The sequence below is a fragment of the Vicugna pacos genome, chromosome 20, assembly GCF_048564905.1.
Source record: "Vicugna pacos chromosome 20, VicPac4, whole genome shotgun sequence".
Taxonomy (NCBI): Eukaryota; Metazoa; Chordata; class Mammalia; order Artiodactyla; family Camelidae; genus Vicugna; species Vicugna pacos.
Window position 1 is genome coordinate 3,488,189 of NC_133006.1, and position 144,179 is coordinate 3,632,367.

Sequence of the window (144,179 nt, forward strand, 5' to 3'; positions counted from 1 at the left end):
ACTATTCTTTTTCTTACCTAGAACATCAGTGATGTTTTCAAGATGATAAAAAAAATTTGCCCAGGGCATTTAAACAGTTGCTTGTTCTCGTAATTCATGGCTCACGGTCTCATATTTGTCACAATTGGAGAACTATATTTTCTTTGTGCAAATTCTCATTGCTTTGGTGACGCAGGGACACGTGTCCTTACTTGATGGAGTATGATTGTTGTTGTTTGCATTCTCTCCCTAAATCTGGAATCCTGTGTTATGTTTCCTGTTAACTTAAAAAATAGGAATGTTGTTATTTGCCTAAATATCTAACCTCACACCAGTGATGCATATCAAATTGGTCCAACTAGGAATTCCAATATTAAATGAGACAGTAATTTCACAACCCACTTTTCCAAAAATTTGGATTGATGGTTCAATTATACCAGGGACATTAGCTGTTTTAATTGAATCAATCATTGCTTTCTTCAATAAAATTTTCCATTCCTTCTGCTCTTTTGGTTTATTGTTCTTCAGTGTTTCATTTGCTTTCTTTCCCAAAAATATATGATTTTGGCTTTTGTCATTGAAAATCCTTGCTGGTTTTGCTACCTCATGCTGGAGAGAAGGCTTGTGACTGTTTTATAGTCACTGGTTTCATGGTTGTATGAGTGCTTAATGCCATCTTGCACGGGTGTGGAGACCTAATGTATTGTGTACATAAAAGGCTTAGTCTACACTGAGTGCAGGGTTAGTGTTCGCAGCCCATGTCATCAGTATCATAATTAATCCATTACAATCATCCTCTATTAATCAGTGTTATCCTTCTAACGTCTCCAGGAGAGGAAATGTTTTAGTCTAAATGCAAATCTTTGCCTAACTTTCAGTCAATTCAAAACCTTTAAAGCTTTGCTGTCAATAGGACTGTGTGCCTGCTATCCCTACTTCTGCTCCTCCTGACCCTGGACGTGGTCTCCAGGGCTGATGATCCACGAGACACTGGATTCTTGATCCCATGGCTCTGTGTGTTCTGAGACATCTGGAGACTTCAGCACTGTTTTAGGGGCATTGGGTCCCACCTCTTCATAGCATTGCTGAGATGAGGTCTGTGGGCTCACCCTCATTCTTGAGTGTACGATGCATTTTTTCTAGAACCAAAACAACCCCACCGTGGCAGCACTGCTTTGACCACGTGCTGGGACAGCATGTGCTTATCAGTTCTTGGGTTTAAATTTTCTGTTCTAACTTCTAAAATGGGGTATATTGACAGATACACTCCATGTAAACAGAAGCTCTGTGGGGTTTTCAGCAACTTCTAAGAGCATAAATATTCCTGAAGCAGCTAACCTTCCTCCCAACCATTGAGGAGCAGGCCGGCAAGTCCTGGGTGCCTTTGGCGGCCAAGCTGTGCAGCCCAGGCTGCTCACTGAGGCACAAGGAGAAAATCTTAAAAACCTACTTCCATGCTGTCTTTCACAGAATCTCAGAAATGAATGTTTTAATATCTAAAGAGGGGTGTTTTTTTAAATAAATTATTTATTTTTTTCCTTTTTCAGTTTTATTAGGTAGAATTAATACAGTTCAACTTCACATACACATATTGCAAGTAAATACATGTATAGAGTATACTGCATTTTTTAGTTTACATATATGTACAAATTATTGTTTCTAAGAACAGATTAGAGCTTTAGATTTTTTAAATTACAGTTACCAGAGGAATAAGGACATCTAGAAAAGAATAATAAACAGAATATGGTAATCCAATCACAAAGGAAAGTCAGATGTGCTTACATATATTCAAGAAATCAAAATAATATTTAGTTCATTTGTGGTCTTATTATTATTGCTATTAATTTTAGATTCCCCATAAATGAAGTCATGTGGCATTTTTCTTTCTCTTTCCACCCCACTTCACTTAGAATGACAGACTTCAGGTCCATCCATGTTGCTGCAAATGGCATCTTTTATGGCTGAGTAGTAGTCCATTGTATATATGTATCACCTCATCTTTATCCAGTCATGTGCTGATGGACATTTGTGTTGTTTCTAACTTCCTTGTTCTATGTCCCTTCTGGCAACAATTATGGATTTTAAATATTTTCCACCTTAAAATCCTTCCTGAAGGAGATGTGGTAACTGGAATCAAAAACAATTACAGCACAGGGTCGTGTGTGATGGGCCCTGGGGGCTTGGTAGAAAGGTTGGCAGAAAGGATTTCAGATTCTGATCAAATGATTCCTCCTCTTGTAGCCCTGCTGACCGCCTCTCTCACGGTCTGCCCTAGAAGTCTGACCAGTCCCTTCTGTGAATCCTACTGTATTGTGCACAAATTTTGTTCAATTGCTGTCATCCAGCAGGGACCTTAAGTGAGGGACCCAAGCTCCTGTGTTGGTTTCTTCCATCAGCCCTTAACTTCCTTGGGAGCCAGGACTGTCTCATTGCCCCAAGGATCCCTAATGCCTAGTGAGATGCCTGATACAGCTGGTACTTAACGAGCACATCGGTCAAATGGAAAAACCTGAACAAAGAAAAGGCCCTCATTTTTCAGACATGCCTACTTGAGTACATAGGGTAAAACGACATGTCTTCTTGGATTTGCTGTCAAATAGTTTAACAAAGGACAAATAAAAGAACAAAGGTCTGAATAAAGGAAATATGGAAAAGTTTGTGAATTCCTTAATCTGGGTGATGGGCTTATTGTACTATACTTACTGACGGATACTTAAGTTAGTTTATAATGTTACTGTCATTAGCTGAATAGCAAGTATTAATACGTATTAATTGAAATCCTTAGAACTGACCAAACTTACCCCACACAAAATCATTAATATCCTAGTAGTTTGTCTTACAGAAATCTTTTCCCGCAAAGACAGGAAAAAAGGGAAAGGTAGATCCGTGCAGTATTTCCAAGTTGTCAAAAGACCAAAGTCCGACACAAAAGAAGAGATTGTAGAAAAGATAAAAAGGCTGAAATCAATGTCCGGAAAACCTAGCTACGAATCCTAAATGGCCCAACTTAACTAACCTCAGCACTGCTGCATCAAGAATGGGGCAAATAACACCTAGTGGATTTTTTTAATAAATAAATAATGATCCAGTTCCTACCACAGGCAATTATAATAAGACTGAGTACAAGTTCTAACAACAAATATTGTACAAATCATAATTTCTACTTGATTCAAACTGATTCTTCTTATAAAATTTGAATCTTTTTATTCTTATGACAGATTTGTGGCATATGACCTAGTGATAAAATTTTCAACTGGCTTGTATTAAAAAAGTTCACCATAGTGAGAGTTTATTACATCAACTATTCCTTATTGGGAAACCCATGTGCCTTGTCACTCTCTTTCATAAGATTTCCTGTGGAAAATTCAATCCTTCATTCAGGAAAAGGCTGAGCAATATTTCTCATGGAAAATCTTCATAAACTGCAACACAAGAAAATGAAAATGACTGTGAGCAGCCCGTGAAGCCGGCAGACACACACAGCTCACGGCTGTGTTCCCGCCTCATCTTTGCGTAACCAGCAGGGAAAATGTGCATTTCAAGAAATAGACATAAACTCTTTTTAGGACCTGAGCACACAATTTCCCTTTCAGGGTTTAGTGGGCTTCCATTTAATTCTATGAGAAATGTTTAAAACAACAGAACAACTGCTGAGATAGGGTTTAAAGTAAATTTTATGTCTTAGTGAAAATAAAGCCAACTGATAGTTATCACTTTTACTTTATTTGATCTCACTCTCTTACTTTACCTCCCCAACCTCCTCCACAATATGGTGGTGAACATCCCCTCCTGGTTCAGAAGGCGAAGTAGAAATTACCAATCACATGGAGGTGAGCTTTGTTGTTTTATTTTTCAAAACAAACAAGTTTCATTCATGTGATTTAATAATTAAGATCAGAAACAAAGTCTACTCAATAAATGGTAGCCAACACATGTTGTCATAGCTGCTCATCAGCTTTGGCCCCACGTTACACACTTTTACATGGACATGTGCCATGTGCTGTCATGGGAAACGGTGAGTGGGGACAGGGCCTCTACTCTCACAGGGCACACAGCCTGGTGGGGGAGGCGGTGTTCAATCATTGCCCTTTTGTTTTAATGTACTTACAAATTATAGGAAATGCTATTTAAAAAGAACAAAATGAGTCAATGAAAGTGAAAAATACAAGGACAGTATTTAGGCTGAGGGAAGACAGGGAACCTCTTTGAAGGGCTGGCACTACACTGAGACCCAGAGGACAACTCTGATGCTGCAGGTGAAGGGCAGGGACACACTGATAAAGGACTGATATCCAGAATGTACCAAAATTTCTTTAAACTCAACAAGAAGGATGAATAACCTGATTAAAAATGAGCAAAACGCCTGAACACACACCTCATCAAAGAAGAAATCTAGATGCCAAAGAAGTCTATGGAAAGATGCTCCACAGCATCTGTCATCAAGGGGATGTAGACTGAAACAGCGAGGTATCACTGCACACCTGTCAGAACTGCCAAAACGCAGAACACTGACAGCACCGAATGCTGGTGACGATGTGGAGCATCAGGAATTCTCATGCATTGATGGTGGGAATGTAAAATGGCCCAGATACTTTTGAAGACGGTCTGACAATTTTTTACAAAGCTAAACGTACTCCTAACACATGATCTGGTAACTGTGCTCCTTGGTGTTTACTCGACGAAATGGAAACATGTCCACACACAAATCTGCATACAGATGTTAATAGCAGCTTTATTCATAATCTCCAGAACTCAGAAGCAACTAAGCTGTTCTTCAGTAGGTGAATGGATAAACTGTGGTCCAGCCAGAAAATGGACTATTAGTTGGTGCTAAAATGAAATGAGTTATCAAGGCATGGAAAGACATGGAGGAACCTTAAATGCATATTACTAAGTGAAAGAAGCCAATCTGGGAAGGTTCTGCAACTGTCTCATTCCAACTGTATGGTGTTCTGGGGAAGACAAAACCACAGAGACTAAAAGATCAGTGGCTGTCAGAGGCTAGAGGGGAAGGAGCAATGAATGAGGTGCAGCATGGAGCATTTTAAGGTCACTAAGACAGATTACTCTGTATAATGATGTGATGGTGGATACATGTCATTGCACATCTGTCCAAACCCACAGAGTGCACACCACCAAGTGTAAATCCTAGTGTCAAGTATGGGCTCTGGGTGATGATGACGTGTCAGTTTAAGTTCACCCATTGTCACAAATGCACGCTCTGGTGCAGGTGTCAATAGTGAGGAGGCTGTGGGGACAAACTGCAGTTCATACACCCAATCCAGCCCCAGCCACCGCTGTTAATAAAGCTCTGTGTGTGTGTGGACTGTCCGGGTGCTCTGGCATCTGAACAGCAGAGCTGAGCAGCTGCACCAGACATCAGGAGGTTTGCAGACCCTGAAATATTTACTCCCAAGCCCTTGATAGAAAAAGTTTGCTGAGCCCTTTTCTGCACGAATCAGAATTCACCCTGATGAGACAGGACAGCAGGGCCCAAAACAGGCATGGTTAATGGGACTGAAGCAATGTTTTAGTTCCAAAACCTTTGCTGAAGTCCTGCAGGTCCAGTGACAGACTGTAGCCAGGAAGCGTCTGCAGCAGGAGTCGGTAGCAGGCCTTCCCGCCAGGCTCCGGGATGCCGGGCGCCGAGCTTCACGGGGACAACCCGCTTGAAGAAGGCGGACTTGCAGTGGAAGCCGATCAACTCATAGAGCTCGGAGAGGAGGCTGCACTGCTGAATTCTCTCCTCGGAACGCTGAAGCACAGGGAGAAAAGCAACAAGCATCTGAACGAAACATGTAAGTGAACAAAGGCCCGGAAAAAAGGTTTTTCCATAAAACAGAGACCCGATGACACAGGAAGGAAGATGAAGGCTGACTTCGTGCACTGACGGGACCGGATGCAGAAACACAGAGAAGCAGCGCTGTGCAGACGCTCCAGACCCCCTCCGGGCCACACCTCTCCGCGTTCCGCCTGTCCTTTTACTAGAAAGGCCCCTATTCCCTGAAATAGAGGAACCTTCTACCTAAACATGGGACACAGAGAAGGGAAAGAGGAAAAGGAAGGGAAAGTAAAGAAACAACAGTTCCTCTAGACCCTAGGGTTTGGGCGGGACTTTCACCAAACACACAACCTCTCAAAGCACAGAGCGCACAGTGAGAGGCTGACAGTGTGACTGCGACTTCTGCTCCTTAAACACCAGCTCCCTGCCAGCACATGCTGTACCCATTACTGAATCATTACAATCATCTCAGAAACTATTACTACCCCGGCTCACAGGCAAGGAAATCTGAAACTCGGGGAGGAATTATTATCATCCTGGACAATGTCCCACAGCCCAGAAGTGTCAGAGCCGCAGGCAGACCCTGGACTAAAATGCTCCTCATCACCACGGGCCCTGAGCCTCAGGCTGAGGCCACGTCAGGTCTGAACGGGCCCAGAGCACGAGTTTGTGGGACAGGGAATGCTCCCACTCGAAGTGCCAGGCCAAGAGCCTCAGGAAGCTATGTAATGAAACCAAAACCCCAAAGTCATTTTCAACCCACTGCCCTGTCCGGGAGGACTGCTCGGCACATCTGCGCTGTGCACAGGCTGAGCAAGGGGCCCAGACAGTGACGTGACGTCCCAGTGGAAGTGGCTCGGAGACCACTTCATCACAGGACAGACTCTCCCGGCTTCCAACGTTAGCTCTCCTTTCCATTTCCAACTGGAAAGTAAGTTTAGAATTGTTTTCCTCTCCTAGAAACAAAGAGAGTGGTAACATCAGCAGGAAACTCAAGACTGAGGAAGGGTCTCCTGGCCATTTGGAAGGATAGGCCGGGGAGGGAAAAGAGACAGGGATCAGAAAGACCCGTGTTCCAGTCCAAAGTTTGCACGTCACTTGCTTTGACAGTTTCCTTTTTAATACAGGTGATAAAATGTAATTTTGATTGTTGGGAAAACTAAATGAAATAACGTAAGCCACTAGCATAAGTGTAAAATCCTCCATGAGTGTTCCAGAAATGGACGTGACCGTGGTTAGTTACGGTCTCCCAAGTCTTGGGTGCTAAGCCCACATCAGCCAGCCAGAGATATGCCAAAGAATGCCTCAACAGCCAGCAGCCTTCTCCAAATTGGAAACTCACAGTGTCCGAAGAACAGGCAGTGGTGGATGCTTTGGGACACTGGAGGTAGCACTCCAGTGACGACTTTAAAAAGCTGGGGAGAATTTTGGGGACCACACATTTCAAATAAAGAAAACTCATTCCATGTCTACAAACATTCATCTCTAGCAATGATGATCCAGAGAGGAAACACATATTCTAACGTACACCATTTTCCCACATAAGTGCATCAAAACAATTTGGAAAGAATGTAACTTTCTTCTCTAGATCACACAGCGGGGACTACAAGGTTTGTACTGACAGCCCTACTTGTAAATCATCTGCAAACGTAACTGGGTCCACTATCAGTCATCATCATTTGAAGAGAAGGATGGAAAATAACAAAGCCAAGCTAATTCGCTCCAGTCTTTTGTTTGGTTATGATGTCACAGAGGAGACGGACAGCTCAGTAAGGAACCACTCTGCCGTGATCACGGAGTCGGGGAGCGGGCTGGGCGGCAAGATGTATGACGCAGCTGTAGCTGTGCCTGCGCTTCTAGGCAGGTACCCAAAGTCACCTCGACAAGGTGTCAAACGCTTATGCCCACGTCCCCATCACCTGACATGTATCAAGGAGCAATGAAAACCTATAAACGGCCAATACCCTTGGTGGGTGCACCGTCCAAAGAGCAAAGTCACAGTTTGACAACTGGCCATCCCGGTTCCCTGGGATTCATTCTTGGAGAACCTTAAAAGCCACTCCTCTGTCCTCAAGAAATGCTGCCTATTATCCTATCTTTGGCTCAGGGATACAGCACGTTCACGTGGACTTCAATGTCTGCACAGATTTGACTGTCTTTCTCCAAGTTCACTTGTCCATTCTGAAGAGGCCTGAGTTAAGTCCATCTTTCATAAGATCAATTCCCTCCAGTGACAACTCAACGGGACTGCAATTAAAAGCCAACTGAACAGGACAGTCCTCAGCTAAAAATGTCACCCACCCTTCACTGCTTTCTTAATCTCCTCTCCTGGCTAATTGCAACAGACTAACACCACCCTCCACCAAGTTCCCCAACTATGTCAAATAGAAAATAAGGTCCATAAAAGAGGAGACAACTCCATAGTCACCTCTGAATTCCTAGCATATAGTAATGTCAATAAATAGAACTATGATTATGGCTTCTTTCCTTTAAAACCTTTCGGGTTATTTAAATGAGACCATGGAAGGGAGGTGTTAGGGTCCAGTATATTGATCCAGAAGACTCAGGAGGCCTTTTTCGGAATGGCTGTCCACGGATTCATTCAAAACACTTCTCTTTCCGGGAGGAGCTGTGATTTTCTGCCAGGAGTTTGTGGTCACTCTCATGCCACAACAGCCTTAAACTAAATCCTTACTTGGGATATGTTATTTTTTCCCCCGTTTCCAAAAAATTGACTTTCCTTACTTCCTTGCCTTGAGGAACACTTCTTTTCCTTTCTTTCTAATTCACTCTTTTGTAAAGCAGGATTCTCAGGATGTGCTTGGCCTTACATAAGAACAGCCATCCAACTCCCAGTGTGAGAGACCTCGGGCTCACCTCCTGCCCTCCTGCCAGGGCAACTGAAACACAGTTCAGGAGCCAACCGGCACCCCAGGGCTTGTAAGGCTCATGTATCACCCAGAATCCCTGCTTTCTGGTTTGTCTTGGCTTCTGAGGATTTCCCCTCACTTTCTTGACAATTAGCTGTGCAGCTTGAAAGATGAGGAAGGAAGGTATTATTTCTTAATCAGCATTTTAAGGAACTTGTGTAATGAAGGTTTCCACGAGTTTCTAGAACCCTCCATTGCCGAGACAGAAAACACACTGGAAATTTTCTAAATTTAGCTATCATGTGCATTTTTCTTTGCTTTTGTTTTCTTAACTGCTAACAGACATTTTTTAATTAAAAAAAAATAAGGCCCCAAATAGGATAGAAACTTGAAGGGGCAAACAAAATTTAAGGGCAAATACAGAAAAACGATAAGTACTCTACAAAGTTAATAGAATGCATACACTATGGATCAGATCAGCAATTCTCAGTAACAACTAATTGAAACCTGACCATGAGGTAAAACATCTCTCCTGTCAAGAGATGGCCAACAGAAAATAGAATTAAATCAACAAACTAAAATTCTAAGTCTGGCGAAGTACAGAATGCTACCAGCTTAATGTGTCTTCTTCTGGAAAAGAGGGAGTCTCACCAGCTCTTTTCTGTGGAGCCTGGGCCCACGGAAGGACGGTGAAGTGAGCTCTGTAAGTACCCAATTAGCAAAGTCAGTGATGAATAAAGAGACGTGAGCTTTGATGACAGACATGATATTACTATTCACTTGTCCTGAAAAGTAAGTCTTCACGTTCAGTGATCAATACCTCGGCGTCCCCAGGGATTGAGATTATAGGAAAATGCCCAGCCCGGGCCCAGACCTCCTCTGTCAGCTTGCGACACTGCACTTAGTTGTCTCAAGGGCACCTCCAACTTCATCTGCACAGAGCTGACTTCACGGTACTCCTCCAATAGCCGTCCTGCCCAGGGCCCCTGGTCAGGGGGCAAGGTCTCTCTGCCTCTCCCAGCTCAGGCCCATCAGTCACAGATGTGAATGGACCCCTCCTCCAGGGCCCAATTTCCTCAGTCAATGAGTCCCACCACCCTCACCTGTCCTACCAGGTACTCACTGGCACTCTCTCAGCACCGACTGTGTGCTGGTGACCACAATGCACACTGTGCACACATTATCTCACTGGATCACCACAGCAGTCCTGGGAAGTCAGTATATCACTGCTTCACTTGATTAGATAAATTGTTTCATTTCTATTTGTGCGTCATCCAAACTGACACAATTACTGAGCCACAAACTTGGGACTGAAAACCACTTGAAAACTGAACACTGCAACACCTCGCAGCCACCCTACTCTGACTCATCACATCACCTCCTGCCGAGCCTTCTAAATGTTTCCAAGCATTCTACAAGACAAAAGTGATCTATGAGAGCACCCACTCCTCTACTTAAAATCTGTCAATGACGATCCACTGCCCTTAGGAGAAAGCCGCACCAAGCCTGAGCACAGCCCAACAGCCCGGCATCTGCGTTCCCTGTGCTGCCGCGCCGCCTCACCCACCACGCAGCTCTACACGTGCCGTGTCCAGGACAGGGATGCTGACTCCACACAACCCAGGGCTTGTCTCACTCGAACAATGATCACATTCTTCAGTGGTCACCCACTTCATTGCTGACTCAGAAAAATGTTTTCTCAGGATGAATCAATATCTTTTTCCTTACAAATTCCCTTCATTGATAATGAGCTCCCCCCATAATAGAGAGGACCTAATTCTCAGTCTCCTTATCTGTAAAGTGAGAATAACAAGGAAATATGTGAGATTTTAAGTGAAATAATATTCATGTGAGGCTGAGGGACAATTCCCAACATACAGTAAGCACGCAATATGTACTTACTTAGAATTAGTAAGAATATGTTGCATTCCAGCAACCTTAAATCAATGTTTTATGGCTTTGTCCAAAAGACTACTGACAAACTGTTGGACGAACCCCTTTGAGCAGATCAGCACAAGCGTACTGGGAGAGGTAATGGCTGACTCCAGTTACAGCTGCAGCCACCCAGCACTACGGGGCAGGGGCAGTTTGCTCAAACTCTTACATGTTGCTTGAGCATTTAGTTGTCGTTATTGAATAAAGACAGGTGTTCTTTAGTCAAAGCTCCTGAAACATAAATCTTCAAAGATTGATGCAAATTAGGTTTCAAGTACAACACTCTCACTAGAAATTATTTGAAAATGATAGTCTTAGCTCCTCTGCACATCAAAAGGGCATGTTCTTAATGTATCTTACTAAATACACCGAAATGGTTGTTTAAAAGAAAGTAAGATGAAGCCATCCTGAATAAGCTCTCAGTGTCATCTGCACAAAGCCCCACCCAAGGGTCTCATTTCTCACTTCCACACAGGTGTTCAGTTAGCTAAACTTGGGTCTTGGTTTCTTATAACATGGGGGTGGGAAGAGCTGTGGCTAGATTTATGTAGCAAATATAAACCTAAGGTATTTGCTGTGTAGGAATCCTAGAAGTAAACAAATTGATATATAGTCCCACCCTTAAGAAGCTCAGCCTTTCCATTTACAACAGCATTAAAAATAAAATAAGAGATACATTTAACAAAAATTTACAAGATTTGTACATTTAACATTTTGAAGTATCACCAAAATAACATTTAAAAGATCTACATATAAGGAAGACATCCCATGTTCATGGAATGGTAGACAATATTGTTAAAAACGTTAAGACTCCCCAAAGTGACTTACAAATTCAGTGGAATCCCTATCAAAATTCCAGCTGACTTCTTTGGAAAAATTGAAAAACTGATCCCAAAATTCATATGGACGTGCAAGGGACCCAGGTCAACCAAAACAATATTGAAAAAGTAGTACAAAGTTCGAGGACTCACTTTAAAGGGTACTAAAAAGATATAGTACTCAAGTAAGTATGCTACTGGCATAAGTATAGATAAATAAATCTATGAGACACAATAAAAACCCAGAGGGAAAAAACTAACATTTACAGTCAGTTTTCCACAAGGGTGCCAACAACACTCCATTGAAAGAATAGTCTATTCAACAAATGGTGCAAGGACAGCTGGGTATCTGCAGACAAAAGAATGAATCTGTAATCTGGACCCCCATATTTTATATAACAAATAAACATTAATTCAAAATGGATCACAGACAGAAAAGTAAAAACTAAACCTATAAACTTTCTAAAAGAAGACACAGTATAAATCTCTGTGGTCCTAGGATAGGCTTTGGTTTCCTAGATACAGTACAAAGAGCACAATGATAGATGATAAAAGCAGATAAACTGGACTTCATCAAAATTAAAAACTTTTTCTTACAAAGGACATCATCAAGTAAGTGAAATTACAGGGGAAATAGGTATCTCGATAGAGTGCGTGCTTAGCAAGAACAATAAAATAGATCAATATATCTAATTACCTCCCCTGTAAAGAAATTGTTTTAATGTTTAAAAAAATGAAAATGAAATGACAATCTGTACAATAGGAGAAAAATTTTGCAAAGCATATATCTAATAAAAGACTAGCATCCAGGATATATAACAAGTGCTTACAACTGAAGAATACAGAGAAAATCGACCCAAGTTTTAAATTTCCCAAGGATTTAAATAGATACACAAATGGCCAATAAGCATATGAAAAGACGCTCAGCATCACTAGCCAAATCAAAATCAAAATGAGATCTCATTTTACACCCACTAGGATGGTTATAATCAAAACATGGGCAATAACCAGTGTCTTTCAGGAGGCAGAGATACCTCATATGCAGCCAGTGGAAAGGGACAATGGTGCAGCTTCTTTCAAGAAGTCTGGTGTTTCCTCAAAAGGATAGTTATATGGCTCAGCAATTCAACTCCTACATATAGAGTCATCCCTCAGTATCCTTGGGGGGTTGGTTTCAGGAACACCCCCACCCTGGATTCCATAATCCAAGGATGTTTGAGTCCCTTTACTATCAGCCATCTGGATCCATGAAGTTGAAACTACAGATATGGTGGGCCAACTGTACAGCCAACAGAATGGAAACATATTCTCACAAAAACTTTCACATCAATATTCATAGCAGTATCATTCAGAGTAGCCAAAAGTTACAAACAATATCCATCCATCTATGAATGGATAAAGAAAATTATCAAGAATAGTCCCTCAAAATTTTGGTCATTTAATAATTGACAAAGGAGGTGAGAACATACAATGGAGTAAAGACAGCCTCTTCAGAAAAAGATGTAGGGAAAATTGGACAGCTGCATGTAAATCAATGAAGTTAGACTACTCCCTCACAGCATACACAAAAATATATTCAAAATGGCCTAAAGACGTAAACATGTAGACAAACACTATAAACCTCATAGAAGAAAACATAGGCAAAATATTTGACATACATCTCAGCAATGTTCTCCTAGACCAGTCTACTCAAGCAATAGAAATAAAAGCAATAGTATACAAGTGGGATCTAATTAAACTTACAAGATTCACACAGCAAAGGAAACAATAAGCAAAACAAAAAGACATCCTATGGAATGGGAGAAAATATTTGCAATAAATGAGACTGACAAGGGCTTTATTTCCATAATATACAAACAGCTTTTACACTTAATAAGAAAGAAAAACAAACAATTCAATCCAAAAATGGGCAGAAGACCTAAAGAAACATTTCTCCAATGAAGACATACAAATGGCCAATAGGCACATGAAAAAATGCTCAATATCATTATCAGAGAAATGCAAATCAAAACTGCAATCAAGTATCACCTCTCACCAGTCAGAATAGCCATCATTCAGAAGTTCACAAACAATAATGCTGGAGAGGCTGTGGAGAATATGGAACCCTCCTACACTGTGGTGGGAATGCAGTTTGGTGGAGCCATTGTGGAAAACTGTATACAGGTTCCTCAAAAGACAAAAAATTGACCTCCCATATGACCCAGCAATCCCTCTCCTGGGCATACATCCAGAAGGAACCGTAATTCAAAAAGACACCTACACCCCAATGTTCACTGCAGCACTATTTACAATAGCAAGACATGGAAACAACCTAAATGTCCACTGACAGATGACTGGATAAAGAGGTTGTAGTATATTTGTCCAATAGACTACTATTCAGCCATAAAAAAATAATAAAACAATGCCATTTGCAGCAACATGAATGGACCTGGACAATGTCATTCTAAGTGAAGTAAGCCAGAAAGAGAAATAAAAATACCGTATGAGATCGCTCACATGTGGAATCGAAAAAAAAAAAAACACAAAAACAAAAAGACAAACTTATCTACAGAACAGAAACAGACACAGAGACATAGAAACCAAACTATGTTTACCAGAGGAGAGAGAGTGAGGGAAAGAATAAATTGGGAGTTCTTTGAAGGAAAATCCCAGCTGGGCTAACAAGATAACTCATAAATCTGAAGTTTAGTGTCAGTCTATTGGGCTAACGAGCTCAGTCACAAATCTAAGTGTGATAAGTGTCGGTTTACTGATATAAGTTCTGCCGGGATAACTTGTAAATCTAAAGTTTAGTGTCAGTTTACTGGGCTAACAAGCTAACTCGTAAATCCAAGCTCAACAAGTGTCAGTAACATAATCTGTTCCGAATTGATAAGCTTCAGTGTACTGATTCCTTGCTTTTTGTTGTTTGAGCCTTATTGGCTAATAGCCCCATACTTGTAATTAACCCTATAAAACCTCATGTGCACATCTTGGAGGTGCTCAGAGCTTCGGAGCAGAAGCCCCTCTGAGCCCGCTGGCGTAATAAATCTCAGCACTCCAACCCTTCGAGTGGTGCTTGTTTCTTGTCTGGCCTGTCATTTCCGTAACAGTTCAAGATTTGCAGATACTGACTATATATAGCATAAAAAGAAAGTTTATACTGTATAGCACAGGAAAATATATTTAATATCTTATATTAACTTATGTTTAAAAAGAATATGAAAATGAATACAGCTATGTTCCTATATAACTGAAGTGTTGTGCTGTACACAAGAAATTGATGCAACATTATAAACTGACTAAACTTCAATGAAAATATTTTTAAAAAGACCAAAAATGAAAAAAAAGAAAAAGGATATTATCAAACCAAAAGAATAAAGTACTGATTCAGGCTACAACATGGATGAACTTTGAATCTTTATGCTGAAATAAGCCAGACACAAAAGGAAAATACTGCCCTTTAAGGTGAAATTTATCTAAGCGTTTATTGTACTATTCCTGTAAATATTCCGGAGTTTTGAAATCTATCAAAATCAAAATAAAATGTAATATTCATTAAAACCATAAAACGATTCCTCACACGAGGGCTTTAATTATTAAATGCAGAAATGCATGTAAAGCTCCTGGAACAAAAATTTGCACGTCCACAGTCACTGCTGTCACTGCCACTCAGAGGGTGGTGCCATCGCTGATGAGAGCTGCCTCCACTCGCTCCTCTGCAGACAGCAGTGAGGGCCTGGGCTCTGACAGGCAGAGTGACGGTGAACCTGGATCAGACACAGCCATGCCCCAGACTCTGCATTACCCAACTTTCTTATACAAACTGCTCCATGTAATATGAACACGCTACAGGGATGTATCTTACAAAACAGGGAATACAGCCAAGGTTTTACAGTAACTATAAATGAAGCATCTGTTGTACACCTGAAACTTATATCATATTGTAAATCAGCTATACCTTTATAAAAAATTAAAAAATAATTTTAAAATGTTATAACTTTAATATTCAATCCGGTTTTTAAGTAACCACTAAACAGCTTAGAATATATAAAAGCATTTAAATGTGATAAGTTTGTTTACATATTTATTTACTTTTAGCCTCCTGCTAAAAGAGAAATTAAACAATTTTTTAAACACAGCTTAACAACCATAACAACAAAAAGACAAAAGTGAGAGTGAAGAGAAAATGGAGATTCAATACTTAAATGAAACAAGGGGGAGATAAAGTCATAAAAATGGATGCCATGAAGTCAGGGCAAGTGTTAAAGGCCGACTAGAAATTCAGCTGTAAGATTCTTGGCAGCTAAAGCAAAAAGAAAAAGATGATGGGGCGGGTGGTAGAGGTCAGTGATAGAGCGTGTGCTTAGCATGCACGGGGTCCTCAGTTTAAGCTCCAGGCCTCCACTAAAAGATAAATACACCTAATTACCTATCACCCCAAAAGAGCCCCAAAGAAAAGAAAAAGAGAAATTTCTTTCCTACAAATTCTGATATTAAATTTAGATTAAATACTTAAAACAAAAAAGAAAAATAGAAAAGGATGAGTGACACAAGCGATAATCCCCGTGTGATAAATCTGCAGTGGCTGCTGGCAGGTCCCCATGTCCCACGTGGGAAAATCTAAAACATCCTTCTCACCACTCAGAGTCATCCTCAGCCCACCCCACCCCTCCCGCTGTTAAATGCAGGAGCACAGGCAGGGCCCGGCCTTTGCTCTCTCTGTGTCATCACAGTGAGACAGGATGGAAGGGGGCAGAGCACAGTCATTCAAGGTAGGCCACAGCAATTAACATCAAAATGGTGAAGGATTCAACCCCCAATAGGCCTTAGGCTCAGGATGAAGAGATTTAACTTCTAGCAGAGCTTGAGCTTCATTAAACACCCATTGTAATAGTAACATGGTGAATAACCTGGCCCCAGGCACCAAGGCAATTCCAAGGCTAGCCACAAAAGGTCACAGTGTGGGAAATGGCCAACTCCCTGGGAATCGCAGCCCCTTGCCCTAAGGCTGGTCCTTCTACTTATTAGCATATGAAGCCACCAAGCCCATGAAAAAGAGCAAGCACAGCGCTGCCTTTTGGTCACCACCCTCTCTCCCTCTTCGTAGAAGGACTACACTCTGTGGAATGTGTACCTACTTTTAATGTGAGCACCAAACCCCCACACCTCGTGGCCTTTCTCTTGCCTTTAAATGTGTCTCTGTGAATAAATCTACCATTACTCAACAGTGACTTGCTCTTGAATTGTTTCCTGCACTAAGCCAAGGGCATTCGTCTGGCAGGGCACATCCCAGGGGCTCAACCAAAGCCTGGGACACAGCTCTTCTCATGCCCCACATCTATTTTCTTGTATCAACAGGACTGGGTTGTGAAGGGAGCTCTGAGGCCCCAGTGAAGGGAGCTATGAGGTCCCAGTGAAGGGAGCTCTGAGGCCCCAGCTAAGGGACAGAAGCAGCCTCCAGGGCTCAAAATGACGGGCAGCCCCTCCCCCAGCAGTGGCCCTGGGGTTGGACGGTTCTCTGTGGTTCTCTGTTGTGCTGACTCCCCAGGCAGAGAGAGTTCTCCCTAGGCCCCTGTCCCCACAAAACCCTTCTCTCCAAAATACAAGCACATCATGTTGTGAAGGAAAAGCCCAGCTGGGATAACAAGCTAAGTCACAAATCTAAGTGCAACAAGTGTCGGATTACTGATCTGAGTTCTGCTGGGCTAACTCATAAATCTGAAGTTTAGTGTCAGTCTATTGGGCTAACGAGCTCAGTTACAAATCTAAGTGTGATAAGTGTCGGTTTACTGATATAAGTTCTGCCGGGATAACTTGTAAATCTAAAGTTTAGTGTCAGTTTACTGGGCTAACAAGCTAACTCGTAAATCCAAGCTCAACAAGTGTCAGTAACGTGATCTGTTCCAAATTGATAAGCTCCAGTGTACTGATTCCTTGCTTTTTGTTGTTTGAGCCTTATTGGCTAATAGCCCCATACTTGTAATTAACCCTATAAAACCTCATGTGCACGTCTTGGAGGTGCTCAGAGCTTCGGAGCAGAAGCCCCTCTGAGCCCGCCGGCGTAATAAATCTGAGAACTCCAACCTTCCAAGAGGTGCTTGTTTCCTGGCTGGCCTGTCATTTCCATAACAATGTCACAGTCCTCTTGTTCAACCACGAAATTTTCAGCCCACTTTTTCCTTCCAGAGTAAAGAACCTAACTGTCCTCCCTCCCATCCCACCACTTCTTTCTTTGTGAGAAAGCTGCACTCTCCACACACAATCCTGAACGCAGGTGCCTTGCTGGCTCGGACCGAGATGTTTCAGTCTCACACAGCCTGCGTCCTTTCACTTTCCCCTTTCTACCTTAAAAAGCCTTTCCTGAGTCTCCCACCAATCTAATTCTGAACTTCACAAAGTGCTGAGGTTACAGTCACTGCGTGCATACATCCCAGGTTTTGACTAGGTTTCCTTCACAAGATCTTCATTAAGGAGCTGCATCAAGAAGTTTTAAGAGGCTTTTCTTACATCTGAGTGGAGGAGCCTGTATAAAATTTAAATGGCTTTGAAGAGAGAGTTAACCAGGGACAGAGAGGTCACAGGTCTTAGTTAAAAGTGTCACGAGGCAAAATGTTCTTCAAAGGCTCAGAGTGGCTTCTGAACACGGAGTCAGCAGGGAGGAGGTGCCAGGCTGTGAGTGGGGTGAGTGACACAGGGTACGCTCCCCCAGCTGGGGAAGTATTGGAGTTTGTTCTAGTTTTCCAAACAATTTCTTTCTACCTTTTTCTCTTATTGTCACATACCATTTCCTACGAATTAAGAAAATCAATGTCAGTCATTTGGGCTGCTTGGGAGAAGCTACACGATGCCATTCACAGGGCTAGGATATGACAGCCACACGAGTCCAGGTTGAAAGACCAGTGGGGGTATTTCCAAGGTAATCACTGGCACACAGAAAACTCCCCAGCTTCAATGACCTCATCTTAAATGTGAGGCGAATAAAACTACCAAGTAAAATGCGTGATGATTATGGCCGATATCTGTTTACTAGGTAAGTGCCTGTGACAGCTGCAGCTGAATGGGGAAGAGCATGATCAACGAGGCCCAGTCAACCTGGTCACAGACGCCTTGCCTTCCTGCCTTGGTGCAGGAGCGGAGTTTGTTTAGCTGAGATGAACGCCCCCAGAGCAGCCCCGAAGGGAAAGCTCCCAGATCTGCACGGCTAGACGTGTTCCTTTCCTTCTCAGAGCTGATCACAGTTTGCAGTCGTCTGTTTTTATATTTATCCCTTTAGTACCTGCCTCCCCTCTGGAGTTTTTGCTTAAGCAGCACAGGGCCAGGTTTGTGTTGCTGCCTATTGCATATTCTGGGCTGGGAGACAGGGGACCCAAAGTCTGGCTCTGGGGCTGAACGGAGAGGGCAGAAAGCCCAGGGGCCCATGCTGAACCGAGGCCCCTGCAACCAAAATTCTGGTCCGACTTTAGGCAAATTACACAGTCTTCTTTACCGAGATTCCTCATCTGTCCATGAAAATAACTGCCCATGGCACATAGAGTTACAAGGATTAAAGGAAATCACCAAATTCACAACCTATTCAAGGGACTACCAGTGCATCCTCAACAGACACATGCTGCCTTTACTGCTCTGACACACGCTAAACGGGGCGGAAGGACACAGTGAATACTGCTAAGTGCCTGTTTGTTATGTGCTTCATATGTGTTATAATACTGTTTACAACTTACAAGAATACCAGGAAGAAACGAATATTATCATGCCAATTTCACAGACTCACCAACAGGTTAAGGGAGGTTACACTCTAGTCCAAGGCCCTATGGTGAGGAAATGGCGATTTAAACATGAATCTGAGCCCAGGCCTGGGCTATGTCTCTCTCCAATGCACCTGACCACTTGTCTATGAAATCCACCTGTCCAATACACAAGTTTGCAGAGGCCAGCTCTTAAATGCAATGTGTGCCACAGTTTGTCAGTGTTGATTAATTACCATAAACTGCTCCAGAAACCACTACAGAAAAGACAGGTGGACCCACATCCCTGCCCACAAAGAAGAGGAACTCTGCCTTGCCTTCTCCTGTAATGTGCAGAACCCCTTCCCTACACCACCAAATTCAAATGTACGCTTCATCCGTGTTTATATTTGCACATGGCATATTAAAGTAGAAGGTACCTGCAGTAATTCTCTCGGTTGTTTTCCAAGTTTCCAGATTATCCATAATCAGTCTGTGAACGAAAATACTACAATGTGAATGAAAATTATGCAACCATATCAGTAAACAAAGAATGCTGAAACCAAGTCATCAGCGGCTGCCGCCACCCCCCAGGGAGGACAGGCCTGCAGCCGAGCCTCTGCAGCCACTCACAATGGTGCCCTCTGAGCAGACTCAGAATAAGAAAAGACAGGATACTTGCCCTAGATAGCTAAGTGCTTGTCTAAAGAATGAATTCAGTGAGTCCAAATGTTTGCTTCCTCCCATACATAGAAAAGCACAAAATTCTAGAACTTGACATACCTGGCTTTCTTAAGATAACAAGCAATGTTTTATTGTTCCAACTACCTGGTCTTTGTTGTAAAGCTCCTATATATCCTAGTTCCTCCCCAACATCTTGGGAGCAGTCCCTCAGAGCGTTCTGAGAGGCTGTCAGCCCAGCTCGAGTCCTCCCGCCAAATAAAACATAACACTTAACTTTTAGGCTGCACATATATTTCAGTCAACAGTTTTGGACACCATGAAGGGACCCAGAGCAGACTTCTCTCCACCTGAACTCTCCAAGTAACCGGAACCTTGGTACCAGCAGTGGCCCTTTGTGCCCGTCCGCCTCCTCGGGGAGTCCAGATGAATTTGGGTGAGTCTCTCCTGGTTCTCAGATCTCCCATATTGGTTGATGATCCTGCATTTTATTTGGCGGTGTATCCCGGTACCTGGCCCTCCAGTTGAAAGAGACTGGGGTGAATTACCCACCCAGTGGAGACATGTTGGGTGGGGCCTGGTTGAAGGATAATGGGAAATACCCACCTTGAGGAGACGTCCGAGGTGGGGCTGGTGGAAATATACCAGGAAGATACCCAGTGGAGACGTCCCGAGTGGTTCCAAGTTGAAAGACATTGGGGTCAGGACTGAGTGGTTAGGTAAGAGGCTGGTCTAATGCTTTCCTCAATTTGGTTACCTCCATTGAATTTTTCGGAATAAAAGTAAAACTCTTAGGAGGAACCTTTCAACTCCAACAATGGGACACCCCCCCAGCTGGTAACAGCTTTTTCGGGTGACTGAGAAACTTGCTGGAGTTGTACAGGCAAAGACTTCATGCTATAGAGTTGTCCCTGCAGGAAAACTTACTAGCAATTTTATTCTGACAACCCTATCTTAGAGTGGGGAATAGAACTTTCAAAAAAAAAAAAAAAAAAGGAAAGAAAAGAAAAGAAAAAGAAATGACAGATTGCCAGCCTCCAACTAATAACCCAGCCAGATTTATATACATACAAAACTTACAACTTTAATTGGGTATTAAAAAAAAAAACTCACTCTGAAAGTAACTAACCAGGCCTGATAAAAATATTTTTTGGAATTCTGAACTTATAAAAACAAAAACCCCTTTAGGGGGAACTTGGATTTCTCTTCCTGTGTCCTTGAAATGTAAATGTTTTATCTTTCTCTGGGTATTTTATGTTTGTGTATGTATGTATATATGTGTTTCCTGTTTTTTAAAGGAAAACTTGGACTCTGCCACGCAAAAGGTACAAGTGTTGTGTACATATGTTGGCCACACAAATAAAATGGGATTCTCAACAATCCTTTTATAGAACCAATTTTCAGATATTTTGCCATCTTAACCTTTGTTGCATCAGCCTGGACAACAAATGCCTTTACCTTTTGGAAAGTAAACTTTTGAATTTTATTTAGGCAACACCCCCACTCTCATGTGGAAATGTCTCTTCATCTTATTCGTTTAAAATCACTACATATATATTAATATATAAATTGATGGCCATATGATGGATCCTTTAATTTGGAAAAACTTAAATTGGTGAAAGTTGAAAGAGCTCTCATTATAAACAGCTGTTTTACTGGTATCTATTAAAATCAAGTTTAAAGGTAGAAAAATATATCTAATGGTTAACCTAAGAACTTAGTTTAAAAAAAAGTTGTTTGAAAAGCTACATTTGTGTTTTTCCTTTCCCATCAATGGTTTTAGAGGTGCTAATAAAAACTTAGAAAAATTAATGTTAATTAGGTTGAGTAACTGGAAAAAGAAATGTAAAAATGTCGAAAGATTTTTTCTTAATGAAAAAAAAAAAAGATAATGGGCTTATCCCAAATGGGTAAATATTTTTAAATGGTTATTTTGAATGAGATAAATAAAATGGACATTTTTGGATTTAGATACAAGCTTTTGATACTACACTACGTAAAGTGAAAAAAAAAAAAAGACCAAAGAGATCAACTACTGCCCCCCAACACTAAAGTTGAAACAAGTCCGTTTTATTTAAACTTGGCGATCCCAGAGACTTTTGTATAAAATTAGATACAGTGCACAAAAAAAAAAGTAAAGAAAAGAAAATGGCTTCTAGCACTCCTACTAGAAATAAGTATTATTGATTAAACCTAATAAATATTAAAATTAAAGGTATAAGAATTAATAAAATTGAGATAATAGTTTGTAAAATTGGTATATTTAAATGGGCTTTATATAAACATTTTGCTTAATTATATTGTGGGATAGATATGTTTCAATGGAAAAACGCTTCCCTTCTTGGTATTATAAGGCTGGGCACATTTCTGCCCCTCAGAAAATAGTAACTGAATAAACTAATGGAAACCAATACAGTGACATTAGCCGTCCAATATAACCTAAAACTAAAAACTAATATTCAGTGGCTAATAAAAAAATATAATAAGAGGTTTACCCTGGGTTTAACTTATAACTCAAGGAAAAGAGACCTTACTAAATGCCTTAAGCAAACTTTGGAAGACATGATAAAGTAAACCTTAAAGTTTTAAAACATGGAATTCTTTGTTTACAGTTCTTTTCACTGATACAAAAAAGCAAATTAAGGAGATACAATTGGGCTTAGGTGACAGAGCAGTTCTCTGGGGAACTGGAAGCCTGTGTCTTTGTCTTGCAGATCAGAAATGTAACTACAGCAAACAGTGACCTATGACTGAGCCTAATTAGCTCAACGAGATAAAACTTAAGGCCAAAGAAATTTTTGGCATTTTAGAAGCCAGAACTCGGACGGGTCTTTCAGACTTTGTCAAGAAATCTTAAATGCCTTTTTCAAAAATAGTAAGCCTTAGTGATTTGAGCAAGCAAATTCAGCTTACTCCAACTATTATTATACCTATCTCATAGGTAAGTTTTAAAGTGAAGCTATGAAATCTTTAGCCTTTGTCTATTTATAAGCCTGTGTACACATTATAGATATGAGGTAATTCTACGGCTAAAAAATAAAAGTCAAAGTCAAAAAGCTCTGCTTAATTGATGTAAAAAGTACGAGCTTACAAATTAATATTTTTAATATAAAAACTGAACAAATTGACCTTCAGGTTCACATAAACTTGAAAATATACAATATTAAGGTAATATTTGGTATTAAGTTTAGTTTAAGCATGTTCTAATTAATATAGACACCTTTTAAGTCATCAGTATTAAGTATAATACCCTTACTGTACCTAGGTTTAGTGAAAGTCAAATAATATCCTGTTATATCTGCTGCAGTTCTGTCAAAAAAAATAGCAATATTATGTGATAAAATTTTAAGTAAATTAAATGCAAATGAGAAGAGAGCTTTGGGTAATTCTTTAAAATATATTTTTAAAATTTATGCTTAAGATAATCTCTAAATGTTTGGTAACTTTAAATTCTAGAGTTGTGCTAAATTAAGTTAAATGAGAGGAGTTGATTAAATAGCTATGCCATTTTGAGATAAAATAAGATTGAAATATGAATTACTTAACATGTAGCTTCCTCTTACAGAGAAACTAAAGGTGTTTGAAATATTAATAAATAGTTGGTGTCACCCTGAAATAGTCTCTATTATTAAGGGAAAGTATCCTAGGAAAGTAAGATAAATGTGTAAAGGAAGATATTAGCAATGGAATTATATTTTGTTATTGAAAAATAGTGACTTTGTCCTGAAGCCGGTTACTTCTGAATGGAAGAGAAATTAAGGGACACACTAACATGAGAATAGAAAGCTGTGGAAGGCTTGTGGAAGAGAAACCCTGAGGAAAGACTTTTGTACATGGTCGGAACTGGCTAAGTTTAGAATCAATTTTGGCAAAGTAACTGAATCTTCGAAGTAAGCTGATACAAGACTAGATTTGGTTTTCTATTAAGAGGACAAAATTTTCTTAAAATGTTAATCCACCTTCAGTAACAGATTGTAAAGCTTCTAATACCACTTAACTGATCTGTTCCGCCTTTACCTTTGAAATATTTTCTTGTTAATGAATAAGTACTTCTTTACAGTGATCTATACGTTTATCTGATGAAGTGTTTTGAAATCTTTTAACAAGCTCCCCAAATATCAATTTCTAATTAAAGTTCTTTTAATCTCCAGTTAATTTTGGGAGGGCCCCAGAAACATCCCAAAGAGAGATTTTAAACTAGTAAGTTTCATTTTGCATGTTAAAAAACATGGGAAGTATTGTCAAATGAACAGTAAATCTTCCTAGTTTATATTGTATGAGAAAGTATTATTAATATAGATATTCTAGAAATTATATGGACTCCCTAAAATTCTGGTATATCTGAAATGATACCAGTCATAATTCTGGTTACTGTGACCAGGTTTCATTATCGATTATAGTGTAACGGTGTCTAACCATGCTGTTAAATCTTTTGTCATTAATAGACAGGTAATTGTTTTCTGATGATTTTGCAAAATGCTTTCTCTTCAAGGAGATTTACTGGTTTCTAATAAATTTCAAACTATAGCAGTGGACTAAACTGGGCAAGAAATTTTAAAGGTCTAATGAAAACTCTGATTAAAAGAATCAGTTACATGGGACTGAGTAAACTGGTGAATATGATTATAATTTTTGATTTTCTTTGAAATACTACTGGCTTTTAATCTGTTTCCCAGACATAAGAAACTCTTCTCCTTAAGCTAGTTATGATGCACGGGAATTTGTTAAATTATACCTATGTAAGCAGACTTGGAACATTTATCTTTTCTCTCTATCTGATCCCTCAAGAGACTAAAAACTCTTAGGTCCCCAGTGGCTCTATCAGACAAATGAGGAAGATCATCTCCTAACAGATAAATGAATCTCAAGATATTTTAAGGATTTTTAAGAGAAAAGAATTTACCTAAATCTGTGAGGCAGAAATCCATGACAAACCCTTGATGTGGCTTTCATGGCCTTAGAAAACCTTATTAACATTCTACCCTGAGACTCCTTATTAAAAGTTCCAACACAGTCAATTTAAAAAAGCCTATAGGATCAAATAATCAGACTTAACTTGTAAACAAATTAATCTTGATGTGGCTGTATTTGAGAAAAATGAGGGTAACTTTAGAGAGAAAAAAGATTATATTTTAGTGGATATTAAATTCTAGTTTTGTTAATTGAGGTCTATATTTACTAAGAAACTTCCCAGATCATTCCTTGCTGTTATGTCACATTGCTGTAGAGTTTAATGGAATTATTAAAAGGATACACTAGGTTTGTCTCTGAAGCTCAGTAATCTATCCTTGGGTAAAGTTCCAATGCTCCATGACCTGCAGCCAGGGGATTATACATACTGGAACAGGCATGACTTAAAGAACTGTCTCCAACCTGAATGGAAGGACCCTTTATCAGGTGTTCTTAACTAGACCATACACAGCAAAGCTGAAGGAAACGGACTTTCAGACTCATTACCAATCAGAAACTGCCCCTGCAGTGCACTGGCCTATAGAGCACTGCTCACCTTAAAACAATGCCCAAATGGAGAAAAAGCTACAGGCCAGGATGAGAAGAAGACGACATCTTAGGTAGACAGCGGACCCAAGACACCGGACCAGGCCTGTATGCCAATTACTGTGATAATTTCTCCTACCTTTGATTACGAACTACTCCAATTGTTAAGTTTATGGTAAATTACCAATGTCTAGTACTTCTGTGTTACCTTGGTGGGTTTCCCTACTCCAAGGCTCTAACTAGATAGCCCTCAGAAACGTTATTGTAAAAAGGAAATCATAGTTCTGTTTAGGCCACTGTTGATCTTACAAGGTGGGAGACCTCACCTGGCCAATTAATACCTGCTCTGACCCTGACCATAAATATGAAGTTTCTCATAAGGTCACTCAAACTCAATCAGAAACACAAGGAAAATTTTAACCCAGAAATATAACTTCTTGACTGCTAAATTCTTACTCGTGACTATATTAACGTTACTAGCTGTATTATTTATATCCTATTTTATATAATTGTTCTCTTACATTTCCCAATGTGTAACTAGGCCCACAACAAGATGGATGATGGCTAAACATCTTGAAGAAATACATAAAATTTATAACCCTGCATGAAAATTTTGTAATACTGTGATTCTAGATATGGGAATGAGCAATGAACGGTGAACATTTCCTGGATCATAATAGACTAGTAAGACAGGCGATCCAGAGAACTTTTAGTATCAACAGGGCCTGATAAATCACCTAACACCTTGAATGGCAGCTCAGAAGATTCTTCACCTGAATTAGGAATGTGCCATCCTAGCACCTTGGGACAAAATTGGTCATGAAATGTCTCTCAAAATATTGGTCGAATTTAGGACCAAGGCGGAGCACTGTGAATGAAAGTACTACAATGTGAATGAAAATACTGCAGCCATGTCAGTAAACAAAGAATGCTGAAACCAACCTCTCAGCGGCTGCTGCCACCCCCCAGGGAGGACAGGCCTGCAGCCCAGCCTCTGCAGTCACTCACAATGGTGCCCTCTGAGTGGACTCAGTATAAGAAAGGACAGGATACTGGCCCTAGATAGCTAGGTGCTTGTCAAAGGAATGAATTCAGTGAGCCCAAATGTTTGCTTCCTCCCAAAAATACAAAAGCAATAAATTCTTAAACTTGAGATATCTCGTTTTTTTTAGATAACAAGCAATCTTTTATTGTTCCAACTACCTGGTCTTTGTTGTAAAGCTCCTATATATCTTAGCTCCTCCCCTAACTCTTTGGAGCAGTCCCTCAAAGCAATGTGAGAGGCTGTCATCCTGGCTCGAGTCCTCCCGCCAAATAAAACTTAACTGATAACTTTTGGGCTGCACATTTATTTCAGTCGACACAACTTACAACAAACCCAGGAAGAAGTGAATATTGTCATGCCCATTTAACTGATTCACCAACAGGCTATGTGAGGTTACATTCTAGTCCAAGTTCCTATGGTGCAGAAATGGCAATTTAAACCTGAAGCTGGGGTGCCCATGCCTGTGCTCCTTCTCTCTCCCATCTACCTGATCACTTGTCTGTGAAATCCGCCTGTCCAATATATAAGTTTGCAGCCGGCCAGCTCTTAAATGCAATGTGTGCCACCATTTGTCAATGCTGGTTAATTACCATAAACTGCTGTCAGAAACCGTTACAGAAAAAACAGGTGGACCCAATTCCCTGCCCACAAAGAAGAGGAATTCTGCCTTGCCTTCCCCTGCAATGTGCAGAAACCCTTCCCTTCACCACTAAATTCAAATGTATGCTTCATCTGTGTTTATGTTTTCACAGGACTTATTAAAGCACAAGGTGCCTGAAATAATTCCATCTCGGTTCCTTTCCAAATATAAAGATTAGCCCAAATCAGATTCAGAACAGACACAACACATCAAATCTGCAATGAAACACACTGGATTAAGAACAAAATGCGTGTCCTAGTCCAGAAAACTACGGGTCCCTCTTTCTTCCTGTCATTATACAATCCCACCAGAACTCAGTAAATTGCTGTTTGCTCATCTGGCAACCAAACTCAGAGAAGAGTCAACTCAGCAGAGCGCCCTACTGGGGAGAACCCCCCGCAGCAGCCCTGCGGGCTGCCTGCCCTCCCGCACGCTCTGCTGACCCCTAGTGTCCTCCATGGAGACAGGGTCAACAGAACTGTTCCAACAGCTACAAAGTCCCACACATTATATAAAAGCATTTTATTTTATACGATATGTTATGTATATACCCATCTCTGAAAACAGCTTTGCCAGAAGCCCAAATCTTCAACATTAATCTGCAAAGGCAATTCCGGTCCCCAAGGGAAAGCAAGTCTTAAGATGATGCTAAGGCCTCCAAAGTCCTCTCCATGACGACCATCAACCAAACTGCCTGCAGGTCTGCAGCTGCAGGCGGCTACATGTCTGTTTTTAAAGCACCCCCCTCCTGCCCTCATGTGCTACAATGTCCCTCTACGCCCTCCCAACTCAGGGTAAGAGCAGCCACTGCAGAACCTTGCAGGGCAACACTGACAGGACTGGACACAGAGGATCAGAGCTAAACTAAGCCTTCTGCTGACACGAGCTTGTTACTCTGTCACTTTACAGATGAAGATACATATAGAGAGGTGGCGTGATCTTGCTCAAAGTCACACAGCTAATAAGTGGCATAGTCTATAACTCTGCTCCTCCCTCCTGCGTGATGTCTCAGGTGGGACTCCCACAGGGTTTTCTCTTGCCTGCCTGACCAGTCCTTGACTGTCACTCATGACCCACCACAAAGTCTGTCCACAGCCTGCCTTTTCAGCATCTTTTCCCTCCAGTTTCTCAGGAACAAGGCTGCTCCGGCCATTGTATGACTTCTGGCTCCCCGAAACCTCCATGCTCAGGACAATCATGTCTGTGCATGCGCCCCCTGCTCAAAGGTTCTTCCATCCCTGCAGGTGGATTTTCCCACTCTCCGCAGGGAAACCCCCTCAGGGAAGCGCTCCTCTCGCCCTCAGCATGGCAGGTGTCCCAGGCCACATCCCGAGCTGCCTCATTAAGACTCCTTGTGCCCAGTTCTGCTAGTCAGATAAGCAGCTTCAGAACCCGGGGTTATGCCTGGGTCACCAATCATCTCCGAGCCCCTACCCAGCAGCACCGCTGATGACTGGTTTCCAACCTTTGGTCAGTTTCACACAAAACAGCAGCTTTCACTTGGAAGCTGGGGGTTTTCCCTTCTGCGGTCCATCCTTACCAGAAACATCAAGGGAAACCAAAAGGCCTTTTCTCAACTCTTTTCTGATGACACATTTCCACCCACAATACTCTCATGCTCAAGAAGTTTGGGTCCACGTGGTTTTGTTTCCCTTATGGTAAGTGGCTCAAAAGACTGAGATTCTTTCTCTTTTGAGGGTATTTGTTTGTACTCAGTTTATGGGCTATAATCTGTTTTTGCTCCCTCTTCAGTGTCCCTGGCATTTGCCACTTCTCACTCCCTACAGCAGCCTCCCTCCCAACTTGTATTCTAGGAAATCAGCTGTGATGAGGGGCCCGGGGGCAGTCACAGAAGATGGAACTAAGGCACAGAGAGGCTACAAAATTTGCCCAAGGAGATCAGCTTCAACCCCCAACAGTGTGTGTCACGTCCCTCTGTTTAACTCTTATGCTAAACTAGTTAACTTTTAATAGATTATAGTAATAAACAGATGAGGTATCAAAATACATACAAGGACACACATCAACTCTAAGATGTTCATTAACTCCACTATTTTGCTTCTATTTATTTTATTTCTATTAAAAGAATTAAAAACCTCTGCAGTCAAGATAGCAAAATGTTAATGGGTTTTAAATCCAGAATATAGAGGCGTAAGTGTATTACTCACACTTCTTTGTATATTCACAAGACAAAATGATTTGAAGGTCTCTCTCCCCTCCCCCCTACTCACTACTGGCTCTCACCTGAGCTCCCAGACCACACATCTAACAGCCTTTCACTTTACCCACTGCTGAACTCATCAGTTTTCCCCCAGAACTCCCTCTGCAGCTTTCCCTCCTCAGAGCACAGCAGGACCATCATTTACCTTATTAATCCACCCAGAAACCCTGGCCTTACTCCATCCTACCCTCCCAGACATCATTCATCTTTCATTTTATCATCTAACATGTCTTCAATCTGTTCGCTTTTTCCCACTGCCCGTCCCACTGCTCAGGTGGAAGCCACCAATACTGCCCATATGGACTCATGGGTCTCCCAGTGGCCCCCCAGCTGCTCTTCCCTACTTGAGACAAATGGGATACTGTCACTCCCGTGCTTTTAAGACTCTTTTCAAACCCACTGTTCTTAGAAGAAACTCCAAGTTCTTCACCTGGTGAAGGTCTTTACCATGAAACTGTCAGCTCAGGGAGGGCAGGGCATGCCCTCTCCCCTTGGCCCCGCCCTCTCCCCGGCCCCGCCCTTTCCCCTCATCCCCACTCTCTGGCACAGCGCCAGCTGGGGAGGACCTACTGAGCTACACCAGCATGTATTCTAACCCTGGTCTTGAGTTCTTAGCAAACTGCTTCACTTATCCATACAAATCCAAGGTAGATTAGAAAGATTTTATATAGTTAGCTAGACTTTTGATTTGGGACGGGACTTTGCACTAGCAACCTGCAAGTGCATGTTCTAATAGTTCTGTTTTCTTAAAACCACACCCAGATTTAAGTAGTATCTGTGGAATGCCTTCGGAATAAAAGGAAATGTACTTTCACAGACTTTATGTTTTATAATATGAACAACCTGGACAGGGTCACAAATGGAACCACCTAAAAAGTGACAGAAGACGGGTTATAGGCATAAAGCAACAGGTTGCAAGGAAGGTAAGAGAAAAGTTGTTTCTCCAAACCCCCCTAAAATCCTGAAAGAACCGAAAATTCTGAATTTTGAAAGCAAAAGACTATCATATAAATAAATAAAATAACCCTCTTCATCAGGGTTTCAAGATCTGACTCCAGAATTTTTGGCATGCCGTACTGAATAGTAGCATAGAAACATAAGATGGACTAGTGGTGAGTAAGTTCCAGGAAAACGGCAGTAATTCCTCCACTTGTAAGAGGACACACACTCACTTGTCGAAGGTGATTGTAAACCACATTCTGGAGAAATTCAGAAGACTCAGGCTCCGCTTCTAGATGGTGAGGACATGGAAGGACGGCTTGCATACATGCTTCTAACAGAGTCACCGGCATTCTAACACTGCAGGGGGAAACGGAGGCCCTCAGTCAAGAGCAGAGATGTTCCTGACATGTCTCCCAGGCCGTGCCTCGGGGACTCAGTGTCCTGTAGCAGTCTAGCCCCAGGCGAGGACCCGCAGCATGGTCCCCCAAAGCAGGAAGGGTACTGTGCTTGAGAAAATCAACCCCTGATGGGGGCAAGAGGGGATAGTGGGTTTGAGTGAACATATAAATGCCCACAGAAATACACCTGCATTCATTCAAGTGATACAACCAACAGTAGCAGGCTATTTAACAAAATTTCAATTGTCAGTGGAAATTTTACCATTCCTTCCACTTGTCCCCTGTACTCTGAGACAGGCTTAGGCTCTCTCACACCTGCAGCTCTGTGCAATAGTTGTGAAGTCATTTTACTTTGCTGCAACAGTCCTCGCTCCCCGTGTCACTGTCTGTCCTCTCTTAACACAGTCGGATGTCTTCCTGGATGTCTCCCTGAATGCCTTGCTGCTGCTCCTTAGATCCTGAGATAAAGGGCAAGTAAAGATACATGACCAGAAAAGGCACTGTGGACTTGACCAAAGTCCTCAGTGACCCCTAGGTGTGTGCTGCCCACCCGTCAACTTCAGTTCTTAAGGTTCTGCCAAGTGTGACATCCAGCCAGGAGAGTGGCCCAGGCCAATTAAAAGTTGTGTGGCTTGGGTGTGGCGACAGGTGCAGGAGCTATTTCCGGAGCCGGGCTCCTCCCCACCTCTGCTCCCCTCTCCCCCTAGGCCCCGCTGCCAACCCCCAAGGCTCCCTGATCTAATGCATTTCTCTTCTACTCTACTCCAAACCCTTTTCCTCTTCCTTTTTTCCCTAATTATCCCCAGATGGAGTGATTTTTCAATCACAGTATCTGAAAAACTTTTCTGCAGCTGAAAAAGAGGTCTCCCGAGGTAAATGCCCATATCCTGGTTCCTGAATAGAGCCCCATGCTGGGGGAAACCTCACCAACACTCCTGAGGGCATTAGACATGTTGCGGGGTCAACCACCTCAACAGCAGTTTGCTGAGCCCCCAAGGCCCGCACAGCATCCCTGCTCACAAAAATATAGTCAGCCCACTTATCGGTTATTAAGAAGCAAAAATACAAAATTGCTCATGTTTCTTACTAAAATTATTTATGAGATGGAAAAGGAAATTGTAATAGGAAAGAAGAAATCTGACTCTGTGTTGGATTGTTCCTTTAGCTTTAACTCTGTGCCCTGTTTTCTAGGCCCAGACTTGCTAGCTCTGCACCTTTTGTGAAAGAAAGTTGCTTTTAGCCTGAAGTATACAGGAGAGCCTATTCTCTGGGCTCTGATCTTTAAGGATGTTAGCTCTTCTGCACTTATGTAGAGAGTTCAAGTTGCAAAATAGAGAATAACCTTTGTTTTGTTGGAGGTTTTACAGGGGCATCATGATTTGACCCACATGGACAGCTGCAAGAACAAGGGATACCAACGACAAACAATTCGTACAGCAAGAACTTTGCAACAACCAACCACACCCCCTCCCATTTTCAGTATAAAAGAAGCCTGAATTCTGACTTGGGGAAGAGGGTTCTCCCGGACATCAGTCAGACATCTTCTGGGTCTGACAGCTTGTCAAATAAAGTCACTATTCCTTGACCCAACACCTCATCTCCCAATTTATTGGCCTGTCATGCGGCAAGCAGAATGAGTTTGGACTCGGTAACAAACTATATTGGAGTTAGTATGTCACCAGTTTCCTCATTTCCAATATGTAGCATGCACATCGTTTATGATTTAGTGCAAATAATTCATCAAAGACAACAATAACAAGAAACTCACCTAGCTATCAACACTGAAGTCACAACGTATTAATTTTACATGCCGTTTACCAACAAAACCAAAAAACTTAATATAGAGACTTGATTCCATGGAAATAAAATTATTTCTAGTCCTTCAAAACTTTATTTCTTTTCTATTTTCTTTTGTTTTGCTTATTGAAACAAAAATAAAAATCATTTTATTTCACGTATTTTTGTTATAGCTACATATTTTAAATACTACAAAGAGATTTAAATTGCAAAAAAAGTTCATATATTAGTATAAATACATATACAATCAATGGGGATTATGAAAAGAATGGACATTTACAAAAAAATCCACTGCACATCCAGTCTTTTACAAGCATATCCTGGAATATAAGCTCTATAATCCAAGGGTGCCCCACCCCATTCTCATTGCGAACTCCCTTAGTAATCAACTACCAAGGCATCAGCATAGAACCATGCGATTAGTATTTTAGGTATAAATGAGGGAATTAGCTCATTCAATTCTAAAATAAAAACCCTAAAATAAATACCTAACTGATTTACAGATAAAGAAAATTGGACACAAAAAAGTACACTTTCTTCCTCAAGGTCACAAAGCTAGTAACTGGTAAAGGCAAGATTTGAACTCGTCTGCCTGATTCTAAAAACTAAGGTGGAAATCCCATTTGACTGTGGAGGGTCTAACAGCACAGCCTATCACCCTATCTTTGTTCAGATCTAGCTTTAGACAGCCTGAGACAGCACCTCATTCCTATGGAACTCGAGGGCAAATGATAAAAATAAGGATTTTATATCCAGTAGTTCTCTTAGCTCTCATTTACATAAAGTGTCAGCAGGTCAGCAGAAAAACTGGGAAATATGAGTGGGTCCAGAGCTTTTTGCTAGTAAAAAACTCAATCTATCAAGACAGAGTGACCTTCCCATGAGAGGCCGCATGGACATAAACTAAAGGCAGCTGAGCAATGAAAACTGGCAAGACCCCGGGGCTCAAGCAAGAAGGGTCCCTGCCATCCTCCCACCCAGTTACATCTTCACCCGTGTGGACACGATGGCAGAAGACCCATGTTCTTGTCCTAGTTACACCATCATGGATTCTCACCCATAAAAAGTTACGACTCTGTGCTGTCTTAAGTCCTTTCCAACTCAAATATGATGACACCGATGTCTCAGCAGAATCTCTATGTCTCCACTTCCTCTCTTCTAATAGGAGAATAATTCTACGACCACAGAGAAATCCAATAAAAACCATGCATGAAGCCAGGATAAAGTCTGCTTAAGAGACTTTGCTCTCATGCTCAGTGAATGAAAACTCAGAAAAAGTGGTCCTTCTCCCTCAGCAAGTGAGAGATAGCCTGATGTGTGTGTGTGTGTGTGTGTGTGTGTGTGTGTGTGTGTGTGTATGTGTCTGTGTGTAAATTAAATACAGTCAAGTCTGGGATGTGAACAGATTTTTTTATTTCACTGTCATTTCAAGGGGATGAGCCAACCTTTAAAGTATTTTGAATCTAGCGTTCTGAGAGAGCCTCAGGATCTTTTGGTGGAGAAAGGGAAAGGAAATGAGGAAAGAGGTAAATGAAGCAAAGGAGTAAGAATAATGCAAGGGAAAGGCAAAATATTAATTTTGTTCCTACTTGCATCACATACAAATTAAGAACTGGCTTTCCCCTGATGTCTTGTCGAGCACTGAGTTGCAGAAGAAGCGACAGCCTATTTCTCACTGAGCTTGTGACTGTACATGGCATCTTATAGACACAAATAATTTACCCTGAACAAACACTCTAGCAACAGGCTGTAATTCTCCTGTTTTGAGAGACAAGAAAACGAGTACAAAGAGGGTATATAACTGGACAAAATTCAGAGGACCAATAAAAAAGAGAGGATGAATTCAAACTCAGATCTGAATGCAGAGTCTGCTCTTCTCACTCCCAGGACTGGAAAATCCTTAACACACAGGCTCCCCAGCTCCCCTTCATTGTTCCTGGCACCAAGCATTTCCCATGGCACTGGTCTCCAGTTCTCACAGACACAGAGTTCTGTGCAGCCAATGACCTTAATGGGACCTTGATCATCTACCTGCCACGCCCACCAGGCTTCATCATAAAGGCAGGAAAGCTGGCTATCAAGTGCATACAAAGCCACCCCTGGTCTAACCTGGTTTCCTCTGGGGCTTCTCCAGACTAAAGGCAGCCATGAAACTGCTCACAGTTTGTACATGAGCCACACTACCTCTCTCCTTCTGTCTCCCCACCTATACTACTTAGCTATGACCATTTTGATAATCTTGGAAACAAATTTTTAAAAACAGAATAGATAGGATTCTGGAACAAGTACTTAATACTTCCAATTTTAAATGACAAGTTACAAAGTGAGTATTTACAAACCGAACCTGCCTTTCTAGGTGTCAGTTTTAAGAAGTAGAAAATAAAATAGCAAACAATTCTCACTTACAAAATTAACAAAAACATAAACAATAATCTGGAATAAACTAAAAAATTATGCCCATGTTCTAAATGAAGAAAACAACAGGACTGTACTGAAGGGTAAAATAAGAGGTGTAAATGTAGAGACATCAACATATTGCATGAAGGAAAGCAGTTTTGTAAAGATACAAGTGCTGCTAAATATAATTCAAAACTTACTAAAAAATCCCATGAAAACTCTTAGCTGATTTTTTTATAATTTGAGCAAAATATTTGTGAAGTCTTCAGGAATAATAAAGTGATAATACTGGCCAAGAAAATTTGGGATGCAAGAAAAGAATCAAAAACAAATCACATTGTCAAATATTAAATAAATTTTTACAATATATAAGATATGGTGCTGGAATAAGAAAGGAAGATTGATAGAAAGGAACCATGAGCTCAAAAAGAGACTCTAGTGTACATAAGTATTTTGTACACGTGGGATTTCAAATCAAAGAGAAAAATATGAATTCAATAATTGCCCTGGGAAAAATCAGAGAAACACCTGGAAAGAATAAATTCTATTCCTGTCATAATGACCACAAGAAAAATTACAGATAGTGATGTAAATATTAAAAAATAATAATAACAGTAAATTCAACACTTTACTCATATTAACTCTACTTTCCCTCACTATAACAAGTACTATTATCATCTCCATCTTAGAGATTAAAAAACCTACAGAAGAGATTTATTCCATTATAAGAAAGTATTTCTAAGAATAATGCCAAAGATAAAACACATAAGGAAGACATTTACTATCATAAGAATATTTTGGGCCACAACAAAAATAAAAAACCTACTGAACAAAATGAAAGGCAAGAAATGAAAAGAAAAAGCTCTCTGACACGTGTTGATGAAGACAAGAAGTTAATGTTCATAACATACAAAGAGCTGTCACAAAGCAACAATAAGCTCCCTCACTTAACTGTGTGCAAAGAACAAAAGGGATCATTCATTTTTAAAAAGTTAAATGGCTAAATGAGTGAAAAATGCTCAGTACCTCACTGGTCATCAAATGCAAGCTAAAATATTGGAAAAGCACTTTTGCTCATCATATTGGCAAATATTTGTAAAAGGTATTCTAGCTAGTGTCCCTCTGTGGGAGAACAAACTGTGAGAGAACTTTTTGGAGGACGACAAGTCAATGAATATGTAAACTCTAAAAAACGTGCGTACACACTGACTCAACTCCACTTCTAAGAATCGTTTCATTTAGAAAAAAAGAAATCAGCTCAAAAAGATGTACTCATCAGGGCATTTACACAGCACTGTTTACAATGGTGGGAAGAAAAGCTGAAGTGAAATCATATCCAGCGATAGAGAATTGGTTACATAAGTTATTCTACATCTTTTCATTCCCCACTGGAGACGTAATTTCTAGAGTCACTTGAAAGGAACCTGTGATGAATGTAAATGTCACATCCAGGGACTAAATTTCCAGAAGCCTTAACTAAAGGAATACTCATAGAAGATCACAGGAATGTCTGTACAAGAAGGATGCCAGTCAAACATCCTTTCTGATAGTGTAAAATGGAGAAAACTTAAGTGTCCACCATCAAGACAATGATGCGGTAAATCATGGCGAGATGCGGGCCCTGAGGGGACCAGCGACTCGGCATGGTCCAAGGCCTTGTCCACAGCACTCTCCCACCAAAGGTGTCCTTGCACAAGAGACCACACCTGCACATCAGGAGACCCCTCCATTCTATCTGAAAGGACCGGTTGGGTCTGGAGTGGAAGGACGTCTATGATACACCCCTGAGTGAATAAAGCGAGCTGCAGAAAAACATACAGTATGGTCTCATTTTTCAATAAAGCATATATACACACACATATACATAGATTTCTCATATACGTATGTGTGTTTCTGTTTGTGTGTGTGTGTGTGTGTGTGTATATATATATATATATATATATATATATATATATATATATATACATACATGTCATAGGCAAAATGGTCATGAAATATATACACCACATTGAAAACAGCTTTTACTTTCAGGAAGTAAGGGGAAGGGAGGTAGGGGCCTTCCTGTACAACCGCTGTTCTCTTTTCAGTATTTCATTTAAGTATACTTGGAATTTAAAAGTTTATTTAAGTCCGAAGTAAAATGGACGATGCCTCCACAAGACAGAATGCTATACTGGTCATTAAAAATCATGCCAGGGGAGATAGAATATTGTAGAAACACGTGTAATAAGCTGAATGGAAAATGGAGGTCTCCACACAGTTAACAGGCACAGAGTGCTCGCTGGTTTTTATGACAGAGGTAATACACACTGATGAAAACAACAGAAAATAGATGTTAAAGTGTTAATTATTATCTCTGAGTAGTGGGACAAGGATAGCCTCTTTTGCCCCCTTTTTCAGACTTATTATATTAAATACACATTATTTTTCATCTGAAAAAAGCATTTTTAGATGTGTAGTACAGCACATTGGAGAATAATACCAGTGTACTTACAGAAACAAGTAACTAGGAGACACCACAGCAGCGTCACACAATGTAGAATGGGCGATTCTGATTAACACCATGCAGTTTCATAAGGACCCACAAAGTGAGAGCACCTGCTGTAACAGGGCGTGGCCCCCTTCTAGTTGTCAGTTGTGTCTTCAGGGCTGAGGCAGTTCTGAGCACGGCCAGTGTCAGTGCATGTATCTGGATGGATGCCACTGGAGGTGAGGGCGCCTGCAAACAGACAGGAAGAACAGAAAGCATCTTCTGTTTCCTTTTTACTTTAAAAGAGAGGCACAAATAAGATAAACTGTGTATCTTCCCTACTGAAATTTCAGTAATGAAACCGTTTTTAAATACTTCATAGCTTATAATGTGCCTATAATTGTCTTTTCAACAAAGCATCATATTTATTAAATGTTAATTAACTCAGTTAATTAACTTCCTGTTTAAACCTTCTATTAAAGAACATGAAATGCACAAAGTGAAAGCACGCCTGCAGTGACTAGCTCAGCTGTATTGACGGCAGTGCAGTCACCCCCACCATCCCGTGGCCCTGAGCTCCTGATGCTGGTAAGAGAGCACGCTGCCGCCTCAGATGGAGAGAAACTGTGACAGAATTTCCTGAAATCTAGAGCACTGACAAAACATGACTGAAGAGTCCCAGTCTCCTTTGAGGCCATCATTTTCTGTTTCTGGCCAACACCCATCAATGAGCAGAACCACCCCATTCCTGAGCCATGGGACTCACGTGGGAAGCAGTTTTGGAGAAATTTCCAGGTATTGAATGTAACCAACTACACGTAGAACTGTGACAAAAGAAACGATGCAATACTCTGATTTTGGAAGACACTCAAAATATTCTCCTAAGCCTTAGTAGATGGAAAGGCTGGGCTTCTCCTAAGCCACTAATTTATTTCACAGCCAGTGGGCATCTCCCACAAACCCTGTTTCCCTGTGTCTGCTGGGAGCCTCAGGCACACTCTTGCTGTCGATCTTATAAGTCACAGGGCAGACGCGTGAGTCTCACCCTGCAACCCTCACACAGGCTCGCCTCCTAGCCTCACTGTCTGAACTTGGCTCCATTTTCTCACCTGATTATTTGGTATCTGTTATTCTGTAAGCTGCCTGAAATGATAGTTGGAACAACTCAGAAGAATGAGTGGGTAGATAAATGGACAGATGGACCGGTGAGAGATGGGCAGACAGACAGAGAGACTCCAAGAAAAGGGGAACAAAGAAATTTTCCTATGCAAAACCCTCTTCCAGTCAGGGAGGAAAACCACCACAGAGAAGTATGAAGAGGCAGGTGGCTTAGGACTTTTTCCTACATTCCATGAAAAATCACACAAGAGATGAGAGGGTAGAACTATAAATATTAAAAGAAAAACTCATGCATGCTTAAAAGCAATCTACAATATGTACTTTCTAAAGAATAGATTCAAATCAGCAGGGCCCAATAACACAATCCTTGAGTATTTACAGAAGTGAGAATCCCATCTCCAACCCACAAGGCATCCCTTTAGAACACTGAGAGTCTTCACGGGGCGGTCATAAAGCCGTCACCACAAAATCTATGCTATCCTGCACTTACGAGGAACGAGCAGCTGTGCTGGAGCAGCCCACGTGCGTCATTTACACACCTCAGCACCTCTATGGGGGGGGACATCTAGCGAGCCCCATCTCTGCAGGACAGAAAACAAGCCCGGGAGAGGCTAAGCTGACCTACCAGTTCTCCATATCACAGGAATGGTCACTCCAGAGCGGGACTCGAACTCGGACCCACAATTGTAACCACGGTACTACCGTGCTTTAGAAGATTTTTGTGTGTATAATACATTCGTTTCTGGCATGAAAGGGTATTTAATAAATAATCGGTTGTCTTGTCTATCTCATTAGCTCACAATCACTCTTTATACTGTTGAATTGTACTCTTTTCCCCTGGAGAAAGTAACGGAAAGAGTGGGGGTCAGAATGAGGTGGGGCTCCATTCTTTATCTGGTACCTCATCTCATCCAAGTCCCCAACCAGGGAGAAGGAGCAAATGTTCTCTTCATCTCTTAAAGAGAGGGCCCCACTGATGGTGACTTACTCAACTCTAAAACCAAGGCTGGGGGAAGGGCACACTCAGCAACCAGAGCAGTATCACCTGTAGGAAGGCGAAAAGAGCTCACAGGAGAGCTCACGGGGTCAGCCTGATTTAATTTCAATCGATAAAAGATTACCACACTCTAAAAATACTAGCATGCAATGCATTTGCTCTTTCTTGACATTTAGCAAGATTCCACAACCCACATGTAACATTATCATGAACCAGTGAATAGAAGAGTCTACAGACAAGAAAAAACAATGCCACAGGCAGGCTGAAACAAAGGCTGGAGTTTAAGAAGGGAAAGGGCATAGTTAAGAAGTGGGGAAAGGCTAGGAAAAATAAATCATAAAGACTCTCAAGCATCATCCAACAATCATATAATCATTCATTCAAGAGAGAGTTACTGAGGTCCTATTTTGTGCAAGATTGTACAGAGGGTGAATCAAGAGTCCAGAGGCCATAGTGGCAGCAAGGGGCGGGGCTCAAATACACTTCTGATCCCAGTGCCTTACACAAGTCTTCAGTATAAAGGCAAAAAAAAAGTAAAATAATACTCTGTAAACTCAAAGCACTGTTGAAAAAAAATTAAAGTAGACCTAAATACCTGGACAGACACACCACGTACATTGCTGGGTCAGAAGACAAAGCTCTTGGGATGGCAGTGCTCCCCAGAGTGATCCGTGCATTCAACGTGGTCTCGATCACAATCCCAGCGGGCTCCTCTCAGTAACTGACTAGCTGCTGCTACAATTCATATGGGAATTCTAGGGTCTCAGTAACCAAAACATACTTGAAAAAGATGAACAACGTGATAGGACTTGTAATTCTCAATTTCAAAACCTACACCTGTATCTCCAGGTGAGATTACAGGCCATTTTTAACTTAATTACTGTGTTTATCTTTATTTTCTAAATTCTCTACTATGAATACAACTGTTACAATAAGAAAATAAAAAGTAATGTATCTTTTAAAACATGCATACCGATTCATTCATTGGGAAAAAAATTAACTATAAAGAGGTAAACAAATATCTAGTGAAAAAGGACTACTTAAAAACAAGAGTGCATTTACACTTTTCATAAATTGAAAACTGGAAAGCACAAACACATCAAGTTTCTAGGGAGTCTGCTGCAACATATTAATAGTTATTTTCAAACATTCTAATTGAACAATGAAAACCCAAGAAAGGGAAAATCATGATTGACACACAGCTTCAAACATATGGAGAGCAAAGGCCTAGAAATCCCAGTCTCTGTAGCTCTGTTACTACCTCAGTAGGAGAGGAAGTTCCTCACTGAGGGGACAGTGGGATTCCATGCATAAGACAGGATACACAGTACAAACTGCACTAGATACGGGGGTGATTTTCTTAGAAGAATTCTAAAGGTAGAACATTGTTGAAAAACTATAAACACACTGAAAGACAGTTTAAAACACACACCCATATATATTATATATCAGTGTAAGAAGTCTGCTCCCATGTTGCATAGAAATGCAAGGTTACATTTGTTCATTTATGGGCACTGATTACTTTATCCCAGGTAGAATATTTCAACTAAAACAAATAATCAATAATACACCCCTCTTGTCAAATCTAGTTGATAAGTTACTCTGCTATGTAACCATAATGTGCCAAAGATAGATCTATAATTAGTGAAAAATATCTTTGTATGGTTTCTCCAACCCTTCTCAAATTTCCAAGCTTAATTTTAAAATAGATCTGAGCAGTATTTTTATATTATTTTTTCCCTTGTGAAATGAACAACACAGTCTGTTGTCAAAATTCTGTCCTTACAATGATTCACGAGCACCATATCCTCACAAAACTGCTGGACAGCAAGGCACTATCCAGACAATGTGACCAAACAAACGGAACACAAGGAAGACAATGACCCTATTCTGGAGGGCTTATAATCTATGTCAACACTGGGATTTTTATTTGATTGGAAATCAAAATAAAATCAATCAAGTCCTTACTTCTTTGAACATTCTGTATGTCATGACTATTTTTCGTGTCATGAGCAGGAAAGACTTAAGCATGACTTGATTAGGTCAATTAGCAACAGCCATCACTGCAGAGTGAGTAATAAAAAAGTTAACTGATAGCAGTGCTTCTGCCTACATGAGACCTAAAATAAACCTACACTGAGCTCTGCAAGGAAAATGAGAAAATGAGGTCCCCAATGAGAAAAAAACTAACAAGAAATCAAAGAAGGAAAGACTTTCATTAATGATTCCAGGAAGGAGTAGAGTGTGGTGGTGAAGGGCACAGATGCTGGGGACAAACAAGAGGGTCTGAAATCCCACAGCACCACTGGGTAGCTGTGACACTGATATTCAGGGAAATTTTCTGCATCTCGGTCTCCTCATCCATAGACTCGGGACAACAGCACCCATCCCTAGAACAGTCCTAAGAATTCAGTTATTTTATATATAAAAGTTTAAATAAAATACCTCATATCTTAAATATGACCCCAAAAGCACAAGGAACAAAGAAAACAAAGATAAACTGGAGTTGATCAAAATTTAAAACTTTGCTTCAAAGGAAAGCATCCAGAAAGTGATAAAACAACACACAGGAGAAAATTTTTTCAACTCATTTATCTGATTAGGAATTTGTATTTCCAAGATAAAAAAAAGCTCCAACAACTCAACAATAAAAAGGCAACTCAATTAAAAAATGAATAAAGGATCTGAAAAGATATTTTTAAAGGAAAATGAAGAAATGGTCAATAAGCACAATGAAAAGATGTTCAATATCATTAGCTGTAAAGGAAACCAAGTCAAAACCACTAGGAGAAACCGCTTCACACTCACTACAATAGGTTATAATCAAAAAAAGAGTAACAAGCACTAATGGAGGAACACAGAGGAAGTGGAGCGTGCAGCCCTTGCTGGTGAGGATGTAACACAGCGTGGCCACTTTGGAAAACAGCCTGGCAGGTCCTCAGACAGTTGAACATTTGGTTTCTGAGTAACCCAACAATTCTGCTGTCTGGGCACACACGTAAGAGAACTGAAAGCAAATGTCTCCATAAAAACTCCTACAGGAATGTTTATAACACGATTATTCATCACAGCCAAAAAGCAGAAACAACCCAAATGTCTATCACGTGATGAATGGGTAAACAGAGGGACCCAGCCATACAGTGGAATATTATTCAGCAATAGCAAAGCAAGGAGTACTGAGACAGGCCACAACGTGGACAAACATGGACAAACATTGAAAACGTTACTCAGTGTGAAAGAATTCAGTCACAATAGACGGATCCATTTACATGAAGTGACTCGATTTACATGAAATGTCCAGCACAGGCAAATCCACAGAGAGAGAAGAGGGGCTCCCTGGGGTTGGGGGAGGATGGAGAAGATGGGAATGACTGTTTATGGGTATGGGGCTTCCTATTGGGGGGACGAAAATGTTCTAAGATTGACTGGGATGCACAATTCTCGGCATAGAGTAAAAACTGCAGTACATTTTAATCGGTGAGTTGTATTAAAACTGTTAAGAAAAAAAGCACCTTTGGCCAGTACGTTCCAATAGTAAATGCAAATAGCTAACTTTTATTACAGGAAGAAGAAACTGCCCTCAGCATGAAAGCAGGAGATCAGCAAATGTGAATTAACCGAAGTTGGACAAGAGCATTTCACTTGAAACAGTTGCTGAGTGTAAACGAAATATTCAGAAATGACAAGGGAAATCAGTTTGACATCACGAAGAAGCATTCTGCTTCAAATGCAAATCAAGGATTCGGCAAGCCCAGCTGCTACAAGTAACCAGAGAAGAAATCTGGTTCTTAAAACAAGCACCAGAGCCAACAGTGAGAATGTGGTGAGGAAAGCAGGTGGCCGAAAATCTGGAGTACTTTGCTACAAATAATTTCTCCACTGAAAATTCAAAAATAAAATGAAAATGATGCAATGCTATGCTGGCCTCACATGAATGGGTTTCCTCCGGTGCTTGACTGTTCTGTAACCCCGAATGAGAGACTCAGGAGAGTCAGCATGGCTCCTGGGTGTCCCCAAGTGACTGCCCACCAGCACGCTGACCACCATCACATCTGCCAGGGTTGTATTGCAGAGAAGAGACCAACTTCTGGAAGGCACAGGAAATGTTGACAAGGGAAGAAAAGGCTGTGGACAGTCCTGGGACAGAGGCCCTGAGAGCAGAGGCCAGAAGGCTGCAGGTGAACTGGTGTGGCCCTAGGGCAGGAAGGGACCACGGGGGAGCAGATCTCAATTCTCTTCTCTCTCTCCCTCGGGTCGGAGAGATAAAGCCTGCATCCTTCTCACCTGGAACTGTGGGTTCTGGCTGGCAGAAGTCTTACCGACATGGAATGATTACTCAAGACTCCCTGGAAAAAGTCAAGGAAGCGAGAGGGAGTAGGGAGCCAACTCCATGAGCCTCTCAAATGCTCCCATATTTATTGTGTATAATCAAAGGAAAAAGTCATTACCAGTTGTGTGATAGTAAGCTGGAACTTGGGGAAAGACAGGATGAGACAGAGATTGTAGAATTCACCATGAGTTCAAAGGCTTAGTGTATCTTTAGGGAAGTCATGGGGTGAGGGGAACAAGATACATTTTTAGATATGTGAATTACAAAGCAGACCACCAGACCGGCCAGGTCCTTGTATTGGGGATAATAGACTATCTAACAGCACACAATCCCAGAATCTATAACTGAGGGCCTGGGTCATTGCTTTGCAACGAGCAGAGTGCTATCTAAAACCTCAACTATGCAAGCAAAGCATTGTCTCTGCTTTTTATGGCAAGAAGACTGGAGTGAGGATGAACAGGCCACTGCTTGCAAAGCAATTACTAAGCACAGTTTTTTCTTCTTAAAGTTGACAGGCGGCTGGAGTCTGTTATAATTTGGTAACCCAATCATGGGCTCCCACATGGAACCATTTTGGAGAACACCCTGGGATGACAAATCCTGGCTCTGGGTCTTTTCCTGCCAGCTTCAGCCACTCTAGCAGGGTCTAGGCACATCCCTGAATAATGATCCCACAGAACCACTCACAGTCTTAACTCCTGGTGCTTGAAACTTAATTTTAGCTCTACACAACTTAACGTAGAAAAGTTTCAGAAGTAAAAGATATTCTTTTTATATCTCACCATAGGACTGATTTTTCTGATTGCTCTAAGCTGCTTCTACTTGGTACAGCACCTAACTCTGAAGGTGTATTCAGTATCTTCCATTGGGCATAACTAGCCAGTTTGGGCTGGCTGAATTCTATTGGTCAAATACCAATATACCTAATTGATTTCATTGTTCATCGATTTCAGCCGGGAGGAGAGGGAGTGTCACTCTGTTCCTCAGCCCACCCTCAACTCTTTTCTCATCAGCAACTCAGGCATCCTGAAAACAAAACAAAGCATTTGTTTCCCTGCTTCTACACTTTCCACAAATCCAAAAGGAAACATCATCCTGGAGAAAGAATTCAACAAAAATTTTCAAACAAAAATCTGCAAACCTCAAGCAACTCCATCTCCGAATCATGATACACAATGACAAGAGAGTGTGTCAGGCACAAAGCATGCGTGAGCCTGACCACCTGATTTCTATTCTTCAAAGGAAGGAAGGTTTTCATATTTTTTATTATCACTCTTTGTCATTGTTTCTGATTAAGCCAAAAAATAGTTTATGAAATAATTAAGCACTGCAATAACAGATTTTTGCTGTATTAATTACAGAAGGCATTCAGAGGGGATAGGAAAATCCACCTCTGTAAAAACAGCAAAATTTCTTCCCCTGTGAAGAACACGTATACAAAATGCAACAGAGAATTCAAATTCTTGTGGAGAGGAGGAAAAGCCAAAGAAACAAAGCAAACTCATTACTATGAGTCAATTCAAAATTCACTGGACAAACATGCTCAATGCATTCAAAGAATTTTAAAGGCACACTGCAAACCATTCACTTAATGATCTGCAGGCTAGAGGAAGAATTTCCCTCTTTAACTGACAACAGAAATCAATAGGGTGCCCCACCAAACAAGGACCAAAGAACAATCAGGTTTTTAACAGTTCTGATAAATCAGCATGTTGTAAAGATCAAAATGCAGAAATTTTAAACATTCATTCACACCACAATGAAACAAGCACTAAAAAAAAAAAAAAAAACCCAAAGAAACTAAGCACATAGATCATGTACATAGATCAGTGAGAATTTCTTGTACCGCTGGAAGAAACAGGCTATAACCTTTTACTTGAAAAATAAAACTACTTTTAAAGATAACTGCTAAAACACATTTCATTATTCATGTTACCTTGAAAAGTCTGAGGCACTTGTATATGATCAGAAAAGCAATTCTGACTAATAATAGGTTACAATTCAGTGTCAGTTTGCTTTTGAAGAGAATAGAAAAGCTACTCTTTCTCATATCCTGCACAAAGTGTGAAGTGCCTCCCTGCCTCTTTCTCCTCACATTTTCTAAGCTCATGCTCCCCAACACTTCTGAAACAAGTATGAGAACCTCGTATTCCCACCAATATACCAAATGACAAAAGAATATCTGTTTATTTGTGTAAATATATGCCTACACCTTAAACTGGAGGAGAATTGTATCAGAAGGCTACATGGAACTTATTTCTACCTTCCTGAAATCACACACACACATTCACTCAGACACTGACACAGACACATACACACTGAATTACTGGGCACTTCACAAACTTAGGACTACCAACTTCTAGAAGATAACTTTGTAGTTAGTTTAAAATACAAAACGGTCAGCTTTTGAAAGACTTGATCATCTGCTAAACCATCCAAATATCAAAGAGACCCAATTAGCCTTCTCTGTAAAATGTAATTTCCCATGATGGCAAAATAGACCCTAAGAAGTACTGGATCAAAGGCTCGTGTTTATCACTAGCTATGATCGTTTTTAAGCCCATTAACAGATTCAGAAACGTATGCCCCAATATTTATTCTTTTTTTTAACATTTTTTATTGATTTATAATCATTTTACAATGTTGTGTCAAATTCCAGTGTTCACCCAACATTTATTCTTATTGAGATAGAATACATGTTCAATTGTCTATACAGAGACTAGGTCCCATGATGGTGTTTAAAAGCTATTTTGTGTATTGTAATGTTTATTTTTAGTGCAGACAAGGAGGGTGGGAATTACTCAGTTGTAGAGCACCTGCTAACATGCACAATGTGCTGGCTTCAATCCCCAGTACATCCATAAAAATAAATAAAAATAAGGACTTATTTATATATAAGAATAAATTTGTTTAAAAAATGCAGACTAAAAAGCACTGCAATCTAGGAGCCACAAGTATAATTTAAAAAAAAACAAGTGTTTCTATCAAATAGTGACTATATGCCAAACACAGGGACAACCACAAATCACACCTGACAACCATCACGTGTGATTCTCAGCAACCCTACTAAGTAGACACGGATGAGGAACCCGGCTCTGCGGATGAGGAGACGGAGCTCGGAGGAGCCGGGGACGCTGACCGTCCTGCTCCCCGTGACACCGCGTCAGCCCAGGGCAAGCGCTGACGGAGCTGCTCTGAGGGGACACCCAGCTGCATGGAAACTTTGTGGACTGGGGAGTCCCAGAAAACACTCAAAACTGTTCAGTGAAAAACCAGCTCAAATATATTACATTGTGCCACATCCTTTAAACAGGGAACATGACTGAGACCTTTTTGATGCCTCCGTGTCCTTTCTGCCATCATCAATTATTTGCCCTCTCAGCGCGACCAGTGATGAACTAGACTCCAAATGAAGTGCACTCAGATGGCAGAGCTTTTAAAGCTGTTTTACGAAGCTTGTAAGACTCTGTCTATGCCTCAAACAGGCGGTCATCCATCACTTCTCGCCGGTGTGGATGGACCACCTGAAATCACTCCTTTCTGCTTTTTAAAATCCTTTCATCTAATCCAGACTTTTCAATAGCAAAGTAGCTTCACCACAAACAGTGGACAGCTTTTCAACAAACGGCCTCGAAGAGTCCATCGGACGACCTGGAAGCCCTTTTCATCTATTAAACCCACTTCCAGGTACTTCATCATTTTCTGATTTGTAGAGTTTGCCTCTGACTGGCCTACTCAAACAGCTCCCGGCCTCACGTGCAGGGCTGGGAGAGGACACTGCTATCGGGAGAAATCAGTGAGGAAGGGGGACATTCTCCAGCCAGGTCTGCAGGGGTAGAAGTGCCACAACGTGCTGAGGAATTATACCATCAGCATCCCTGGGCTCCCATGGACTGGTCTCAGATTAACCAAACTGATGCAAGAAAACCAGACGTTTAACTTATTAATGTAACAGGAGACATGAAACTATGAACCAGACTGAAATATCAGAGTTCAACCACAAGTACATTTTCTCCTCAACAGCTCAATCACGGGCAGTTGGTCATATGGCAAGCATGGACAGAAGCAATGCAGGGAGGGTTTCTAGATTAACTCAATGTTATACGAACAGACATGCTGCCTGGAAAACAATGTTAATCACGGTGTACTCTCCTGGACAGTGGCTGAGGCACAACTGTGAGCACCTGTGTAACTCTCCTTCCCCTGTCTTTTCTGGGGTAACTGATGTACAGAGTTACAGAGACCTAGGCATGCAGATACCTCTAAACTCTCAGAGCCAATCTCTGGGAGCCTGGAAACCAGACAGCCAGAGTTTAAATCCCAGCTCTGCCAGTTACTAGCTCTGTGACCTTGGCCGACTTACCCTCTGTGTGCCTCAATATCCACACTGTAAAACTGGGATAACAATCAAACCTTTTTTACTCACTTGTTTTGAAGATTGAAGGATTCATTTATAAAATGCTCAGAAAAGAATGTAGCATATTTTTGGTGCTCAACAAATGTTAACTTAATATTAAAGTGATTTATAATTCTTCCTTCTAATCATCGTCAGTGTTTCCCGGCTCGACTAAGTCCCAAAGGAAATCCTTATTTCTCTTTTTATAAACTCTTGGGGAGCACCCTTCTGTTCCATCTCACCACCTGTTTAAACTGAGGAAGGGGATGCCTCTTCCCCACTCCTCTGGGCCACGGAGAGTGCTTCTCCCTTCACACTCCTGACCCTGGCCCACAGCTAGCCCTCGTCACACTAACAGAGTGAGCTGTGGATCGGGGAGACAAGCAGGGCATGTGGAAACCTTCTTTTCTCTCCTTTGCTGGCCACTCTCGGGAAGCACCCGGGATGCTCAGCTCCATGGCAGTACAGCCCTCTGCATGATGGGGCAGATCCTCTCAAGGGAATGCTCACTGTGGCCCAGAGCTACCTGGGACAGGGTGAGCCTCTAGTTCAGGGACACAGTACCATGACACCCATTTTCTCACAGCCCTGAAGTTCATGGAGAACGTGGCTTCCTCATTAATAAAGGAGATGTTAATCGCCTGCCTGTTTTTCTGTGTCATCTCTCAGTTGGCTGCTGGAGAAAACATGTGTATATTTATTGGGTCCCCTTAAGCCACAACATATACTAATTAACAAAAAATTCTGTGGATTAACGTTGGTTTAGTGTGACTGTGTAATATTCCTGACTCTGCTGATGCTAAATTATGAGTATAGGAACTATGGAACCTCTTCAAATATCTTTCATCATAAAACCAGCTTTCTTATTTTGCTATGTCTTAGAAATTGCCAAAGACTATAAAATGATGGCTTCATACAAAACAGCAGCTAAAGTTAATGAGCCCTCTTGACATACCCACTGTGCCAAACACTTTACATAATTTCTAATTCTCACAATTCTACAAAGCAGATATGAGCGTCCCCATCACACAAACGAGGGAAAAACTCAGAACGAACTGACTCAGGCACATGTGGCTCAGTGGCAGCGCTTTCACGCAAACCCAAGACAAAAAGCTACACCCCTTCGTATATGTACCAAATTACCTCCCACCAATTAACACACAGCAGCGGGGTCAATACTCAGGGAACTCAGTACACTTTTCAGCTTTAAGGTGTTCCAGAGGCCGCTTCTAGCTGTTTAATAAAAACCAGCTCACTGGTTTCTAACACTGGAAGAAAAGACCGGTTTTGCCACTGTTTGCACAGCAAGTCTGAAATGTTCACAGTGAGATGACAGAATAAAAGTAAGATAAAAGCAGAATAATTTTTCCAGGTAGACAGACACAATGGACATTGTGCTATCCTGAAGCATTAAGCAAAGAAATCAAAATAAAATAACGTTGTATAAGCCTTCTTTTACAAACAGGAAAATTAACACTATAAGAAAGTGCAACAGCGCCACCTACGGCTAAAAAGCCTTTCCAGGTTGCCGGGAAAGATGCAACACAAAAATTGCCTGTAGGATCAGAAACGAGAATCAGATAAACTCAGAATGGATTAAAGACTTCAACATAAGAGAAGATACAATAAACCTCGCAGAAGAATACATAGACAAAACATTATCTCACATACATCTCAAAAATGTTCTCCTAGGGCAGTCTACCCAAGCAATAGAAATAAAAGCAAGAATATACAAATGGGATCTAATTAATTTTACAAGCTTTCACAGCAAAGGAAACCTAAGTAAAACAAAATGACAACATACAGAATGGGAAAAAAATTTTGCAAAAGATGAAATTGACAAAGGCTTGATCTCCAGAATATATAAGCAGCTCATATGACTTAGTAAAAAAAAAAACAACCCAATCCAAAAATGGGCAGAAGACTTAAACAAGCAATTCTCCAATGAAGACATATGAATGATCAATAAGCATAGGAAAAAAATGCTCAGTATAAGTAATTATCAGAGAAATACAAATCAAAACTACAATGAGTTATCACCTCACACCTGTCAGAATGGGCATCATTAAAAAGTCCACAAATGACAAATGCTGGAGAGGCTGTGGAGAAAAGGGTACCTCCTACACTGTGGTAGGAATGCAGTTTGGTGCAGCCACTGTGGAAAACAGTATTGAGACTCCTGAAAAGACTAGGAATAGATTTCCTATGACCCAGGAATCCCTCTCCTGGGCATATATCCAGAGGGAATCCTACTTCAAAATGACACCTGCACCCCAATGTTCATAGCAGCACTATTTACAATAACCAAGACATGGAAACCGTCTAAATATCCATTGACAGATGACTGGATAAAGAAGAGTTGGTATATTTATACAATGGAATACTATTCAGCCATAAAATGACAACATAATGCCATTTGCAGCAACATGGATGTCCCTGGAGCATGTCATTCTAACTGAAGTAAGCCAGAAAAAGAAAGAAAAATATCATATGAGATCACTTATATGTGGATTCTAAAAAAGAAAAGAAAGGGACAAATGAACATGAATACAAAACAGAAACAGAACCATAGACATAGAATACAAACTTGTGGTTGCCAGGGAGGAAGGGGGTGGGAAGGGACCGACAGGGAGTTTGAAATTTGTAGATACTGACAGGTATATATAAAATAGATAAACAAGATTATACTGTATAGCAAAGGAAAATATATACGAGATCTTGTGGTAGCTCACAGTGAAGAACAATATGACAACGAATATATGCATGCTCATGTATAACTGAAAAATTGTGCTCTACACTGGAAATTGATACAACATTGTAAACTGACTATAACTCAATAAAATAAAATTTAAAAAAAAAGAAAGAAAGAAGAATCAGATAACTGAAAGCTTATCTAGCACATACTGAATTCTGCTTCGGGGAAGAGAGTGGTATTCAGCATTTAATCTGAAATTGATAATACTCCTGAATATAAACAAAAGACATAAGCATATGGAAACTCATCTTAAAAGAGCAAAGAATCCAGTCCAGCCTCTTCATTTTACAGGAGGGGAGACTGAGTCCTGGGATCTGTCCTCCTGGTAATCAGCAGCAAAGCTCTCCTGGTCCTCATGTCTTGCACTATGTCAAATGCCAACAGATCTGTACTAGGCTTATATTCATAAAAGTCACTTCTGCACTTTTCCAACAGTAGGTAATCTAAGTGTCTTGCAAAATAGTCTTCTCAAAGAGTCAGGAAATCATATCAATTTGTTGAAATGCAAAAGATTAATTTATGTATTAAAACAGCTTGAGCTTTATTCTCTCCATTTAAAAAGTGGCATGTCAAATCAATGTTTTGATATTTTAAAACCTATTAAGATTACAGAAAAAAATCAAAAATTTCTTCAATCACAACAGAGATAACCTTATTTCCTAAAAATATTTAATGTTGATTTTTCTAAATTAATGGTTCCTGTCATATTCCTGCAAATTTAAAAGTTCTAGTGGATGGTTACACAGCAATATGACTTCTTAGCTGTAAAAATACACATTCTGTTTAAATAATCTTCAAGGCAATTTAACTAGTCCCTATCTTACAAAAGTGACATTAATTTCATCAAAACTTCATACTGCACTAAAAAACAACTGAATCCTTATTACTGTAAATCATATTCATATATATCATATATATATACATATCGAATATATATCAGAAATAAGCCACCCTCTTTAGTATTCAGAGTTGATTCTTCTAAACTGTCATTGTGAAAGCACATTTTTTTTATTGAGCACCTCTTGGGTGCTTTGTATACAAGGTGTCTAACTCTCACAGTCAAGACAAGTTAAACAGCAATACTCAAATTTTACAGATGAGGAAATGTACTTAAGCCATGAAAAACAACTTACATATTCATCATCAGGAAAGAAAAGAGTCAAGATTTTACTTTCAATATTCACTGACAATTTTTTCTTCCATACTAAAACTACATAAAACCAACTCAAACTTTGTAAATTTTTCTCTCAATAAGCAAAACTAGAGAAAAACAAGCAACGAGTCATTAGCAGTAGTTGGACTTTCAAAGCTCACTTTTCTTTTGCGTTATAATCATTTTTAATATTTAGTTTTTAGTGCTTGAAGAACACTAGAATAAATAACACTAACTTTTTAAGTCATTAGCCGAGAATAAAACATTTGTGAAAATGTACAATTTTAATTTATGCCACTCTGTCTTACATTCTCACTGATGTCTCTCCTTTCAAGGCCTCATCAGGCTGAGATCACTAAAATTGGTCATTTATGGATTCAAAGGAGTTTGGGAAACCACTCAACAGGAGGCTGATTAGAGGAGCAATTGAGAATGCATCCTGTGCAGCCTGGGTTCCAGCCCGGAGCCTGCCACTGCCAGCTGCGTGTGATTTGGGACAAGCTGGACCATCTCTCAATCCCTCAGCTGCAAAAAAGGAGACACTGATACGTACCCTCAAACACCTGCTATGAAGTAAAACATGACGAAAGCAGTTTAGTCTTTGGTCGGTGTCCATTCAGGGCGAATTTGGTCATTATGATGATGAGGATGGCTGTTAACAAATTAAGCTAGACCAAAAAGTAGAAATCAACATAAAGGAGAAACATTTTAAATCAATGAGCTTTTCCTTTTGGATGGATTGCAGAATGTTCTATTGGTTTTTCCAATAAGCAAAGTATTGTCCATTATTTATAGACTTCCAGGTTCATGAACAAGTCTCTAGAAAAAGAATTAGAGGCCTCTAACCTCTGAATACCAAAAAAGTAAAGTTAAAAAAAATAGGGGGGAGATTATACCTCAGTTGGGAGAGCACGTGTTTAGCATGCATGAGGTCCTCAGTTCAGTCCCCAGTAACTCCATTTAAAAACGTTTTTTGAAGAAATGGAGAATTAAAGCACAAAGATGGAGGACTACAGAATTCTTTTGCAGACTCAACTCAGATTTAAGTTGGGGAAAAAAGACACCCTTTTCGCAGAGGATATCTTGAAAACTATGTAAATCGGATCTGAGATGTCTAGTCTTCAAACATTATTCATGAATTCATATTACCAAGTCTTAAAACTACCTGATAACCCACAGGGGTGATACTGATCGTAACAGCTGCCAACGTGGATCGAGCTCCGGCTCGGACTGCTCTGTTCTGACATCTCTGCCCCTGAGGCCTCACCAGGTTGAGATCATTAAATCCGGTCATTCATGAGCATCTTGTGTAAGTCCTCCATTTGTGTTTCTCACTCCCTCCTCACCAGCCCCTCTGAGGGAAGCACTGTTATCATCTTCCTTACCCACAGATGAGGCCACTGAGGCACAGAGAGTAAACCTGCTTCAGGTCACATCAGGATTAAAGGACGTCTGTATTTCTGCTGTTTTGCTTTTGACAAAGGAATCTCTGATATCAATTCAAGACAGACTGTTAAGTAATCAAGTCTGTCTGGTCTTCACCTCAAAGAGCAGATACTATAAATTCCTGATGTAGGATGAGGCTGCCGCCACAAACTGACTCAGCTTGACAGTAATATCCAAGATGAAGCAGAGGATAAACGTAAATATTCACGATTGTCAACTCCGTCCATGGGTCTGGGCCCTTCACTGCCTGAACGGGGATGAAATCCCCACCCGTGTCAGGGAGGGAAGCGTGGCTCTTCCTGGTCTCACCCAGGCTTCACGGGCTATTTCCCCCCACAGGCTGTCCTCAACGATTAAAAAGCTCTCGAGATTTGTACCCCATGCAAAACTAAAAGACATTTCTGCAGATGGAGCACTTTCTCAGGCTGAAACCATTTTTGCCTACACTCAGCAAGGGGGAAAAAGAAACATGACTCTGCAAAGTCTCTGAGTCTCACTACTCACACGAGTAGAACGGCCTCAGCACAAGATGACTCTTCACATTGCAGGGTGAGAACAAAATAAATCCGCCCCCAACCACAGTCCCCTCCCAGAGACAGCACTCAGCAGTCTTCACACTCACGGTTGTGCAGCCCTCACCACGATCTATTTCCAGAACACTCCATCATCCCAAAAGAAACCCCCTGTCCACTAGTAGTCACTCCCAATCGCCCCTCCACTCAGCCCCTTTCAACCATCACCTGCTCTCTGCCTCTGCATGTGCATGTTCTGGGCATTTCAGATCACTGAAATCAACAATAAGTGGCCATTTGTGTCTGGTTCCTTTCACTTAACATGCTGTTATCAAGTCTTGTCCATGTTGAAGTGGTATCAGCATCTTTTTCTTTTTTCTTTTTGAAAATGTTAAAGTTTATTAGAAGGTGTTAAGTACTATCAAAAAAAGTAGAGTGGAGTATAAGGGGTGGGTATTCAAATGGAGAAGGGCACGTTGAGCAGTAAGGGTGGAGTTTCAAGAGCAGGTCGCCGTTTTCATCCTCCCCCTTTTTTTTCTTTTTCATTTTTTTCATTATTTTATCTGAAAATATTCCACTACATGGAGATACGACATTCTGTTCATCAATTTAGCAGCTATATATGGATGAGGTCGGGAACAATATGTGTCAGAGGTGACTAACAGGGATGGCATATAAGCAAAGGGCAAGATGTGCTTTTAAGAAAGGCCAACAAACAGAGGCACAAGGAAATTCAGCGCGTTTCTGAGAAAGTGCATGCTTGCTTCAGCAGGACTGCCGTGCAGGGCTGTGAGGGAGTGTGACAGGATACACAGTAAGGGATTCACCTGAGAAGATTCCCCACTGCAGGCAGCTCAGACAATTCTCCTCCCTCGTCCAGTATTTTAGAGCCATTTTTCTAGGTTTCCTCTTATTTCAAGTAACAGCACTTTAACTACACATCTGATCATCTGCATCAGATCACATTACCTCCAAGCCACAGAAAGTCATTCACTGTCTGGAACAGCTCCAGGAAAATAGTGATGGGCCAGGGAGTCCTACAGCATCCCGGCCAGGAGATGTCCAGAAAGTAAAATGCACAGAAATGTCTCATTGCTGGTGCATGACGTCTGCCCCAAAATTGCCCCAATATCATGCTGCCATAGCACGACTCAAACCTCTAACTACTAAAAAAAAGAAGCTAAGAAGGCAAATTTAGTCTCTGCCATTGAAAACCAGAAACCATCACTGCCAGTATCTGAGCTGGAATGATCCGGACTTTGAAAAACACTGCGTAGTTACTTTTCAAACATGAAAGGCATATATGTATTTCACATACATAATATTACTGCAGGATTTTTGTTTCCAAAATTTCCAGTCGCAACATTAGCACAAGAATGTTTATGTTTCAGCTTTAAAAAAATCAATTATGTTCCAATTTCTTAATTTTGAGCCTTTTGTTAGTTTATAAAGAGAGCTATGCTGCATATTATAAACCAACTATTTGGATTCTGCAAACAAGACCTTTATGACCTCACTATTTCAGAGCAAGCTTTAGTGATGCATTGAGAGGTGGGGCCTGGGGCACTCACTAATAACTCTTTAAATACTGACAAGTATGTGCTATTAGGTAATGCAAAGGCTCTAACTCCACCTTAACTCAGAAACCAAAGAAATTACACCAAAGCCTTACTTTATCATTTTTATATTCCTATTCTTTTAAATATTAAATTTCTTTAAAGATAACATTTTGTTTTTGAGAAAAACAGTAGCTGTATTCAATTTCCTCTCACCAAGAAAGCAATTTTTATCAAGAATAAAAACCCCTATGGAAATCCAAAAGATGGGGCATTTCTAGCTAAGTGAATGTGCAGAACTCAACATACACATAAATCCTACCAGATCTCACTCAAACGAGCTCAACAGTCTCCTGGGCTACCCTAGAACTTAGCTCTTCTGTTCCAAATGTTGGCTGAGCAAAGATCATCACAGAAGTCAGGGAAGGAGAGAAGAGGAAAGTCCAGCTGGCGGCCTCCATCTGTTTTCTTCCAGCCACAAGGTGCCGCTAGGGCAGCCCCGCTAACAAGCCCTCCCCATAAGGAAATCCGGCATCCACATTGCCCCTGCCGTCCCCAAGCAGCCCCGACACCCCTCTCCCACTGGTCGCCTCCCAGCCTGTGAATGGTCTTCTAATGACTCCCCCAGTTGGTGGCACCCTCCCCTTGTTCCTAACTGCACACACACACACACACACACACACACAGCTAGAGCAGCCTTCCCAAAACACAAATTTGATTACATCACTTCCCTGCTTCAAACCCTTAAGGGGTTCCCTAGTAGAGTTCTAGCCCCACCCCTGCCCCTAATTGCCCAGCCTCACTGCAGTACCCAGGTCCCCAGTGACCTCAGGGGCCCCCTGACCACCTGCTACTTCCCACTCGCCTCCAGGCTCATTTTCACTATATCTAAAGGAAACCTTCCTTGCCTCCAAACCCCGCACTTTTAGTTAGGTGCCCCTGCTGTGTTCCTAGGACATTCTACGCTGAGTCAACTTCTGAAACTGCTAAGATCACAAGAGGTTAGTACAATTTGCTTACTAATGTGGGTCCATCCCTCTCCCCTACACAATCAGAAGTGCGCATGTTATGAATAAATGAATGATGGGGTGGGTCTCAAAGGGACTGACAGAGCTGCTATCGCCCACCCCAACCCCATCTTTCTGTAGAACATCAGAAGCAAAACCAGGAGAACCTGTCCTGAGGGTCACTTCCTGCTAACACCCTTCACTTACTCCTGTGTCAGTTCTAGTAAAACCCAAGCTCTTCCAAAGCCCTCCACCCCAGGCCATCTCCAGTGTCCTCCCAAGCAGGGCACCCTCCACCCTGGACCGCACAGGGCACTCTCCCCGAGTCCCCACCCCACAAGCCTCCAGGCATCTGCCTGGCTGCTCCTGTCACCTGAGCCACCCTCTTTATGCCTTCCCCTGGCTGACTCTTACTCTCTCCTCACAACTGAATGTAGAGCCCATTTCTTCCAGGAAGCCCTCTCTGATAATGTCCTTTAGGTCTTGGCTGGGCTCCATTTTTGCAGCACTGCATGGTGACGAACTGGGTGTTTGCCTGCTCCTTTGAGACCATGACCTCTTGGGGGCCACGTGGGAAGGAGTGAGAGATTACAAGAGGGTTGGGAGAAGCAAAAAGCAAAAATCACAGCCCAAGTCCCAAATTCAAGGATTCTTTCTCAGAAAAAAGAATAAACTATTTCACACGTGTGCAATTTGGCTACTATCTTTGTGGTTTGTGGACAGCGAGAGCTTGGTGTTCTAGACCAAAACCCAGGTTACATGCAAAGAAATGTATATATTCATATCCAAAGGAAATCAGAGCTGCTCAACAACAGTTTGCAGTTAGAATTGAAACGAACTTTGATAAAGGCAATCTCTCTCTCTCTTCTTTCTTTTCTGGCATCATATAATTTTAGAAGTATTTGCGTGATTAAGAGATGGCTACAGCCCGTGATGTTGCGCTGGAGTGTTCTGGGATGAGAAAGCCTAGATTACATTCACTGTGTAAATGCAATTACACCAACACACTGACAGGCGCCCTGGTGGTGGAGCTGATGTTCCAAAGCAGGCAACCTTATGCTGTAAGAGAACTCTAAATAGAAAGTAAGAAATGCAAAGCTCTGTACTCAATTTCATTCGCTATATGGGCCATTAACTGATAGTATATCTTGTCTAATGAAACCCAAAATAAACTGTCAATGTCGATTTTCTTCATCTGACCGTTTTATGCTAACTTTGAATATCAAACCCTCACTCCATATGGAAAGCTCAGGCCTACGCTGCAGCACAGTTACATACCGTGGAAGAAAGTCTATCAAGGGAGAACTGGAGAGTTTCCCTTCAGAAGCTGCTAAGTCTGGTTTTGCACCTGTACATCATTTGCAACCACGTCATCGTCAAAGGAGTAAGACCTTACCTCTGTGGGGCGTAAAGCACTGCGGTGCTTCCGAACCATCAAAGAACACTGAGCTTTGTGAAACAGACCTGAGGCACTTAAATCGCACTTTTTCTGAAAGGCTCCAAAACTGACCTACTTCACCGTTCCAGGCACAACAGGGAGGTACCGGAATTAGTAGAGAAAACACGCCCTTGAAGTCTGACAAGGCCCTGCTTGAATCCTGCTACAGCATTCAATAGCCGCTAAACGGACCAATTCCTTGACCCCTCTGAGAAGGCTTCCCAATCCGCAAAAGGGGGCTGCCACCGCCCACCTGGGAGGCATGGATGTGAATGGAACATGCAAGTAGGGAGGCCGACTGGTACCTGACACGGGGCCTGGCTAGTTTCCCTCCGCTGCCCTTCTCCCCGTTTAAGCTTGCACTGTTCCCCCTAGTGAGGGTCAAGCCCCCGGAATAGACTGCCCGATTCATCTGTGTATCCCCGGATACATGACTTACCCTTAGGAGGCCAGAAAAACAACTGCCTCCTCCCCAGACACTATCAATTTTCTTAAGAGTCTGAGTTTTTATTTTTTAACTCTATTTTGCAGGGAGACTATTCCAGAACTGTTCAAACAGCATTCTCTAGGTTGGCTCCTCTCCCAGCGCCCATCCCCTCTCACCTCAGAAACTCTGATCGCCTTTTGAACGTGGAAAGCGGAAAGCGTGTCCGCTGGTTTGGGGGCTCCCCTGGCCTACCTCCCTCCCTCTCAGGTGAGAGTGACTATCTTCTCCCCACTCCCCACTCCAACTCCAGCTTCTGAGGAGGTCTCCCCTCCCGGACCTTGCAGCCTCTGCATCATCCCAAGATGCTCACACATGGCCACGACCCTCCCTTCAGATTTCTTCCTGGCTGGCCCTGTCCACCCCCTGGCCCCTTGAGGATAAATGCCATTGCTCTGAAAATCACAAACGCCGCTGACTGACACACCAAAGCAGCATGGTCTGGGCTTTCCTCCAACCCAGGCACAGCCCTGCCCCCCCTCAGCCTCAGTCTGCAGCTCTCGAGATGAGCTCATCCACATGCACAGCTGTGAACACCAGCTAAGAATGACGAATCCCAACGTGTATCTCTAGTCCGCCTACTTCACCTGAGCCCCAGGCTCATAGACCCGAGTGCCTCTTTGAAGTCCTAACTTGGATGACAAATGGCATCTTAAAAATGCCTCATGTCCACCATTTACTCTGGAATTCGATTCCTGGCAGGTACCTCTCAGGCTCCTCTTTCTCGTAACAGCCCCAGCACCCACCTAGGTGTTTGAGGTCACATTCAATTTCCCCTGTTCCCTCCCCCAAGCCCTGCCCTGGAATCAGCCGTGTCATTTCTGTCACCAAGCCCTTCTCAAGTCTGGTTCTGCAGGGACCACGGCCGGAACCCCACAAGCTCACAGCATGGTGCAGTGAGTCACAGTCCTCTGAAGGGAGCTCCCTGGAGGGGGAGGCATCTCTTGGTACAGGTCACCTCAGAAGGAACTGGATTCTCACACAGGAGGCCCAGGAGAAGGGACTCAAGTTTCTCCCGTGGTTTGAGCTTTGAAGGGCCCGAGGTCAGGGAGAGCTCCTAATTAGCAGAGACACCTGCCAGTGAGCAGATGAGGATGGAGGAACCCAGGCAAGGCTGTTCTCACTCCAACCCCTGAGCTCTCGGGAGCCACGGGAAAGGCCTGTGTCCAGGACACAGCCCTGCCATCGCACATCCCAGCCTGCATTTGTCAACCCGGACAGCCTAGACTCCTTCTAATTGAGAGATTCACTTCTGTTCTGTTTCCCCCGAGAATCTGATGGACTCTTTCAGAAAGTCTGGCCTGTCTCAAGCGAGACCAAGTCAGTGAAGTATGAAGTGTCCACATTTGGACCAAAGCATGAAAGGAGAAACAACGTCTCATGGCCAGCATGACGGTGGTGGCCAAACCCTTCCCTCGGGTGAGATGAACCAGGGTGTGGGTGAAAATGCAAGATCCTAGGTCGGTCAAAGCATCTCCTTTCACAGCTGACTGGGGTGTTGGAGTCTCACTACCGCAAACTAAAGACATGGCCGACAGTGGTGGACGTCAGCTGCAACAGACACAATCAGCTGTTTACTGCCAACACGGGTTAAATGTAAAGGCCGGTGCAGGGAGGCCTGCACAGCTGCTTAAGCAAACCACAGACCCGGCTCTGTATGCCCACTGGCTGAAGCAGAGAGGAAGCTACGGTCCCCATTAGTGGTCCCTATGTCCACCAGATCCAAGTGAGCCAGCTACTTAGCAGAAGGCCATATTGTCCTGATGCTCAGAGAAACCAGCATCGTAAAGGGAACAAAAGAGTGACGTGGATTTTAGACCCACTTCTGCCCCTTTATGAAGGCAAAGTAAAGTAAATGGCATGGGGAAGGCAAAAGCAAAAGAAAACTGCTTCCTCCAACAGCGCCCCTTGTGGGCTGCTCACCCCCCCCCCCAGACTTCCACTTCCTCCCCAGTGACCGCCGGCCAGGAAGCGCCATCAGTTTCGTTACACAGCGACGGCCAGGAACGGCGTACGAATAAAAGCCAGAATCAAGCAAAGTACTGCAGACTTTGACTTTCCAAGTAAAAATACCCATGAAAAACATCCCTCAGAAGCCACCTAAATCAATTCGCATCTCACTTTCTAAAAACAAGCAAACAAGCAAAATTAATAATGGCTGATTTGTCACCAATATAAGGAGGACCAAACAGGCTCCTCCAAGCAAGGATTTTAACAGGTATCAAACACCAGTGCATGATGTGTTAACAAAGCAAAAATTCCAAAACATTAGAAGATAATAAGATGACTATGATAATAAATGGATCGAGGCAGCTGTTAAGTTTTTGCTTTTTAAAGCGATGGAGGCAGCACGAATTTAAATGTAGGTATTTCCGATGCAGGGTGCGCACAACCCACCTTTTCAGACCCAACAGCATGCTCACAGGGTGGTACGAGAGAAAAAGGAAAAGAGGAACAAGCAAAAGTTAGAAACACACAACAACCAAAATAACTTTGACAGCATGAATATAAGAATTTACGTGAGTGTGATGAGGCCAGAGACGTGGGGACAGTGAGACCCACCCTCACCTCCTGCTCCGGGGAAATCAGAGGCCTGAGGGGAGCGACACTGCCGTGGGGACCCCAACATCGTCAGCACCCCAAACCAAAACTCCACCTACATGCGCATAGACAGATTTTGATCTACAAAACTTGGTCGCATTTCAGGCTGGACAGTTTTACTCACTCCCACCAAGAGTAGCAGGAGAGAATTAGGCTCTGCTCCTGCAGCAAAGCATTGTTTTAAAAGTTGGGTGACTATGGAATAAAAGCAACAATGGAGTAAAAGTGATGGGAGGAGAACGTGTTTGACCGGAGCTCACTGGCTGCGTTATCTCACTTACGTTCAGATGCTGGCTGAGCGCTTCTGGTACCAGAACAGACAGGTCCAACAGGAGGGAGGTTTCATGCACTGCTGTATTTTGATGCCCAGAGCTGTGCCTGGTAGACAAGGTTCTGGGTAAACAATGGTGACAGTGTCAATCACTATGCACTAAGCACACTGTCCTGAAACTAGTTTCTCCGCCAAATCCCGAGGACAGATTTCAAAAGGCAAAAACAAGCTGGCAATCTCCGGTGGGTCCGCAGACTCATAGAAGCAGTTCCTGAGCAAAAATGTCACCAGTGCCTCCTATGACAAAAGAGGGGGCACTGGCCAGGGGGCTGGAGCAGTACTCCAGGCTTCCACCGCTCAGCCACCAGTCTGTCCAGGGGGAGAAGGTGGTCCCTGCTGACGCTGCAGCGCTGTGCGCACATGCAGCCCCACCTTAGTGCATCACCGATGTACCTCTCTCACCTAACGCCTGGGGGCTCAGCAGGAGGTGACAGGTGAGGTGAACAGAGCCAGCCTGGTAGTGGCCTGGTGCTGGCAGCTGTGCCCTCGGCAGTGCCCAGGACCCTAAACGTGATACCTCATCTCCAAGAAGCAGAAGGGGGCTTAGGTGTGTAGATCACAGAACCCTGCGAGGACAAGTACACATCATGGCCACAACATGTCTCGCCATTTCCTTAAGCCATAGAGGCATGTCCGGGGAGGAACTGAAAATTCATCCAGAGCCCACCAGGCACCACACGCAGGTGAGACTCGGGTCCCCTGTGCCTTTCACTCGCAGGTCTGGCCGGGACATTCTTTTTGTCAGTTCTTTGGTGTCTTCTCTAACTTACCAAACCCCAGAAAGTATGGTCTGACCTTAGATAAGTCCAAGAATTACAGAGCCTCGACTCCACAGTAGGCCTGGTAGCATGTGCCAGGACCACCAACCGTCACCTATGAGACCGCCTTGCATGCTCTCCAGCGCGGGGAGAGCAGACTCAGGACCCAAGGCCTGAGGCCGGGTGACACAGCTTCCCTCGCTTTCCCCAGCAAATGGGGACCACCTCTCAGCAAAGGCATCTCGCCCTCTTCTGCCCGAGAGACGGCACGATGGCCACACAGGGAAGCAGAACAGAGGGTGGCGGAGGGGGGCAGATGGCCCAGAAGAGCTCGTCTGCAATTCCGGGGCAAAGTGGGGTCACTGACCTAATCACAGGGACAAAGTGAGGACGAACATTTCCATACTCTGTCCCATACTCCATGACACGCCTTCCCCTGCGTAAGAAGCTCCTTCGGAAATCCCTGGTGGTGTTTCTGATGTCCTAACCTGGCATGGTGGCTGTCGGGCAGGAAGAACAGCCTGGGAGGTAGGAGACACGGGTTCCACCCTCAGCTCAGCTAGTGCCTCTGTCTGCTGCATCTCGGGGTTCAGCCCCTCAACAATATATCAGATAGGCAAGACTGTCCCAGGACAATGGGAATGCAATGAGAGTAATACAAAGAAAGTTTTCCAGTTGCCAAATTTAAATAAGTAGAAAAACAAATTCTTTAAAATGATTCTAAGAACAGATCTAATTTAATGTAATATGTATCATACTATCATTTTGACATGTAGTAAATGTAGAAATTATCAAGATAGTTTACATTCTTTTTTCTAGACAAGTCTCAGTGTCTGATGTCCATTTGAAATTCTGCACATCTCAGCCTAGACCAGCCTACTCCCCAGCACTCCCAGCCTCTTTGGCTGTGGCTACCCTGTTGGACAGCAACTCCAGAGGTCCCACCAGGGGTCTTGGTTGGAAAGGGGGAGTAAGTATCCAAACTAACCCTAAATGGATCTCTCTGAACTAAAGATGAATTCATTTTTAAAACTTTGAAAACCGTCAGGCTGCATCTCCCTCCCTCCTTGGCTGCAAGACAGCTCCCCTTCTTGCTGATCCCTTTCTGGATGTAGGAAAGCAAACCAGGCATACAGCCAGGGCGGCTGGGACTTCACGTAGGCTTACCTGCTGTCTGTGTCCAGTCCCACCAAGTCCCTCTTCTCAAATGGGATGTAGAGGAGGGGGATCTTGTCCCCAAAATTGTTGGTGGCCCTGTCCAGGTGCTCGGACTCGAGCACGATGAAGAGCGACTCGATGAAGTCCTTGATCCTCTTCTCCACCACCCACAGTCCTCGTAGCTCGGGTACAAGGCCAAATTAGTGTGCAACTGCTCAGGGAGCTCGCCCTTCAGCACAAAGACGAAGAGCCACGAATCGTCCTGCGTGTTGCCACACATCTCCTCTGCACAGAGAGCTCCTCGACCTGCAGCCAGTCCTTGGCCAAGCGGTCAGTGATGGTGACGAGGCCCATGATCCTTCAGTGGGTCTGGAAGTGTCCCCACTCGTTCTTGTGAGGATAGTGGTACCTGTAGCAGATACAGAATGACTGCTGGAAGCCGCACAGCATGACCTGGCTCACTGAGGAGATCTGTTTATAGATACATAAGAGATTCTCCTCCAAGATGATCCCCACATGCTGGACCACCATGGGGAGAGTCTGGTGGTCCTCAGCATGCTGCATGTAGTCAGCAATGCTCATGTTGCAGGCCCTGCCAAGAGAGGAGAGGAGACTGAGGTACATGCGGTGCTGTGGGCTGCAGAACCCTCTGGGATGCGGTGACCTGTGTGTACCAGCCAGTAGGCAAGGGAAGCCCAAGCAAACCTGGGGGCACAGTCTGTCCTCAGAGTCTGCATATGGCTCCCCTAGCTCGGATCACATTATCCTGCTCTTTGTCCAGGCTTCCAGCCTCTGCAGAAAAGGGTCATTTCTTGTTTTCTGTTTCCAACATCTAGCCAGGCCCTGATGCTCAAAAATGCTGAATAAATGAATGAACAAAGGAACTGCTTCCACACCCCTCAGCAGAATATAATGAAAGGAACCACAGTGGGATCCAAAGATCTGGATTTCAACTCCAATTTACTTGAACTCCTACGCTGCAAAATAATGGATAAGAAAACTCGCCCTGGGGAGGAGGGTACAGTTCAGTGGTAGAGCACATACTTAGCCTGCGTGAGGTCCTGGGTTCAATCCCAAGTATCTCCATTAAAAAAATGAAACAAAAAATAAACTTAATTACTCCATAAAAAATAATTAAAAATTAAAAAGGAAAAACATTGCAATTAACACAACATTGTAAACTTGACTATACTTCAATTAAAAACAAAACAAAACAAAAAAAAACCCCAAGAAAGCAAACCTTGCCTTACAAGAATATATCTAGATCAAGGCAGATTGCAAATGCAAAATGCCTAGGTTACCATCTGCATAAAAAGGGGGGACTGTACAAATTTACTAATCCCTCCTTTATGAGCTGTATTTCCTTTGGGAGGTTTTATGACCTCTGAGAGTTAATTTTCACAGATGAAAAAAAGAAACATTAGCTGATTCTCAGTACTGCTGAAGAATCAGATAACCCTATGAAAGCATCTGACCCACAGAGTGTACTCAATATATGTTTGTTGAATGAATGAATAAACAAGCAAGTGAATGCTGCTCCCTGCCACAATCATAATGGTACTGTCTGGAAATCCCAAGCCCATGTTACACCCGACTCTACACTAACCATGTGAGTGACCTGGGAAGGCCTGTGTGCTTCTCTAAACCCCACTTTAATCACTAATAGAAATGAGGGTAATAACACAATCCTCAAAGGGTTAGTGAGTCAATAATGAATTGTACCCCAACCTTGCAATATGAAACCATTAAGGAAAATTGGGCAAAGAGTACATAGGCTGTCTCCGTATCAGCTCTTACAACATCATGGGAATCTTCATTACATCTCAAAATAAAAAGTCTACTTTTTTAAAGAGGCTATTGAGATTAAATGAGCTCACTGTCTTAAATAAGGAACACACAGTACAAATAGGACAATGCACAGCCCATGAGATACACTCAGTAAACATTCCCACTGAGCCCACTGGTCTCTCCAACTTCAGAACACAAGGATGGGTCCTCATGGCAATAGGCCACTGCACCTGAAGCTAAGAAAGCTAATGATGTCCACTTCCAAGAGCCCCTGCCTCCACCTTAGGTCTAATTTTGTATTTGTAACTTTGTTTTCTTTTTCTTAAATAGGAACCCCCAATTGCATAGCCTTCAGGTCACCAAAACCTGACCACGGAAATCATGACAGCAGCCCTCCCCAGTGAAACAATAAAATTAAAATCCATATCCACAAGAACTCTGTGTAATTTTAATGGCAGGAAATTCATCCTGGACTGAGAGGAAGAGGACTGGGGAGGAGGGGGCAATCTGGGGCACACAGACCCAGGGGCCACCTGTCCCATGATGGACTTTAGACTCAACCCTCACCCTCCAGGAACTTCAAAATACACATCGACAGCATGTTACAGACAAGGTTTTCTTTTTTTAAAGAAATCCCTGACTCCCTAACAGGTCATGTTTCTACTGAGAAACTAATGACTTACGTGTATATTGTTTCATGAAAACCCTAAAATAATAACATTCCAACTTGACACATGAAGAAACGGAGGAAAAGAGAGGTTTATCACATTGTGCAAGATTAGAGAGAGGCCACGTCAGAGGCTGTATTTAAACCAAAGCCCCTGCTCCAGTGCTTATACCATAAAGTTTGACATAGTGTCCCCCTCCTGCCCCCTCCCTTTAATAAATCTCTGAAGACTTTTCTGCACCACTTGGAAAGAACCAAAATCACATCAACTTTCCACAAAGAGCTGTGTCACCCCTTGGAGGACGTATCAAAATCTGAAGAGTTAGGGTGGGAGGAGAGATTTGAATTCTCAGTTTCTTGAAAGGAGACATGGGTTTAAAAGAAACCAAAAAGCACTTATCTAGTCCATGCTTTCACTGTGCAGAGAAGGAAATGGAGCCTCAGAAGAGATGAGGAAAGGGACTTATTAACAAATCTTGCCTCAGTGCAGCACCAAGCCAGCCCTGAGCGCTGCTGGGGGAGGATCTGGAAGGCCCAGGAGAATGAGTGTTAGAAAAAAGGAAGGAGAAGAAGTATATAAATCCCTGTCTCTACACCACCATACCATGAAGTTCTATCAAATGATCCACTACAGGTGCAGCCAACATTAAGGTGGGCTAAGCGTAGGTTACAGAAACCCAGAAGTCTAAATCGTACTGGAAATTCCAACTTTTACTTTTTTTTCCCCAGTTCACGCATGAGCTCAGCGGGAGCTCCGTGCCAGGCACTACACGAGGCCTGGAGTTCTCCCAAATTCAGATCTCTATGAACACGTGTGCAAACCACATGCAGGCCCACCAGAAGAGAAAACCTACAGACAAGATGGAATTAATGAAAGTGTAGGCAGCCAACCAGCATATATTACTAGCAAAAAGGATGCTGCTAGAAATACTCATGGACATAGCAAACTGTGGTCAGCAGGTGGGAAAGGGGGGAGGGACAGATTAGGAGTTTAGGATTAACAGATACACATAACTATGTATAAAATAAATAAATGACAAGGACCTACTGTATAACACAGGGAACTATATTCAATTTCTTGTAATGAGTTGTACTAAAAACACTCTGAAAATTATATGTGTACATATGCATAAATATAACTGAATCACTGCTGTACTCCTGAAACTAACATTGTAAATTGACTACACTTCAATAAAAAGTAAGAATTTAAGAAATAAATAAATAGAAATAAAAGCAACACCATTAAAAAAATTAAAAGGACTCTGTAATCTCCTTAGCTGTAGGAGGGACAGAACACTGGTTGCAAGCACCAAGTCCACTGGATCACTCCAGCACTGGCTGTCACTCTTTCTGACCATCAGGGAGGCACTTGGTTTCACTGAGGTTAGTTTTCTCTTCTGTGAAAGGCTACATCACAACTAATGATGTATATAATCTCATCATTCACAGACCAACAATTAGTAAGGACTTCCCATGGGCCACACTCTACAGAGATAAAAAGATAGGGTCCCAGATATGCTCATGGATAGAAAATGTTTATGTCATAAAGACATTAATTCTACCCATTCTAATATATAGATTCAATGCAATGCTGATTAGAATTCTCCCCAGATTTTTCATGGAATGTAGCAAGTTTATTTATGTTCAGGAACAGCCAAGAAACTTCTTTAGAACTGGGGAGGGTTGGATGGGTCATTCATTTCCACAGCTCTTTTTGAAGCAATGGAAACATTCTGGAATAATGATGGTTGCACCACTGTGAATATGCTAAAAGCCGCCAAATTGTACCATTTAAATGGGTGGACTTCAGGTTATGTGAACAAAATTGCAATGAAACTGTTATATTTAAAAAACATTTCCTGACAACTATTTTTCCCTCTATACTAGTAATATGCCCCACAATTTAAGAAAAACAAAAAACCAAAACCGAACAAAAATTTTCCAAGAGATCTTTTAGACTGCAATATTCTTGGGTCTCCAACGCCTCTGGTGGTGCTGCTACTGTTAATATACACTAGTTGAGCTGGACTAGTTAGGGACTGTGACTATCTTTTTAAAAATGATGGTCATATGTTTCACACTAGGAGGGGAGAGGATGGAGGATGTCTCATCCCTCGTGCCCTCATGTTTAACTGAACTAAGCCCTGCTTTCAACACTGTAATACCTCTCGCTATAAAAACACATGATATTGGAGTTTAGAAGCAAGATGGAGTAGTGGAAGAATGCTTGTAGCTCACTCTCTCCAACAAATATACCAAAACTCACATCTATGGACCCACTCAGCCAACCAGAGCACCTGCTGAAGGCAGACAGAACATCACCTTCGAAAGACAAAGAAGCAAAAAAATCTGTTTTATTCCCGCATAGGCTTTAGGCAGATAAATAAATACACTCCTTAAGGACCACAATAGATAGCTGATAATCCTTAAGTCACAGTGCCAGAGAGATATGAGCAATATGAAGAAGCAGAGGAACCACTCCCAATTAAAAGAGCAAGAGAAACCCCCTGAAAGCACAATCAAGGAAATAGACATTGATGGCCTACTAGATCAAGATTTCAAAGAAAGGAGTGATCAAAGTACTGAAGGAACTAAAAGAGATAGTGTTTAGAGATATAAAATATGTCAAAAATGAAATAGAAGCTATAAAGAAGAACCAAGTAGAATTGGTAAACTCATTTGCTGAAATGAGAAGTGATCTAAAAGCTGTACATAGCAGACTAGATAATGCAGAGGAATGAATAAGTGACCTAGAAGACAGAGCAACAGAAACCACCCAATCAGAACAGCTGAGAGAAAAACAAATAAAAAACAATGAAAACAATAAAGGGACATATGTGATAATACAAAGCACACTAATCTAAGCATAATAGAGTTTCCAGAAGGGAAAGAAAGAACAAACGGGATTGAAAAGGTATTTGAAGAAATCATGACTGAAAACTTCCCAAACATAAAGAAGGAATCAGATATCCAAGTACAGGAGGCTCACAGGGTCCCAGCAGGAAGAACCCAAACAGACTCACACCAAGACACATCCTAATCAAGATGTCCAGAGTCAAGGATAAAGAAATGATCCTAAAGGCAGTGAGAGAAAGAACAAAGGTGAGTTATAAGGGAACCCCCATAAGGCTCTCAGTTGACTTCTCTACACAAATACTGCAGGCCAGAAGGGAATGGCAAGATATATTCAAAGTCCTGAATGAAAAAAATATGCAGCCTAGGATACTCTATCCAGCAAGGCTATCCTTTAGAATAGAAGGAGAGATAAAGAACTTCACAAATGAGCAAAAACTAAGAGCTTAACAGCACTAAACCCATGCTAAAAGAAATATTGACAGGTCTACTCTAAATAGAAAAGAATCAGGATGCTATAAAAATGAGAAACTCAGAACTGGAAAGGAGATGACTGCCATGAATTACAAATAGAATAAATACAAAATTGTAAAAGAAGACATCTAATTCATTAAGAGTGGGAGAGGGAAGCAACAAAACATACAGTATTTTGTTTTTCTTTCTTCTTTAAAACAAAATGTGTTCTTGGTAGGATGGGTTTGAGCTAATATTACTATCTGTTTTGTACAAACATTTACAGTAATAGGTTAATAGACTTACAAAAAAGGGTATCCACAAGCCAAAAGCTTACATGTGAGTCAAACAAACTAAATGAAATCCAAGATAATACACAGGAAACTTACCTAATCACTAAAGGAAGAAGAAATGAACAAAGAGAAAGTGCCAAATCAAATGCAAAAATAAGTTGAAAATGGCAATAAATACTGACCTATCATTAATTAATGTAAATATTAATGGACTAAATGCTCCAGTCAAAAGACGTAGAGTGGCAGACTGGATAATAAAGCAAGAACCTTCAATATGCTGCATATAACAGACACACTTTTGGGATAAGGACACATATAGATTGAGAGTGAGAGGATGGAAAGGATATTCCATGCAAATGGAAAAGCCAAAAAAAGCAGATGTAACAGTACTGATTTCAGACAAAATAGACTTTAAAACAAAGACCATAAAGAAAGATAAAAAGGATATATTATAATGATTAAAGGAGTAATACAAGATGAGGATATTACAATCATTAATATATACGCACCCAACATAGGAGTACCTAAGTACGTAAAACAACTACTAACAGAGATAAAGGAGAAAATTGATGGGAATACAATCACTGTTGGAATATTTTAACACCACATTAACATCACTAGACAGATCTTCCAGACAGAAAATAAAGAAGGCAACAGAGAAATTAAATGATACAATAGAAAAATTAGATTTGGTGGGTATTTTTAGAGCATTGCATTCCCCAAAAATAGGATATACATTCTTTTCAAGTTCACATGGAACATTTTCTAGGATTCATCATGTACTTGGGCACAAAAGAAGCCTCAACAATTTTAAGAAGATAGAAATTATCTCAAACATCTTTACTGACCACAATGCCATGAAACTATAAATCAACTACAGAGAAACAAAGAAGAAAAAAGAAAAGTATGGAAATTAAACAACATTCTATTAAAAAACCAAAGGGTCAATGAGGAAATCAAAGTTGAAATTAAAAAATACCTTGAGACAAATGAAAATGAAAACGCAACCACACAAAACTTATGGGATGCAGCAATGTCAATGCTAAGAGGGAAATTTACAGCAATACAGGCCTTCCTAAAAAGAAGAACAATCTCAAATAAACAATATAATCCACCAGCTAAAAGAACTAGAAAAAGAAGACCAAAAACACCCAAAAGTCAGCAGAAGGAAGGAAATAATAAAACTCAGGGAGGAAATAAATAAAATAGACATTTAAAAAATAGAAAAAATCAATTAAACCAAAGGCTGGTTTTTTGAAAGAGTAAATAAAATTGATAAACCTCTGGCCAAACTCACAAAGAAGAAAAAAGAGAGAGCACAAAGAAGCAAAATAAGAAAGGAAAATGGAGAAATTACAACCAATAAACATGGAAATACAGAATATCATACGAGAATATTATGAAAAACTGTATGGAACCAAAATGGATAACCTACAGGAGATGGACAAGTTTCTGGAAACATACAGTCCACCAAGATTGAATCAAAAGAGACTAACCACTTGAACAAACTGATCACTAGAAATGAAATTGAATTAGCAATTTAAAAACCTCCCTACAAATAAATGTCCAGGACCAGAAAGCTTCACAATGGAATTCTACTAAACATACAAAGAGGAACTAATACCAGTCCTTCTCAAACTCTCTCAGAAGACTGACAAAGAGGGAATATTCCCAAACTCATTCTATAAAGCCACCATCACCCTGATACCAAAACCAGGCAATGCCACCACCAAAAAAAACAGAATTACAGACCATTATCACTGATTAACATAGATGCAAAAATCCATACCAAAATACTAGCAAATAGAATCCAACAGCACATTAAAAAGAGTACACACCATGATCAAGTGGGGTTCATCCCAGGGACACAAGGATGGTTCAGCATACGCAAATCAATCAATGTAATAGTAATACATCACATCAACAAAAGAAAGGGAAAAAAAAACATGATCTTCTCAATAAATACAGAAAAAGCTTTTGATAAAATTCAACACCTATTTATGATAAAAATTTTCACCACTGTGGGTATAGAGGGAACATATCTCAACATAATAAAAGCTACAGCCACCATAGTACTCAACGGTGAAAAGCCCAAAATTTTCCCACTAAAATCTGGGACAAGACAAGGCTGGCCAACATCACCACTTCTATTCAAGATAGTCTTGGAAGTCCTAGCCACAGCAATCGGGCAAGAGAGAGAAATAAAAGGGACCCAGATTGGAAAAGAAGAGGTAAAAGTGTCACTATACGCATATGACATGATACCACATATAGAAAACCCTAAAATGTCCACACGAAAACTACTAGAAATAATCGAAGAATTCAGCAAGGTAGCAGGTTACAAGATTAACAATCAAAAATCAGTTGCATTTCTTTACACTAATGGTGAATCAACAGAAAAAGAAAGTAAAGAAACAATTCCCTTTAAAATGGCACCCAAAGTAATAAACTATCAGGAGTAAATCTAAATAAGGAGGTGAAAGACTTATACATGGAAAACTATACAAACACTGATTAAGGAAATTAAAGAAGACTTAAAAAAATGGAAAAAATATCCCATGGTCGTGGAGTAGAAGAATCAATATTGTTAAAATGGTCACCCTGCTCAAAGCAATCTACAGATTTAATGTAATCCCTATCAAATTACCCAGGACATATTTCACAGAACTACAACAAATCATAATAAAAATTTATATGGAAGCACAGAAGACCTAGAATTGACAAAGCATTACTGAAGAAAAAGAAAGAAGCTGGAGAAATAACCCTCCCAGATTTCGACAATACTATACAGTTACAGTAATCAAAATATCATGATATTGGTACAAAAACAGACATATGAACCAATGGAACAGAATAGAGAGCCCAGAAATGAACCCACAAACTTTTCATTAACTAATCTTTGACAAAGGAGGCAAGAAAATATAATGAAACAAAGACAGGCTCTTCAGCAAATGGTGTTGGGAAAACTGGACAGCAGCATCTAAAGCAATGAAGCTAGAACACTCCATTTCACCATACACAAAAATTATCTCAAAATGGATCAAAGACTTAAACATAAGACAAGATACAGTAACCCTCCTAGAAGAAAACCTAGGCAAAGCATTATCTCTCATACATCTCAAAATGTTCTCCTAGGATAGTCTACCCAAGCAATAGAAATTAAACAAGTATAAACAAATGGGACCTAAGTAAACTTACAAGCTCTTGCACAGCAAGGGAAACCATAAGCAAAACAAAACAACAACATACAGAATGGGAGAAGATTTTTGCAAAAGATGAAACTGACAAAGTCTTGATCTCCAGAAAATATAAGCAGCTTATATGACTTAATATGAAAAAACCAAACAGCCCCATCCAAAAATGGGCAGAAGACCTAAACAAGCAATTCTCCAAAGAAGAAATACAAATGATCAATAGGCACATGAAAAAAATGCTCAATATCACTAATTATCAGAGATTTGCGAATCAAAACTGCAGTGAGGTATCACCTCACACCAGTCAGTATGGCTATCAGTCAAAAGTCCACAAATAACAAATGCTGGAGAGGCTGTGGAGAAAATGGAACCCTCTTACACTGCTGGTGGGAATACAGTTTGGTGCAGCCACTGTGGAAAACAGTATGGAGATTTCTCAAAAGACTAGGAACTGACTTACCATACGATCCAGGAATCCCATTCTTGGGTATATATCCAGAGGGAACCTGACATCAAAAAGACACCTGCACCCCAATGTTCACAGCAGAACTCTTTACAATAGCCAAGACATGGAAACAGCATAAATGTCCATAGAAACATGACCGGACAAAGAAGATGTGATATACCTATACAATGGAGTACTATTCAGACTTGAAAATGACAATATAATGCCATTTGCAGCAACATGGATGTCCCTGGATAATGCCATTCTAAATTAAGTAAGCCAGAAAGAGAAAGAAAAATACCATATGTTGCTCATATGTGGAATCTTATAAAAACAAAAAAAAATAAACTTAAATGTAAAACAGAAACAGACACACAGACATAGAATACAAACTTGTGATTGCCAGGGGAGAGGAGGGTGGGAAGGGACAGACTGGGAGTTCAAATTTTGTACATACTGACAGGTATATATACAATAGAAAAACAAGTTTATACTGCATACCACATGGAAATATATACAAGATATTGTGGTAGCTCATGGTGGAAAAGTATGTGACAATGAATAAGCGTATGATTGAAAAATTGTGCTCTACACTTGAAATTGACACAACATTGTAAACAGAGATTAACTCAATAAAAAAAAAATAAAAAGATTATTAAAAAAAAGAAAGTTGTCCTGGGGTCCCCTAATCTTCCCAATGCCAGAACCCTAGGCTGGGGAACCTGATGCTGGGCTTATAATTCCCACTCCTGTTGGAGGTTCATTGTGACTTATTCTTCACCTTGTGAGTTGCCCACAGTGAGGGATATGGGGCCCACCTCTATCATGAGAATGCCCCTCTTACCATCCTGCTGTGGTTCCGTCTCTGTGTTTCCACTGAAGATTTCTTTTGCTAGGATCTAGTTTTTTTTTTTTTGATGCTTGTTTAGCAGTCAATTGTGGTTTCACTGTAGTCATGAGGAGAGGCAAATAGTGGAAGCCTATCAGCTGGCTTTCAGCTGCCAGAAGGAGCAGCCATGATATATTTAAAGTACTCAAAGGAAAAAACCTGCAATCTAGGCCACCTACTCAGCAAAGTTATTAATCAGAATTGAAAGAGAATTAAAAAGCATCTCAGATGAGCAAAAACTAAGAGTTCATCATTCCTAAACTGACGTTACAAGAAGTATTAAAAAGTTTTCATTATGTGACAAAGAACAAGAAGTAAGAACTTATTTGAAGGGGGAAATCCCACTTTAAAGGCAAAAATGGAGCAATGGCTATGAATCAGACATTTAAACAAGCTACTACAAAGACTAAAAGACAAAATTTCTAAAAACTATACTTACAATAAACATTTATAGGATGCATATGAAGATGTAAAAAATACAATCAAAAAAGGAGTGGAGAGGGAGTAAAAGAGCAGATCTTTTTTGAACTTATATAACCTTAAATGACAATCAGTTTAAAACAATCAGATATTGTAACAAAGCAACTTATATGAACCTCATGGTGTCCATAAATCAAAAACTTACATTAGATATGCAAAAACAAGTGAGAAGCACAAATGTAACAATAAAGAAAATCAACTACCCATAAGGGAATTGTATGAAAGAAGGACAGAGAAGAACTACAAAAACATGTAGCAAGGTGGCAGGATACAATATTAACATACACAAATCAGTTGCATTTTTTTACACTAACAATAAAATAGTAAGAAAAGAAAATAAAGAAACAATCCCCTTTAAAATCACAACCAATAAATGATAAAATACTTACGAATAAATCTGACAAAGCATGTGAAAGACTTATACAAGAAGAACTACAAAATACTGATTAAAGAAATTAAAGATGACTTAAAGAAATGGAAAGAAATATTATGCTCTTGGATTGGAAGAATCAATATTGTTAAAATGGCAGTACTGTTCAAGGCAATTGACAGATTTAATGCAATCCCTATCGAGTTACCCAGGACATTTTTCACAGAAATAGAACAAATAATCCTAAAATTCCTATGGACTCATAAAGACCCAAAATTGACAAATCAATATTGAAGAAATAGAATAAAGGTGGAGGAATGACCTTCCACAACTTCAGATGAATCTACAGAGATACAATAATCAAAACAGTGTGGTACTGGTATGAAACCAGACATATAGATCAATGGAATAGAACACAGAGCCCAGAAATAAACACAGACCTACAGTAAATTAGTCTTCAGCACAGGAGGCAAGCACACACACTGCAGTAAAGACAGTCTCTTCTGCAAATGATGCAGGGAAAACTGGACAGTTGTATGCAAATCAATGATGTTAGAACACTCCCCCACACCACACACAAAAACAAATTCAAAATGGCTTAAAGACTTAAATATAAGACAAGACAATACAAGCCTCTTAGAAGAAAACATTAGCAAACCATTCTCTCACATACTTCTCAGCAATGTTCTCCTAGGGCAGTCTACTCAAGCAATGCAAATAAAAGCAAAAAATAAACAAACAAGACCCAACTGAACTTACAGGCTTTTGCACAGCAAATGAATCCTTAAGCAAACAAAACAGCAACCTACGGGATGGGAGAAAATATCTGCCAATGATGTGACTGAGAAAAGCCTAATTTCCTGAGTATATACACAGCTCACACAAGTTCATAACACAAAACAAGCAACCCAATCCAAAAATGGGCAGAAGATATAAACAAGCATTTCAGCAATGAAGACATAAGGCCAATGGGCACATGAAAAAATGCTCAATACTACTCATTATCAGAGAAATGCAAATCAACACTACAATGAGGTATAACCTCACACCAGTCAGAATGGCCATCATGAATGAGAAATGCTGGAGAGGTTGTGGAGAAAAAGGAAGCCTCATACACTGTCACTGGGAAATGTAGTTTGGTATAGCCATTATGGAAAACAGTATGGAAATGCCTCAAAAAACTAAAAATAGACTTGCCCTATGAATCAGCAATCCCACTTCTGGGTATATATCCAGAGGGGACTCCAATTTGAAAAGGGACCTGTACCCTAATATTCACAGCACCACTATATACAACAGGCAAGACATAGAAGCATACTATAACGTAGCAACAGATGACAGGATAAAGAAATTGTGGTATATCTATGCATTGGAATACTACTATGCCATTAAAAAGGATGAAATAATGTTATTTGCAGCAAGGTGGATAGACCCAGAGAATATCATTCTAAGTGAAGCAAACCAAAAGGGGAAAGAAAAATACCACATGATATCACTCCACTTGATATCATGTGGAATCTTAAAGAAAAAGAAGAAAGAAACAAGGTCAGTATGAATTCATCTACAATACAGAAAGAGACTCGTACACATAGTTAACAATCTCATGGTTACCAGGGAAAGGGGGTGGGAAGAGATAAATTTGGGTGTTTGAGACTTACAAATGTTAGCCACTATATATGAAAATAGATTTTAAAAAAATCTTTATTCTCTATAGCACAGAAACTTACATTCAATATCTGGTAATAACCTATACTGGAAAAGCCGCTACTGCCACAACCTGAGGAAGCAAGAGAAGAAATGAGAGTGAGTTACCCTGGGCTAGAGCCCCGTCCTCCACAAGTCCTTGCCCGCTGTTGACGCTGCCCTAGACAGCACTGCACCCTCCTCCCAGGAGCGGGCTGGCATGAATATGTGTCTCCGAAACCGGGGCAGCAGAAGCCGCCCCAAGAACAGGCCCTGGAGATGGGAGCAAGTCCACCTGCTCCCCCTGAGGACAGGAACCCCTCCTCTCAGCCGCCGCCCACTGACTGCACCGCACCAGACTCCAGGGAGCAGGCCACGGTCTGAGGGCCGGTTGGAGATGTTCCGGGGCCACACCCGCTTTCCCAAACCCAGGAATAAGAGTCAGGGCAGACGCGGGGTTCAGGGACTACTAAGGAGAAGGGACAGCACCACGAGCCAGGCGGCGGCCTCAGACCCTCCTCAGGGTCCTAATAGGCCTCGTGGCCTGGGACTCAACTAAGCACCCCTACCCATGCACCTCCCCAGCTGCGCAGCTCAGACCACACTCGCCAGCTCCGTGCCCCATCCAGCGCCCCATCACCTCCCAGGCGGCGGCAGCGGAGGAACTGTAGCGTCGGCCCAGACTCCAGGCCGTGCTCCTTTTCAGGGAGCTGCTGCAGGAACATCCGGTTCCCACCTGGCTGCCACACCCTCTGCGCGGGTTCCGCTGTCCGCTCGTCTGTGCTTTTGCGCATGTGCGCCCCTCCCCATCCCGCCGGCATCAGGGACTTTCGGCTGGGGCTCCTGCTGTACCGGAAGTGGCGCCTGGGGCCAGGAGGACCTGGGTGGGTCACTGCGGTGGGGAGGTCGGCTGGGACCCCACCCTTCTGTAGGCCCACTCTCATGCGGACCTACCCTTCTGCCCGCCACAACGCTGCCCGCCATTCTCCAGATCTCCATCCCCAGTGCCCCCATACCGCCACCAATTGGGCCCTGGCACTCAAAGCCACGACCGCCCTGGGCCAGGCCCTAGCCCCAGCCCCACTCCCCTTGCTAGCCTCTCCCTTCCCGATACTATCCTCCCATCCTGGGCAGGCCCAGCCTCCCACCAGACCCCGAAGATGGGGCTCCTTCTCCTCACACCAAGGTCCCTGCCACATACTCCATCCTGCTAGGTCCTAACTTATGGCCCCTACACCCCAACTTCACCCCTCATGCCTCACCACAGGACCTCCAACATCCCGAAGTGCTCCCCCTCACCCCTCAACTGGGTCAGTTCCTTCTGAGCGGCCCGTCACATCTCAGCCTGTACCCCCTTCGCCGCGGGTTCCCCCCTCAATCCTAGTGCACCCCTACCTGCAGATGACTCTCTCACCACTCACCCCGTGGTTGGGGTTTGGTAGTCCAGACTCCAGTCCCCATGGTGACTGCCACCAGCGAGGGTTCCGGCCTAGTGTGCACATGCATAGCTAGTGTCTGAAGCTACAGGGTGAGGCGGGCCGAGCTGGAGGCAGATACAATTCCCGCCCTGGTGTCCTGAACCCTGCGCGCTGTGCCTCATCTGAGTCTGAGTGTCAGGGTGATCTCTGGCTGCCCGCAACTGGCCTGTGGACCTGGGGTGGTTGATGGTCCTGATGGTGATGCAGACCCCTAGGGCAGAAACACTGGGAATGCGGACCTGCAGGGATTGGGGAGTTTGGAGGGTGCAGCTAAGCCCAGAGACGGAGAGCAGGCAGTTGGCTGTGTGCACAGGGTGGTGTGCATGGCGTGGGCTCAGCCCATGTGGGTGCAGGGACCTTGTTCATTCACACTGGGCCAAAGGGAAGAGGGATGGGAGCTTTTAAAGTGTTCATGTTAGGAAGCCAAGGCTGGAGAACAAAGCAGACAGCTTCGCTGGCCAGGCCACCTTGGAACCCTCCATGTTGCTGGTCCCTTGCATCAGAGGAGACTGACCGTTGACTGGCCTGTGAGATGTCCCTTGCCATGGTATGGTTTACAGGCAATTGAAGGGACTTTGACTGCAATTTTAATCACCAATAATTGTTACTTTCTCTGCAGGAGATCAAGTCCACAGTCATGGTGAACCTGGAAGGACTCCTGCCTGAACCCCAGCCTGGGGCAGAGGAGGACCCACCTGTAAATATCCTCTTACCTCTCACCAAAAGGCACTGTAATAAAAAAGAACAGATCAGAATCCATATTAGATCTGTTCCTATTCCTTTAAACCTGTCTTTTGTTATCTAGGCTTATTCTTGCTTGCTCTGCACCTTTTGTAAAACAATGTTGCCTTTAGCCTGAAATGTGCATGAGAGCCTATTCTCAAGGCTCTGACCTTTAAGGATATTAACACTTTTGCCCTCCTATAAGGATAACAAGTTGCAGGATAGAACATAACCTTTGCTTTCTTCGAGGTTTTACAGGGATACCATGATTCGACCCACGTGGACCACTGCAAAGGGTTCCAAGAACAAAGAAATCCTACACCAAGAAGTTTGTAGCAATGAACCACAGCCCCTCCCCTTTTCAATAGAAAAGGAACCTGAAGCCTGACATGGGGAAGATGGTTCTCCAGGACGTAGTCTACCATTTTCTTGGTCTATAGCTGTCCACATGGGTCAGGTCATGGTGCCCCTGCAAAACCTCTAACAAAACAATTTATTTTCTATTCGGCAACTTATTGTCTTTATATCAGTGCAAAAGTGTTAATATGCTTAAAGGTCAGAGCCTTGAGAACAAGCTCTTTCATTTACCAGACAGGCTAAAGGCAACATTGTTTTACAAAAGGTGCAGAGCCAGCAAGACTAAGCCTAGAAAACAGGGTACAGGGTTAAAGACAAAAGAACAGATCTAATGTGGAGTCAGGTTTGTTCTTTTCTATTAGAGTAACATCTAGTTATATGTTTTAAGTTTACAAGAATAAAGTTTAGCCTTTTCCCATTTAAAATTCTGCAATTCAGGAGCATTAAGTGCACTCATAATGCTGTTAGACCAACACCACTGTTTGGTTTCAGACTATTTCCTTCCTCAAAGTAAAAACTTGTATTCAAAGCACAGCCCACATCCTCCCTCCCCCAGCCCATGAAAAACCCCAATCCCCTTTCTCTTTCTGTGTCTTCACCTATCCTAGAGGTTCCCTGTTAATGAAATCATATAAAAGGTGGCTTTTTGTGTGTGCCCACATAACTTAAGAGGAGACTGGTGATTTTTTTGTGTGTGTTTACATGAATTAGCATGTTTGTATTTTGAAAGGAAAAATCCAGATGAATTAAAGATGATATGTACAAAATAAAGCCCTTTTAATAACTCTGTGCAGCATCTAGGGGTAGGCACTGCTGTTCTAATTATGAAACCAGAGCCAAAAGGGAGATGCTTAGCTCTTCCTGTGGTGAAACAAATCAAACAAAACTAAAAAACAAACAAAGGCCAAGAAAGACAGCTGGAAAGCCAAACCACAATGTGGAAAAAGCTTTCCCCATGACCCAAGGTCAGAGAAAGATTTCATATCCCTGTGGACCAAAAACCTCATGAAACAAAGTGTTCTAAAAAGAAACAGAACCCACACAGGCAGTTCCAATGAGAAGCGGTGCAGGTGTCCAGTGTGCTCGAGATGCTCAACCTCTCAGGTGAGGACACAGGCAGACGGACACACTGTGGAGGCAGCACTGGTCACCATCGCACTTGCAGGTCTTTAGCCTGGTGAAAACGTGAGGAGGCAGAGGCCCCAGCAGGTCCCCTAGAGGGAAAAGTGAACAGACGCTCCTCTCTGGGGGAACAGTGTGCAGGACGCATCAAAGGGCCACAGGTGCATCCCTTCCCCAGCGGTACTGATCCTTAGAGCTGATCCCACCAAAGCGTTTGCACAACTTTCAAAGATTTTTTTTCTTTAGTAACATGAATACCACATAATATGTCATCAAGGCATTTTCAGAAGTGATCTGCCCTGGGTCCTAAAAATACACACAGATGAATACACACATATACACGTAAACATATGCACACATACATACAGGAAAGAGACAGACAGGATGAGACACAGAGAGGCAGAGGGTGAGAGAGAAACAGAGAGAGACAAAACAGACAGAGAAGCACTGAGAGACAGAGAAAGAATGAACACTGGAGCTGGGAATGTGTGGAAATCATGCACGTTTTCACAAGTCCATCTACATGTCAGAACCTGGTCCCAACATCCATCCACCCTGCAGGGGAGTGTGTGGGGATCACACAAGGACGTGTGACCAGAAGGCAAACAAGCAGGGAGACACTTTGGGACAGCTAATCCTAGAGGCCCAGATGAGACACTGAGCCTGAATCTGAACATGACAGAATGACTCAGGAGGTTGCATGCCAGAGTGGACAATTTCAGAATTGTATTTAATTTCAACCTGGGGACAGGCAGCTGGGAAGCAGGCGGCAAGAGGAGTGACTTTCCCCATTCCTCAGGGCAGACCCCGGCCTGTGTGGGGTGTGCTCTGCGCTCTGCCAGCCCTGTGTGGTGTCCTTCATTTGCTAGGTCTGTGCGCAAGCTCCCTGTGATCCCAGCCCATGGGGGTGACACATGCAGTGGACATTTATGTGTCTATAGACTTATGGCTTACCTAGGAATCAGGGGCCTGAATGATGCCCTCTGCACTGATGGGGGACTGGGGAGACACTGAAAGTCACGTGGCTTGTCCAGGGTGACAGCACTGCTGACGGGGGAGCCGGGTCAGAACCCAGATGTGTCCTCAGAGTTGTGTCCAGAAGTGGTGCCCTGGCTGCATCCAGGTCTCCCCAGGGCTAAGGGCTGAGCTGAGTTGGTGTCACTGTGTGTGGACATGGCATGGGGTGGGAAGTGAGCCATTGGCAGCCCAGAAATGCCCTTGGGGAGCTTTGTGTCAGGAGGAAGCTTGGGGAAGGGGACCCCAGGAAGTGATCTCACAATAGAGCTCAACAGAACTTGGAACCTAGTTCCAAGTTCCATGACACCGACTTTGTAGGGGAGCCCCCTACTCAGCTCACTTGGTTGGTAACCTCAGCGCAACTCAGAGATGTTCTGCTGCGTCCCAACACCTGAGGCGCGGCCTGTGGAATGCTTGCAACAAGGGACTGTATCACCTGTGCTGACACTGGGTGAATCTTCACCCCAGGCGCCTCTGGCCTTTTGGCAGAGGGACCCAAAGGTAACACATGGAGCCCCAGGGCAGGCTTACCGAGGCCGTGCGACCCCTCAGATCCCACCTGGGTAGCCCCACAGCCCTTTCCTGGCTGGTGCAGATGGGGCCGTCATGTTGGGGTGGAAGGGACCTGCTTCAAGCAAGAGCAGGCTGAGGAAGAGTCAGAGGCCTATGAGGCCGGTCACGTCCACAACCTGGGTCCAAGATGGCTGGCTGGGATGTGGAGAGCCAGGGCAGGGCCCTGCTGCCCGAGGTAGAGCCCATGCCCTCTGGGTGTGTCTCTTCCCTCCCGGGTAACTGAGCTGAAAAAGGTCCGAGTCTGATCTGGCAGCAGAGGGTCAACTGGGCAGAAGCAGGGGTGGTTCTGGCCGGGCAGGGCTCTGAGAGTTCCGGGCCAGGGTGCCTGCTGGTCACTGTCATTGCAGAGCCAGACACCATAGGAGCTGGTGGACAAGGACACCCATTCCACATCCCCGAGTGAGGGGCTGGTGCGCCACACTTCTGAGCACCAGCACAGGCTCCGGGTGGATCTGGACATGGAGGTGTCCCCACTACCACGGCCCATAGGTGAACAGGGCAGGCCTCCTGCCCAGACAACACCCAGGCCTCTCACCAGGGTCATGCCCTGGGCTGACGGGCAGCTCAGCACACCCGGCTCCGACCTGGAGCACCGTGCCCTCCTCCCTCTGAGTCAGGTGGAGGACCAGGAGCCCACAGAGGCCTAGCCCGAAAGTGAGAAGGGCAGGGCTGGGAGCATGTGTGTAGGTGAGGTGGGCCGAGGGCTGGGCCACACAGGGAGGCATCCCCAGAGGCTCCTGTTGGGACCAGAGCAACAACGGGCTTCAGGCAACCTGTCTGGAAAAATTCAGTCACAGAACACATCCTGTGGGCACTTCCTGGGTGAGACGTGTCTGAAAAGCTCTGGGAAGATTTCTGTTCTTGAAAAGGCACATGGAAAGAGAGGCACGTGTGTAAATTGTTTTTTCTGTCACAGCTTGAGCATTTCCACAAGACTCAGAGCTCTCTCCAAGCCTAATAGTTACAGATCCAGAGCAGGCGGGATAGGGGAAGATGCCAGAGACCAAACAAAGGACGATCTGGGCCCACCAGGAGACCCCAAACTCCGGCTTGCAGCTCCTACTGCTCCTCCAGAACCTAAACCTGAAATGCTGGGCAACGGAGAACTAGTTCAGGCATCACCACCCCCTAGGGCTGAGCACCCTCTGCCCCCAGCCACACCTTCTCCAAATTCCCACGGTCAATCCCCTCCCCCACCCAAAGTTGACTTCCCTTCCCCTGGAGTTGTTTTCACTTGGTTTTTCTTTAGTTTCCTTTGTTTCTTTCACATCTTCTATGATATCCTTTATTTTTATATTTTTAGTTTCTTGCAATAAAATATAGAGTTTTTCCCTTTTGAATTGTGCAATTCAGGAGGATTAGGAGCATTCACAGTGCTGTGCGACCATCACTACTATCTAGTTTCTCACTATTTCTTTCCTCAAATTAAAACCCTGGATCCAAAGCACACACTCTGCTTCCTTCCTCCCCAGTCCCTGACAACCCCAAGTCCTCTTCCTCTCAGCCTGTTTTTACACCCCCTGGATAATCCCTATGAATGAAACCATATGAAAGGTGGCTTTTTCTGCCAGCCCACATGGTTTAAGTGGGGGATGGTGAATTTTTTTTGTTTTCACTTGAAATAGCAATTTTCACTTTGCCTCCCCCAAAGAACTTCCTAAGAACATACCCGAAACAGGCTCGCACACACATTTTTGTCTGAGGATCTGCTTCCTGGGGAGCTCAGCCTGAGACAATCCCTATAGATCTTATCACAGTACTCACGTATTAACGCTGTTTTTTTGCTTTCTTCTAAACATGTGATCTCATCGATGAAGTCACAAGTGATTTTAGGGAAGGAACTACACTTATTGCATCATCAGTTTTCCTCATCATCTCCTGAGCAGCACAGAATTTTCTGTAGGACGGGGAGTGTGAGTCAACTTTTCAGTGCCAAAGTTTTTCATTATGTTGCAAGTTTTCATTTCTACCATCTGGAGTTTAGGAAACTCATGAGTTTACTGAAATGCATGTAAAATATGTAAATATTATTCATATAAGGTATGTCATTATTGGAGATGAAGCTCCTGGTTTTGGATGTACATCACTTTTGTACATATCCACCAAAGGGGAGGTAAGCTGGGAGAAGACAGCCTATACTTTCAGGAGTCAATGACTGAACATAACGTGCAGGCTTATCCTTTTGAAGTGGAAGATTGAAGAGTATCTGGCTGTTATTTATACCAGTTCACAATGTCACTGAGTCAGAGGGACCTTGGGACCATCTGGTGTCTGACTTTCTTCTATCCAGTTGGTAATTTGCAAAGAGGTCAATATAGTCTTAACATTTCAAGTAAGAATGTGAAAACACCTTGGTAAACCAGATGAAGAAATAACCAAGTGGAAAAGGGTCTCCCATCAGATTCTATGCCCATTTTCTTGGATCCTCTGTGTTTTAAGATCTTTGTACTTTGTAGATGGATGACCTGGGCCCCACCTCCATCATCGGTAATTAGTATTAGAAAAGTCACTCCTCTTCCAACCTCAGCTTCCTTATCTGTCAAATAGGGAAACAGTAAAGGCACCAACTTCCTAAAGGGTTTGTGAGGGTTAAAGTACATGAAGTAATTACTGAGTATTGTTCCCAGTATGGTCTTGGGCACCTCCAACCCCCACTGTCATCATTATCACAGCAGGGACTCTCAGTATGTGCATAAGAAGTGGGGTGTGAGCTACTGGATTGGTTTCCATCTCCCCTGAGGCCTGCCTTGGGGGCAGCATCTGCTACCCCAGGTTCAAGGGATGCAATTCTCCTGGTTAGATTGCTCCCAGGAGGCTTGCGTGGTGAGGTCAGGGGTCTGGGGGTATGGCAGTGACAGAGGCAGGTGTATGGTACCTGCCCAGGATGCTCTGCTCTGGTCATCTTGCTCCCATCTCCCACTCAGACAAGCCTGGGGTCTGCGAACACAATTCTTCAACTTCTTGCTTATGAAAATGCTAAGGAGGACTGCAAAAAGGCTATTGGTCCCTTTAAAGGGAAGGCTCCATTGACTGAATATATAAAATTGTGCCAGAGAGTGGGAACAGAAAGTTTTAAGGCCAATATGATGTTGCAAGCCACGGCAGGATTGAAATTAGGAAAAACCTTTCAAGGCAAATGGTTTAATTGTGGAAAAATTGGTCATACAAAAAAGGAATGAATAAATACAAAACAAAGGCTGCACCAGAAAATTTTATGAGAAATAAAAAGGAAAAATTTCCTGGAGTCTGTCCAAGATGTGAAAAAGGAAATCACTGGGCAAATCAATGTAGGTCTGTGTTGCATAAGGATGGGACAATGTTCAGGAAAGCTTCAAAAGGGGCTTACTCCCAGCCCCATGACAAAAGGGAGCGTTCCCTGTACATGCCAGTGCGAACAAAGATTACAGCACAATGTCATGGAATTATCCCCAGCAACCGCAGGGAGTGCCTCCATTGATATCCCCTGTTTAAATTCACTTATTCTTATGCCAGGAGAGGAACCATCATTAATAGAAACAGAAATGTATGGACCTCTTCCTCCTGGGACAGTGGGCCTGTTATTAGGAAGATTGAGTTTAACTTCTCAAGGTGTCTGGGTTCATACTGGGGTGACAGATAGTGACTATACAGGAGAAATTAAGGTTACGATGTCATCTACAAAGCCATGAAAAGCAGAAAAAGGAAATAAAACTGCTCAGCTGCCACTACTGCCATACTACCCTGCAGGTGTCAGCAACAATGTGAGAGGAAACGAAGGATTTGGAAGTACAGGAAAGGTGGGGGTGTTTTTAACCAAAAAGATTCTGGATTCACGTCCTGTCTATAATGTGAAAATACAAGAAAAATCTTTCAGAGGCTTAATTGATTCTGGAGCGGACATTTCTATCATTTGTTCTACTCACTGCCGGGTCGATGGCCAACACAGCCAGCAAATATTGATGTTGTGGGTCTAGGGAGAACCCAGGGATTAAAATGTAGCAGTCTGATCCTTGATTGTCGAGGCCCTGATGGTCAGACAGCTAAGATACAACTTTATATTGCTGACTTGCTGATAAATCTATGGGAGAAAGACTTATTAAAACAATGGAAAGCTAAAATTTACATTCCTCTCCCAATCTAGTCAAATAAGCCAAGCGATGCTGGCACATCAAGGCTACCTGCCTGCTAAAGGATTGGGGAAAAACAATCATGGAATGTTAAGCCCAATAGAGCCCAAAATAAATAAAGACAAAAGCTATCCCATGTTCCTGGATTGGAAGAATCAATATTCTTAAATTGGTCAGACTGCCCAAGGCAATCTACAGATTTAATGCAATCCCTATCAAATTACCCAGGACATATTTCACAGAACTACAACAAATCATAATAAAATTGATATGGAACCACAAAAGACCTAGAATTGACAAAGCATCACTGAAGGAAAAGAAAGATGCTGGAGGAACAACACTTCCAGACTTCAGACAATACTATAGAGCTACAGTAATCAAAACAGCATGGTATTGGTACAAAAACAGACATATGGACCAATGGATCAGAACAGAGAGCCCAGAAGTGAACCCACAAACTTTTTATTAACTAATCTTCAACAACGGAGGCAAGAACCTACAATGGAACAAAGACTTTTCAGCAAATAGTGTTGGGACATGTAACAGCATGTAAAGCAATGAAGCTAGAACACTCCCTTACACCATACACAAAAATAATCTCAAAATGGATCAAAGACTTAAACATAAGACAAGATACAGTAAACCTCCTAGAAGAAAACCTAGGCAATGCACTGTCTGACATACATCTCAAAAATGTTCTCCTAGGGCAGTCTACCCAAGCAATAGAAATAAAAGCAAGAATAAACAAAAGGGACCTAATTAAACGTACAGGCTTCTGCACAGCAAAGGAAAGCATAAGCAAAACAAAATGAAAGCTACAGAATGGAAGAAACTTTTTGCAATGATGAAACTGACAAAGGCTTGATCTCCAGAATATATAAGCAGCTCATACGGCTTAATATAAAAAAAAAAATCCAAAATTCGGCAGAAGACATAAAAAAAAATTCTCCAAGGAAGAAATACAAATGATCAATAGACACATGAAAAAATGCCCAATTTCACTAATTATCAGAGAAATGCAAATCAAAACTACAATGAGGTATCACCTCACACCAACCAGAATGGCCATCATTCAAAAGTCCACAAATGACAAATGCTGGAGAGGCTGTGGAGAAAAGGGAATCCTCCTACACTGCTGGTAGGAATGCAGATTTGCGGCCAGTGTGGAAAACAGTATTGAGATTCCTCAAAAGACTAGGAATCGACTTACCATATGACCCAGGAATCCCACTTCTGGGCATATATCTGGAAGGAACCCTACTTCGAAAACACACTTGCACCCCAATTTTCATACCAACACTATTTACAATATCCCAGACAGGGAAACAGCCTAAATGTCCATCAACATATGAGTGGATAAAGAAGATGTGGTATATTTATACAATGGAATACTATTCAGCCATAAATATGACAACATAACGCCATCTGCAGCAATATGGATGTTCCTGGAGAATGTCATTCTAAGCGAAGTAATCCAGAAAGAGACAGAAAAATACCATATGAGATCACTCATATGTGGAATCTGAAAAGAAAAGAAAAGGACAAATGAATGTAAATACAAAACAGAAACAGACTCATAAACAAAGAATGCAAACTTCTGGTTGCCAGGGAGGAGGGGGGTGGGAAGGGATAGACGGAGAGTTTGAAATTTGTAGATACTGACAGGTATATATAGAATAGATAAACAAGAACATACTGTATCGCACAGGAAAATATATACAAGATCTTGTGGTAGCTCATAGTGAAAGAGAATGTGACAATGAATATATGCTTGTTCATGTATGACTGAAAAATTGTGCTCTACACTGGAAATTGACACAACATTGTAAATGACTATAACTCAGGAAAATAAAATTTAAAAAAAAAGAAAGAAGGATCAGATAACTAAATGCTTATCTAGCACACAATGAATTCTGCTTCGGGGAAAGGAGTAGTAATCAGCATTTAATCTGAAATTGTAAATACTCCTGAATATAAACAAAAGGCATAGGCTCATGGAAACTCATCTTAGAAGAGAAAAGAATCCAGTGAAGCCTCTTCATTTTACAGGAGGGGAGACTGAGACCTGGGATCTGTCCTCCTGGCAATCAGCAGCAAAGCTCTCCTAGTCCTCATGTCTTGCACTATATCAAAAACCAACAGATCTGTACTAATCCTATATTCATAAAAGTCACTTCTGCATTTTTCCAACAGTAGGTAATCTAAGTGTCCTGCAAAATACTTCCCAAAGAGTCAGGAAATCACACCAGTTTGCTGAAATACAAAAATATTTAGTTACATATTAAAACAGCTTGAACTTTATTCTATTTAAAAAGTGACATGTCAGATCAATGTTTTGATATTTTTAAGCCTATTAAGAGTACAGAAAAAAATCAAAATTTTCTTCAATCACAAAAGAGATAAGGTTATTCCCTGAAAATATTTAATGTTGATTTTTCTAAATTAATGGTTCTGGTCAGATTCCTTCAAATTTAAAAGTTCTAGTGGATGGTTACATGGCAATACAAATTCTGAGTTGTAAAAATACATATTCTATGTAAATAATCTTCAAGGTTGTCTGCTTAAGACATTTTAACTAGTCCCTATCTTACTAGAATGACATTAATTTCATGAAAACTTCATACTGCACTAATCAAGTCTATCTGGTCTTCCTCATAAATTCCTGATGTAGGAAGAGGCTGCCGCCACAAACTGCCTCAGCTTGAAATTAACACTCAAGGTGAAGCAGCGGATACACATATGTATTCATGATGTCACCTCCGTTCACAGGTCTGGGCCCTTTACTGCCTGAACGGGAGTGAAGTCACCAACCGTGGCAGTGAGGGAAGTGCAGCTCTTCCAGGTCTCACCTGGGCTTCACTGTTTCCCCCACAGTCTGTCTTCAATGATTAAAAATCTCTCAAGGTTCTTACACCATGCAAAACTAAATAAAGACACTTCTGCAGACAGAGCCCTTTCTCAGGCTTAAACCTTTTTCACGTACACTCAGCAAGGGGGAAAAAGAAACATGACTCTGCAAAATCTCTAAGCCTCACTGCTCACATGAGTAGAACGGACTCAGCACATGAGGACTCTTCACATTTCAGGGTGACAACAAAACAAAGCCACCTACAACAGCAGGCACTCCCATAGAGAGGGAGCAGAGGACCGGGGGCTTAGAAATCTGGAACCTCCTCCCAGAGACACCAGAGATGATGGCAAGGGATAAACACAGCGGGGGGAACACTGACGGGAGGGACCTCAGGTCAGAATCAAGCCCAGGAAAGGGGGAACAGAGATATCTAGACCTGATCTCCTCTATCACATCTCAGGCTGCCTCTTCCCTCTCCAGTAGCTGAGATCCCACTGAAACCACTAGAACGGTCTGAGTAAGAATGATGAACCTATCTTCAAGAACCATCAGATTCATTGGGTACAAAGAATGCACCCAGGTTCAGACTACGGGGCTTCAGTGGTTGTTTATAAATGTTCTCTGCACCACTTGTTGGTGGTGGGGGATGGAATAAATCAGGGAAAAGGAAATGTAAGGCATTTCCTCGTCTAATACACATCTACTACCAGAGGCCTTCTCCTTGGAGAGAATAATCCATAAAAAAATATAAATAAAACTCATGTATCAAAAATCACCTGGCAGCTCTGTGTCCCACCTGGATCTCCGGATTCTGTTATTACCTTTGCAAACTGTGCGATATGACAGCTATGTCCTGAACCTTTTAAGGCTATTTCATTCAATTCGGGCCCAAAGGGTCAAAGTCATTCAGCGATCATTTGCAGGTCATCTCCCGAAAACAATTCTTAGCTGTCTGCAGCTGCTAATGAACATAACCAAATCTAACTTCACTCAGTAAGAGAAATTCGTCAACCAGGAAAAAAAGAGCAGCCCCCAGGCCCTGAATCAGCTGTTAAAACTGACATCTGGGATTAACATCAGCAAATACACAGGATGAAAAGAAACCAGAAGTTCAAGGTCGATCTACCATGAAATGTTATGTATCTGTTCCAGAAATCAACCAATGACTGTAATCCATTATTATCATTCAATAAGACTCAATAAGATCGATGCATATTCAGTAAAATCAGAAGAAAATGTGTCATGTGTAGGATTCTTGACGCAACGGATTTTATACTTTATTTAAACATTAGTCAAGCTAAACTCAGAGGGGACAATAACAAATTACTCCTGCTTGCTGAAGGACTGCCAACGAGCCCAGGACAGAGACACGGGCAGAGCTTACCTGGGCGGTGTCTGCTGGCTGCCTCGGCAGGAAGTGAGCTGCCCTGGAACCTCTGAGCCCCAGCTTGGCAACCAGTCTTAGCAGGATAGTGACAGATGACAGAGGCCGAACACAGCCCCTCAGGCTCAGCTGGGCGTTAATATGAAAGTACAATGAACAAAATTACGGCATATCCTCATCTCAGACTGCAGTGACTAAGAATGATTTGGACAGTCAGATTACGTGGAAATGCCAATTTTTCCCCCAAAGATCAAACCCACAGATCTCTGGTTTTGTTACAAACAGGAACATGCCACCTTTTCTGCTCTGCACTTCCGTGTCAAGGCTGGCGACACGGAGGAATCTCACGATGCTCAGGGTTCCACTGAGGGACTGAGCTCACACGTGAAACAGGCCATCCAGTCCTTAATTTAAACAAGAATCTAATGTGTGCTCTGTGGCAGGCTCTGGGCCAGATGCTGCCACTGCAGAGAGATGGATTGAGCAGGAAGGACCCCAAAATGAAAGTGTTTTAAAATAATACCACCTGAAGCAGGACCAGAATACCTTTCCACCTCCTTCACCCTAAATTCACCTGCCCCACCTGGAATAAATATCTAACTGGCCCGCCTCCTTCTCTAAGACGGCCACAGTTAGTAGCTACAGACTTTTGCTCTCCTCTCACTGGCAGTTCCACCCTGAGAACCTTACACAGCCACACGCCTGACAAGCTGGGCTACAGTCTTCATCTGTATTCTTTAGCTCTGCGGGCCTCCAAGTTTTTGGTCTTAGATCTCCCTGACACTCTGAAAAATCACTGAGGATCTCAAAGTGTGCTTTTGTTTGTGTGTGTGCAGGTTACACCTACAGATACTTACCATATTCAAAAGTAAAACTAGGAGCGAGGGATATGGCTCAGGGGTAGAGCACATGCTTATCATGCAAGAGGTCCTGGGTTCAATGCCCAGTACTTCCATTAAAAAAAAAATGAAGAAAATTAGAGAAGGATTTAAAACTTTATGTATTCATTCCTATTAAAATAATAAGCCCATTAAATGTTAAATTTTTATGAAGGATAACCATTTTCCAAAACAAAACGCCAGAAGAGTGGCATCGTTTTACAGTTCTACAAATTTCCTTACTGTCTGGCTCAACACAAGTGAGCCGGGTCCCCACAAGCACTTCTGTTCTCCATCTGCTGTGGTGTCGCACGTCGTGAAGCCCCTGGGAAGCTCCACTGTACCTTTCCAATGGACTGAAGTTGAGAAGCCAAGAACACAGGGCACCTTCTCTGCAGGAAGCTGACAGCCCGTCACCATTATGTGGGTCAGGGTCCAGGGTGGGTTCTCATCCTGGAGAAGTGTCCAATCTCACAGCTACCCTCCACCCATCAGTCACGAGGATTTACAGTCTTCTCTTTCAATACAATGTACTCAAGCTCCCATCATTTCCTTTTCTCATTCAGCTTAATTATTTTTACATGTTTTCTCTTTTCTTTTGCATTGATTTCTTCTCTTTCCCACTTTTATTTCTCTCTACTCTTTAAGAAGCCAAATTAGGAAATGTAAGTCCATTCAAGAGTCTCTTCTACTTAGTGTGTACTACAGCTCGTTGTTAAACTTCTATCAGAGAATTTTGTTACTTCACTCTGACCCGTATTTATCCTAAGTGGCTGGCAGGCCCTCTGAGCTGACAGCTTCTTCCAGGAAAGAGCCTCATTTTAGTCCTTACTCCCAGAGCATTTATTAACAAGCATTTAGGGAACATCTGCAACATGCTAGATGATGGAGACACATGGACCGTGCCTCTCGCTCCCACCTCCAGGAGACAGTCCTTGCAGGAGAAAACCATGTCACAAGCATCTCAAGCACAGAGGGAGACTGACAGACCTCACTGTGGGGCAGGCCCAGGAGAGGCTGTCCTTTGACTGAGATTTTTTTCCCAGTATTTTATAATTGAGACATAATTCACATATAATAAAACTCACCAACTTAAAGGGGTACGATTCAGCAGCTTTCTCTATATTCACGGTTGTGCAGCCCTTACCATCATATATTTCCAGAACACTCCATCACCCCAAAAGAAATCCCCTGTCCATTAGCAGTCACTCCCCATATCCCTGTCCAGCCAGCCCCTAGCAAGCATCATCTGCCCTCTGCCTCTGCATGTGCCTATTCTGGACATTTCAGATCACTGAAATCAACAATATGTGGCCTTTTGTGTCTGGCTCATTTTACTTAACATGCTGTTATTAACGGTCATCCATTTCAAAGTGGTATTAGCATCTTTTTTTTTAAAGGTTACAGTTTATTAGAAGGTGGTAAGTACTATCAAATAAAGAGGAGTATAAGGGGTGGGGTTTCAAAAGGAAAAGGGCGGGTTGAGCTGTCAGGGTGGACTTCCCAGAGCAGGTGGCCTTTTTCATCTCCCCCCCTTTTTTCCCCTTTTTTATTCATTCTTATGTCTGGATAATATTCCACTACATGGAGATATTGTATTCTGTTCATCCACTCAGCAGCTACATATGGACAAGGTCTGGAAGAATGAATATAAGAGGTTCCTAACAAGAATTTCATTTGAAGCAAAGGGCAAGATGTGCTTTAAAAAAACCAACACAGAGAGACACAAGGAAATTCAGCGCGTTTCTGAGCAAGGGGCATGCTTGCTTCGGCAGGACTACCGCACAGGGCTGGGGCGGATATTGGCAGGAATCACAGTGAGGGAGTCACCTGAGAAGACTCCCCACTGCAAGCAGCTCAGCCAATTCTCCTCCCTCATCCTGTATTTTTAGAGCTGTGTTTCAAGGTTTTCTCTTATTTCAAGTAACAGCACTTGAAATGTTACGGAAATGACAGGCCAGCCAAGAAACAGGCACCACTCGGAGGGTTGGAGTACTCAGATTTATTACGCAGGCGGGCTCAAAGGGGCTTCTGCTCCAAAGCTCTGAGCACCTCCAAGATGTGTACATGAGGTTTTATAGGGTTAATTACAAGTATGGGGCTATTAGCCAATAAGGCTCAAACAACAAAAAGCAAGGAATCAGTACACTGGAGTTTATCAATTTGGAACAGATCATGTTACTGACACTTGTTGAGCTTGGATTTACTAGTTAGCTTGTTAGCCCAGTAAACTGACACTAAACTTCAGATTTACGAGTTAGTCCAGCAGAACTTAGATCAGTAAACTGACATTTATCACACTTAGATTTATGACTTAGCTTGTTAGCCCAGCTGGGCTTTTCCTTTACATAGCTACACATCTGATTATCTGCAACAGATCTCCTTATCTCCAAGCTACAGAAAGTCATTCACTGACCAGAGCAGCTCCAGAACAAATGGTGATGGACAAGGGAGTCCTGAAGCATCCCGGCCTGCAGGCACAAACCCCCTCGTGTTTCTGCATGCGCCATGGTGATGTCCAGAAAGTAAAATGCACAGAAATGTCTCACTGCTGGTGCACGACATCTGCCCCAAAATTGCCCCGAAAGCATGCTGGCAAAGCACTACTCAACCCTCTCACGACAAAAAAAAAAAAAAAAAAAAAAAAGCAAAGAAGGCAAATTTAAACTCTACAATTGAAAGCCAGCAACCATCACTGCTAGTATCTGAGCTGGAATGGCCCTGACTTCGAAAAACACTGCGTAGTTATTTTTCAAATGTGATAGACTTATAAGTATTTCATGTAGATGATATTACAGATGGATTTTTCTTTTCAAAATTTCGAGTCGCAACATTAGCACAAGAATGTTTATTTTTCAGCTTTAATATCTATCTTCTACTTTCTTAACTTTTAACCTATTATTTTATGAAAAGAGCTATGCTGCATATTATAAACCAACTGTTTGGATTCTGCAAATAAGATCGTTAAAAATTCACAATTTCAAAGCAAGCTTTAATGATGCTTTGAGAGCTGGGGCCTGGGGCGCTCACTAACAGCTCTTTAAATACTGAGAAGGATGTGCTATCAAGTAAAGCAAAGGCTCTAATACCGTGTCAACTCTGAAACCAAACATGCTACACCGAAGCCTTACTTTATCATTTCAGAATATTGCTATTCTTTTGAATATTAAATTTCTTTAAAGATAAGATATTTTTGAAAAAAAAAACAGCAGCTATATTCGATTTCCTTTCACCAAGAAAGCAATCTTTATCAAGAATAAAAACCCCTATGGAAATGTAAAAGACGGTGAATTTCTAGCTAAGTGGACGTGCAGATCTCAACACAAACCTAAATCCTATCAGATCTCACTTGAACGAGCTCAACAAAATCCTGGGCTACCCTGGAGTTTAGCTCTTCTGTTCCAAATGTTGGCTGAGCTAAGACCATCACACAAGGCAGGGAAGGACAGAAGAGGAAAGTCAGCCTGGCTGTCACTATCTGTTTTCTTCCAGCCACAAGGCGCCGCAAAGGCGGCCGCGCTAACAAGCCCTCCCCATAAGGAAATACTACATCCACACTGTCCCTGTTGCACGCACGCAGCCCTGACGCCCCTCTCCCACTGGTCGCCTCCCAGCCTGTTAGTGGTCTTCTAATGACCCTCCCACTCAGTGGCACCCACCCCCTCCTCCCACTACACACACACACACACACACACACACACACGAAAGAGAGCGAGAGCGAGAGCAGGGGCAGCATTCCCAAGAAAAAATGTGATTACATCACCCCTCCACTGAAACACTTCGGAGGTTCGCTGGTACAGTTCTAGTCCCACCCCCACCGCTGCCTCTCATCGCCCAGCCTCACTTCAGTACCCAGGTCCCCAGTGACCTTAGGGGCCCCCTGACCTGATGCCTAGCTACTTCCCACCTGCCTCCGGGCTCATTCTGATTCTGTTTCCCAAGAAAACCTTCCCTGCCTCCAATCCCCGCACATTGGTTTAGGTTTCCCTGCTCTGTTCCTAGAACATTCCAAGCTAAATCAACTTCTGACACTGCTAAGCTCGCAAGAAGCAAGTACATTTTGCTTACTACTGTCGGTTCACCCCTCTCCCCTCGACACTTAGAAGTGCACGTGTTACGAATAAATGAATGAAGGGGTGGGTCTCAAAGGGACAGACAGACCTGCTCTCACCGGTTCTGACCCCTTCTTTCTGTAGAACATCAGAAGCAAAACCAGGAGTACCTCTCCTGAGGGTCACTTCCTGCTGACACCCTTCACTGCCTCCTCCGTGTCAGTTCTAGTAAAAAACAAGCTCCTCCAAAGCCCTCCACCCCATGCCCTCTCCAGTGTCCTCCCCAGCAGGGGCTCCCTTCACCCTGGACTACACAGGGCACTCTCCCCGAGTCCCCACCCACAAGCCTCCAGGCCTCTGTCCAGCTGCTCCTGCCACCTGAGCCACCCTCTTGACTCCTTCTCCTGGCTGATTCTTACTCTGTCCTCACAACTGAATGTAGAGTCCATTTCCTCTAGGAAGTCCTCTCTGATAATGTCCTTTTGCTCTTGGCTGGGCTCCCTCTACAGCAGCACTGCATGGTGACCAACTGGGTGTTTGTCCACCTGCTCCTTTGAGATCACGACCTCTTGAAGGCCACGTGGGAAGAAGGAGTGAGAGATGATAAAAGGGGTGGGAGAAGCAAAAAGCAAAAATCACAGCCCAAGTCCCAAATTCAAGGAGTCTTTCTCAGAAAAAAGAATAAAATATTTCATATGTGTGCAATTTGGCTACTATTTTTGTGGCTCGTGGAAAGCCAGAGCTTGGTGTTCTAGTCCAAACACCAAGTTACATGCAAAGAAATGCATGTATTCATATCCATAGGAAACCAGAGCTGCTTGACAACAGCTTGCAGTTAGAATCCAAAGGAACTTTGATAAAAGTAATTTCTCTCTGTCTCCTTTTTTTTTTTTTTTTTGCATCATATAGTTTTAGAAGTATTTGCATGACTAAGTGATGACTACAGCCCTTGATTCTGCACTGGAGCACTTGGGACCAAGGAAGCCCAGATTACATGCACTGTGTAAATGCAATCACACCAACCCACTGACAGGTGCCCTGGTGGTGGAGCTGAAGTTACAAAGCAGACAACCTTAAATTCGAGGACAGCTCTAAGGAGAAAGTAAGAAATGCAAAGCTCTGTACTCAATGCCGTATGCTATATGGGCCATTAACTGATAGTGCATCTTGTCTAATGAAACCCAAAAATGAACTGTCAACTTCGATTTTCTACATCTGATCATTTTATGCTAACATTGGATACCAAATCCTCACTCCATACAGAAATCTCAGGCCTATGCTGCAGCACAGTTACATCCCGTGGAAGAAAGCCGATTAAGGGAGAACTGGAGAGTTTCCCTTCAGAAGATGCTAAGTCTGGTTTTGCACCTGTACATCATTTGCAACCACATCATCTTCAAAGGAGTAAGACCTTACCTCTGTGGGGCGTAAAGCACTGCGGTGCTTCCGAACCATCAAAGAACACTGAGCTTTGTGAAACAGTCTTGAGGCACTTAAATCTCACTTTTTCTGAAAGGCTCCAAAACTCATATACTTCACCATTCCAGGCACAACAGGGAGGTACCGGAATTAGTAGAGAAAACACGCCCTTGAAGTCTGACAAGGTCCTGCTTGAATCCTGCTACAACATTCACTAGCCGCTAAATGGACCAATACCTTAACCCCTCTGAGAAGGCTTCCCAATCCGCAAAAGGGGGCTGCCACCGACCACCTGGGAGGGATGGATGTGAATACAACACGCAAGTAGGGCGGCCGACTGGTACCTGACACGGAGCCTGGCTAGTTTCCCTCCACTGCCCGTCTCCCCCTTTAAACTTGCACTGTTCCCCCGGTAAGTATCAAGTCCCCGGGACAGAATGTCCGATTCTTTTGTGTATCCCCGGATACATGCCTTACCCTTAGGAGGCCAGAAAAAGGACTGCCTCCTCCCTAGTCACTATACGTGTTCTTAATAGTTACTTTTTTTTTCTTTAAGTCTACTTGGCAGGGAGAATATTCCAGAACTGTCCAACCACCATTCTCCAGGTTGGCTCCCCTTCCAACCCCCACCCTCTCTCACCTCAGATCCTCTGTCTGATCGCCTTTTGAACGTGGAAAGCAGAAAGCGTGTCCGCTGGTTTGGGGGCTCTCCTGGCCTTCCTCCCTCCCTCACAGGTGAGTGTGACTACCTTCTCCCCACTCCCCACTGCAATTCCAGCTTCTGAGGAGGTGTCCCGCCCAGATCTTGCGGCTTCCGCATCTTCCTGAGATGCACATGTGGCCACGACACTCCCTTCTGATTTCTTCCTGAGCAGCACCACCCCCCTCCCCGGCCCCTTGAGGATAAATGGCATTGCTCTGAAAATCCCAAACGCTGTTGACTGACACAGGAAAGCAGCATGGTCTGGGCTATCCTCCAACCTAGGCACAGCCCTGCCCTCCCTCAGCCTCAGTCTGTACATCTCGAGATGAGCTCATCCATATGCAAGGCTGTGAACACCAGCTAAGAATGATGACTCCCTACATGTAACTCTAGTCTGGCTCCTTCACCTGAGCCCCAGGCTCATAGACCGGAATGCCTCTTTGATTTCATAACTCGGATGACAAATGGCATCTTAAAATGCCTCATGTCCACCATTTACTCTGGAATTCAACCCCTTGCAGGTAACTCCCGGGATCCCATTTTAGTAACAGACCCATCCCCCACCTAGGTGTTTGAGGTCATATTCAATTTCCCCTGTTCCCTCCCGCTAGCCCTGCCCTGGAATCGGTCCTGTCATTTCCGTCGCTAAGCCCATCTCAAGTCTGGTTCTGCAGAGACCGCGGCTGGAACTCTGCAAGCTCACAGCTGGTGCAGTGAGTCACAGTCCTCCGAAGGGTGCTCCCTGGAGGGAGAGGCGTCTCCTGGCACGGGTCAACTCAGAAGACACTGGATTCTCACAAAGGAGATGGGACTCAATGTTCTCCCGTGGTCTGAACTTCGAAGGGCCTGAGGTCTGGGGGAGCACCTGGTTAGAAGACACACATGCCAGTGAGCAGGTGAGGATGGAGGTACCCAGGCAAGGCTGTTCTCACCCTGACCCCTGGGCTCTCAGGAGCCACGGGAAAGGCCTGTGTCCAGGGCACAGCCCGGCCATCACAGGTCACAGCCTGCATTTGCCAACTCGGACAGCCTAGACTTCTACTTGTGACACTTAACTTCTCTTCTGTTCCCTCCCAGACTGTGATGGACTCTTTCAGAAAGTCTGGCCTGTCTGAAGCGAGACCAAGTCAGTGAAGGATGAAGTGTCCACATTTGGACCAGAGCATGAAAGGAAAAACAAGGTCTCATGACCAGCATGAAGTTGGTGGCCAAACCCTTCCCCTAGGTGAGATGAACTAGCTTGGGGGTGAAAATGCAAGGTCCTAGGTCGGTCAAAGCATCTACCTTCACGGCTGACATGGGTGTTGGAGTCTCACTACCGCAAACTAACGACACGGCCATCAGTGGTGGACGTCAGCTGCAACAGACACAGAGTCAGCTATTTACTGCCAAAATGAGTTAAAAGTAAAGACCAGTGCAGGGAGGCCTGCACGGCTGCTGAGGCAAACCACAGACCCGGCTCTGAATGCCCACTGGCTGAAGCAGAGAGGTAGCCACGGTCCCCTTTAGTGGTCCCTGTGTCCACCAGATCCAGGTGAGCCAGCTACTTAGGAGAAGGCCATGTTGTCCTGATACTCAGAAAAACCAGCCTCATAAAGGGAGTAAAAGAGTGGCATGGATTTTAGACCCGCTTCTGCCCCTTTACAAGGACAAAGTAAAGTAAATGGCATGGGGAAGGCAAAAGCAAAAGAAAACCCGGTGACTGCTTCCTCCAACAGCGTCCCCTGCGGCTGCTCACCCCCGAGCCGGCCACTTCCTCACAGTGACCGCCGGCCAGGCAGCGCAGTCACGCACGTCACACAACGACAGCCAGGAACCGCGTGCCAAGCACGTTTGTGTAAAAGCCAGAATCAAGCAAGGTGCTGCAGATTTTGACTTTCCAAGTTTAAATACTCCATGAAAAAAATCCCTCAGCAGCCGCCTAAATCAATTCGCATCTCACCTCCTCAAAACAAATAAAACTAATAAGGGCTCATTTGTCACCAAATATAAGGAAGACCAAACATGTTTCTCAAAGCAAGGATTCTACTAGGTATCAAACACCAGTAGGTGACATGCAAACAAAGCAAAAACTCTAAAAAATCACAAAATAAAAACATGACTGAGATAATACATGAATCAATGCAACCATTAAGTTTTTGCTTTTTAAAGCAATGGAGGCAGCAAGGAGAGCAATCTCGCTATTTCCAATGCAGGGTGTGCACAGACCACATATTCAGACCCAATAACATGCTCACAGGGAGGTCCGAGAGAAAATGGAACAAAGAGAAAGAAAAAGAGGAACAAGCAAAAATTAGAAACCCACAGTGCTCCTAGCATCAGTGGCTGTGGCTACTCTATTGGACAGCAACTCCAGGGGTCCCACCATGGTCCTGGCTGAAAAGGGAGAGTAAGTGTCCACACTAACCCTAAAAGGATCTCTCTGAAACAAAGGCGGATTCACTTTTAAACGTCTGAAAACTGGTGGGCTGCACCTCCGTCCTCCCTTGGCTACAAGACAGCCCTCCTCCTTGCCAATCCCTTTCTGGATGTAGGGAAGCAACCCGGCACAGTCAGGGCAGCTGGGCCTCCAGGTAGGCTTATCTGCTGTCTGTGTCCAGTCCCACCAAGTCCTCCTTCTCAAATGGGATGCAGGGGAGGGGGATCTTGTCCCTAGAATTGTCGGGGGCCCCATCCAGACTCTTGGACACGAGCAAGATGAAGAGTGACTTGATGATGTCCTAGACCCTCTTCTCCACCACTCTGCAGTCCTTGTAAGTTGAAGGCCACATCAGTGGATGGCTGCTTGACCACCTCCCCATGCAGCCCAAAGACAAAGAGCTGAGGGTCGTAGAGCGTGGTGCCATACACTTCTGCACGTGGAGCTTCTAGAAGGTCTTGGCCAAGAGGCAGTTGGTAATGGTGACAAGGCCCACGACCTTGCGGTGGGTCTGGAAGTCGCTCCACCCATTCTTGGGCCCGTAGTGGTGCCTGTAGTGGATACAGAATGCCCACTGGGAGCTGCACGGGCTGATCTGGCTCACCAAGGAGATTCGCTTATAGATGCAAAAGAAATTCTCCTCTGAGATGATCCCCTCGGCTTGGACCACCACGGGGAGATTATGGTTGTCCTCAGCACACTGCACATAGTAGGGATGCTCATGTTTCAGGCCCTGCCGAGAGGGGAGAGGAGACTGAGGTACACACTCTGCTGTGGGCTGCAGGCCCTTCTGGGATGCAGTGACCTGCTGTGTAGCAGCTGTAAGGCAGGGAAGCTCAAGCAAAGCCAGGGGTACAGTTTGTCCTCAGCGTCTGCACAAGGTTACCATAGCTCGGATCACATTACCCACCTTTTGGTCTAGGCTTCCTGCCCCTGCAGAAAAGGGTCATTTCTTGTTTTCAGTTTCCAACACCTAGCCAGGCCCTGATGCAAAGTCAATGCTCAAAAATGCTGAATACAGCAATGAACAAAGGAACTGCTTTCCCCACTCCCCTTCAGCAGAAGATAAAGAAAAGAACCATAGTGGGATCAAAAGATCTGGATTTCAAATCCAATTTACTGGAACTCCTAAGCTGCAGAATAATGGATAAGAAAACTTTCCTTGGTGAGGAGGGTGAAGTTCTGCGGCAGAGCTCATGCTTAGCATGTATGAGGTCCTGGGTTCAATCTCCAGTACCTCCATTAAAAAAAATTTAAACAAATAAATTAACCTAATTACCCCACATCAAATATTAATTTTTAATTCAAAATTCAAAAAAAAGACCTTGCAATTGACACAACATTGTAAACTTGACTATACTTCAATTAGAAAAAAAATCCTTGCCTTACAAGAATATATCTGGATTATGGAACTTTGCAAATGTAAAATGCCTAGGGTACAATCTGCATAAAAAGTGGGGGACTGTAAACATTTACTATCCCTCCTTTATGAGCTATATTTCCTTTGCGGGGGGTTATAACCTCTCAGAGCTAAATTTCTCAGATTAAAAAAAGAAAACATTACCTGATTCTCAGTACTGTTGAATAATTAGATAACCCTATGATAGCATCTGACCCACAGAGGTTACTCAATAAATGTTTGTTGAATGAATGAATAAACATGCAAGTGAATTCTGCCCCTGCCGCAGATCATCACAATGGTACTGCCTGGAAATCCTTAGCCCACGTGCCACCCGACCCTACACTAACCATGTGGGTGACCTGGGAAGGCCTGTGTGCTTCTCTAAACCCCAGTTTACTCACGAATAGAAATGGGAGTAATAACACAAACCTCAAAGGGTTAGTGCGTCAATAACAAATTGTACTACAATTTTGCAAGATGGAATCATGAAAGAAAATTCGGCAGAGTCCATAGGCTCTCTCCATATTAACTCGTACAACTGCATGGGAATCTACTTTATATCTCAAAATAAAAAGTCCAATTTTATTAAAGAGGTTATTGAGGTTAAATGAGCTCACTGTCTTAAATAAGGAACACACAGTACAAATAGAACAATGCCCAGCCCATAAGATACACTCAGTAAATGTTCCCAGTGAGCCCACTGGTCCCTCCAACTCCAGAGCACAAGGATGGGTCTTCATGGCCAGAGGCCACTGCACCTGAAGCTAACAAAGCTAATGGTCCCCACATCCAAGAGGCCCTGCCTCCACCCTAGGTCTAATTTTGTATTTGTAACTTTTTTCTTATACTTAAATAGGAACCCCCAATTGCATAGCCTTCAGGTCACCAAAATCTGACCATGGAAATCATGACAGCAGCCCTCCCCAGTGAAACAATAAAATTAAAACCATATACACAAGAAGTCTCTGTAATTTTAATGGCAGGAATTTCATCCTGGACTGAGAGAAAGAGGACTGGGGAGGAGGAGGAAACTGGGACCCCCAGACCCAGGGGCCACCTGTCCCATGATGGAACTTAGTCTCAACCCACACACTCCAGGAAATTCAAATTACACATAGACAGAGTGCTATGGACAAGATTTTTTTTTTTAAAGAAACACCTGATTCTCTAACAGGTCAGGTTTCTACTGAGACACAAATGGCTTATGTTTATATTGTTTCACAAAAACCTAAAATAATATCACTCCAAATTGACACATGAAGAAACGGAGGAAAAGAGAGGTTTATCACATTGTGCAAGATTAGAGAGAGGCCACGTCAGAGGCTGTATTTAAATCCAAGCCTCTGCTCCAGTTCTCACACTAGAAAGTGTGACATACTGCCCCCCTCCTGCCCCTTCCCTGCAATAAATCTCTTAAGTCTTTTCTGTGCTACCTGGAAAGAACCAAAGTCACATTAACTTTCCATAAAGAGCTGTGGCACCCCTTGGAGGACGTATCAAAATCTGAAGAATTAAGTTTGGAGCAGAGATTTGAGTTCTCTGTTTCTCAAAAGGAGACATGGGTTTAAAAGAAACCAAAAAGCAATTATCTAGTCTAAGCCCTCATTGTGCAGAGAAGGAAACGGAGACTCAGAAGAGATGAGGAAAGGGCCTTATTTTCAAATCTTGCCTCAGGGCAGCACCAAGCCAGCCCTGGGCACTGCTGGGGGAGGATCTGGGAGGCCCAGGAGAATGAGTGTTAGAAAAAGGAAAGGGAAGAAACATACAAGCCCTCTCTCTACACCGTAGTACCATGCAGTTCCACCAAATTATGCAGTATAGGAGCCGCCAACATTAAGGTGGGCTAAACAGGTTATAGAAACCTGGAAGTCTCAACCACAGTGGAAATTCCAAATTTTATATGGTTTTTGCCAGTTCAAGCATGAGCTCAGCGGGAGCTCCGTGCCAGGCACTACACGAGGTCTGGAGTTCTCCCAAATACAGATCTCTATGAACACGTGTGCAAACCACATGCAGGCCCACCAGAAGAAAAATGCCCACAGATAAGATGGAATTACTGAAAATGAAGGCAGCCAACCAGCATATATTACTAGCAAAAAGGATGCTGCTAGAAATACTCATGGACATAGCAAACTGTGGTTAGCAAGTGGGAAAAGGGGGAGGGACAGTTTAGGAGTTTAGTATGATCAGATACACATTACTATATATAAAATAAATAAATGACAAGGACCTACTGTATAGCACAGGGAACTATATTCAATTTCTTGTAATGAGTTGTACAGAAAACAATCTGAAAAATATACATGTACATATGCATATGTATAACTGAATCTCTGCTGTACACCTGAAACTAACATTGTAAATTGACTACACTTTAATAAAAAATAAGAATTTTAAAAATAAATAAATAAATAAAAGAAAACTGTAATCCCCTTACCTGTAGGTGGTGGAGAACACTGGTTGCAAGCACCAAGTCCACTCGATCACTCCAGCAATGGCTGTCACTCTTTCTGACCATCAGGGAGTCAATTGGCTTCACTAAGGTTACATTTCTTTTTCGTGAAAAGCTACAGTTGCAACCAATGATATATATAATCTCATTATTCACAGACCCAACAAATTAGTGAAGACTTTCCATAGGCCAGGCTCTGGACAGATGAAAAGATAGGGTCTCAGATACATTTATGGGTAGAAAAAGTTTACGCCACGAAGATATTAAATCTTCCTGTTCTGATATATAGATTCAATGCAATTCTGATTAGAATTCCTACCAGATTTTTTATGGAATGTAACAAGTTAGTTTAGGGTCAGGAACAGCCAAGAAACTTCTTTAGAACCACCACTGGGAAGGGGTGGATAGATCATTCATTTCCACTGTTCTTTCTGAAGTGATGAAAACGTTCTGGAATAATAATGGTTGCACCACTGCGAATATACTAAATGCCGCTGAATTGTTCCATTTAAATGGGTGGACTTCACAGTGTGTGAACAATATCGCAATAAAGCTGTTCTATGAAAAAAATATTTCTGGACCACTATTTTTGCCTCTATATTACTAGTCTTCCCTACAATTTAAGAAAAACAAAACAACAAAACCAAACAAAACTTTGCCAGGAGACCTTTAGGACTGCAATGTTCCTGGGTCTCCAAAATGCCTCTGATGGTGCTGCTCCTGTTAACACACACTAGTTGGGCTGGACTAGTTAAGGACTATATCTTTTTAAAATCGACGGTCACATGTTTCACCCTGGGAGAGGGGAGGATGGAGAATGTCACAGCCTCGTGCCCTCATCTCTTTTTTGTTTGTTTGTTTTTGTTTTTGGAGTAGAGAAAGTTTTTACTGCAGGGCCAAACAAGGAGAACAGTGGCTCATGCTCAAAAACCCTGAACTCTGATGGTTTTTCAGGTGAATTTTTTTTTTAGGGTAAAGTTTTTAAATACGCAAAATGAGGCTTGAGGGCTTCCAGGTGTGTGACATTCTTCTGACTAGGTGGTGGTAGGCAATAGGGCCGTGTTCCAGGGATCTCGTGCTCAGACTGCAGTTACCATCCTCCACCTGGGTGGGGGCCTTAGCTCCTGCAGAACAACTCAAACATATAAAGTATAGCCCTGCCCCTACTCCTTAGCTCATTTTTAAGTGAACCAAGCCCTGCTTTCAACAGTGATCACGCTCACTATAAAAACACGTTACATCAATAAGCACCACCATCCTAACACCAGAAAAAGTATTAAGGATATTTACCTGGGGCAGAAACACTGAGGGAGGAGAAAGAAGCATGCTCAGCATTGGCGCTCTCTTTTCCCAAGTCCCTGCCAGGAGAAGCTGGGTTTTACAGCCAGAGGATCTCAGCCCCAGGGAACAGCGTCCATGCCACTGAGCTGGACCTCGGGTACAGGGAAAGGGAGAGGACTGCAGTCTAGGGGTGGCAGGGCAGGGAAAGCGGCGGGGGGCCCTGGCTGCAGCCCCGCTCGGAGGCCAGTCCCAGCCACTGTCCCCACCCCCGCCCGGCTCCGCAGACCCCGCCGCCCCGGGACACAGGCCGCCCATGGCCGGGGCGGGGTCTGCTGCCGAGGAGAGGAAGCCCGGGAGGAGGGGACTCGCAGCAGGAGAGCGGAAGGGGGCGCCGGCCACGGACTGAGGGGACCCCGGCTGGGGCGTGAAGTGGCAGGTGCGGGCCGCGGTATGGACGGGGGTGGCCATGTCCCCGGCAGGTGCGTGCCGGCCCTGGACAGGTGTGGCCTGGGCGCCGGCGCAGGTGGCGCAGGCAGAGGGGTCTAGCGCGAGCCGCTCAGCTGGACACTCGCTGACACGAGCCCTTGCAGGGTGTGACACGCAGACCCCCTTCCCCAGAGCCCCCAACCTTCCACTTACACAGCCGGAGGCCCTGACCCGGGGCAGGAGCCAAAGGCTTACCGGGCGACAGAAGAGCTGAGCAGTCATTGGGGCTGATCCCTGGCTCGGAGCTGGAGCTTCGGACCCGCGGTCCAGCTGGCATCCAACCGTGGGCATGCGTGGAAAGGCCAGCGATCCGCTCTGGGCTCTGGATTCTGCGAGATACACTGGGGAATCGAGGGAGGGAGAAGATTGGAGGGGGAGAAGATGGGAGGAGTAGGAGAGGAAGCGAAAAGTGGAGGGAGAGAGAGGGACGGAGGAGGAGCAAGGAGAAGCGAGAGATCCAGAGGGAGAAGAGGGAGGGGAGTAGCAGAGATGAAGAGAAAAAGCTTTACCTGCAAGGGCACCCCGAAGGAGGCGCCAGTCCTGCCTCCATGCCCTTCTCTAGCCCCTCAAGGCCAGAAGCTCAAATTTCACCTCCCTGGTCAAGCCCTCCAGTCAAGGCCTCTGCAGAACCCCTAAAGGGATCACACCTGTTGCCCCCAAGAGGAGCTGGGCTTCCTGTTGCTCCCGGAACCAAACACCCACAGGCGTTGTCGCTTAGAACTACCTTGGAAAGAGTATAAATTCCCCTTTTACAGGCTGGGAAACTGAGGCAGGCATGATCTTTGCCTTAGCTGCACTGTCCCAGGTGTTGGGCTGGCAGGGAGTGGGAGGTACAAGTTCAGAGACCCAGACAGAGCAGACTGCCCGAGTGTCAGTGCATAGTCCCCATCTCTCCTGGGTAAACCTCTTTCCACCCTAGTGGAACAATGAAGGGCTCACAGTAGGTCCCTGGGTGTGGGAGAGCTGTCCTCAGTTCCAGTGCCCAGCTTGCTATGTAGATAGGAGTGTTCTCGAGTCCAAACTCATTCTCCTCAATGCAGGACAGGACAATAAATCAGGAGACCAGGTGTTGGTGCATGGAATAGCAAGTTTCTGTAGACCTAGATGGCAAACTAATGTCCTGGAAAACTATCTCCCCAAGTCAGAATTCAGGATCTTTTCCTACTTGCTTGGTTGTTGCAAACTTCTTGGTGTAGGAATTTTTTGTTGTTACAATTCTTTGTTCTTGCAGCTATCCACCTGGGTCAGATCCCTGTAAACCTCCAACAAAACAAATGTTATTTTCTATTCTGCAACTTGCTATCTTTATATGAATGGAAAAATGTTAATATCCTTTAAGGTCAGAGCCTTCAGAATAGGCTCTCCTGTCTATTTCAGGCTCTAGGCAACATTGTTTTACAGAAGGTGCAGAACCAGCAAGACTAAGCCTAGGAAACAGAGCACAGGGTTAAAGTCAAAGGAACAGATCTAATACAGAGTCTGATTTGTTCTTTGCCATTATTGAGGCAGAAGCCACTTGAGGATTTAAATCCTTTTAGGTTAAAAATAAGTAAAACTTTAAAGGAATTTACATACATAGGTTGAAATGTGCATAAAATATTTGGAAAAGCTCACAAAAGATTGTAAACAGTGGCATCTCCAGGGAGGGCTGAGAGAACAAAGGATGAGGGAAACCTTTCCCTTGTGTATTTTTGTGCTGTTTGAATTTTTTTTTTACCATATACATGGGTTTCTTTTTCAGTTAAAAAAAAAAGTGTAATGGAGGGAAGGAGTAACTAGCTCAGCAAGTACAGTAGCCATGGGAAACAGATCCGTCACTTTTGCTTTAAGCCAGGAAGCATTTATTGACTCTCTCCTATGAGCCCAGTGCTGTTTTATGACTTCATTTATTATGTGTATTTTTTATAAAATAATAACATGCTATCACTGACCCCTGCCCAGGGGAGCTGGTGGAAAACCAATTGAGATTTTATTGAGTTGTTTTCCAAGGAGTATAAATGAGTTATAAACAGAACACATCTTCAGGGCAAACAAGGTGGAATGGATTTCCAGCAGGCCAGACAGCTAGGAAGGGTTTTCAACAGAGATTCCCAGAGGCAGAGGGAGAAACCCTCCAGGGCCCCACAAAATCTGCCCAAAGTGGTTTCTCCATGGCACTATTGTAATAGGAAAGAACAAATCTGACTCCAAATTACATCTTTTTCTTTGACTTTAACCCTGTGCTCTGTTTCCGAGGCTTAGTCTTGTTGGTTCTGCACCTTTTATAAAACAATGTTGCCTAGAGCCTGAAATACACAGGAGAACCTATTCTCAAGGCTTTGACCTTTAAGGACATTAACACTTTTCCGTTCGTATAAAGATAACATGTTGCAGAACAGAAAATAACATTTGTTTTGTTGGAGGTTTACAGGAATCTGACCCAGGTGGACAGCTGCAACAACAAAGGATTCTAACAACAAAGGATTCCTACACCAAGATGTTTGCAACAACCAAGCATACCCCTTCCCCTTTTTAATATAAAAGGAGCCTGAATTGTGACTAGGGGAAGATGGTTTTCCAGGACAATTACTCTGCCATCTCCTCAGTCAGCTGGCTTTCCAATTAAAGACGCTATTTCTTGCCACAAAAAGTGGTCTTCCAATTTATTGGCCTGTCCTGCAGTAAGCAGAATGAGTTTGGACTCAGTAACACAACCAAACATTGAAAGTATTCATTTGGTATATTAAATGACTTGCTTCTGCTGGTCTTTCTTCCTGACTTTTTCTTTTCTTGACCACTCCTGCTATGTTTATGAAAAATCTGTCAGTCTGCTCTTGTGGACACATTTAAATCTCTAGCCACTACCCTTCCAGATAAGAACTGATGTCACCAAAATTGCTAAGAGATATTACATGGTCAGAAAAGACCAGAAGTGTGTACTGGTTGATGTTCAGGGGCAGGCTGGGACACCTGACAAGATGTCATAAGCATGGATAGACAGCTGGGCACCAAAGGAGAAGCTTCTAGGCCTCCATGAAGGACTTGCTGGATAAGAAGAAAAAGTCCCAGATTGTAGATCTGATTCCAACATGAGCTTCCTGGGTGAGGGTCAGCAAATCATTTCAGTTCTCTAGGCCCGTGCTGTCCAACATGTGAGCCACCAGCCACTTGCAGAATTATGAAGTTATTCTGTAGCCAGGCAGAATTATAAATAAACATTTTACAGCAAAGGCTCAGCAAGTATGATGTTTAGAAACATTAGTGGTTTTCTTGCCCTAGCAGGTTATTTTTGTATGTCTAGCTTTCTGTGGTTTGTAACGCCCATGACTAATGATTCCCTTATAGTGAGGTATTTTGAAGTTATAAGTTACTGGACACAGTACCGTCATATCACAGTTGAAAAAAAAGATCCACATAAGCCAGGCCATTTGATTTAGTAGTTATGAGCAGGGTCTCCGGGGCCAGCCTGCCTGAGTATAAATTCTCACTCAGCCTCTGGGGGGTTCTGTGTGAGTCATGGAGAAATTTTTATTATTATTGTTGTTGTTGTTGTTATTTTACTTATTTGTGCCTCTTTTTCCTAACTTTTTAATGGTGAGGAATATGTAGACTCTATCTCCAACTGTGCTGGCAGGATTAAGTGTTTTAACGTCTGTGCTGCCCACTTCCCTGGATTTCAGCATTCTCCAGGCAATCAGTTTCACACCCGGAGGCATTCTTCACTATCTTAGTCTGTCTGGGATGCTGTAAAAAATTACCGTGAGTCAGGTGGCTTAAACAGCCAGCATATTCCTCAAGTTTTGGAGGCAGAGACATTCAAGATCAAGGTATCTGAGAGAGGACTGCCTTCATGGCTTGAAGATGGCTGTCTTCCCACTATCTTCATGGAGTGGAGAGCAAAGAGAAGCAAGCACTCTGGGGCCCCTTATAAGTGCCCTAATCCCATTCATGAGGGCTCTACTCTCTTGACTTCATTTTATCCTACTAATTACCTCCCAAAGACCCCGCCTCCCAATACCATCACCCTGGGAGATGGGGTTTCAAAATAAGGATTTTGAGGGGATGCATTCAGTCCACACATTGGCTAACTCTCCCCAACATGCAGTCATCAAACCTGTAGCTAATTTCAAAGTAATGTTTATATCTCTCTGTCCATTCCCATTCCTACATCCAGTAACACTGAAGCCCTGTTAGATTTTATTCCTTATTTTTCTGGTAGAGATTTAATTGATTCCTCTACTCCAATGCTCTCCTCACTCCAAACAGTCTGCTTAACAGCCCTGCCAGGTAGGTCTTCCTTAAAACACCTTCCCACTTCACCTGGTTGTTTTTTAGGTGTAAATGTCAGAACCCTCTCCACACCCTATACTAGACCTTTAATCCCTTACACTACCGCTCACTATGTTATTTTTCTATTACCACTGTAACAAATTTCCATAAGCTTAATAGCTTAAACCAGCACAGATTTATCACCTTATGGCTGTGGAGGTCAGAGATCCAACACAGTTCTCATTGGGCTAAATTCAAGGTACCAGCAGGGTGCCTTCCTTCTAGAGTATCTAGAAGAAAATGTTTCCTTGTTTGTTTGTTTGTTTCCAGTTTCCAGCAGTCACTCACCTTCCTTAGCTTGTGCCCCACGACTTCCTTCATCTTCATGGCCAACAGCCTTTCTGAACATCGCTCCATGGCTGCACCTCCCTCTGATCCTAAACTCAGATGGGAAATGTCCTATGATTGTAAAGACCCCTGTGATTACACTGGACCCACCTGGAAAATCCAGGCTACTCTCCCTATCACCTCATCTCAGGATCCCCTTGTCCGACCCCACTCAGGCATTATGTATGTGGCTGTGACACTCACCTTGGGTAACATTTCCTCTCGTGAGCAATTAAAAGTTCAAGACACTTGTGAACGGCTTTTTGTTTTTCTTCCTTAGTCTTTCCACATTCAGTACGTCTGGTGAGATTATACAAATCCTGTTTATTTGTAACCCGGCACTAATCTTTAACAACGTATTAAAAGGCTAATAAAATAGCCAATTTAGAAGGAAAATCCTCTAAGATTTTTAAGATTTTTGTCCTAAAATGCCTGTCATCCCCTTTACTGCCTACAGTAACATGTCACAGGTGGCTTCCCTGTGGGGGTGAGGGTCACATTGTTCTGCCACCACAGTCCCTTCATTCACACCAACGTGCTGGTCTCCTAACAGAGGATCTATGCTCCCAGCTTTGCTCACTTCCTCCTCCTTTCCATTGACCATCCTGTTCCCACTGCTTCCTTCGTTCACCACATCAGGATTTCATGAAAACATTCTTCTCTAAATGGAATGGATATTGTGGAGCTAACGTCTAATAATTGTTCTCAGTGTATACGCACACACTCACCTATGTGTCTCCCCATCCATCTCTTTATTTTTCTAGAATCTTCCAGAGGAATCCGTTCTATCATGATGATGATGATGATGATGATACTGACATTGATGACAGGGGCCTCTCAAGGACTCTGATAAAGAGAGAATCAATGAAGAGGGAATCATTGCAAAATTGCCCCAGAAACAGGTTAAAGGTAAATAACTGTTATAGTGTTTAATGAAATCAACTAAAATTTAACTATTTTTAAAACTTTATATCACTGTATTTTAAATTTTAAGAGGAATTTTCATTCACCACTAACCAAGATTTGAATTTAGTACCAAAATCTAAGAGGATTTCTATCTTCTAACAAATTGTCCACTAGCTTTTTAAGCACATGACTCTTAAAAAAAAAAAAAGGTTAGTGCTGGGCTGCAAATAAATAGGATTCATATAATTTCACCAGACACACTGAATGTGGAAAGACAAAGGAAGAAAAACAAAAAGCCATTCATAATACCTTCAAACTTACGTTGCGCAGAAGAGAACACGTTAGCCAAGGTGAGTGTCATATCAACATGACGCCTGAGTGGGATGGGGAATCTGATCTTCCTCATCAGACATTTATGCTGATTTGTTAGATGCCAACACAGTTTCCTCTTTGGACTTGCTTCTAATAATTACGGAACAGTTTAGGCTCTACCAAAAGCAGACTAAATATTTTCCCCTGCCTCCAAATCTCTGGACTGAATGTCCCCACAAGAAGGACATGATTATATTTCACAGGAAACTCTTCCTGAGAAACAACAGGCTTTTTGAGGGCAGAACTACTGGTCCCACAGGGAGGGCTGGAGGAGGGATTGAGGGGACACTGGAAATACAGGAGGAGTCAGTTCAGATAGTGCTGCTCAAGTTGCCAAAGACATCCTACCAAAAGTTTCATGAGTGAAGGAGCCTGTGAACACTGAGCAGGTTATTAATGCACAGCAGTACATAACTAGCATCACAAGTCCATTGTAGCATGTTTTGATATTTGGAAAATAATTAGCCCATTGCTCTTTGAAAATGCAGCAGTAGAAATAGAAATAATAAACACTGAGCTTTCTTGGAGATAACAAACAATAAAAAATTCTAAATCTGCAGGATTCCTTGACAATATGCAAGCGATGAGCTAGATGTGTGCTGCAGATACCTCTTACTGCAGGGCTCACTCCTGCAAAGCACAGAACTAGTTTTCTCAGCAGACAGAGGGAACCAAGTCAAGATTTCTAATCTTGAGAGATTTACTATATGGCAGGAAAGATCAGACAAGTAAATACAGCTAAATATGAATAAATGCAATCAAATATTATGAAGTGTGCATGGAGCACAGAAGAAGAAAAATTCCTTTCACCTGGGATCTAGAGAAACTTCTTCAGAAAATGTAGTTTTGAAGATGGCAAAAGACATGGGTGGAAATTTGACAGAACAGGACGTAAGGAATTTAAAAACTAATTCTAACATTCATATAAAATGCAAAAAATCGCAAATATCCAAAACAACTTTGAATAAGAAAAATTTTGAAGACTTACAATATCTGATTTTCAGACTTTTTAAAATTAAGCTACAGTAATCAGAAAGTATGGTATTGTTGTAAAACAGGAAAATAGAATAATGGAACAGAATAGAATTTTCCGAACTAAACCAACACTTAGATGGACAATTGAATCTCAGTAAGGATGCAGTGGAGAAAGGATCTTTTCAACAAGTCGTGCTGGAACAATTAGACACCCACATGCAAAAAGAGAAAAACGAACTTTGACCCACACCTCACAAAATACAGAAAAATTAATTCAAAATGGATCATAGATCTTAATAGGCAATCCAAAACTATAAAACAGCTAGGAGGAAAAGCATAGGCTTAAGCAATGTGACTTTGGGTTTGGCAAACATTTCTTTGCTATGACACCAAAAGTATAATCTTTACAGTTACTTTTAAAAAGTAACTGATAGAGTGAACTTTATCAAAATGAAGACTCTTCAAAGCTCTTCAAAACACTGTTAAGCAAATTAAAAGACAAGCCATAGAGAGAAACTAATTGCGCCAGCTTACCGCCCCCTGACCGCACCGCGCCCGCCCCCCAGCAGCAAGCTCACCTGGAGACGGGCGTCTGGCTTCTCGGGCAGCAGAGGCCGCCCCCAGGCCACGCCGAGGGGTGGAGCGGAGCAAACTGCCGGCTCCCGGGCTGCGGGCCCCCTACCCACGTCGCCCCCGCACCGTAATTGCACTGCCCCGCTCTCCTCCTCAGCAAGCTGAGTGGGACAGGTGTGTCAGGCCACCTGAAGCAGCAGAGGTCGCTTGCAGGCCCGGCCCCCGGGGAGACGGGATCTAACCCACCAGCTCGCCGGGGCAGGGCTACACCCCTCCGCTGCCGCCGCCGCTGCCGCCGCCCCTGACCGAACCGCCCCGCCTCCCAGGAGCAAGCTCACCTGGAGTCCGACTTCCGGGGAATCTCCTGCGGCCAAGGCCGCCTCCAGTCCAGGCTGCGGGGAAGAGAAGGAAACAACCGGCTTGCCTGGGCAGCCCCCTCCCGCCGCCGCCATCCCAAACGCACCACACCCGCCCCCAGGGGTCCAGCTGACTGCAAGGATGTGCACCAGCCTTCTGATTCTGGCCACGAGCCTGAGCACCTCCCTGCACCCCTACACCCCTGCAACCCCTGCAGCCCCTGTACTGCATGCACTCTTGAACCTCTGCACGCCCTGCACTCCTGCACCCCTGCATTCCCTGAGCGCCTGAACTGTTTGCACCCTCCACAGCCCGTGTGTCCCTGGCACAACTTTCACCTTGCACCACCTACACCTCTGCACCCCTGCATGTCCCACACACCACCTCTTGGGCCTGTGGCAGAGCCTCTGCTGTTGCACCAGCGTGCAGGGGCTCATATCCTTGCCAGTACATGATGCCTCAGTGGACCTCTGGGGTTGTCTGCCAGAAAGTATGTTCCCTGTCACTAGGCTGGGCCACTAGGGTGACCTCTGTGACGTCACCAAGGACGGGCTCAGAGATGCTGTTCTCTGGGAAGAGAGGAGTTGAAACCACTCTTGAGGGCAGAGCTGTGCTCCCCAGGCCGTCCACGCTTCATGTTTTACACAGGACTTCACGGAAGTGAAATGGACCTGGCCAAGTAAGGCTTGCTGTGCGCCCACCTCAGTCCTGGGCTCTGAAGCAGACAGGCTGGCTCCCACACTCAGGGCCCAGTTTGGGCACCTGAATGGTCCCTTGGAGGCATCCCATCAGTTCTCAGGAAGAAGTCTGGCTGCTTCCACCCCATCGCCCTCCCTCCCACTGTGCTGGCCTCAGGAAATTTCCTTATTTGGGGAAGAAGGTAGCCCACCCCCTACCCCACCCCTCACCGTGTTCTCACTCATGCTGGTGCTCTCTCTGGGCATCAGAGTCTGGGAAGCCATCCCTCTTCATTTATGTCTCTTCTGAGATGGACTTGCTTCCATTAAATACTAGGCGAGGATGCAAAGTGGGGTGCCCTGGGTAAGAGAACCAAAATAAATAGATTCTTCTGTGAGATTTTCTATTTATCTCCTGGGACTGGGATGTGTGAAGTTTGCTACAGCTATTGGTGTGAGAGGCTAAAGCCACCTGTGTGTCCTTGTTTTCATCTCCCCGCTGTTTTGGGGTTTTCCCCAGACACTGTTGAGACATTTACTTCTTTTAGTTTTATTCCTGTCATTACACAGGGGCCCTACTGACATGAAGGTAAGGTGTTGGGGGAGCAGCACAGAGCAGGACATCTGTAGTCCTGTGATTAATTCTCATTGAGCCTGTGCCCTAAGCTGTGACCTCCACAAGTGTGTCTCTTTCTCCCCAGCCCAATTTGGGTGACACGGAAGGGATTTCCCTTCCCCCAGTTTGGTTAGGCTCTGGTAAAATAATTTCTCATTAAAAAAAAAATTACCAAAATGAAACAGAATGTTCTGGGTGTATTTCAATAGAGTTATTTTCTCCTTTCCAGGTATGAAGCATGAGGTGTTTTTCTCTGACCTTCATTCTGAGAACAGAGCACGGTCCTGGAGGTAAAATGCATGAAAAAGAGCATGGGGCCCCTCTGACTGGCCCCCTGGAGTTGTCACACTCAGACTTCCCCACGTTGAGCCTCCCGTTGGCCTCAGGGAACTGTTAAATCTGCCTGCCCCCGGGGTTCTTACAAAAGCGGGTTCTGCCCTGGGAGCTGTGACTCTCCAAGCCTGCCCGGCTGCCTCTCTGGGTTGGGAGCAGTTTTTCCCCTCAGTTTTCTGGAATCTAAGAAGCGCAGTGTGTTTGCAGCTCCCTCAGCTCTGGTGTTGTTTTCAGGACAGAAGGAGCAACTTCTGAGCTCCACACGAGATGGACCAGAGGCTGCAATCCTCCCCTCCTCTGCCTCCGTGCAATCAGTGGCTGTGGTTCTAGCGGAGTTTCTGAAGATGTGGATTTAAACACACACATCCCAGCCCCCACAGGAGCACACAGTCCCATAAATCCCCCCAGTTTCCACTGGTAACTACGGAGCCAATGGGGACACGGGTTTCGGGACCACAGAGGCCTGACTGCACGACTTGCTCCGTGGCCTATTTACGTGGTTGCTCCGGGCCTTGTCTGAAGTGGCTTGTTTACCACACCTGGTACGTGGGAAACACAAAATAAGTACTAGAACCTTCACTTTTTCTCCCTCCAGGGCCTTCAAACGTAGAAAGTAATAAGTGAACTCAGACAGCCTAGTCACCACAATGAGGTCCGTCCAGCCCGGCTCTCCTGAGTGATGGGCACTGACTTGCACCTTAACTCGGAACAGTAGGAGAACTGCCTTCCTCTAACTGGGCCTCTCCCCACACCAGGCACGCCCGCAGCTCAGACGGGGCCAGCTCCCCCACTGAGGTGTGTGCTGGTGGCTTCAGTGTGACCTGGCCCTGCCGGGACATGAACCTGCAGTGAGTGAGGTGGAGGGTCGGGTGGAGGGGGTTCCCTTCTGGGGTGGCAGGGGGCCTGGTAGCACCCCACCTGGCCTGGTGCCTGGGACTCCCTAACACCTCCTACACCTCCTGGGTTGGCTCTAGTCCTGGCCACTCCGCACACCCTCCCAGTATCTTTTCATTAAGTCCCTTTTCTGCTTTTATCAGCCAGAGGTGGCTTCCGTTGCTTGTTAAGTGAAACAGTGCATCGGGAAACCAGACTGTTTCTAACATCAGTAAAATACCAACCTCGGTCAGCTCGCCGGGCAGACCGTGCTGCACAGAGGCCTGCACAGGGCTGTGCCAACGGCTTACGTGAAGGGTCCTCATCATCTGTCTTCAGAGATACAGAAGCTGGTGGTTCAGGTAGAACCTCATGGAGGGATTGAGGAATCCAACGCTGGTTGGTTTCAAAGGCTAACCGGTCAGACCAGACCCCTGAGCTGTGGTCAGAAGCCTGGCTCAATGTCACGCAGACTCAGTGCCCTAAGTGCTGGGTGGGGCCGGTGCTGTTCCCTTTACAGGCTCTCCTTGAGGAGTCACTGCAGCCCCTTACACTCAGCAGGGAATCCAGCCCTCTTATCCCCCACCCTGAATGTTCCATGACACAAATCCTGGGAATGTTTCATTTTCATCTTTGTTTAGGAGGATGAAGGAGGGGCAAGAGGAGACATAAATTCACACTTAGTGACACCAAGTCACAGCCAGTACCTCCTCCTCGGAGAGCTATGTGCTCCCACAGTGGTGGCTGGGGGGCTGGGCAGAGCCCCTCCACTGGTCCCAGAGGGACTCACTCCTCTGGCTGCAACGGATGGGTTGGACAACTAATCCAGAGGGGATAGAGCATCTTTCCTGGGAATTTGGAACTGACACATAGAAATCAAGTTCACTCATCTGGGGATTGGGAGGAGGGTGGGAATCAAATGAAACCAGAGCAGAAGAGAAAGTTACAAGTGAATGAGAGAGAGACCGAGAGACTGAGCTTGTGAGAGCAAATAGTGGGAAGGAAGGAAAACAATCAGGGGACAGAGGAATTCCAGCTCCTAGCATTCTAGTCTGTCCCAGCCCATCAACGACCCTGGGGGATTGTTAACATCATTCCAGTTTTGCAGATTAGGAAACAGGCTAAAAGAGATGGGGGTTGGCTTCGGATGCACAGTTAATTTAAATGCCGCTGGACCCCTCACTTCCCACTGCCTGAAGGCACCGTAATCCTCACAGGGACCCTGCTGTGCTGACAGCCCAGCACCCTGGTCAAAGGGCCCCTGTGGGAGTGGGAACCCCTCTAAGTGTGGAGAGTTCCCTGCACCGAGATGCCATGCATCAGCCGGCTCCCGCTCACCCCAGGTTAACGTCTCCCCAGCTGTGCAGTCTCCCGTCCCACTTTCCTCCCTGCCAGGCACCCCCGTCCTTACCACCGAGTGTACGGCAGGAATTCAGGCACAGGGATGCCCAAAGCAACACGAGCCCACCGGCTGTACAAACAGCAGAATCCCAGCCCCACCTGGGCTCCATGGGGATAGTAGGTGTCCTCACCTTTCATGTATCGAAGGCAATCTGCTTCTTCAGCTGGAGGCTATAGAGAAAAATAAAAGGCCCAAAACATAGTTCAGTGAGGAATTCCTCCAAGGACCTGACTCCAGAGTCTACAATCAGGCTTGCTGGCCGCTCCTATCCCCGGACTTGGGGTGAAGTGGTCAGCCCACCCCCGGTGGCCCAGCTCCTCGGCTTGGCTGCCCAGAGGGGGCTGGGGGAATGGGCAAGGCCAGGGCACTCAGGAAGAGCACAGAGGCCCTGTCTTCTCCCCTCCACACTTGTAAACCCTTCCCCAAATCTCAAGGCATCGAACAGAGAGCAGCCACAATAAGGAGATGCTCCCATCTCTTCACTCACTCATGTCTGTTCACTTACGTGCTGAGCATCCACTGGGTCCCAGGACATGACACACAGGATGGCCGATGGGACAGGCTTGGTCCTTCTTCCTGGACCCTGTTCAAGCTGATGGAAGAATGATCACTCATAAAACGTTTCTCAAAAGGATACATAGACCAAAGACAAACTGCAGAGTGAATCAAATTTAAAAATATATATGAAGATCCCCCAGTCTCCCCGCCTAAGGTTAACAGCATAAAGCAAAAAGATCTTGCCTTTGATCACCAAGGAAGCTGTCACCCCCTCTCAGGAGGCAAGGAGAGTTATTCTTTGAGCAGGACACAGAAGTGCTCCATCGGATTGGACCAGGGCCTCTGCATTCATTCAGCAAATGTGTATAAGCTCCTACTACATATGGGAATCTAGTAACTAGACCTGTTCCCAAGGGTCTTGGGCTTTATTAGTCAACAAAATAGACACGACTCCCCATCACTGGGGGCTGAGAGTTTTAGCAGAGGAAACAGGCAGCATGTTGGGGGTAACAAGAGCTTGGGGAAAGAAAAGAGTAATATGAGCAAACTCAGGTGATGGCGGTGGGGTGGGAGGCAGGAGGGAATAAGGCAATCCTGGCAGATCTCACGGAGTAATGAACTTGAAGCAGAATAGATCCGGATGAAGAAGGAAGAGCCGAAGCCAGAGACCCCCAGAGTGAGGGCGAGAGTGTGGGTTGAGGGGCAGAGCATGCCATGTCCTGGAGGCCTTTGTGACAACTTTGGCTCCTAATGAATTGGTGACCCTTTTAGTGAGTTATGATGGGATGGGTGATGTACTCCAATTTATGCTTTTGTTTTGGTTTTTTTTGGGGGGGGAGAGTAATTTATTTATTTTAATGAAGTTGCTGGGGATTGAACCCAGGATCTCATGCATGCTAAGCATGCGCTCTACAACTGAGCTGCACCCACCCCCTCAATGTATGCTTTTAAAGTCTCCCTCTGACTCTATGTGGATGAGAGATTGTAGAAAAGCAAAGGTGGAAGGAGGCTATTTGGTGTCCAGGAAGGGGCTGAAACTGGCTCCTAGGAGGACAGGGAGCAGGGAGTAGGTGGTTAATGAAGACAGAGTAGCCAGAATTTTCTAACAAGCTAGATTTGCTGTGTGTGTGTGTAAGAGAAAGAGCGAGAAAGGACATGGTTCCAACATCTGGGCCTGGACAATGGAAAGGATGCCCTCTCTATCCACAGGGGATGGGACAAGTTGGGGCTGAGCAGGTGGAAAGGGGCTGGAATCAGCTCAGTTCTTCAATATCATGGTTAAGGGGTCTGCTAGATATTGCCACAGAAATGCCTAATAGGTAGAGGAGTCTGGGTTTTATTTTCTTTTTAACATTGAAAATATATAATTTAAATGTATTAATTGTATTATGTGAATGAATTTGGGATTTTGTTTCATGCCAATCTATATGTTATATACAGCCAAATGGAAAATATATCAGAAAAGGGGAGAAATGAGGGCTTTCACATAAACTGACCATCCATAATGTAGGTAAAATTTCAATAAAACCAGTCTTCAGTGCAAAAACCTCATCTCAGTGTTACATAAAAATAAAAAAAGGACTATGTTGATGTATCATTATTTCATGTTACATAATAGCCCCAAACATACTGTTTAACTATGAGTCTTGTAGAAATATTATTCATTTTATTCACATAAATACAGAAATGCAGAAAGGTTCTAAGTTAGAATAAGCATCTTAGTGGAAATAATAGGGATCTGAGTATTTTACATGATATATATGGACTGATTCAAAATTTGGATAAGTAATTTACATAGTAGAATATAGGTATGAATGTGAAAGCAAGATGAATAAAAGAAAAAGAATATGAGTCTCAGGGAGAGAGGTCCAGATGGAAAGGGCAAATCAGGGAGTTTTGGACAAATCAAGAAATTGATGGCATGTCAATTTCCAAGGCTGGCTGCTTCCACCAAATGTATAGCAGAGAGATAGAGGAGAGACCCAGGACCCAACTTTGGGGCACAACCACAGTAAGTGTTTGGAAAAAGAAGGAGACTTTGGCAAAGGACCAGCCAGTGGACCAAAAGGACAGTGATGGGCTGGAGGCCAAGTAAAGCAGGAACATGGGGGAGGAGGGATGGAAGAGCTGGGTCAAATGCTGCCAAAGGGCCACGCATTATGAAGACTAAAAACTGACCATTATATTTAGCAACGTGAGGTCACTGATGGCCTTGGCAGAGCAGTTTCCATAGAGCAAGGGATCAGGGGAAAAGCCAGAGCAGGTGTAAAAGGGGATGGCCCAGGAGAAGATGCAGACAGTGAATTTAAACTTCTCCTTAAAGATTTGCTGCAAAGACATGGGGTGGCAATTGGTGGGGGTGAATTATGGTCAAGGAGGGCTGTTTGTTTCTTTTAAGAGGATGAACTTTTATATACTGAGAGGAGCCAACTAGAAGGAGAACAAAATAGTTGAGGTAGTGAGAGAGAGGATGGTTGTGGGAGTGACAGCCCGGAGAAGATGGGAGGGATGGGCCTCCCAGCGACTTTTGGAGGAACTGGCTTTCAAAGTCACCTGTAATGAGAGGTGGGGCAGCGAGAGTGAGGTCACAGACATCAGAAGGCGAGCGCATGTGCTGGAAGTTGCTGGTGAAAGTTCTCTTCTGTTGGCTTCAGTTTACTTGGTCAAAGTAGAAAAGTAAACTTACCAGCTGAGGAACGAGGAGGAAGAGTTACTGGAGTCATGAGCAGAAGATACAAAAGAGCCTTCAGGGAGACTGGGACAGTGAAAAGAGCAGAGGGAGACAGGGGGAGTGTGCTCTCAGAAAGTTACATTTTATCTTTGAGGTCCTCAAGTGTGTGATGTGTGATTGCCCTTCCTGCTGTCTACAAAACAAAAATTGAGTATGGTTCAGGGAAAATGCTATTTCATCCTAACAGGATGCCTGTTTCTCAGGAATGGTCATCCTAAACTGCAAACATTACAAAAAATGTTGAAAAGGTGAACTTGTGTATCTAAAGAACAACTATTTTCTATAAATCTGGTTACTATTTAGTTCCCCTATCAATAACACATAACCGATACTGCCTAGGATGGAGGTACATCGATGCTTAAAAGGAAATGAGATCTGTATCCTTTTCCTAAACTCCATGGCTCCCTTAATATCCAGTTCCTCTTGGAATTTAGGGATGACCAGTATAAGAAGGGAGAAGCAGTTTGAGAAAATCCCGGCTCAGAATTACACAGCACAATCTCAGCTCAGAAATATACAGGCATAAGAGGTTTTAGAAGCAAAACTCCATGACTACTCTTAAAGACTTTTGCATACCTGGGTCTGCCCAGATGTTTCCAAACTGGAAAGGTACTCCAATCACTTGACCGGTATGGGAACCAGAGGCTGGTCAGCCTTTTCTGTAAAAGCCAGAGAGTAAATATTTTCAGTTTTGCAGATCATTTTGTTCTAACCATGCAGGTCTGCAATAAGAAAGCTAAGAGCACTGGGAGACAGGAAACAAATGGGCATGCCCACACCCTCCCTTCCACTCAGGGCAGCTTCTCTGTGGTGGGGAGCTTTGCCACAATGACTTGTTGCTTTGTTTCCATTGGTCTCTTTGTTTCCACCTTACTGCTCAAGCTCAGAACTTCAAGTGAGACTGGTCCTTCAGCATCCATGCAGACAGAAGGCTGAGCGGGGGTGGGGATCCCACCTGACATAGAAGAGAGATGGCTTGTCACCATGACATGAGACAATCACACCTTCCGGGGTGAAAGGGAACAAAGGCAAGGGAGGGACACTTCAGTGGGACCCCTGGGTCACCTGCCAGGCTTGCTCTTCCTCCACGGCCACCCTGGGGGCCTGGGGGGTGTTGGGCTTCAGCTACAGTGATTAAGCTGAGGGGACTCATGATAAAGGACCCTCCACCTCCTCACCGGGTTTCAAACGCAGCCTCTCTAAGTCTACCCTCTGAGTTTCTGGAATTCAGCTGGAAGAATACATGAGCAGGCCAGACCCAGAGCCCAAGCCAAACACGACAGGGGTCACGTGGGGTTGTAACCCCGTGCTCAGTGGTCGGGGACTCCTTGCAAATCTGCCGAAGTCCCAGTGCTGCCTCATTCCCAGGAGGAACCGCTTAACTCCTCCTGCTCTCTCTGTTCTTCTCTTGAGGCTATTTTCCAGGAGGGATGCAGAGTCCTTGAACCTGGCCCTCCAAACGTAAATAAGCAGCCTGTTCAATAAAACAAATTATGCACTTTTTGACATTTGCCAGTGTTTTAATTCCAAAAAGGCTGCGGGACTCATTCTCACTGTCTCCTATGCCCCCAACACTTGGTGGCCCTCTGCTCATGAAACACAATTTCCCACAACTGCACCCTGCCTCCCAGCTTGTCAGAGGGGAGTGTTCCACAAAGACACAGGTGTTTGCAAGGTTCCTGTTCCCAAGCAGAATGCCTGCTCCTGGAGCTGCAGACAGGGATCTGGCCTCCTGAGCCGCTCAGCTCTAATTCAAAGCCTAAACTGGGGACCCCAAACATTGCTGAATGACTTTCTGAGTCACCTGGGCTGGAGGGGCCTGATTTTTCTTTCCAGGAATGGATGTAACGCAGCCTCCATTTTGAGGGCTGACTTCCAAGCTGAATCTAGTTCCCCGCAGGAAGGAGAGGCCCTTCCATCCCACAGCTTGGAAACCCAGCCGACGGGAGTTCTGAAGCACCGCATCGCTGCCAGGTCCAGCATCCCTGCAGAGTAGCCCCTGCCCCTGAATGAGCCCCCTCCCTGGGCCTTCCCTGCCCTGACACGACCACATCCCAGACTGTGCCGAGCTCCGGGGCTCTGTGTGTCCAGGGCACAAAGACGGGACCAGAGCCAGGTGCCCACTGGGCCCCAAGGGGGAGAGGTCTGACTCTGCATCAGGGGGAGGTGACCCCACATGGCTGGCAGGACAGTGCTTCACCGCGTTCTCACTATGGACCTCCAGGAGCCCTGGGAGCAGTTTCCCTGCAGGTGTTAGGAGCCATCATCAGGAGGGCAGGCCCCTCTTTGGGCAGACCATCAGTGCTGGGCCCACGTGCTGACCACAGGAATCTGCAAGCCCCCAGGAAACCCCCAGGGAGCCTCACAACTTGAGTCACTTGGTAGCCTGGGTACCACGGGCTCCTTGGCCATCCCATTAATGTGGTCCTGGCAGGCACAGTCTCCAGGTGTTCCTGTTAAGAAATCCTGGGTTTCTGTGGTCACAAAGCCCACACCAGAAGGTTCCCATCCTGCAGTGACTCCCACAGCAGTCAGCTCCCCTGTGCATGTCCAGGGACAAATGACAGGACTTTATTGATGGGAATCATGATGAACAAGGGGATAGGATTCCATACTAAGTCCAGGATCCTGGTAACTCACTCTGCACTCCAAAAAGCATCCATGAGAAATATGTGTGTTGGGGTGTCTTCACCCCCAGGAGAGCTGTTTCTCAGGGGTCCTGGGACCCTCTAACCCCTCTCAGGGTTCTCAGAGCTTGGGTCTAAATTTCCATCTCACTCCTTGGGTGGACGACTGCCCGTGTCTCATGGTCAGGGGTCACTTTATTGCACGACTTGGCATGTTCTCAGTGCCCATCCTCCTCCCCTGCACCTGACCCCTGAGATGTTCCTACTGACCTTTGGCACCTTGTTTTGGGCCAGGTGGCCCTAAGGCTGCCCCTTCCCTCTCCTCCTCTGCCCCCACCCCTGGGGCCACTCTCAAGAGGGCTGGAAGTTTTATATAAATGAGTCCCACCTGTGGACACAACTGGAAAAAGAAGGGCCCCCCTCAGGAAGCACTTCTGCTCCCTTCTCTGAAGAGGACCCCACAGCCCCACACCACCTCCTGGGGGTCTGCTCAGGACAGTCCCCCAGTTCTGGGCAAGGCATCTACCTGGAATCCTTGCTTCCGGAACAGTCTCTCTCTCTTCAGAGTTTAGAGTTGTTTCCGTGTCCCTGCCCACCAGGGTGCCCAGCACGGAAACTTCAGAGACCTGGGGAGACAAAGAAGAGATATGGCCCCAGGCCTCACAGGACATATCTGCTGGGACCCCAGGCCAAAGGGCTGTCCTCCTCCCTTCTCAGGTGTGGATTCTTCGGTTCTTTTTGCAGGGAGCCTGACTGGGCAGTGGGGCCCAGAGCAGTTCTTGGGGGCTGCCTGGGCAGGGAAGATTTGGGACATGTGGCCTTGCCTGGTTGCCCTGCTAGGCCAGCTCTGAAAACCCCCACTCCTCTGGCTGTGGCTGGAGGCTCCCCAAGCCTCAGGGTGGACCTGTTTCTCTGCACCTTTACTGCCTCTGAAGCTGAGCTGGCGTGAGCAAAGAGCTCTCTTACCCTCTTGTGGTCAAGATGCCACAGGTGGATGCTGCGGGCAGCTGGAGGGAAAGGTAGCACTTGTTCAGATGTGAGTGGTTAGGCAACTTGACACTCTGTCAACTAGCTTTAAACATTGTAAAGGGGACCTTCACGGGAAAGATGGAAGTTACTTTCAGTTATTTGTCTCAAGATTTTTTTTCCTTAAAGATTCATAAAACCTCTCCCAGGTCATTCCTGGAAAGGACCATAATCCAGGGATCAGTCAGAAAATGCAGGAGGAGAGGAGTAGGGGAGGGGAGATCAGAGCCCACAGGAGGAGATGCCCCTTCCTGGGGTCACACACTGGGCAGTGGCTGCTGGCACCCAGTGAGGCTCTCCTGTTCTCAGACCCTTTTCATCTGGGGGGTGTTTCCAAAAGAAACAATGGTGGAAGGGCCGTGGAGGACACCTAGACCTTCCAGAATGAAGAGCGGGAGCAGAGTCAACATGCTGGCCCTGGGCTCTGGAGCCGGACCAGCAATGGAGACCAAAGATCTTGCAAGAAGTGACTCCCAGCATGTTCGGAGCTGTTTTGGGCTCTGTCCCAGCTGGAGGGTGCAACCTTCAACCTCCAGCAGGAGAGGTGAGACCCCAAGGTGGTGTTGCCTTTATTAGGGAACAGTGATCTTTGGTTGTGGGATATTTTGTGGCTCTCTCTAAAAACTGCTTTGGCTTCAGTTTGCATCCCAGTCACCGGTTCCAGGGCAACAAAAAAGCATACCCTGCATCCCTTTTCACTCACATCTTCCCAAAAGAGCAAATATTTGCCCATGAAAATACCAGCTGCTCTTCTAAGGCCCCTAAATGCCCAGCAGTGTAGGATGTGCACTCAAGCAGGGACAGGAGGAGAGGGGCCAGTGGTATGGCATGGTCCGGTATGGCAGAGATGCTGTGGGTGCGTGGCAGGGATGGCCATGCAGGGAATCCTGTTTGAAGGGCCTCTGTGCACCCCTGCATTATGGACTGAGGTTTCATACCAGGAACTACAAAGGCTCCAGGCGCCCTAACGGGTTAAATACCACCCCCACCCTCAGGCTGGAGCTACCAGGAGCTCAGTACCTCTAACAGAGACAGTGCCCGGTGTGGGGAAAGGTCACGGGACACTCCGGGGGCAGGGGCGGTGGTACTGAGGAAGGAAGTGGATGCAGTGAAGGGTGGGGAGAGTAGGGCGCCTTGCTCTGGGGGGAGGGTTCTTGAGGAGACCACAGCATGGCACACACCATCCCCACCCCACACCCCAAATTCCTAGCCCTGCCAACACACAGACCACTCTGCACCCTCTCACAGTCGTTCTCCCATGAGGCCGCACCCAGCCCGACATCTGGTACCCCCGCCCAGATGGCCTCCTGTCCTACCTTTCCTCTTGGGACAGAGTCTGTCTCCTTGGAATCTGTCCAGCAGCATAAATTCAAGGCCCGCAGAGTGCCTGGCGGATCTGCACTTCAGGTGCCCTATCTGGCCAGCCTTGTGGGCCTGGGGTCAGTCCTCTAGCTTGCCCACCCACAGTCCAGGTCAACGTCCAGTGCAAGCGAAGGCCTAGGAGCCCAGGCTAAGACCCGCGTGGGGGACCGGTGAGGGTGCCCTGCCCCGCTGCCCCTCCCACCGGTGGTAGCCCTACCCAAGCCTCGAGCTGTTGCAATCTGCAGGTGAGGACGTCCGCGAGGCCCCGCCCACCCCGGCCCCGCCCAGCTCCCCATAAGCCTCGCCCCCGTCCTGGCCACGCCCCAGCCCCCATTGTCTCCACCCGTTCTGTCCCCGGGACAACCAGCCTTGGGAGGACGCTCGTCGCAAGCGCTTGGGGAGGGCCCCATGGCATTGCCGTGGCTATGGGCGCCGTGCTCCGCGCGGGCCGGTGTGCGCTTCCAGGCTGAGGCACGGTCTCTGGTAGCTGTATGCTTACTTGGCGGTGTTTGCTGCTGGAGGCGGCGGCCTTGCCGCAGGCCTCGGCCTCGGGCGACGAGTTCTGGCATGCTCAGTCTGGCCGACATCCTATCGGGGGCGGTGTCCCACTGACGCTAAACGTGCGTCCGCGCCATCCACGGCCCGGTGGGCAGGGACCGGGGTGGGGGCGGCGGCTGTGGAGGGTCTGTGGTGCGGCGGAGCGGGTTGGGGGCGGGGAGGCAGGGCTGGGGCAGAGAGTCCGGCTGTCCTCCCCCTCCGGCACTGAGGCCGGCGGTCCCAGCCACCCAGAGTCCCTAGAAAGGGCAGGCGGAAGGCCCCCCCCTTAGATGAAGAGGGGCCTTGCTCGTGTTTAGAAAAGCCTCAGATTAAGATTTTGGAATGGGGTGGTTTATCAGCCTTGCTTATCAGCAGGGAAATTTTAGTTCCATCCAGATTTTGGTTCCTTCAGTAAAACTTAGGTGTAAGACACAAGGGTCAGTGCCGATTAGCAGTTATCTAGGGCTTGATTCAAAGTAGACTGTGGGGTGTAGGGATGGTAGATGGGCCCCTCCCGGACGATGTTGGCAGTCTGGGATTAGACACCCCAGTTGAGGATGTGGGAAACACTAACACAAAGAAGAGAGGGTTGTGGCTGCGGTAACTCATTACAGAAGCCAGAACCCTTGCCTGGCTCTTGTGTAGGGGAGTCTTGCCTAGCATAGGGTAGCAGTTATCAAAGTGTGTCCAAGGGCTCCTGAGGTGCAAGACCATTTTTGTAGAAATGCCAGGATGTCACCTGCTTTTTGCACACTCTTGCTCTCCCGAGTTTCCTGTGGGGTTTTCCAGGGAAAACCTGGCCTGTGATATCACAAAACAGGGAATGCAGAGGCAAATAGGAGAATCCGGCTCTCACCAGTCCAAAAGAGATTTGCAGAAATTAAAATCACTGCTATTCTACTCACTAATGATTTTTGTTTTGAAAATGTACTTATTTTTTGTTTAAGAGTATTGATGGTAACATGTAGAAGGTTCTTATTATTTTTACGTGAATTCATATATTTTTTTAAGTTCTTATTTAACTTATAATGCAGGAACTATTGATAGATTTAACCCACATAAACAGCAGCCTTTTTGGAGTCCTCAGTAACTTTTAGGAGTGTACAGGGGTATGTAGACCAAGAAGTTTGAGAGCCCCTGGAGAACAGGTGCTCAGATGCTAGTCAGGTGCTTAGCTGGTGTTAAATGGATGCCAAGATGTCTTCTGCATCTGCTCCTGGACTCGAAGTAATTGGTCATATGGAGATGGATGGGCAGTGCCTCCAGTTACAAACCAGAAGGTGCTGAATGTGCCTGGAATCCGGGCCATGGGTTGTGGTAGTGGAGCCGGCTTTTCCGTATAGTAGGCCTGGCCCTGAAGGACCGCTCTCCTTTGCTCCCTGCCAGGTAACTTTTGTGCGACGTTAACCCCCCATAGGGCTTCAGCCTCCGCAGGGACGTCAGCATCTACATCGCCTCCATCCTGAAGACCCTGCTGAAGATGGAGGAGTCAGTGCTTGTGCTGCTCCTCTGGGGCCACCTCTACCACTGACAGAGACTCAACATCCACCAGGTCCGGATTCCCTGGTCCGACATTTTAGATCTCCCAAGTCTCAACAGAAACATCCCTGACATTGAGGACGAGCATTACATAGCAGATGAGGTGCTGGTCGTTTAACTGGGGCCAGGCGGTCGTTGTTCTGGTTCCAGTGTGAATGTCTGGCCATCTTGCTACGGACCTGTCAGTCTGCTTAGGGGCCCTGCTCATGTTTCCCACACTGCAGGTGAATTTGGTCTTCCATAGTTTTTCTGGGGAAATAGATCTGAAGTGTATGACTCTGTGTCCCCTCCCCTCTGAAAACCCTGGCCTCCTGGTGAAATGGAGCAGTGACAGGGAGGCCGCTGCCACAGAGGCCTTTTCCTAGCAGGACTCGCTCCCTGTCCAGCCAGGGCCATTCATACCTGAAGGAAAACACTGTGTGCGTGTAGCGTGGGCCATGTCCTGGAGGAGATATGTAACTGCCCATCCAGTATAATTTGGTCCTGCTCAAGCTTCCCATTTTAATTTTTGTAAGAGGGAAGAGTTGAAGATTTTCTATGAATAAATGTATTTAGAGCTTATCACTGGTTTTACTTTTTATTACTATTGAAATGTGTTTGATTTACAATGTTGTGTTAGTTTCAGGTATACAGCATAGTGATTCAGTTGTACATGTATATACACTATTTTTTTTCAGGTTCTTTTCTATTATAGGTTGCAAGATACTAATATTGTTCCCTGTGTTCTACAGTGAATCCTCGTTGTTTGTCTGTTGTACATATAGTAATTTGTATTCGTTAATCCCAAACTCCTAAATTCGTTAATCCCAAACTCCTAAGTCTGTGAGTCAGTTTTTGTTTTGTAAATAGGTTCATTTGTATCATTTAAAAAAAAAATTCCACATATAAGTGATATCATATGATACTTGTCTTTCTCTGTCTGACTTATTTCACCTAGCGTGATAATCTCCAGGTCCATCCATGTTGCTGTAAATGGCATTATTTCATTCTTTGTTACGATTGAGTGCTACTCTGTTATATCTAAATACCACATATTTATCCAGTCATCTGTCAGTGGATGTTTAGGTTGCTTCTATTCCTTGGCCATTGTAAACAGTGCTGCTGTGAACATTGGGGTGCAGGTATCTTATTGAATTAAGGTTCCCTCTGGATATATGCCCAGGAGTGGGATTGCTGGATCAAATGATAAGTCTTATTTTAGTCATTTGAGGTCTCATAGTAATGACTTTGCTTTGATTCTGTGGCTTTTGCTTCTCTCCACATGGAATTGAATTCTCTGTTGCATTTTGTATATGTGTTCTTAACGGGGGAAGAAATTTTGCGTTTTATACAGAGGTGGGTTTTCCTATCCCCTCTGAATGCCTTCTGTAATTAATACAGTAAAAATCTCTTATTGCAGTCCTTAATTATTTGATAATGAGCTCTCATATTTTTTGGCTTAATCAGAAACAATGACAAAGAGTGATAATAAACAATATGAAAACTTTCCTTCCTTTGAAAAGAAATCAGGGGGTCAGGCTTACGTGTGCTTTGTGACCAACACAATTACATTCGTGTCATTCTGTATCATGGTTCTGAGGCAGAGTTGCTTCAGGTTTGTAGATTTTTGTTTTAACATTTGTGTTGAATTCTTTCTTCAGGCTGATGTTTCTTTTTGGGTTTGTGTAAAGTGTAGAGGAAGGGAAACAAATGCTTTGTTTTGATTTCAGGAGATCTGAGTTGCTGTTGAGAAGAGTTGAGTGTGGGCTAAGGAACAGAGTGACACTCTCTCACCTCCTGGCTGAAATTGATGAACAATGAAATCAATTAGGTGTATCGGTATTTGACCAATAGGAGTTAGCGAGACCAAACTGGCTAGTCATGCCCAATGGAAAGTACTGAATTCACCTCCCGGAAAATTAGGTGATTTACCAAGTAGAAACAGCTTAGAGAAATCAGAAAAAAATCAGTTCTATGATGAGACATAAAAAGAATATAATCTTTTATTTCTGAAACTTTTCTACATTAGGCTGTGTAGAACTGAAATTAAGTTTCAAGAGCCAGGAGTAAGAGTGTGGGTGGTTCTGTGGGATCGTTATTCAAGGATGTGTCTAGACCCTGCTGGAGTGGCTGAAGCTGGCAGGAAAAGACCCAGAGCCAGGATTTGTCATCCCAGGGTGTCCTCCATAATTGTTCCATGTGGGAGCCCATGATTGGGTTAACAAATTGTAACAGACCCCAGATGCCTGTCAACTATAAGAAGAAAAATGTGCTTAGTAACTGCTTTGCAAGCAGGCACCTGTGCATTCGTACTCCTGTCTCCTTGTCATAAAAAGCAGAGACAATGCCTTGCTTGCATAGTTGAGGATTTAGATCGCACTCTGCTCATTACACAGCAATGGCCCAGGCCCTCAGCTAGAAATGCTGGGCTTGCCTGCTGTTAGATAGTCTATTATCCCCAAAACAAGGACCTGGCTGATCTGGTGGTCTGCTCTGTAATGAACATATCTAAAGAATGTACCTTGTTCCCCTCTCCCCATGACTTCCCTAAAGATAAACTAAGCCTTTATAGTCATGGTGGATTCTACAATCTCTGTCTCATCCTGTCTTTCCCCAAGTTCCTGTTCACTATCACACAGCTGTTAATGACTTTTTCCTTTGATTATACACAATAAATATGGGAGCATTTGAGAGGCTCGTGGAGTTGGCTCCCTACTCCCTCTCGCTCCCTTGACATTTTCCACAGTCTTGAGTAATTCATTCCGTGTCGGTAAGATATCTGCCATCCAAAACCCACAGTTCCATGTGAGAAGGATGCAGGCTTTATCTCTCCTACCCGAGGGGGAGAGAGAACAGAATTGAGATCTGCTTCCCCATGGTCCCTTCCTGCCCCAGGGCCACACCAGTTCACCTGCAGCCTCCTGACCCTGCTTACAGGAAATCTGTCCCAGTACTGACCACAGCCTTTTCTTCCCTTGTCAACATTTCCTGTGCCTTTCAGAAGTTGGTCTCTTCTTCTCTGTAATTCAACCCTGGCAGGTGTGATGGTGGTCAGCGTGCTGGTGGGCAGTCACTTGGGGCTCCCAGGGGCCATGCTGATTTTCCTGAGTGTCTCATTCAGGGTTACAGAACTTTTGAGCTCTGGAGGAATCCCATTCACGTGAGGCCAGCACAGCATTGCATCACTTTCATTTTATTTTTTTAATTTTCGGTGGAGAAATTATTTGTAGCAAACTGTTCCAAATTTTTGTCCACCTTCTTTCCTCACCACCATCTCCTTGTTGTCTCTGGTGCTTGTTTTAAGAACCAGGTTTCTTCTCTGGTCATTTCTAGCAGCTGGGCTTGCCGAATCCTTGAACTGCATTTGAAGCAGAATGCTTCTTCGTGATGTCAAACTGGTTTTCCTTGTCATTTCTGAATATTCTGTGTACACTCAGCAACTGTTTGAAGTGAAATGCTCTTGTCCAATTTCCGTTAACTCACATTTTCTGATCTGCTTTCATGCTGAGGGCGGTTTCTTCTTCCTGTAATAAACGTTAGCAATTTGCATTTACTATGGGAAGGTACTGGCCCAAGGTGCTTTTGTTCTTAACAGTTTTTATGCAATTCACCCATTAAAATGTACAGCGGTTTTTACTCTATGCTCAGAATTGTGCTTCCCGGTCTTAGAACATTTTCATACCCCCAACAGGAATCCCCGTACCCATTATCAGTCATTTCCATCTTCCCCATCTTCCCCCAGCCTCAGACAGCCACTTTTCTCTCTCTATGGATTTGCCTGTGCTGGACATTTCTTGTAAATTGAATCATTTCATATAAATGGAACCGTCTTTTGTGGCTGACTTCTTTCACACTGAGCAACATTTTCAATGTTTGTCCATGTTGTGGCCTGGGTCAGTACTGTATGCTTTGCTATTGCTGAATAATATTCCACTGCATGGCTGGGACCCTCTGTTTACCCATTCATCATGTGATAGGCATTTGGGTTGTTTCTGCTTTTTGACTGTGATGAGTAATGGCGCCGTGAACATTCCTGTAGGAGTTTTTACGTGGACATAGGTTTTCAGTTCTCTTGCACTTTTGCCCAGGAAGCAGAATTGCTGGGACATTCAGAAACCAAATGTTCAGCTCTCTGAGGACCTGCCAGGCTGTTTTCTAAAGTGGCCACGGTGTGTTACGTCCTCACCAGCAAGGGCTGCGAGCTCCGCTTCCTCTGTGTCCTCATTAGTGCTTGTTTCTCCTTTTTTGATTATAACCTATTGTTGTGAGTGTGAAGCGGTTTCTCCTTGTGGTTTTGATTTGATTTCCCTTACAGCTAATGATATTGAACATCTTTTCATTGTGTTTATGGACCATTTGTATATTTTCCTTGAAAAATATCTTTTCAGATCCTTTATTCATTTTTTATTTAGTTGCCTTTTTATTGTTGAGTTGTAGGAGTTTTTTTTTTATCTTGAAGATACAAATTTCTAATCAGATAAATGATTTGAAAAAATTTTCTCCTGTGTGTTGTTTTCACTTTCTTCATGGTGTCCTTTGAAGCAAAGTTTTAAATTTTGATGAACTCCAGTTTATCTCTGTTTTCTTTGTTCCTTGTGCTTTTGGGGTCATATTTAAGATCTGATATATTTTATATAAACTTTCATATATAAAATAACTTAATTCTTATAACTGTTCTAGGAGACGGGTGCTGTTGTCCCTGGTCTATGGATGAGGAGACTGAGATGCAGAAAAGCTCACTGACTTCTCAGGGGCACAGCTACTTGGTGGTGCTGTGGGAATTTAGACCCACATGTTTGTCCCCAGCATCTGTGCTCTTAACCTCCAGGCTCCACTCCTTCCTGGAGTAGTTAATGAAAAAGTCTTTACTTTTATGATTTCTTGTTAGTTTTTTTTTTGCTTGGGGACCTCATCTCCTCATTTTCCTTGCAGAGATCAGTGTAGGTTTATTTTGGGTCTCATGTAGGCAGAAGAATTGCTATCAGTTAACTTCTTTATTACTCACCCTCCAGTGATGATTATTGCTAATTGACCTAATTAAGTCATGCTTAAGTCTTTCCTGCTCATGACACTAAAAACAGAGTCATGACTTACAGACTGCTCAAAGAAGAAAGTACTTGAGTAGTTTTATTTTGCTAACCAATCAAAGAAAAATCCCAGTGTTGACCCAGATTATAAGCCCTCCAGAATAGGGTCATTGTCTTCCTTGTGTTTCATTAGTTTGGTCACAGTGTCTGGATAGTGCCTTGCTGTCCAGCAGTTTTGTTAGGATACGGTGCTCGTGAATCATTGTAAGGATAGAATTTTGACAACAGACTCTGTTGTTCATTTCACAAAGGATAAGATATTATAGAAATACTGCTCAGATCTATTTTAAAATTGTTTGGAATTCTGAGAAGAGTTGGAGAAACCATACAAAGACATTTTCACTAATTTTTGATCTATCTTAGACAGATTATGATTATATAGCAGAGAAACTTATCAACTAGCTTTGACAAGAGGGGTGTATTATTGATTATTTGTTTTAGTTGAAATATTCTCCCTGGGATAAAGTAATCAGTGCCCATAAATGAACAAACATAAGCTTGCATTTCTATGCAACATGGGAGCAGTCTTCATGTATTTATATATAATATATATGGGTGTGTGTTTTAATCTGTCAGTGTTTTTATAGTTTTTCAGCAATGTTTTAGCTTAAGTACTCTTCTAATAAAGTCACCCCCGTGTCTAGTGCACTTTGTACTATTTATCCTGTCTTATGCATGGAATCCCACTGTCCCCTCAGTGAGGAATTTCCTCTCCTACTGAGTTAGTAGCAGAGTTAAAGGAACTGTGATTTCTAGTCCTTTGCTCTCCATGTGTATGTAGTTGACTTCAATCACGACTTTCTCTTTCTTAGGTTTTCATTGTTCAAATAGAATTTATGAAAATAGCTATTGATATGTTGCACAAATCTCCCTAGAAACTTGATGTGTTTGTGCTTTTCAGTTTTCATTGTATGGAAAATGTAAATGCACTCTTGTTTTTAAGTAGTCCTTTTTCACTAGGTATTTGTTTACCTCTTGATTGTTAAAATTATTTTCCCAATGAATGAATCAGTGTGCATGTTTTAAAAGATACCTCACTTTTTATTTTTCTTATTGTAACAGTTATATTCATTGTAGAGAATTTAGAAAATAAGAATAAGCACAGTAAATAAGCTAAAAATGGCCTATAATCTCACCTGGAGATACAATTGTAAGGTTTGAAATTGAGAATTACAAGTCCTCTCACGTTGTTCATTTTCAAGATCGTTTTGGTTATTGAGACCCTCGAGTTCCCGTATGAATTGTGGTAGCATCTAGGCAGTATCTGCAAAGAAGCCTGTTGGGATTTTGATGGAGGCCACGTTGAATATACGGATCACTCTGGGGAGCACTGCCATCCCAAGAACGCTGTCTTCTGATCCAGGAACCTGCTTGGTGTGTCTGTCCAGGTATTTAGGTCTTCTTTAATTTTTTTAACAATGCTTTGAGTTTACAGAGTATGATTTTACCTTTTTTTTTTTTTTTTTTTTTGCCTTTATACTGAGGACAAGTGTGCAAGGTACCGGGATCAGAAGTTACTTGTATTTGAGCCCCGCCACTTTCTGCCACCATGCACACTGCGCTCTTGCTTTGCCTTCTGTATAATCTTGCACAAAATAGGACCTCAGTAACTCTCTCTTCAATGAATGGTTACATGATTGTTAGATAGATGCTTGAGAGCCCTTGCGATGATGTCTTTTTTCAGCCTTTCCCCACTTCTTCTTAACTATGCCCTTTCTCTTGTTTCCTCCAGCCTGGGTTTCAGTCTGCCTGTGGCATTGATTTTTCCTGTCTGTAGACTCTTCCTTTCACTGGTTCACTTTAATATTACATGTGGGCTGTGGAAACTTGTTAGATGTCAAGAAAGAGCAAATCCATTGCATGCTAGTATTTTTAGTGTTTCTTGTTTTATTGATTGAAATTAAATCAGGCTGACCCCCCTGAGCTCTCCTGTGAGCTCTTTTCGCCTTCCTACAGGTAATACTGCTCTGATTGTTGCATGTGCCCTTCCCCCCAGCCTTGGTTTTGGAGTTGAGTAAGTCAGCATCTGTGGACCCCTCTCTTTAAAAGATGGAGAGAACATTCACTCCTTCTCTCTGGTTGGGGACTTCTTCGATGAGACAAGGTGCCAGGTAAAGAATGGAGCCCCACCTCATTCTGACCCCCGCTCTTTCCGTTCCTTTCTCCAAGGGAAAAGAGTACAATTCAACAGTATAAAGATTAATTGTGAGCTAATGAGATAGACAAAGCAACTGAACATTTATTAAATATCCTTTCACGCCAGAAAAATTATACACACAAAAAGCACACAAAGCACGGTAGTACCGTGGTTACACACGTGGGTCCCAGTTCAAGTCCTGCACTGGAGTGACCAGTTCTGTGAGATGGAGAACTGGTGGGTCGGCTTAGCTTCTCCCGGACTTGTTTTCTGTCCTGCTAGGCGTCCCCCCACCCCCGTAGAGGTGCTGTGGGGTGTAAATGACATGCGTGGGCAGCCCAAGCACAGCTGCTCGTCCCTCGTAAGTGCAGGATTGCATACCTTTTGAGGTGACGGCTTTATGACCGCCCCGTGTAGACTCTCAGTTCTCCAAAGGGATGCCTTGTGGGTTGAGATGGGATTCTCACTTCTGTAAATACTCAAGGATTGTGTTATTGGGCCCTGCTGGTTTGAATCTATTCTTTACAAAGTATATATTGTAGTTTTTTTCAAGTATGCAAGTTTTTTTTTTTATTTATAGTTCTACCCTCTCATCTCTTGGTGTGATTTTTCATGGAATCCAGGAAAATGTCCTAAGCCACCTGCTTCTTCACACTTCTCCATGGTGGTTTTCTTCCCTGACAAGAAGAAGGTTTTGCATAGGAAATTTTCTTTGTTCCCCTTTTCTTGGAGTCTCTGTCTGTCTGCCCATCTCTCACCTGTCCATCTGTCCATTTATCCACCCACTCATTCTTCTGACTTGTTCCAAAAAGCATTTCAGGCAACTTACAGAATAATTTACCAAATAACCAGGTAAGAAAATGAAGCCAAGTTCAGACAGTGAGGCTGAGAGGCGAGCCTGTGTGAGGGTTGCAGGGGTGAGACACACGCCTCTGCCCAGTGAGTTATAAGATCGACAACAAGAGTGTGCCTGAGGCTCCCAGCAGACACAGGGAAACAGGGTTTGTGGGAGATGCTCACTGTCTGTGAAGTAAATAAGTGGCTTGGTAGAAGCCCAGCATTTCCAGCTACTAAGGCTTTGGAGAATATTTTGGGGGTCTTCAAATCAGAGTATTTCATCTTTTCTTTTGTCAGAGTTCTACATATAGTTGGTTACATTCTGTACCTGGAAATTTCTCCCAAACTCCTTCCCACGTGAGTCCCATGGCTCGGGAATGGGGTCGTTCTGCTCATTGATGGGGGTTGGCCAGAAACAGAAATTGACAGCCTCAAAGTAGACTGGGATTTGTCAGTTATGTTTTGTCAGTGCTGTAGATTTCAGAAAATACTTTCACAGTTTCTCTCCATCTGAGGCAGCAGCGTGCTCTCTTACCAGCATCAGGAGCTCAGGGCCACGGGATGGTGGGGGGTGACTGCACTGCCGTCAAGACAGCTGAGCTAGTCATTGCAGGCGTGCTTTCACGTAGTGCATTTCATGTTCTTTAATAGAAGGTTTAAACAGGAAGTTAATTAACTGAGTTAATTAACATTTAATAAATATGATGCTTTGTTAAAAGATAGTTATAGGCAGAATATAAGGAGTGAAGAATTTAAAAATGGTTTCATTACTGAAATTTCAGTAGGGAAGGTTCACCGTTTATCTTATTTGTGCCTCTCTTTTAAAGTAACAAACAGGACAGAAAAGGCAGAAGATGATTTCTGTTCTTCCTCTCGGCTTACAGGTGCCCTCACTTCCAGTGGCATCAATCCAGACACCAGTACAGACACTAGCCATACTCAGAACTGCCTCAGCCCTGAAGACACAACTGACAAATAGAAGGGGGCCATGCCCTGTTACAGCAGGTGCTCTCACTTTGTGGGTCCTTATGTGACTGCGTGGTGTTAATCAGGATTGCCCGTTCTACATTGTGTGATGCTGCTGCCGTGTCTCCTAGTTATTTGTTTCTGTAAGTACTTGTGTATCATTCTCCAATGTGCGGTACTACACACCTAAAAATGCTTTTTTTCAGATGAAAAGTAATGTGTATTTAATATAGTAAGTCTGAAAAAAGAGGCAAAAGAGGCTATCCTTGTCCCACTACTCAGAGATAATAATTAACACTTTAACATCTATTTTATGTTCTTTTCATCAGTGTGTATCACCTCTGTCATAAAACACATGTGTGGAGACCTCCATTTTCCATTCGCCTTGTTCCATGTTTTTCTACAATATTCAGTCTTCCCTGGCATGATTTTTAATGAGCAGTATAGCATTCTGCCTTGTGGAGGCATCGTTCATTTTACTTCAGACTTAAATAAACTTCTAAATTCCATGTATACTTAGCTGAAATACTGAAGAGAGAACTGAGGTGGTACAGAGAAATGAAGTGGTACAGAAGAGTGGTATTGAGTGAAAAATGAAAGGCCCCAACCTCCCCTCCTCTTATCCTGAGAGTAAAAGCTGTTGACAATGTGGTGTATATATTTCATGACCTTTCTGCCTATGACATATGTATATATATGCATATATGAGAAATCTATGCATATGTGTGTATATATATGCTTTATCGAAAAATTAGACCACACTATATGTTTTTCTGCAACTCGCTTTATTCACTCAGTGGTATACCATAGATGTCTTCCCACTCCAGACCCTCCCGGCCCTTTCAAATAGAGTGGAGGGGTCTCCTGATGTGCGGGTGTGGTCTCTTGTGTACGGACACCTTTGGTGGGAGAGTGCTGTGGACAAAGCCCTAGACCACAGAGAAACACCGGCTCCCTCAGAGCCCACAGCTCACCGAGATTTACCGCATCATTGTCTTGATGGTGGACACTTAGGTTTTCTCCATTTTCCACTGTCAGAAAGGATGTTTGACTGACATCGTTCTTGTATAGACATTCCTATGATCTTGTATGAATATTCCTTTAGTTAAGGCTTCTGGAAATTTAGTCCCTGGATGTGACATTTACATTCATCACAGGTTCCTTTCAAGTAACTCTAGAAATTCCTTCTCCAGTGTGGAATGAAAAGATGTAGAATTATTTATGTAACCAATTCTCTATCGCTGGATATGATTTCATTTCAGTGTTTCTTCCCACCATAGTATACAGTGCTGTGTAAATGCCATGATTGGTACATCTTTTTGGACTGATTTTTTTTTTAAAGAAACAATTCCTAGAAGTGTAGTTGAGTCAGTGTGTATGTACGCTTTTCAGAGTTAACATGTCCATTGACATCCTCCAAAATGTTTACTCACAGTTTGTTCTCCCACAGAGACACTAGCTAGTATGTCTTTTAAAAATATTTGCCAATACGATGAGCAAAAGTGCTTTTTCACTGTTTAAGTTTGCATTTGATGGTCAGTGAAGTATTGAGCATTTTTCACTCATTAGCCATTTGACTTCTTTAAAGTGAATAATCCATTTTGTCCTTTGCACACATTTAAGTGAGGGAGCATCTTGTTGCTTTGTGACAGCTCTTTGTATGTTAAGAACATTAGCTCCTTATCTTCATCAACATTTATCACATGTCTTTTTCTTGACATTGCTTGCCTTTCATTTTGTTCAGGGGGTTGTTTATTTTTGTTGTGGCCCAAAATATTCTTAAGATAGTAAATCTTTTCCTTATGGGTTTTATCTTTGGTATTATTCTTAGAAATACTTTTTATTATAGAATAAATCTCTTCTGTAGGTTTTTTTAGTCTCTAAGATGGAGATGATAGTAGTACATGTTATAGTGTGGGGAAGTTGAGTTAATATGAGCAAAGGGTTGTATTTGCTGTCATTAGTACTTTTCAATATTTACATCACTGTCTGTAATTTATCTTGTGGTCATTATGACAGGAATAGAATTCTTTCCAGGTGATTCTCTGATTGTCCCAGGATAATTATTGAATACATACTTTACTCTTTGATTTGAAATCCCATGTATACAAAATACTTATGTACACTAGTCTCTTTTTGAGCTCATATTTCCTTTCTGTCAATTTTCCTTTCTTACTCCAGCACCATATCCTACGTATTGTAAAAATATATTTAATATCTAACAGTGTGATTCTTTTTTACTCTTTTCTTCCATCCCAAATTTTCTTGGCTAGTATTATGACTTTATTATTCCTGAAGAATTCTAAAATATTTTGTTCAATTTGAAAAAAATCAGATTGGAATTTTCATGGGAGTTTTTTTGAAGTTTTGAATTATTTTTAGGAGAACTTATATCTTTACAAAACTGCTTTCCTCCATGCAGTATGTTGATGTGTCTACATTTACATCACTTTACCCCTCAGTACAGTCCTGTAGTTTTTCCATTTAGAACATGGGCATTATTTTTGAGTTTACTCCAGATTATTGTTTGTGTTTTTGTTAATTTTGTAAGTGAAAATTGTTTGCTATTATATTTTTTAACTGCTTAAAACTGACATCTAGAAAGGCGGATTTGGTTTGTAAATACTCACTTTGTATCTTGTCACTTAACATTGTATTAAGTACTTGTTCCAGAACACTTCCTTTTCTGTTTTTACAAAAGTTTGTTTCCAAGATTCTCAAAATGGTCATAGCTAAGTAGTATAGGTGGGGAGACAGATGGAGAGAGGTAGTGTGGCTCATGTACAAACTGTGAGCAGTTTCATGGCTGCCTTTAGGCTGGAGAAGCCGCAGAAGAGCCCAGGTTAGACCATGGGTGGCTTTGATTGCACTTGAAAGCCAGCTTTCCTGCCTGTATGGTGAAGCCTGGTGGGCGTGGCAGGCAGATGATCAAGGTCTGATGAAGGTCATTGGCTGCACAGAGCGCTGTGTCTGTGAGAACTGGAGGCTATCGCCATGAGAAATGCTTGGTGCCAGGAGCACAACAGGGGAGCACGGAGCCTGTGTGTTAAGGGTTTTCCAGTCCTGGAAGTGGAAAGAGCAGATTCTGCATTCAGATCTGAGTTTGAATCCATCCTCTCCTGTTTCTTGGTCCTCTAATTTTGTCAAGTTATACACCGTCTTTGAACTCCTGTTTTCTTGTCTCTCAAAACAGGAGAATTATGGCCTGCTGAGTGTTTGATCAGGGTAAATGATTTGTATCTGTAAAATGCCACGTACGTGACAAGCTCAGTGAGAAATGCCTCTTCTTCTGCAATTCAGTGCTCTACAAGACATCGGGGGAAAGTCAGTTCCTAATATGTATGTGATGAAAGTAGGAACAATATTAATGTCTTATCTTTCTCTAGCCGTATTCTTACTCCTTTGCTTCATTTACCTCTTTCCTCCTTTCCTTTCCCCTTTCACTTCCTGCACCAAAAGAGTTTGAGACTTTCTCAGAACACTAGATTCAAATTACTATAAAAGTTGGCTCATCCGCATGAAATGACAGTGACATAAAAAAATCTGTTCACATCCCAGACTTGATTGATTGTATTTGATTTACACACACACCACAGACACACACACACCACCCCCGGCTACCTCCCAATTGCTTAGGGAGAAGGACCACCTTTTCTGAGATTTCATTCACTGAGTGTGAGAGAAAAGTCTCTTAAGCAGACTTTCACCTGGTTTCATGCATTTTTTTTTATTGGATTTCTGCTTTGTGGCCATAGAAATATTCCCCTATTAGAAAAGAGGAAGTGAAGACATTGAGATTCTGCTGAGAAATTGGTATCATCATATTTGTGTTGGAAAGGTCTTAAGACAGCATAGAGTCATAACTTTTTATAGGTGAGAATACATGATGGTGTAATTTGGACAAGAACCCGGATCTTCTGTCTTTGTGTCTACGCGGATTAAGAGGTAACTGGGTGGAGGATGGCAGGGTCACTTCTTGCTAGTTTTCATTACTCACCTGCCTTTAGTTTATGTCCATGTGGCCTCTTGTGGGAATGTCACTCTGTCCTGATAGACGGAGTTTCTAATCAGCAAAAAGCTCTGACCCACTCACATTTCCCAGTTTTTTTTTTTTTTTTTGCTAACCTGCTAACACTTCATGTAAATGAGACCTAAGAAAACTACTGGATATAAAATCCTTATTGTTATCATTTACCCTCGTGTTCCATAGGTATGGGGTGCTGTCTGAGGTTAGAGCTGAACAAAGACAGGGTGATAGGCTGTGCTGCTGGACCCTCCCCAGTCAAATGGGATCTCCACCTTAGTGTTTAGAATCAGGCAGACCTGAGTTCAAACCCTGCCTTTACTAGTTACTAGATTTATGATCTTGGGGAAGAAACTACTTTTTTGGGTCCCATTTTCTTTATCTGTAAATAAGTTCAGTATTTATTTTAGGGTTTTTGTTTTAGAATTGAATGAGCTAATTCCCTCATTTATTCCTAAAATACTGATCGTGTGGTTCTATACTGGTGCCTTGGTAATTGATTACTAAGGGACTCGGCAGTGAGAATGGAGGTGGGGCCTCCTGGATCATAGAGCTTATATTCCAGGATATGCTTGTAAAAGACTGGATGTGCAGTGGATTTTAAGTAAATGTCCATTACTTTCTTAATCCCCATTGATTGTGTATATATCTTTATACTAATATATGAACAATTTTTTATTGCAATTTAAATGTCTTTGTGGTATTTAAAATATGTAGCTATAACAAAAATACGTGAAATAAAATGATTTGACTTTTATTTTCCTTTCAATAAGCAAAACAAAATAAAATAGAAAAGATAACAAAAGTTTTGAAGGAGTAGAAATAATTTTATTTCCATGGAATCAAGTCCCTATGTTAGGTTTTTTGGTTGTGTTGTTAAACGGCATATAAAATTGATAGGTTGTGACTTCAGTGTTGATAGTTAGGTAAGTATAGTTTCTTTTTGTGGTTGTCTTTGATGAATTGTTTGCACTAGATCATAAATGATGTGCATGCCACATATTGGAAACGAGGAAACAGTCGAGACATACTCCCTCCAATGCAGTCATTTTGTTACCGAGTCCAAACTCATTCTGCTCGCCATATAACATTCTAATAAATTGGGAGAGAGGTGTTGGGGCAAGGAATAGTGACTATTTGAAAAGCTGGCAGACCCAGAAATGGCAGACTGATGTCCTAGAGAACCCTCTTCCCCAAGTCAGAATTCAGGCTCCTTTTATACTGGAAAGCGGAGGGGGCGTGGATGGTTGTTGCAAACTTCTTGCTCTAGGAATTGTTTGTTCTTGGAATTCTTTGTTCTTGCAGCGGTCCATGTGGGTCAGGTCATGGTGCCTCTGTAAAACCTCCAACAAAACAAAGGTTATTCTCTATTTTGCAACTTGCCATCTCTACATAAGTGCAGAAGAACTAACATCCTTAAAGATCAGGGCCCGGCGAATAGGCTCTCCTGTAGATTTCAGGCTAAAGTCAACTTCCTTTTACAAAAGGTACAGAGCTAGCAAGCCTGAGCCTAGAAAACAGGGCAAAGGTTTAGAGCCAAAGGAACAGATCTAACATGGAGTCAAATTTATTCTTTTCTATTACAATTTCTTTTTCCACCTCATAAATAATTTTAGTAAGAAACATGAGCAATTTTGTATTTTTGCTTCTTAACGGATAAGTGAGCCAACTACATTTTTGTGAGCAGGGATGCTGTGCGGGCCTTGGGGTTACAGGAAACTCTTGTTGGGGGTGGCTGACCCCACAACATGTCTGATGCCCCGTGAGTGTTGGTGAGGGTCCCCCCAGCCTGGGGCTCTCTTCAGGCACCAGGATATGGGCATTTACCTCTGGAGACCTCTTTTTCAGCTGCAGGAAATTTTTTCAGATATTGTGATTGAAAAATCACTCCAGCTGGGGATAATTAGGGGAAAAGGAAAAGGAAACAGGTTTGGAGTAGAGTAGGAAAGAAAGGTAGAAGATCACGGAGCCTGAGTGCTTGGCAGCAGGGCCTCCGGAGAGAGGGGAGCAGAGGGGGAGTGGCCCGGTTCCAGAACCAGCTCCTGCACCTGTCCCGCGCCCAAGGCACACAGCTTTAAATTGACCTCAGCCACTCTCCTGGCTGGATGTCACCCTGGGCAGAACCTTGAGAACCAAAAGTGAGGGGTGGGCAGCACTCACCTAGGGGGTCACTGAGGACTTCCGTCAAGTCCACAGTGACTTTTCTGGTCATGTGTCTTCACTTGTCCTTTATCTCAGGATCTGAGGAGCAGGAGCAAGGAACTCAGGGAAAGATCCAGGAAGACATCTGACTGTTAAGAGACGACAGTCACAGCGACACGGGAAGCGAGGACTATCGCAGCAAAGTAAAATGACTTCACAACTATTGCACAGAGCTGCAGGTGTGAGAGAGCCTAAGCCTGTCTCAGAGTGCAGGGGACAAGCAGAAAGGAATGATAAAATTAACACTGACAATTGAAATTTTTTAAAGTAGTCTGCTACTGTTGGTTGTATCACTTGAATGTATGCAGGTGTATTTCTCTGGGTATTTATACGTTCACACAACCCCACCAGTCCCTCTTGCCCCCTTCGGGGATGGGCTCTCTCAAGCACAGTGCCCCTCTTGCTTGGGTGGGCCACGCTGCGGGTCCTCGCCTGGGGCCGGGCTGCTGCAGGGCACTGAGTCCCCGAGGCACTGCCAGTGAGACACGACAGGAACATCTCTGCTCTTGACTGAGGGCCTCCTTTTCCCCCTGCAGTGTTAAGAATGCCGGTGACTGAGTTAGAAGCATCCATCCAAGCCATCCGTGTCCTCGCCATCCAGAAGCAAAGCCTGAAGCTTCCGAATATCTCCAGAATTCAGTTTATATTCACCTTCGACAGGTGAATGTGTGTCCTTTTACAAGTGGGGGAATTACTGCAGTTTTCCTGGAACTTACTCACCACTAGTCCATCTGATTTTTCTGTGCTAGGATTCAGTATGGCATGCTAAAAATTCTGGAGTCAGATGTTGAAATCCTGATGAAGAGGATTATTTATTTTATTTCTTTATATAATAGTCTTTTACTTTCAAAATTCAGAATTTTCGGTTCTTTCAGGAATTTTTGGGAGGTTGGAGAAACAACTTTGCTCTTACCATCTTTGCGACCTGTTGCTTTATGCCTCTCACTTGTCTTCTGTCACTTGTGAGGCAGTTCCATTTGTGACCCTGTGCGGGTTGTTCATGTTATAAAACATGAAATCTGTGAAAGTACTGTTTCTTTTACTCTGAAGACATTCCACAAATACTACTTAAATCTGAGTGTTGTTTTAGAAGACAGAAACATTAGAACATATACTTGCAGGTTGCTAGTTCAAAGTCCCCAAATCAATAGTCTAGCTAAACATCTAAAATCTTTCTAATCTACCTTGAATTTGTATGGATAAGTGAAGCAGTTTGCTAAGAACTCAAGACCAGGGTTAGAATACAGGCTAGTGTAGGTCAGCAAGTTCTCCTAATCCAGCGCTGTGCCAGAGGGCGGGGCTGGGGGAGAGGGCAGGGCCTGCCCTCCCTGAGCTGATGGTTTCTTGGCAAAGACGTTCACCAGGGGAAGAATTTGAAGTTCCTTCTAAACAGTGGGTTCCAAAAGAGTCTTAAAAGCACGGAGTGACAGAATCCCATTTGTCTCAAGAAGGGGAGAGCGGCTGTGGGGCCACTTGGGAGACTCATGGGTCCAAGTGGGCAGTGTTGGTGGCTTCCACTTGAGAAGTGGGACGGTCAGTGGGAAAAAGTGAACAGATTGAAGGCATGTTTAGATGGTAAAAAGGAAAGGGTGAATGATGTCTGTGAGGGTAGGATGGAGTAAGGCCCAGGTTTCTGGGTGGATTAATGAGGTAAATGATGGTCCTGCGGTGCTCTGAGGAGGGAAAGCTGCAGAGGAAGCTCTGGGGGAAAATTGATGGGTTCAGCTGTGGGTAAAGTGAAAGGCTGTTAGATGTGTGGTCTGGGAGCTCAGGTGAGAGCCAGTAGCGAGTAGGGAGAGGGGAGAGAGACTTTCAAATCATTTTGTCTTGTGAACATACAAAAAGGTACGAGTAATAATACACTTACACCTC

General features: G+C 43.6%; 2 protein-coding genes and 1 long non-coding RNA gene across 8 annotated transcripts; 1 reads left to right on the forward strand and 2 right to left on the reverse strand.

Annotated features, from left to right (window-relative positions):
- Positions 1-3,312: 3,312 nt before the first annotated feature.
- Positions 3,313-63,434, reverse strand: LOC116278422 (trafficking protein particle complex subunit 9-like). Of its 3 annotated transcripts, XM_072944674.1 has the most exons (6): positions 63,228-63,434; positions 61,253-61,364; positions 37,202-37,426; positions 30,346-30,472; positions 5,523-5,734; positions 3,313-3,401 (listed from the first exon to the last, which is right to left on the reverse strand). In XM_072944674.1, exons 3-6 carry the CDS (start codon positions 37,270-37,272, stop codon positions 3,395-3,397), a joined length of 417 nt encoding a protein of 138 aa, XP_072800775.1. In that variant the 5' UTR covers positions 37,273-37,426; positions 61,253-61,364; positions 63,228-63,434; the 3' UTR covers positions 3,313-3,394. The 3 variants fall into 3 exon arrangements, 1 of the variants encoding a protein (XP_072800775.1); XR_012061925.1 differs by lacking the exons at positions 3,313-3,401; positions 30,346-30,472 and having other exon boundaries at positions 5,462-5,734; XR_012061926.1 differs by lacking the exons at positions 3,313-3,401; positions 30,346-30,472 and having other exon boundaries at positions 5,462-5,734; positions 61,253-61,349; positions 63,228-63,331.
- Positions 63,435-63,480: 46 nt separating this feature from the next.
- LOC140687546 (trafficking protein particle complex subunit 9-like) lies at positions 63,481-109,724 on the reverse strand. 4 transcript variants are annotated; one of them, XR_012061928.1, is made up of 4 exons: positions 105,232-105,356; positions 104,560-104,696; positions 103,255-103,465; positions 63,481-63,627 (listed from the first exon to the last, which is right to left on the reverse strand). XR_012061928.1 is itself a non-coding variant. In XM_072944675.1 (4 exons), the coding sequence occupies exons 3-4, from the start codon at positions 103,333-103,335 to the stop codon at positions 99,864-99,866; spliced, it is 366 nt and encodes a 121-aa protein (XP_072800776.1). In that variant the 5' UTR covers positions 103,336-103,465; positions 105,232-105,377; positions 109,633-109,724; the 3' UTR covers positions 99,589-99,863. The 4 variants fall into 4 exon arrangements, 3 of the variants coding, with proteins under 3 accessions (XP_072800776.1, XP_072800777.1, XP_072800778.1); XM_072944675.1 differs by lacking the exons at positions 63,481-63,627; positions 104,560-104,696 and adding exons at positions 99,589-100,148; positions 109,633-109,724 and having other exon boundaries at positions 105,232-105,377; XM_072944676.1 differs by lacking the exons at positions 63,481-63,627; positions 104,560-104,696 and adding an exon at positions 99,589-100,148 and having other exon boundaries at positions 103,255-103,384; positions 105,232-105,424.
- A 3,730-nt stretch (positions 109,725-113,454) lies between these two features.
- LOC140687565 (uncharacterized) lies at positions 113,455-114,909 on the forward strand. Its single transcript, XR_012061950.1, has 3 exons — positions 113,455-113,533; positions 114,377-114,437; positions 114,715-114,909. It is a non-coding gene; the product is annotated as an uncharacterized lncRNA (long non-coding RNA).
- Positions 114,910-144,179: the final 29,270 nt, after the last annotated feature.

Coding starts and splice junctions, on each gene's coding strand:
- LOC116278422 (XM_072944674.1), bottom strand. CDS start 37,272: ATGGTGTTAATCAGAATCGCCCATTCTACATTGTGTGACGCTGCTGTG. Junction 30,473..37,201: donor TCTCCTAGTTACTTGTTTCT/GTAAGTACACTG, acceptor TTCCCCCTGCAG/TGTTAGAATGCCGGTGACTC. Junction 5,735..30,345: donor TTTACAATCACCTTCGACAA/GTGAGTGTGTGT, acceptor CCTGTGCTTCAG/CGTTCCGAGGAGAGAATTCA.
- LOC140687546 (XM_072944675.1), bottom strand. CDS start 103,335: ATGGTCAGAAAGAGTGACAGCCATTGCTGGAGTGATCGAGTGGACTTG. Junction 100,149..103,254: donor GTGTTCTCCACCACCTACAG/GTAAGGGGATTA, acceptor CCCTCTCGGCAG/GGCCTGAAACATGAGCATCC.